This window comes from Castanea sativa, chromosome 5, assembly GCF_040712315.1.
Source record: "Castanea sativa cultivar Marrone di Chiusa Pesio chromosome 5, ASM4071231v1".
Lineage (NCBI taxonomy): Eukaryota > Viridiplantae > Streptophyta > Magnoliopsida > Fagales > Fagaceae > Castanea > Castanea sativa.
In genome coordinates this window covers 65,958,724-66,102,902 of record NC_134017.1, presented here as the reverse complement: position 1 = coordinate 66,102,902, position 144,179 = coordinate 65,958,724, and the positions used below count along the sequence as shown (strand labels likewise).

At 34.6% G+C, this 144,179-nt stretch overlaps 6 protein-coding genes, 1 non-coding gene and 1 pseudogene across 10 annotated transcripts; 3 read left to right on the top strand and 5 right to left on the bottom strand.

Annotated features, from left to right (window-relative positions):
• Positions 1–37,893: 37,893 nt before the first annotated feature.
• LOC142633523 (ubiquinol oxidase 4, chloroplastic/chromoplastic) lies at positions 37,894–42,979 on the bottom strand. Its single transcript, XM_075807760.1, has 9 exons — positions 42,718–42,979; positions 42,138–42,339; positions 41,268–41,361; positions 40,622–40,737; positions 40,010–40,118; positions 39,529–39,597; positions 39,138–39,209; positions 39,010–39,057; positions 37,894–38,325 (listed from the first exon to the last, which is right to left on the bottom strand). The coding sequence occupies exons 1-9, from the start codon at positions 42,879–42,881 to the stop codon at positions 38,102–38,104; spliced, it is 1,098 nt and encodes a 365-aa protein (XP_075663875.1). The 5' UTR covers positions 42,882–42,979; the 3' UTR covers positions 37,894–38,101.
• Positions 42,980–48,354: 5,375 nt separating this feature from the next.
• On the top strand, positions 48,355–52,471 carry LOC142634337 (uncharacterized). Its single transcript, XM_075808632.1, has 4 exons — positions 48,355–48,886; positions 50,186–50,635; positions 51,045–51,345; positions 52,172–52,471. The coding sequence occupies exons 1-4, from the start codon at positions 48,485–48,487 to the stop codon at positions 52,306–52,308; spliced, it is 1,290 nt and encodes a 429-aa protein (XP_075664747.1). The 5' UTR covers positions 48,355–48,484; the 3' UTR covers positions 52,309–52,471.
• Positions 52,472–52,904: 433 nt separating this feature from the next.
• TRNAD-GUC (transfer RNA aspartic acid (anticodon GUC)) lies at positions 52,905–52,976 on the top strand. Its single transcript has one exon. It is a non-coding gene; the product is annotated as a tRNA-Asp (tRNA).
• Positions 52,977–66,729: 13,753 nt separating this feature from the next.
• LOC142636675 (1-aminocyclopropane-1-carboxylate oxidase-like) lies at positions 66,730–68,627 on the top strand (annotated as a pseudogene).
• A 19,471-nt stretch (positions 68,628–88,098) lies between these two features.
• LOC142636074 (cell division control protein 48 homolog C-like) lies at positions 88,099–100,351 on the bottom strand. Its single transcript, XM_075810151.1, has 10 exons — positions 99,556–100,351; positions 96,681–97,297; positions 95,415–95,567; positions 93,830–93,946; positions 93,448–93,552; positions 89,351–89,416; positions 89,170–89,234; positions 88,884–89,085; positions 88,601–88,738; positions 88,099–88,448 (listed from the first exon to the last, which is right to left on the bottom strand). Exons 1-10 carry the CDS (start codon positions 100,259–100,261, stop codon positions 88,401–88,403), a joined length of 2,217 nt encoding a protein of 738 aa, XP_075666266.1. The 5' UTR covers positions 100,262–100,351; the 3' UTR covers positions 88,099–88,400.
• Positions 100,352–103,275: 2,924 nt separating this feature from the next.
• On the bottom strand, positions 103,276–107,452 carry LOC142633965 (uncharacterized). Of its 4 annotated transcripts, none has more exons than XM_075808230.1 (3): positions 105,173–107,452; positions 104,056–104,201; positions 103,276–103,787 (listed from the first exon to the last, which is right to left on the bottom strand). In XM_075808230.1, exon 1 carries the CDS (start codon positions 107,186–107,188, stop codon positions 105,452–105,454), a length of 1,737 nt encoding a protein of 578 aa, XP_075664345.1. In that variant the 5' UTR covers positions 107,189–107,452; the 3' UTR covers positions 103,276–103,787; positions 104,056–104,201; positions 105,173–105,451. The 4 variants fall into 4 exon arrangements, with proteins under 4 accessions (XP_075664345.1, XP_075664347.1, XP_075664348.1 ...); XM_075808232.1 differs by having other exon boundaries at positions 105,242–107,452; XM_075808233.1 differs by having other exon boundaries at positions 105,318–107,452.
• A 6,389-nt stretch (positions 107,453–113,841) lies between these two features.
• On the bottom strand, positions 113,842–119,436 carry LOC142634191 (putative glycosyltransferase At5g20260). The gene is made up of 4 exons (XM_075808478.1): positions 119,147–119,436; positions 118,764–118,918; positions 116,889–117,243; positions 113,842–114,596 (listed from the first exon to the last, which is right to left on the bottom strand). The coding sequence occupies exons 1-4, from the start codon at positions 119,342–119,344 to the stop codon at positions 113,916–113,918; spliced, it is 1,389 nt and encodes a 462-aa protein (XP_075664593.1). The 5' UTR covers positions 119,345–119,436; the 3' UTR covers positions 113,842–113,915.
• Positions 119,437–123,384: 3,948 nt separating this feature from the next.
• LOC142634035 (putative glycosyltransferase At5g20260) lies at positions 123,385–126,980 on the bottom strand. Its single transcript, XM_075808305.1, has 4 exons — positions 126,656–126,980; positions 126,252–126,403; positions 124,725–125,073; positions 123,385–124,197 (listed from the first exon to the last, which is right to left on the bottom strand). The coding sequence occupies exons 1-4, from the start codon at positions 126,878–126,880 to the stop codon at positions 123,517–123,519; spliced, it is 1,407 nt and encodes a 468-aa protein (XP_075664420.1). The 5' UTR covers positions 126,881–126,980; the 3' UTR covers positions 123,385–123,516.
• Between the last annotated feature and the right edge of the window lie 17,199 nt (positions 126,981–144,179).

The window sequence follows — 144,179 nt, the reverse complement described above, 5'->3', positions numbered from 1 at the left end:
TTTTCTACTCCTTCAACTTGTTTTTCTCTAAAGCTTTCAGATTTAATGCCCACTACCACTATGTTGATGCATGGATCAGTGCAGGGAAAATGAGTACACAAGAGAAGGAAAGCAATGGATTTGATAGTATGGAAAAGAAAAAAAAAAGGCGAGAAGAAAGAGTTAACAGAGGGAACAGAGAGAGAGAAAATCTAAAGAAGAAGAAGAAGAAAATGAGTGGGTCCGTGAGAGGAGAGAGAGATGAAACACAAGAATAAGTCAAATAACGATGTGGCATGTTTTCATTGGTTCGCGTAAAAGTAGTGTTTTACGCCAGCTCCTGACCGAATTTAAACTCTAAATAGATGTGTATATATATATGAGATAGGTTCAAGTTACACAATACATTTTTTAAACCATTAATTTTCATCAGATCTAATGTTTTAAAAAATACTACTGACATGTCCAAAATAATTTCAATAAATCATTAAATTATCTTCTAAAATAAACAAAAAGTCATTAAACTGTTTCACACTCCACCGTTGTCTTCTTCTTCTACCTCTCTCTATTATGCTAGGACCTCCATGAAGGCTCTTATTATGTGTTTAATGAAAAGAAAAACTGAAAGCTTTACAATATATGCTTTTGAGATTGAGTCTTGACATGAGTGGGTGGGAGACAACACACCTACACAAGTGAATTGATGTAAGGTTTTTATATACAAATTTCACTGAATAAAATTATGGCTTTTATAAGGATTTTCATGTCACTGGAAATTTAGAGGAAAGAAGATATTTTGAAAGACATGCAAGTACAGTAAAAAAGAAATACTCAGATGTTCATGTCCTACTATAATTGCAATTGACATGCATAATCCATTCAAATAGTCACTTCCAGTCTGAGATAATGGCTACGCAGATGAGTAGTCCTATCTAGTGGCTTGTCGTGGAATCGAAGTTGTCTTCGTCTTCTTCTTCTGCAACTTTTTTTCCCTCGCTTTATCTCGCTGTAATGGTTTAAGATTTCTAAAATGTCTAACTTCTAATGAATAAAGGAAGAGAGAATAAAATGGCAATGTTAAATGAGTACACTAACTTTTCATAGTATTAAATATTTAATAAAGACATAATTATTAGTGAATTTTTAACCATTGGATCTTTTACATATCAATGGTTCAAAAAAGGTGTACTCTCATATATATATATATATATACATATATATATATATATATCTTTGGACAAAACTTAAGTACAAAATTTTAGGTGTTGTTTCTTAGATTCCCCTCTTAAGATTGAACTAAAAAATGCATTTTCATCCCATGAGAAAAAATCACATGGCAAAATCTTAAAATGAGAATCTAAAGAATAGTATCTAAGTCTTGCCCTATATCTTTTGCAAACTACTAGGTATAATTTGAACCTATCTCATATATATGTGTGTGTGTGGGGAGGGGGGAAGGGTTTCAATTAACTTAACAGGTAAAGTCTTTAATGGTTAAATGAGAAATTTGAGATTCAATTATTGCCTACACCAAAAATCGATTGGTGTCTTAGTCTAATAATAAAGAGTTATCTTCAAGAATGAACGTCATAGGTTGAAATTCTAAATATATATATATATATATATATATATATATATATATATATATATATATATATAGAGAGAGAGAGAGAGAGAGAGAGAGAGAGAGAGAGAGTTTTTGTTTTGTTTTGTTTTACACTTAGAAGAGAAATATGTGTAGAAATGTCCTTTTGAGAAATTATTTAAAATATTATATTAGTAATGCATTAAGTTATTTTCATATGTATTCTTTGATGTTTTAAATTTGTATAGTTAGCTCAATAACGCAACCAATTAGTTAGCTAGTTAGTGAGTCTTCGGTTTATAAGTTTCGCTAGTACTTATAAAGGTTAGGCCCTTTCGTAAGTACTAGTGTTGTAAATCTTGTTTTCTCAGTCCCTCTTTCCCCATTCCTTGTGTCTTCTATCTATATTATCTCAAAAATAAATAAAATAAAATAACATAACCAATTAATGAATATTTAGCAAAGTTTTTAGTTTTTTTTTTTATAAATACAAGATAGAATTTTTACTCTAACCTAATCTAAGTGTATATGTGTGTGAAGCTCCCTCCTGGAGACTTGAACCTCGGCCCTTGCCCCCCACACTCCACAAGCACTTATACCTGTGAAGTTTTAGGAAAAATTAAAATTAAATTTCCACAAATCAGAATTTAATGTTAGATTTCATATATATTCCATTAAAGACAAAATATTTATGGCTGCCATCAATATTTATAATTAGATTTTTTGTGAAAAATTTATTAATGGACATTTAAAGCAATAAAAGAGATGATTTGTCCTTATTGTATGCCTTGAGAAAGTGACATATGTCATCATGTGTGCATCCTCCAGTTTGGTGAGAGAGTGTAATTAAAAGTGTGTGTATATTCAGCAATTAGTTTATTTCTTTAAAAAAAAACTTTTATAATATACAAACAATAAACCTAAATAAGATCGAAAAATAAAAACACAAATATCAGCACAAAATTCAATCCTACACTTATTTGATCCCAAGGATTTCGTTAAGATTAGTGAAAAAAAATTATTAATGAACATTGAAAGCAATCAAAATGATGATGTGTCCTTATTGTATGCCTTGAGTAAGTGACCAATGATAATAAATAGATGTATGTATAAATATTGGATTTCATATATATATATATATATATATATATATAATTAGATTTTTTTGTGAAAAAGTTATTAATGGACATTGAAAGCAATCAAAAAGATTATTTATCTTTATTGTATACCTTGAGAAAGTGACACATGTCATCACTGTGTGCATTTTCCAGTTTGAGAATTCAACTTTTATAATATATATATACACACGCACACGAACAACAAACCTAAATAAGATTGAAAAAGAAAAACAAATATTAGCGCAAAATTCAATCCTACACTTATTTGATCCCAAGGATTTTGTTAAGATTAGTTACAAGAAATTGTTATTATTTTTATATCTTTATGGTGAAAAATCAAAACTAAAATAAATTTATTTTTTGTTGTGATTTTTGTAAGTTATAAAAAAGAAAATAAAGAACAAACCTATCCTATTAAAGAACTTAAATAAAATAAAATAAAATAAAATCACATTTCATACCTAAATCTTAAAAAGGGTAAAGAATGTTCAAGCGCTGGTTTCGATGATCTAATGGTGGCGAGTATATGGCCTTCCAGTGTTGATGGTGGTGAGGCTACTAACAGTGGCAAGAAGCCGGACTGGCATTGGTTAGCCCTTTTCTCTGTGTCTTTGTGACATTCACAAACACTATCTCTATATCCCTCCCAATCATTTTGTGTTTTAATCTAGTTAAACAATAGTTTGAGACAAATTAAGTCAAACAGTGGGTTGACATCCTAAAACGTTATTATTTTTCGCTTTTTATATGTGAACGTGGCAAAATTTGAAGTTAGCATTTTTCCTACGTGACAGAACAGCCTTAATTGTAGGATCTGACTTTCTCTTAGCTTTTGTTATTATATATAGTATATGATTATAGATAGATAAATAAATAAAAAGTTAGAAATTTGATAGGACAAATTTAAATTAAATTGCCACAAATCACTATTTAATGTTAGATTTCATATATATTCCATTAAAAATATATATATTTATGACTACCATTAATATATATTATTAGATTTTTTTTTTGTGTGAGAAAAGTTATTAATGGACATTGAAAGCAATCAAAAAGATGATGAGTCCTTATTGTATACCATGAGAAAGTGACACATGTCATCATTGTGTGCATCCGCTAGTTTGAAAATCCAACTTTTATAATATAATTATAGATATTATAGATATATGCTTTTCATATATAGTTTTCAAATTAAAACATATTTGTGCATGAAGATAATTTATTTATACAGTAGAAACACTTAAAGTTTTTTAGTTTTTCATAGAAATAGTATGAAATTAATTTATAAATTAAAAGACAATAAAAATTGAGTGTAAACAACCAATGAATTTAAATATTGGTGTATTTCAATGCAATCTCATTTTTATATATGAATAAAATTTTACATTGTTTTATAGGTTCAATTTTAAAAGAAAAGTATTTAAGTTTAAGTTTATGTTTATGATTATGAAGTTTTGGTCTCACTATTGTATCCCAATCACATAGTTATTTATTTTCAACATATATATCCCTTCAAGAATTTTCAAATTTTACACTAAAAATAAACTATAGACTAGGTTAATTTAACTGTCTTAATTTTCTTTTTATGCCTTACATTTAGAGTTTTCAAGTTAAAACAAATTCCTATAAAAAAAAGTTAAAACGAATTCATTGCATGAAGATAATTCAACTTTATTTTGTCGCGAATATTCTCACAGGTATTTTTGTCAACCTTGTTTAGAATTTGCGTATCAATAACAGTTTTTCTTAAGTTCCATAATTTGAATTTTAATATTGCTCTTGTGTGAAATTAAAAATCAATTAAATTTAAAATTTATTTCCTAGTAGGTTATTTTATGATAAGGGCTAACAATTAGTAATTTATTTATTTTGAGTGTTCTTAAAACCGAATAAAAATGCAGGGGATTTTGGACACAGAAGACATTTCTTGGGAAAATTATTACTGGGTTTATTTACTTTGGTGGTTCAGCTCATTTCACAGTTAGTTAGAGTGTTAAATGAAATCAGAGGTAAGAAATTTATAGAGCACCAGTTTTTTTTTTTTTTTAAAGTATTTGAAGAATCACATTAAGGAGTATTCATATGAAATTACATGTAATTTGGTATTTTGAGTATACATAAATATTGAAGAATAGGGTGAATATTTTTAACACTTGAGGACATATTTAAAGGTGCTTTTATTTGCTAATACTTTTGGATAACTGATTAAACAATTTAGTTGTTATTATTATTATAAATAATTTGTGTTAATACATTGGGTGAATTAAAAAAAATTGTATAGGGACACGATTTTCAGACCAAGCCCAAAATATAAGGGATCTTGGCCCAGTGAACTCTAAACAATAAATTTGTTGAGAGTGAGTCAAAGAGCTAGGTTTTAGTGCATAGATAACAGTTAATATGATTTTGGATGATGAGCCAACAAGAATTAAACTCGGTTTGTGCAAGAAAGTTTGTCTTCGGCACAATTAGAGGAGCTCTGTTCTAATATATATTGGATGACAATGGTTACAGGAGTTGTTGAGATTGCTACAGTGCTTTCTCTTCTCCTTTTTTCATCCCCTTTTCATGAAGGGTCTCTTCCATTATATAGTTCTTTTTGGATAATCTTAATCCTACACTTGTTGATCCTTTGAGCCACCACTTGAGTGCTTACCCCATCAGACACCCTTTCTGGCCTTCTGTGAGTTGTGGTTGCCGAGGTAGCATTGTTCAGAGGTCTTTTCCACATAAATGCGGTCAAAAAGTTAGCTGCAGGGCATTCAATGCGGTGTATTAGGTTTCCCTTAGATATTTTTGAGTCCTTATCCCTCTTATATGTTCATGATGCTCGTTCTTATCATTAAAACTTTTTGGAAGGTCACTTTGATCATTAGGATCTATATCTGATCTAAGTTTAGCTTATCCGAAGAGATATTCCTCCTCGGACTCGGACTACTCACGATCTCGACCAAAGCCCCATGCTCTCGCCCGAAGCCCAAGACCCCACAATAGCCCCAAAACTCTGGTTTTTTCTTCTCATCCGAGGAAAAAAGTTGGGTTTTGAAGTCTTAAGAGTTAATTATGCTTTGATCCTTTGATTTACACCCAGGGGAGTGCCGTTTCACGCGCCCCATATTTGTACTGTAGATTGCTCCTTTCAAAGCTACCAATCTAAGGATTTGGTTATAATCTTGGGTCTGTCTTGACACTTAGTGAGAAACAAATAGATATCATGGAATGTTAATTCCCCAAAGTATGTGGTCCAAGGAGCCATAGATAGCTAAGGTTCCGTTTGAACACTTTGAAAGTTGTTATGGAGTGTTAACTTTCCCACATCATCTGGTCCGAGGACCGAGGCATAATTGAGTTATAGTTTAAACACTTGAAGAGAGATGTCATGGAGTGTTAACTTTCCCACATCATCTGGTCCGAGGACCAAGGCATGATTGAGTTATAGTTTAAACACTTGAAGAGAGATGTCATAGAGTGTTAACTTTCCCACATCATCTCGTCCGAGGACCGGTGCATGATTGAGTTATAGTTTAAATACTTGAAGAGAGATGTTATGGAGTGTTAACTTTTTCACATCATCTGGTCCGAGGACCGAGGCATGATTGAGTTATAGTTTAAACACTTGAAGAGAGATGTCATGGAGTGTTAACTTTCCCACATCATCTCGTCCGAGGACCGAGGCATGATTGAGTTATAGTTTAAACACTTGAAGAGAGATGTCATGGAGTGTTAACTTTCCAACATCATCTTGTCTGAGGACCGATGTATGATTAAGTTATAGTTTAAACACTTGAAGAGAGATGTCATGGAGTGTTAACTTTCCCACATCATCTGGTCCAAGGACCGAGGCATGATACTTTGAGAGTTGTTATGGAGTGTTAACTTCCCCAAAGCAGGAGGTCCGAGGACCCGCATAGCTAAGGTTATGTTTAACCACTTCTAAAGATGCCGGTGTGTGTTAATTTCCCCAAAGCAGGAGGTCCGAGGACCCGGCATAGCTAAGGTTTTGTTTAACCACTTCCAAAGATGTGTTAATTTCCCCAAAGCAAGAGGTCTGAGAACCTGGCATAGCTAAGGTTCTGTTTAACCACTTCAATAGATTAGTAGATATCAATATATACCTTCAAGAACTAGCCCCACCGCAGAGCCCCTTTGAATTGCTTATGTGTTGCTGCCATTTCCTCTTATGGAGGTTCAGCAAACTCGGCCACCGGATTCGCGAGGACCTGGCCCTTGACAGAGGTACGAGGCATGTACTTGATGTCAGAAGCCCCTAGAACTGTGCCCCATTCAGCAATCCTCCCCGTATAATTAGCACTTCGTAGTATAGACCTGAGCGGAAGCTAAGTTAGGACAACAACTGTGTGTGCCTCATGTAGTGATTTGCTTACATAGTAAACTGGCCACCATAATGGCTTTCCCCTGGGACTCTTGCTGATGGGAGCCTTATCCTGCCATATTTAACCGTTACACTCACTATCACACAAGTTCTTCCCACAGACGGCGCCAATTGTAGGGACACGATTTTCAGACCAAGCCCAAAATATAAGGGATCTTGGCCCAGTGAACCCAGTACAATAAATTTGTAGAGAGTGAGTCAAAGAGCTAGGTTTTAGTGTATGGATAACAGTTAATATAGTTTTGGATGATGAGCCAACAAGAATTAAACCCGGTTTGTGCAAGAAAGTTTGTCCTCGGCACAGTCCGAGGAGCTCTGTTCTAATATGTATTGGATGACAATGGTTACAGGAGTTGTTGAGATTGCTACAATGCTTTCTCTTCTCCTTTTTTCATCCCCTTTTCATGAAGGGCCTCTTCCATTATATAGTTTCTTTTGGATGATCTTAATCCTACACTTGTTGATCCTTTGAGCCACCACTTGAGTGCTTGTCCCATCAGACACCCTTTCTGGCCTTCTGTGAGTTGTGGTTGCTGAGGTAGCACTGTTCAGGAGTCTTTTCCACATAAATGCGATCAGAAAGTTAGCTGTAGGGCATTCAATGCGGTGTAGCAGTTTTCCCTTAGATATTTTTGAGTCCTTATCCCTCTTGTATGTTCATGATGCTCGTCCCTATTATTAGAATTTCTTGGAATGTCACTTTGATCATTAGGATCTATATCTGATCTACGTTTAGCTTATCCGAGGAGATATTCCTCCTCGGATTCGGACTACTCACGATCTCGGCCAAAGCCCCATGCTCTCGGCCGAAGCCCAAGACCCCACAAATTGTTTGGTTCTTTTGAATTAAAAAAAAAAAAAAATCAATTCTTAAAAATATCAGACCAAATTTCATTTTGTTCTGATCCTTGTTTGAACATTTGTTAAACACAATTTTTTTGAAAAAAAGAAAAGAAAAGAAAAGAAAGGATAACATAAATTTTGTGTAAATTGCCTAATAAAAATAAATATTCATGTAAAAATTTCAATATATTTTCATCTTTATGCTTGAATAAAATTTAACATTTGTTTATGATATCAAACTTCAATAAAATTTATCTTAATTCTTAACAATATCTTGATGACCTTTTTAAACACAAAGAAAAATCTCAATAACAAACCAAGTTGATCTAAAATTTAGGAAAAAAAAATTTAATCAACCTAAAAGCAAAACTAGAATTTGCTAATCTTAAATCTTAGAAAAAGCTTATTTAGATCTTAACAAATTTTAAATAAATCAATTAAATGGGAAATTAGCAGATGAATGATTGCTTGACTATGTACATTGAAACAGATGTAGCTAGTAGTATTGATAATGAATATATCATGCAACAATTTCAAAATATGAAATATTGTAGAAGTCAATTGTAAACTTTATGTATTAAGATTTTTTTTTTGGTGATGTCGATAAACCCCCTAGAAAATAATCCTGGAGTCGCCACTGCTACAGTGTGTGTGTGTGTGTGTGTGTATATAATCAAAGACGTTTGAATATTAGTTGACTTTCTTATGTTGTGCTATGCTAGCTTTGAAGCTCTCACAATTTTACCCCATATTTATTTATTTTGGAATTATTTTATTTCTTGATTTTGTTCCAACTCTGTCTCTTCTATCTCTCGACTCTCGAGTCGTGCCTACCTCACACTGTTTAGCATTTTTTTAAATTAAAATTTTTAATTAAATAATTATTTTTATTTAAGTTTCGCATTGCTCAACCCTCTTCTTCTTCAAGTTTGTTGCAATTCGTTTCCGCCAAAGAGAAAATCTTCCAGGTTTTTTCTTTGTCACAATTGATTAAATTTTCTTCGTGGGATTTCTATTTTTGCCACTATATGCAAGCTCTTCCCTCCATCTGATACGTGATAGCTCTCAAAATGACAGGTAAATTCATAATAAAGAAAAATATACTATGTATCCAATCTCCATTCATAAATCTGTATACATGCATATATAATTGGGTTGAGGCCGGGTATGTATGAATATTTAATATATAGCATGTGGTTTGGGCAGCTGCAAAGGTTTATCTAGGGTTGTAACACTTTGACGAATTAAAAATATTTCAAATGGTAGAAGTCCCAAGTTTAACTAATTTTGCTCACTCCAATTGATGTATAAATCAAACTTTCAATACTTCAACATCACCACTGGTGACTAACGCCTATTGAGACCCTTCAAATAGTTGTTTTATCATAGGCAATACTATATGTGGTGGTGGAACACTTCTTAATGAAAATCCCACCCTTTCTGTTGTTGTTCTATTTCCATTCGAGATTCTAATACGAAAATACACCAATGTTTGATAAAATATGTTAAAGCACCCTCTCTTGCTGGTTTTATGTGGTTTTATTTTATTTTATTTTCCTATTTTGAGTTTTTAGTTGGATTGCAATTTTTTTTTTTGAGGAGAAAGTTGGATTGAAATTGGTATTAAGAGTTTTGACATTTCTTGTATGAAGGTAGGAAATTTATGTTGGGGAAAGATGAATTAAAATGTCAAACTCTAGGTACAGGTTGTACTTTGTAGTTATATTATCATATCCTATCTTGACTAGAGTTTAACTTTTAACATTAGTGTTTGATTAAATCTGTGCAGGCCATTGTCAATGTAGATTTTTTGGCATCTATTAATGAGATGATATCATCTAGTTCTGTCAACTACCTTATATGTATTATATAAACATATAAAAATAATGCTTTTTGGCTAAATCCTGATGCATAATCTTTTACTATTTTTTTTTAAATGATATTGTCACACCCCGAACCCAACTATAAAGATAGACACACGCTTATAAATTAAGCACTGTACAAGTGTGCAAGGCCTTCTTAGCAACTAAAATTTATTCTCAAAAATTAAATCAAATAAATCGAAAATACCTCAACAATTTCTTTATCAATAGATCTCCAATAATTTAATAGGAATAAAATCCAAACCTCATGTACATAATGCCAATTGCCAATAAATATAAAACTATTAGAAGACCATCCAATCCCAAAATCTCTAAGCTTCTTTTCATGCTCACAACACAACATCAAAACTCCCAAAACTTGTTATTCTTCCCAATCTGAAACTGGAGGGGAAAAAGGGGTGAACTGACAACTCAATAAGTAACCAATGTCCTAATTAAATCTGTCAAGCAATAGATCTGTAAAATAATAAGATGTAATATGAGTTTTCAAAAGTTATTATATACTATTAGTTTTTCAAAAATAACTAAGAAGTTTCATAGTCTTAAAATAATAAGTTACAAATATATCACATACTTTACTCTTACAAATATATTATAGATGGTTAGAAAGTAGTCAGTTTTCCATATATCAAAAACTATAAATTACAATAAATTCAAAAAAATATATAAGCAGTTTTAATGACTCAAAATAGTTCAAATACTCAAACATTTTCAAATTCACATATGTAGTTTTAAGGACTCAAATGGTTCAAATATTCAAACATAATTCATATTGTTAACAATCTTATGACTATGGTCACGTTATATCCCTGTGACTGGGCATTAGAATATCAATGAACAATCTCTATTGGCTAGGTATCAGAGTACTAATAAATAACTCTCATTGACTGGGTATCAAGGTACCAATGAATAATCCTCATTGGTTTGGGTATTAGAGTACCAATGAATAACCCCCATTGGCTAAGTATCAGAGTACTAATGAATAATCCTCATTGGTTTGGGTATCAAAATACCAATTAATAACCCCCATTGGTTTAGGTATTAGAATCAATTCATAGTCAGAATATCCATAATCATATATGAAATCATAATTTCTAGCAAAAATATATCTTATTCAAATGCATATACATATAATCATATATTCAATATTTCAATACATTTGTGATATTTCCATATTTCTTACTTTAAATCAATATAGCTAAAAAAAAAATTAAATAAAATAAATCTTATATTCAATGCTCATATATATTTGTGGAAATTCTTTATTCTTTACTTTGAATCAATATAGCTAAAAACAATTAAACAAAACACATCATATATTCAGTAACCAGATATATATGTGATAATTCTTTACTTGAAATTAGTGATACAATAGAAATAAAATTGTAACAATTATAAACAAATTTTCAGTAGTTAAAAAGACATTAATATAAGCAAAATAAAACCCAATTAGGATAAGGTTACTTACCTCCAAAAGCTATTCCAAAAGAAACTTTTCCTTAACAAATCCTCTAAAATCCTTAGATATCACATAAAAAAATTTTCAAATATTTTTACTCAATAATTAAATAATTTAAGAAGAACTTATAATGGTACCCGACCAGATAAAAAGACCACTAAAAATATCTCATAACTATCCACTTTTATCTCACACCAAAAAAAATCCACCTATTCATATCATATATTTTCTTGACTTTCTACTACAAATAGTTTCCTAGGGATATAGACTATAGAATACCTATAAAGTCAAACGCCAATTTATAAAAAAAAACACCACCTGAACACAATTACGTTTACACCTTTCCTTTTATTTTTTTGATAGCATGTCAGAACTCAAAGCCTAGGCACAAAAGGGGGGGGGGGATTTCCATCAAATCCACTACTTCGGCACTGTTATTGAAAGAAACTCTGCGCAAAACACCTAACATTTGAAGAAAATATGCGGCTTCTCTCTACGCTTAACGCACGAAGGTATAGAAAGAGATTAAGTTACTGAACATAGAAAAAACTGTAGTAACAGCGTCTAGTTTATCGAAAAATAAATCCAAACTTTTCTTTGTTTGCATCATTAAAACTCTCAAGTAATTAAATAGTTTCACTACTGACCAAAATACCCACATAAGAAAATATTCTAATACCACATAAAATCTAAATTTGACAAAAGAATAAGATTTCTTAAACTCTTACCTCAAGAGTGTAGTCAATCATTCTCTATTTCAGTCCTTTGAGTAGTCATCTCCCTCAAAATATCTCTCCATATACATTGACTTAATATACTTATATATAGCTAGGGTTTCAACCTTATTTTCTAAAAACTCCCTTATAATTATAAATTATAAAATTGGTCCCACAAAAAAAATTTACTTAAATACCCCTCCTTTTAAATCCCTTTTTTTTTTCTTTTTTCCAGGTATTACAGATATAGTTTGAATAAATGGTAAGAATAACTTGGGGGCAGAGTTATCTTTTAATAATTCAATAATTGGAGGATAAGAGATTTAAACTCTGAATGTCTTTATTAGAAATACCAAGAGGTAACAGTTGAGTTACAAGACACTTGTCCACTTAGGGTAATGTTATAAATGGTACAATTTTTTTTTTTTATGTGAATAAAACTTTTTGACATTTGAAATAATGGTTAGAATTTCTATTGTTTGTTCACACTTACCATTATATAAGTATATGAATCCTCTTAAAACCAATATTTTCAAGGTTTTTCATGCTTAATAAGATTTTTTGTCGATGCGATTAGTCAAGATTAGAACTTCTAGAAATATAGTTTATATTTGTTTCGTTTTGAGACAAACATTTAAATTATACTTTTATGCAAAATTTTTTGGTGCACCGCACTTGTTTGCAATTGGTATATATATATAAAAGGTTGGTGGTATTGATTGGAAAATGAAAGAACGGAATGCAAAAAAACCAAAATGTCACCCATAAATTATTTTGGGCCTCTATGAATATTTCTCATCCTATTAGCCCAAAAATATTTCCTATCTCATTTTCTAAATTAGGCCACAATATAAACATTCACAAAAAGACGAAGACTATTTATACTTGCCAATATTTCTAAAGCCCATGAATCAAGTTTAGAGCAGAGCTATTCTATCAATGGAATTCAAATCTCATATCAAAGCACATGGTTTAATCTCATGGCAATTTTATCAATGGACTTCAAATCCCATAATTGAAGCTCATAGTTCAAGTTCATGGCAAATTAGTTATGTTTATGTTTATGATTATAATTATAAAGTTTTTGTCTCATTATTGTATCCCAATCACATAGTTATTTATTTTCAACTATCTTAATTTTCTTTTTATACCTTACATTTAGAGTTTTCATGTTAAAACAAATTCCTATAATAAAAAAAATGTTAAAACAAATTCATTGCATGAAGATAATTCAAATTTATCTTGTTATGCATATCCTCACAAGTATTTTTGTTAACCTTGTTTTAGAATTTGTGAATCAATAATTTTTTTTCCTTAAGTTTCATAAAGCTACCTTTCACTCATATTGTAAAAGCCCATAGATTCTACCCCTAAGTTGGTCTAGTTAATATGTATAGCATATGGCATGTGTCTGGTCATTGCGTGTTGTTTGTTTAAATAAAGGATCTAAAGACAAGAGTAAAGATTCTTAAATCAAATCACCACTTTATGCAAGAGGGGGCTTGGTCTCAAGATAATAAATGATGTTTAACAAAAAAATTTGAGTCCATGATCAGTGAAAGCTCAAGCGAAAAAGATTCAAGCATATTCAGTCAAGGATCATATCAAGGCTCCAATGCAATTACAATGATAATGATGTATGCTATTTGTCCACACTATTGTCCACAATTTCAATATTTGACCTTCATATCCAATTCTCCTCCAAGCCCAACACCAACTTTTTACCCTCAATGAAGGGCATTTTGTAACTTACAAACTATACGTTAGGATTCATTTAATAACATATTTAAAAAAAGATAACAACATAAAATTTAGATAGTAGAAAATAAAAGGCATTTGAGCAAACACATAAATCTTTGTATCTTAATTTTATTTATATGATTTTGATTTAGAGTTTTCAAATTAAAACATATTCATATATGAAGACAATTCATTTATACAATAGAAACTCTGAAAGTTTGTTGTCTTTCATAAAAATAGTATGGAATTCATTTATACATCAAAATGGAATAAACTGAGTATAAGCAGCCTATCCTAAAGAATTAAAATATAGGTGTAATAATGTGAATACATCTCATCTTTATATTTGAATAAAAGTTTATATTTTTTTATAGGTTCAAGCTTTTTTCAAAACAGTTATGTTTATGTTTATGTTGATGTTTATAAGTACGAATTTTTTGTCTTATTATTGTATCCCAATCACATAGTTATTTATTTTCAACATACATATCCTTTTTAAGAATTTTCAAATCGTATACTAAAAATAAACTATATTCTAGGGTAATTCAACTATCTTAATTCTATTTTTATGCCTTACATTTATAGTTTTCAAGTTAAAAAAATAAAAATCAATGCATGATAATAATTCAACTTTATCTTGGTATGCATATCCTTTCACTAGTAGCTTTGTTAACTATGTTTTAAAATTTGTTGTATCAATCAAAAAAATATATATATGTATGTATATATATATGTATATATATATATATATATATACATATATATATATATACATACATATATATATATATATATATATATTAGTATCTTAAGTTCCAAATATTAATTTTTAATATAGCTCATCGATGAATTTAAAAATCAATTAAATTTAAAATTTATTTACTAGTAGGTTATTTAATAATAAAGGATAACAATTATTATTTTTTATTTTTAGAGTGTTCTTACAACTGAATAAAAATGGTAGGATTTCGAAACAATAGTTAAATGCGTGGGGTAGCTTTGAACGTTTAAATTGTATTCAACTGTATTTAATAGTAGGTTATTTAATAATAAAGGTTAACAATTAATATTTTATATATTTAGAGTGTTCTTACAACTGAATAAAAATGGTGGGATTTCGAAATAAAAGTTAAATACATGGGTAGCTTTGAACGTTTGAATCGCATTCAACCATATGATATATATGAAAGAAAATTTGTATGTGATTACATGTGATTTGGTACTTTGAGTATAGAAAAATATTGAAGAATAAGATGGAGATTTTTAACACTTGAGGACATACTTAAAAGAGCTTTTGTTTGCAAATACATTTGGATAATTGATTAAACAATTTAGTTGTTGTTGTTGTTGTTGTTGTTATTATTATTATTATTGTTAGGATATATTTGAATCATGTTAAGAACATATATCATTTAGAATTGGCTAATCTTTTGACAAAATGCACTTTACTTGTAATTAGGTAGATCTAGGAATGTTTAAATCTTCAAGAAACATGTTGTTCAAGTCAAGAGTTATAGCCATGCAAATCTATTCAAGAAACAAGTGAAGAAGTGTTGTATTTTAAAACTCGACAGCTAGCTTGACAGATGACATCTGTCGAGGTTTAAAAGGAAATTTAGCTCAATGCTAGACAGTTGCTTAATAGATACCTTATTCATTGAGATTTACGAAAATCAATTTTTCAGATCTAATTTCACTCATATCCATGTGTATGTGTTTAGGATTTCTCTTCTCACAACCCTAAACATATATAATGATTATTTTAAGGGCCGTCTCAGATGATGCAAATGAATGCAAAGGTTTTATTCAAGCATATTGTGATCAGAGATATATGTCCTAGTTCATCTTTCTCTTGAAGAAGCTCCTGCATTTGTACGTCATAGGGTTTTGTAACCAAGGAGCTTCATGATCTTCATCTTGTGGATGAATTGAAAAATTTGCAGCCAACATCCTTCTCAAGTTGGTGTGTTAGTCACATATTTGAATCCGTGCATTGATTGATTAGTCACGTACTGGGAGCCATGCATTGAAAATGAGAGATTGTCACTACAAAATAAACCCAATTGTGTATTGGGGGTAATGGTTCAACTGTAGGTTGGTATAAGGTATTGAGATTCATTTACTTGTAACTGTTTGTTGTGATAATAGTGGATTCTCGGGAGTAGTGACATTAAATTCATCCGGTAGGGTTTTTGCCTTGGAGGTTTTCTCCATTCATAAACAAATCACCATGTCAACTTTATTTTTCACTGCATTTAATTTAGTTAGTGATTTGTTTGTGCTACTATGCGTATTGCATGTTAATTGAATTAATTAATTAACTTGGCTAATTAATTGGTTAATTTATCACAAAGGATCAATACATTCTTGACCTATCAATTAGCATCATCATTATAAATTATATTTGTTTAGAGTTTGAAAACTCAAATGGTTTGTTGTTTCTTGAAAATTCAACATGGAATTGATTTATACATTAAAAGACAACACAATTATTGTTTTTTAAAATAAAGGATAACATAAATTATGTGTAAATTACCTTATAAGTTCAAATATTCATGTAAAGAGTTCTATATATTTTCATCTTTATATTTGAATAAAAACAAAATTTTTTGATCATATCAAACTTCAAAACAAATATTATGTTTATGAAGTTTTTATTTAAATATTGTACTTAGAACACATGGTTCTTTACTTTTTACATTTTCTTTAAAATTTTTGAAATTGTATACAAATAGTAAACTATATGTTTGTAGACACCCTATTTTGCAAAAGGATACTTCTTGATTGCCTTAGGAGATGCATTTAGTTATTAAGAAGAACAAGCTAAGGCAGCTCCTGCTAAAATAGAGGTTGATTTAACTAGAGTATATAACTTCTTAAGAAAAATTGACACATCCTTTATTAATTGTTCAGTATTTGGGTTTAAGTTAGGAAGATCCTGCTTGAAAGTGAACAAAAAAAAAATGATAAATCAATTTGAATGAAATCAAAAGACAAAAACTAGAAAATGAAGTTTGCATAGTTTGAGGCAGTTAATGGCAGAGAGCTTGAGGGAGAAATTTTCAATACACCAACATTGGACATATTGAGATGGACGGAAGAAATAGGGGTTTGATTATTGATGCGTGATTATTGATGGTCTCGACTTCTCTCCTCCATCTCTTCTTCAACATTTTCTCTTATGTCTATCTCGAGCTAATTGGTTACTTTTTCTTGTCTCTTATTGCCTTCCTCAACCTTTCTTCTTTCTTTTGCATCTTAAGTTAGTTTCTCTTATTCTACTCTCTCTCTTTCCTAATCATTTCCTCTTCTTCTTTCTTTTTTAGTTCCTTTTGTTCCTTTCTTTTCCTTTCATCATATTCTTTTTCTTCTTAGCATTAATAAGTTTCATCTTCTCTTCCTCCCTTTTTCTTCATTTCTTCTTCTTCCTTCTTCTTTCTCTTCTTTGCATTCCTTTTTTTCTCTCTCTCTTCGTCCTTTTCTCTCTTCTATCTATCTTCCTCTTCTTGCTTCCTTTTATTCTCTTCCTCCTCCTTTTTCATTCTTTCATTTTCTTCTTCAGCGTGCCTTTTTTTGTTTTCCTTCTTGATTTTTGCCTTGGCCTTCTCACTGTTTATCAATGCTTCTCTATCTTTTTCAAAGACTCCTCCTTAATTTTTCATGATTTTTTTCTTTCTCCTTGTTGGTTTCTTGTATCTCACTCTCTTGTTTCTTAGCATTAGAATCAAATTCTAGATTTTGGATTTCCTTTCTTGAACAACTTCTAATTTAACCAAAATTCTCTATTTTTGTTCATCCAAGTCATTTTCCTCTTCATCATTATTGTCAGTCTTAGCAATTTAAGGTACCTGTGAGGGTAAATTTTCAGTCAGTATTCAGGCCCAAGCTTAAACAAGGATCCTGGACCCTCCAGTTGTATTTTGGGGGAACTGGGCTTGGTTTATAGCAGCTAGATGAGCTGTTTACAAACCAAGTGGTGCACAGAGCAAGACTCCTGCAATACGTACACACTAGCAAGCGAAAATATGTATTGATCAACAAGAAAACAGCAAAGGGAGACAGGATTATAATAATAAAACACAAAATAATTGTTCGAAATCCTCAAATCAATAAGAAATACTCCATTAATTTTCTTAGTTATGGATTACAATGCGCTCACTAAGATGTAATACAAGGTCCAAATAAGCTCAAAAATTACAGACTTAGATGATTATTTAAGCCTCTAAGACTTGCAAAGTTTGAATCCTTTTGAATCCAAGTATATACTGTAGTGACTGTTTCTGAGATACCGAGAGATATTTCCCTATTTATTTTTAGTTTTACAGAGTTTTCTCAATGATTCTATATGATTTCACTATTGCTGAATGCCTTTCAACGTTGGTTGCCTCTCCTTCTTATAGTGTCACTTTAGGGTTCTGGGGTACCGCTAATTCTTCCTCTTCAGCTCCCTGGGTACTAGAGCCCCTGTTCGTTTCAGCCCTTCTAACGACTGATTCTTTCATTTTTTTCCCATAGCTCTCTTCTTTTGGGGTTTTTTTCTTCAAAAGTGCTTGGCTAACATTCCGTTTCGAGGTGCCTTTTGGGGAGCTGACCTTTAGCTTTGCTCCCTCCAAGTTTTCTCTATCTTCTCTTTTCAGGCTTAGGCCCCTTTTAGCCACCTCCCTCCTTTTCTCATCTTTCCCAGTAAGCCAAGTCCTTCTCTGCTAAGCCGAAGGTTTCCCTAACTATTTCCTTTCATAGGTCTCCTTTTTTGGGGTTTCCCGAGGTACCAGCCTCTTGCCTTTGAGTCGTTGCTCTCTAAGCCCTCTGGCTTTGCGCTGCATCACTGAATGCTCGAGAAGGACCCATTTGCCTTTCGTTCTTGATGCCTTTTGATCTCCTTTTGAGCTGTTTTAATCCCACTTTGGCCGTGCTGCACATCCCAGAGGTCCCAGGCAGTCTTCGGGATCCTGGCCCAACCCCTTCTACTGGACTTTCTTTGGGCTCTCTGATTCTGGCGGGCTGACTCCTTTCCTTTCTCCCCTTTGTTTGATGGGCTTTGAATCTTGCCTCTTCGCTAGTCCTGGGCCTCAAGTCCATCGGCTCTAGCATCCTTCTCTTTTTTGGAAGCTCAATCCTTTTTTCTTCAATTTTGCTTCCTATGGGTTGGCCCAATGTCCCATTTCTTCGGGCCTTTTTTATCATGAATTTTTAGACCTTAACAGTACCTTAGGAGAAGATTTTTAAGTTGCATTTTTTTCCTAGATTCCTGCGTACACCCATTGTATCCTTTGCCACTTTGTTTGATGCATCACTAATAGCCATTCCATTCCTTTTCTTAGGTGATTGTAGTTTTTCTCATCAAAAATCTCAATTTAAGTAGCAGGAATATCAATAAGGGTCCGTTTGGTTGGGGATGAAAGGACAGAGGGAGAGAGAAAATGGGAGAGAAGGGTGTTTGGTTAGGGGTGGGTGGGGGGGGGGGAGAAAATAGGGGTGTGGGAGTTTTCTCCCTAGGCCCACCATTTAAGAAGAAAACATTTTCTCCCCAATTTAGAATCAAGAAGAAAACTAGAGAGAAAAGCGGGGAGGGAATGGGCTTGATATGAAATTGTCCGTTTACCCTCCCTTTATCTATTAATGTTGTTGCTTCTCTATTTTTTTTTTTTTTTCCTTTTTGTTGAAATTTTTACTGTTGTGCTTCTTCTACCTCTTTTTTTTTTTTTGCCATTTCCCAAGTATAGTGCATGTAAGTGCACAATTGCACCTGGACCCAAAGACAATCACGGGCTCAGGCCCAATGAGCCTTAAACAATGAAATTTGTAGAGTGTGGACTTGAAATCTAGATTAGAAGTACTGGGAACTTGATAACAGACTAAAAGTTACAAACACTTGTAAATAATAAACGATAATGGCAAATAGACCTCCTCGGACGTGAGCCGAGGATTACTTCTGTATTATTTCTCTTTCTTTCTTAAAGGTTACAATTCTTTTTTTTCTTCTGTTTCTCTCCCCCCTCCCTTTGGCCTTCACTCCCTTTGGCCTTCACTCCCTTTGGCCTTCACCCCCTTTAAATACTTCCTTCCTTGATGCCTTTTGGCTAGTGACTAGAAGTTTCAGCCCTACTGTTCAGGGGTCACTTCTCCATTAATGCGGCTAGGAAGGTAGATGCAGAGTCTTTAATGAGGAGGTGGTAGCCTTTGCTCTTGATATTTTCTTTAACACTGGTGCATCGAGAAGGTTCAGGGTTTTCCCCTTTAACCATTAGTCTTTCTAGAGTTGTGCTTTGACCTTCATAATGAAGCTTTGAATTCTCTTGGGCTTGTCCGAGGAGAAGATCGTCCTCGGCTGCACCCTCAGACCCTCGGCGTATGAGCCAATTCGTAAAGTTCAATTCTAGAGCAGGTCAGCCCTCCATGCTACAGTCCAAAGGCCCATATGCCCACTTGGGCCATTTTACACCTCACAATAGCCCCTAAAAACTCTATTTTTCATCATCCGAGGAGAAAAAATAGGGTTTTGATTCAACGAGAACCTACCCCACACGTTTTGTAAACAGCTGCACGTGCGGAAACCTTTTCGCGTTCCAGAGGATGCCACTTGGCGGTTTGATTTTCAAAAACGCGCGCATTTATTACCGTAAGTTACACCTTGTCCCCCACGTTCAACGGTGAGATGAGCATCCAACGGCCCTTGTTACTCCATGAAAATTTGGGCAGGACAAATGTAATTTTGAGGCCGCTTCCCGCACGTCGTGACGCTTTGGGAACCTGCGCCTTCATTTATTTCTCCAGAGGCTAATCCCATCAAAACATCAGCAATCACCTTTTGTCTGCAGAAATTTGTGGAAGTTTGCACAACTTGAAATTTGTAAGTCCTCATTTCTTTTCTCTTAACCCTTTCTCCTCGGACCCTGTCCTCGGCTACCCTTATAACAGTTCTCACTCTTAGAACTTAGTTTTTCGTTTCTTTCTGATGGGAAAGTTTAAATGTCTAGTTGATACCACCGCTGGGATGGAAGGCTTTAGAGCCAAGTATCGTATTCCCGGCGACGTAGGTTTAGAATATTGTCCGGCGGAAGCCGTGGCCGGTTCTAGGGAGGCTGGAGAGGTTATCATCCCAATGGTAGCCTTCATAGAAGGTGGGATGACCCTCCCAATGAAGTCTGTGACCAGGGAGTACCTCCGCAACCACCGGTTGTGTCCCGATCAGTGCGCCCCAAACGTTTTTAGAGTTTTGGGTAGCGTCGACGCTCTAAACGAGAAAATGGGTCTGAACCTCACCTGGCATGATGTCGTCTTTATGTATGAATGCCACAAACTCACTGAAGTAGGTTACTACATCAAATCCCGCTCCAGCGTAGTTAGGTTGATCTCCTGTTTGCCCAAATCCAATAAAGGCATGAAGGATGACTACCTCATCGTCTCTGGCAACTGGCATGACGGCCCCCACTGCCCAGTTGAGTGGGGAGATCCAGGTGCGACACCTTTAGGATTTAACTTCCCATCCCATAACTCCCTAAATCATCTAGGAATGTGCATTTGCATTTACTTGAGTGTCTACCTTTAATTTATTATATGTTCTGCGCCTCTGACCATGTTTGTTTATTTGGATGTTTTTCTTTGCAGATAAACAAAACGTACGCCCACGCTTGAGCCACTACAACGTTGCAGATTTGAATAGAGTGCTACGTTTCGAGGTGTTCGTTAGTAGAGACTTACAACTTAGGGCGGCCCACTTGATTCTCGGGTACAATCCCGTCTCCTCGGACTTCCAGGAGATTGAGAATGTGATAATCGCGGGTGACCGAAGGCGTAGGAGAATTAACGTAGCCAGACCCCACTTTCTGGCCGACCACGACATCCCTGACGCCCCAAACACAGTGTTGTATGCACAGGCCATAGCGGCAGTTCCCCTCGTTGTGCACCCTCAGGCAATTGCTGTCCCAGAGGAGCGAGTGTCTTCCTCGAACACGTTGGATGAGGAGATAGACCAGTTTCGGCTCGAGGACTCCCCACGACCTCGAGGAAACCCGTTTGTTATCCTTTCCAACGAGGAAGAAGAAGGAGCTGAGGCCTTTGGGATCGCGGGTCTGGTGATAGCGCGTCTAGACGACAGTTCTGTTGAAGAAGAGATGGACAAGCTAAAGGGCCTTATGACTGATAGAGGTGCCCGAGTGGCAAAGAAGGGAGCAAGGGGGTCCCAAGCTCCCCCTGCCTTGCCACCACCCCCTCCTCCAGCCGAGCCAAAACCTCCCACTGACGATTCTAAGAAGAAAAGAAAAGTGGATGCCGAGGGGGCTGGTGGCGAGAAGCCAAAAAAGCTGAAACAACAGCCGCCGCTGGCCCAGCAGCCGAAGCTGGACAAAGGTAAAGGGCGCGCCCGCTCAGTTGAAAGTGGGGAGATCAGGGACGTGGCCGAGGTGCGCCGAGCACCAGCCACCTGGTCTCCTGACTTGAGGCTAGACGGCGCCCCTATTCCCTGCCACTCCAACATCAGGGTAGTCCAACAAGGCCACGCCCACCACTTAGCCAAGGTGTTGGAGCGTCCTCTTCTGCTACCCAGGGATATGGAATCCTTGGAGAAGATGGGCCAGCCGCAGCTGTTCCTCTCGTTAAAAAGGGGCTTAGCTCTGGTAAGTTCCACCTTACACTTATATTCTATATTTATTTGTAAGCACTTCACTGCATTTAACCTCCTAACATTTTTGCAGTCCATCCAAGAGGTTTTCGTGGCCGAGAAGTTCGTGGAGGATTCTCGGAAGCGCGCTGGGATGGAGCAAGAGCTAAGACAAGAGGCAGAAAGATCCCTAGGCCAGGCCTTAGCAGAGAACGGGAAGATCACGTCAGAGCTGGCCGACTTGAAAAGAGAAAAAGATGGTGACAAGGCCAGCCTGAAGACGATGGAGGGCCAAGTGGAGGGGCAGCGTAAGCTTCTCCGCCAAAAGGATGACGAGCTTGCCCAAGTCCAGCAGGCACGCTCTGACTTGGAAAAAGAGCTTACGCGGGCGAAGGAGGAAGCTCGCGCCCACAAGCACACCCTGGAGGCCGCGAAGAAGGCCAGTTATCAGGAGGGGGTGACCAGAACGCAAGAAGAGCTGACAGAGGCTTTTGCGGCCTTGTGCCGAGAGTACTGTCAGCTGGTCTGGGGAGAGGCCATGAATGCAGCAGGGGTTCCTCAAGCTTCTGAGATGAGGAAGCCCGAGAACATCTGGCTCCCCCTAGACATACAGGAAATTGAAGACCCTCCTGTTGCTGCCTCTCCTACCCTTCCTCCTGTGGTGCCAGAGCGTGTTCCTGCTCCTACAGAACCTAAAGGTTCCCATAAAGAGAAGGACAAGTGTGGTGGTGCCGAGAAGGAGCAGATCCAAAGCGTGGAGCCCCCCATTCCTTCAACAGACAAAGGGAAACAAGCCTTGTCTACCTTTGAGCTGGAATTGAAGAGTACTGAGGCTGGCAGCAGCACCCTTCAAGACCCCCTTCCCTAGTTTAGGGCCTAGTATAGGAATTTTCTGTACTCCCCTTCGTTGTATATGATTAATGAAGAAAATTTTTATTCAACTTTCGTTCATGTTGTCTTTGTTTTACTTTATTCTTTTTGGGCTTGCCATGAAAGTTTTCAATAACAAATAGTTAAAGGGAAAAACAGAATAAATAAGTGTCACTCCACTATGCAAACAACTATGACTTCAAAACAGCCACATAACTTAATTTAGACATCAAATAATGTCTCAGTTAGACAACTCACGTGACGGTTAAACCTTTGTAATCTGACATATTGCTTTCAGTAGGATGTAAGGTCCGAAGACCATTCCTTACAAAAATTTGTTTAACACTTGAAAATGAAGAACTTGAGATCCAAATTAATGAATGGTGCGATAATGATTTCCATAAAACGGGTGATAAGAATAAGAACAATGACAAGATATTAAGAACAGTGACAAGGTTTGTGGTCCGAGGACTTTGCTTAACCAAGTTTCTATTTGATTTTTAAGAATAGTAACTTCAAATGTTAATTTCCCCAAAGTAGGAGGTCCGAGGACCCAGCATAACTAAGGTTCTGTTTAACAAATGACAAGACATCAATTTCCACAAGGTTTGTGGTCCGAGGACTACACTTAACCAAGTTTCTGTTTGATTCTTAAGAATAGTAATTTCAAATGTTAATTTTCCCAAAGTAGGAGGTCCGAGGACTTGGCATAACTAAGGTTCTGTTTAACAAATGACAAGACATCAATTTCCACAAGGTTTGTGGTCCGAGGACTACACTTAACCAAGTTTCTGTTTGATTCTTAAGAATAGTAATTTCAAATGTTAATTTCCCCAAAGTAGGAGGTCCGAGGACCCGGCATAACTAAGGTTCTGTTTAACAAATGACAAGACATCAATTTCCACAAAGTTTGTGGTCCGAGGACTACACCTAACCAAGTTTCTGTTTGATTCTTAAGAATAGTAATTTCAAATTTTAATTTCCCCAAAGTAGGAGGTCCGAGGACCCGGCATAACTAAGGTTCTGTTTAACAAATGACAAGACATCAATTTCCACAAGGTTTGTGGTCCGAGGACTACACTTAACCAAGTTTCTGTTTGATTCTTAAGAATAGTAATTTCAAATGTTAATTTCCCCAAAGTAGGAGGTCCGAGGACCCGGCATAACTAAGGTTCTATTTAACAAATGACAAGACATCAATTTCCACAAGGTTTGTGGTCCGAGGACTACACTTAACCAAGTTTCTGTTTGATTCTTAAAAATAGTAATTTCAAATGTTAATTTCCCCAAAGTAGGAGATCCGAGGACCCGGCATAACTAAGGTTCTGTTTAACAAATGACAAGACATAAATTTCCATAAGGTTTGTGGTCCGAGGACTACACTTAACCAAGTTTCTGTTTGATTCTTAAGAATAGTAACTTCAAACGTCAGAGGTACTTATAACTTTGAAATGTTAACTGAAAAAAGCACATTTTATTAATAATAATACCTTCTAAGATTATTTAAATTCCATGGGCGTGGTACAATTCTTTCATCTAGGTCAGCTAGTCGATATGACCCTATGCCTGCTACTGAAACAATGCGATAGAGGTCTTCCTAGTTGGGTCCTAGCTTACCCCAAGCTGGGTTCTTAGAAGTGCCTACAACCTTTCTTAGTACAAGATCACCAGGTGCAAGTGGCCTTAGCTTCACGTGGGCATCATATCCCCATTTTAGCTTCTGTTGATAGTAAGCCATTTGGACCATTGCTGCCTCGCGTCGTTCCTCAAGTAAATCAAGACCTTTCTCCAGGAGTCCATTGTTATTCTCCGGGCTAAAAGAGCTCGTCTTTAGGGTGGGAAAACCAGATTCCAGAGGTATTACCGCCTCGGCTCCATAAGTCATAGAGAATGGCGTTTCTCCCGTGGACCTGCGCGGTGTGGTTCGATACGTCCACAGAACATGAGGGAGCTCTTCTACCCATCTGCCTTTCGCATCGTCCAACCTTTTCTTAAGCCCACTGACTATGACCTTGTTAACGGCCTCGGCTTGCCCATTTTCCTGAGGATAAACTGGGGTGGAGTATCTGTTTATGATACCCATGTCACCACAATATTGCCTAAAGGCCTTGCTGTCAAATTGAACGCCATTGTCGGAGATAAGTGTGTGTGGTATACCGAATCTAGTGACAATATTTTTTCAAACAAACTTCTTGGAATCAACATCTCTGATATTTGCTAAGGGCTCGGCCTCAACCCATTTAGTGAAATAGTCTGTTCCCACAAGAAGCCATCTTTTATTTCCTGCTGCTCTCGGAAATGGCCCCACTATGTCCAATCCCCACTGCGCAAAAGGCCAAGGACTAGAGAGAGGGTTGAGAACCCCTCCAGGTTGATGAATATTAGGGGCGAACCTCTGGCATTGATCACATTTTCTGGCATAGTCCTGAGCCTCCCTCTGCATGTTGGGCCACCAATAACCCTGAGTCAGAGCTCTATGGGCTAAGGACCTTCCCCCAGTGTGGCTTCCACAAATCCCTTCATGCAGTTCCTCGAGAAGTGCTTCCGTTGATTCAGGGTGCACACACAACAAGTACGGTCCTGAGAAGGATCGTTTGTACAGTTTCTGGTCCTCGGATAACCAAAAATGTGGCACCTTTTGACGCACCTTCTCTGCTTTAGACTTGTCCTCAAGAAGGATGTCCTTCTTGAGAAAAGATACGACCAGGTCCATCCAACTAGGTCCAAGCCTTATTAGATGGATGCGAGCCGCCTTGGCGGGGATAAGAGTTGGCTCTAGCAAATCCTCCACAAGGATAATCCTGGGCAAATCCTGAGCCGAGGACGTTGCTAACGTAGCCAAAGAATTGGCATGGGTGTTTCCACTCCTAGAGATGTGAGCTAAGACAAAGGAGTCAAATTCTGCTTGCTGACGCTTGACTTGGGCCAAATATTCCTGCATTCTTGGGTCCCTAGCCTCCATGGTCCCCATGACCTGGCCGACCACTAACTGAGAGTCCGAGAACGCATGGACTTCCTTTCCACCCATCTTATGTAACATGTTCATGCCTACCAGAACGGCTTCGTACTCGGCTTCATTATTAGTAGCCGAGAATGACAGCCTTAGAGATTTTTTGAAGACAATTCCCTCAGGGGATATCAGGACAAGTCCGACACCAGACCCTCTCTGATTAGCTACCCCATCCACATACATTTTCCAAGTCGAAAGCACTGTGGTTGTGATCACACCAACTGATTTTCCATCCATGTGTGCTTCTTTTAGAGTTTCTTCTAGCAATGGTTCAGTAAACTCTGCCACCAAGTCAGCGAGGACCTGGCCTTTCACTGAGGTACGGGGCCTGTATTTAACGTCAAAGGCTCCCAAGATGGTTCCCCACTTTGCCACCCTTCCAGAATAATCGGCGCTGCGTAACACTGCCTTGAAAGGCAATTGGGTCAGGACCACCACCGTGTGGGACTGAAAATAATGAGGGAGCTTCCGCGTGGCATGAACTATGGCCAGAAGCGTTTTCTCCAAGAGTAGGTAGCGCACCTCGGCCTCATTCAAAGACTTACTAACATAGTAGACCGGTCTTTGCACCCCGCTTTCATTCCTTATGAGGACCAGGCTGACCGCGTGGACGGCTACCACTAGATAAGCAAACAGAACCTCGTCCGCATCGGGGCGAGACTGAATGGGTGGCCGAGAAAGATACTGCTTAAGCTGTTGGAAAGCTAAAACGCAATTCTCGGTCCATTGAAATCCTTTCCACTTGTGCAACAATTGGAAGAAGGGACGACACCGGTCAGCTGACCGAGATATAAACCTGTTCAATGCGGCAATCATCCCAGTCAATTTCTGGATTTCTTTCGGGTTCTGAGGCGGTTGAAAATCCTGAATAGCCTTAACCTGCACTGGGTTCACCTCTATGCCTCTGTGAGTAATCATGTATCCCAAAAACTTTCTGGACCCCACGCCAAAAGAGCATTTTGAGGCGTTAAGGCGCAGCCTGTACTTTCTTAGCACTTGGAAGGTTTTGGCTAGATCTTTGACGTGCGAAGGTATTGTTTTGCTCTTTACCACCATATCGTCTACATACACCTCAATAGTCTTCCCCAGTTGCTGTTCGAACATCCTGGTCATCATTCTTTGGTAAGTAGCCCCAGCATTTTTCAACCCAAATGGCATGACCTTATAGTGGTAGTTCCCCGTTGGAGTAATGAAAGCAGTCTTCTCTTGATCCTCCAACACTAGGGGAATCTGATGGTAACCCTGGAAGGCATCCAAAAAAACTCATCCGAGGATGTCCGACAGTGGCATCCACTAGTTGATCAATACGCGGCATTGGGAACGAATCCTTGGGGCAGGCCTTGTTCAAATTTGTGAAGTCCACACATACTCTCCACGTTCCATTCTTCTTTTTTACCACAACCGTATGCGCCAACCATTCGGGGTAGAAAATTTCTTTAATAGCCCCAGCCCTCTTGAGTTTGAGCACCTCTTCCTTCACAACCTCGGAATGTTCTTTAGAAGAACGCCGAGGTGGTTGTCTTCTCAGAACAATAGCAGGGTTGACGTTTAAATGATGACAAATGAAGTTCGAATCCACGCCTGGAGCCTCATAGGGGTCCCACGCAAAAACATCAATATTGTCCTTCAGAAATTCCAACAACTCCATCTTCTCCTGGTGTGGCAAACGTATGCCAACTTGGAAGAACCTCTCTGGGTCATCTGCTATCAAAACTTCTCCAACTCCTCACAAACGGCCTCTTCTCCTGTCACCGCCCCAGGTGCATCCGGAGCTATTAATTGCTATGACTCTTGGATGGGCAAAACTGATGACCCGGCTTCTGTCTGATGAAGCACTGCGGCCGATATGCATTGCCTGGCCATCGATTGGCTGCCGAAGATTTCCTCAACATATTCCCCAGAGGGGAACTTAACCTTAACATGCAAGGTAGAGGAGACGGCCCCCAGAGCGTGCAGCCATGGCCTGGCGAGGATGGCTGTATATGGGGAGTAGGCGTCGACCACAATGAAGTCCACCTCAACCATTTCTGAGCCGGATTGAACGGGCAAACGGATCTGCCCCTTCGGCACAACGGCTCTCCCTTCGAAGCTTATGAGTGGTGAATCATAGGGAGTGAGATCCACCAGCTTCAACCTTAGCCCCTTAAACAAATCAAGGTACATGATGTCTGCACCGCTGCCCTGATCTATCATCAACCTCCTCACATCATAATTCCCTATCCTTAGAGTGACTACAAGAGCATCGTCATGGGGTTGGATAGTCCCAACCTTATCATCCTCGGAAAATCCCAAGACGGGAAAATTCAGCCTCACCCTCTTCGGCCTGCAACCTGACTCCTCGGCCTGAGGATGTGAAACTGCCATCACCCTGGTGGGACCTGAGCCTGTCCTGCCAGGTGCAGCAAAAATAACATTAATTGTTCCTAACGCCGGCCGAGATGAACTATTCCTTTGATTGTTCGAGCCAGATTGGCCGCCCTGTCCACCAGGTTGACACAAGTGCTGCTTTAGTTTCCCTTCACTGACCAGCTGCTCCAAGTGGTTCCAAAGGGTACGACAGTTCTCGGTAGTGTGGCCCACATCCTGGTGGTACTGACAAAAAAGGTTCTGATTCCTCTTTGCAGGGTCTCCTGCCATCTTACCAGGCCATCTGAAGAAGGGCTCTTTACGGACTTTCTCCAGCAGCTGATGTACTGGTTCTCGGAACACAGTGTTCACGGCCTGAGGCGCTGCCGAGCCGGACTGCCCAACGTAATCTCGCCTTGGCCTGTTGTTGTGGTACCTGTCCGACCTGAAATCCCTTCTCTCCTGCGGGATAACCTTCTCCTTACCTTTTCCTTGTTGTTGGTCTTCCTCCACTCTCTTGTACTCATCAATACGGTCCATGAGGCGACGTACGCTGCGGACGGGTTTTTTGGTCAAAGACTTTCTCAAGTCGTGATCAGTAGGAAGATCTACTTTAAAGGTATTGAGCGCCACCTCATCAAAATCTCCATCTATTTCATTAAACATCTCCCAGTAACGGTCGGAGTATGCTTTCAACGTCTCCCCTTCCCTCATGGTCATGGATAACAGCGAGTCCAATGGCCGAGGTACTCTGCTACACGTAATGAACCGCGAAGCGAATGCTCTAGTGAGCTCCCTAAACGAACCTATAGACCCCGATTTAAGGCCGTTGAACCACCTCATAGCAACAGGTCACAAGCTAGAGGGGAAAACTTTACACATCAGAGCCTCGTTATGAGAGTGCACCGCCATCCTCTGGTTAAAGTGACTCACGTGCTCCACCGGATCAGTCCGGCCATTGTAGATGGTGAAGGTAGGCTGGGTGAATCTCCTGGGAAGCTTCCCTTTCTCAATCCTCCGCGAAAATGGAGATTTGGAGAGTTGGTGCAAAGCCCGACTCATAGCATCGTTCCCTAAACCCCTAGAAGGAAGCTTCTTACGTCTGTGAGCTGGTTGGTCGTCCTCCTCACAAGAGGACATTGCGCTGGGGGGTGAGTATGACCTTGAGCTGTAACCACCTCCCCGGGCTTCCTCTAAAGAAGGATCAGATGAGGAAGGCGAAGGCTTACATCTGGCGCGGCGTAGCTTTCTTTTCAGACGACCAATCTCCCTCTGCATGGCCCTAGCACCATCCTCGTGGGTGGTGCTACCCCCGCCCTGAGTATGGCTAATCCTGGGGTATTCTGTATGGACACTTCCCTCACGATCCCTTTGACGCTCAAGGCGCTCGAAATGATCCTCCGGTTGTGATTCCTGTGATTCTGCATGGTGAGAACCTAAGCCTGCCATGGTATCCCAACTTTTTCTAGACTAGATTCCCCACAAACGGCGCCAATTGTAAGTGCACAATTGCACCTGGACCCAAAGACAATCACGGGCTCAGGCCCAATGAGCCTTAAACAATGAAATTTGTAGAGTGCGGGCTTGAAATCTAGATTAGAAGTACTGGGAACTTGATAACAGACTAAAAGTTACAAACACTTGTAAATAATAAACGATAATGACAAATAGACCTCCTCGGACGTGAGCCGAGGATTACTTCTATATTATTTCTCTTTCTTTCTTAAAGGTTACAATTCTTTTTTTCTTCTGTTTCTCTCCCCCCTCCCTTTGGCCTTCACCCCCTTTAAATACTTCCTTCCTTGATGCCTTTTGGCTAGTGACTAGAAGTTTCAGCCCTATTGTTCAGGGGTCACTTCCCCATTAATGCGGCCAGGAAGGTAGATGCAGAGTCTTTAATGCGGAGGTGGCAGTCTTTGCTCTTGATATTTTTTTTAACACTAGTGCATCGAAAAGGTTCAGGGTTTCCCCCTTTAACCATTAGTCTTTCTAGAGTTGTGCTTTGACCTTCATAATGAAGCTTTGAATTCTCTTGGGCTTGTCCGAGGAGAAGATCGTCCTCGGCTGCACCCTCGGACCCTCGGCGTATGGGCCAATTCGTAAAGTTTAATTCTGGAGCAGGTTGGCCCTCCATGCTACAGTCCAAAGGCCCATATGCCCACTTGGGCCATTTTACACCTCACAGTGCACACATTGGTTGACTCTTTTTCTTTCTTTCTTTTTAATTTTTTTTTCACATCAAATACAACCTTTTTTTTTTTTTTGCTAAATGTTTTTTAAGTTTTGTTAGTTTGTAGTAATTAAAAAAAAATAATTTTATAAACTATTAAAAAATTGTCTTTTTTTGTACTAGGGGCATAAGAGTAAATTTATACAAATTACATTTTTTATCCTCTCGCTTTTCTACTCAACAAAACAAAAGAGTTTTCCATCTCTCATCTTTTCCACTCCCTAAACCAAACACACTAAGTGAAAACTAAATCTTTTCTCTCTGCTCACTTTTCTACTCACTTCCCATTTTCTATCCTCCCATTTTTCCATTCTCCTAACCAAACAGACCCTAAGAGTAGAATTGGTTTTGGCTTCAAGCTTCTTGAATGAAAGATTAATGACTAAATTTTGAATTTAGAGGATTAGGGTATCTTTGCAGATGTAAAAAAGAAAGAAAAGCATTGGGCTTTCTAAATTTGAAAAGATGCAATTGTTACATTGTGCCCACCAAAATGGTGTGGCTCAGGTGTTTTGCCCAAGCCCACCAAAATCTTGACTCCCCGAACTTGGAAGAAAATGGGGGAGGGAAAGAAGCTTTGATGGGAAGTTACTCGTATACCCTTTCCTTCCTCTAACCAAATCGAACATTATTGTTATTGTTGGGTTCTTGTTTTATTTTTTTTATACAACAAAATAGTTTTTCATCTCCTCAAACAAATACACGAGGGAAAAGTAAATTTTTTCTATTCCCCAATTTTTCCATCTCCTAATTAAACATGGCCTAAGGATAAATGGATAAAAGGTTTCACGATGAAAATATGAATAGCATCTACTATTGTGTAGCCAAATTATGGCCATAATAGAAAAACTGAAATTTCCACTAGGCTTGGTATCAGTGTGGCCGATACCGTACCGGTACCGGCTGTACCGGCCGGTACATACCGTACCGGCCAGTGCACCGGTACTGGTACACTTCTATATTGTACTGGAAAAAATACCGGCTGTACCGGTCGTGTACCGGCCATACCGGCCAATTTCGGGCAATACCGGCCGGTACCGGACGTACCGGCTGGTACAGAAAAAAGCTTTTTTTTTTAAAAAAAATTTAGTTTTGTAATTTTTGAATTTTTGCAAAGGCATAATGGTAACTTATTTATATTAACTTCTTAATATTATTTGTTTTCTTAGTATGCAATGAACAACTAAGCTTTCTATTTTTTATATTGTGTTTTTTTTTTCTTTTATTTGATACTAAAGTCTAAAACTATGAATAATTTGTTCTGAATTGAGGTAATGTTTTATAATAAACTTTTATATTTACTATAATATAAGTGAAATATTATATATTTATAAATATGGTTCTAGAGATTTTGGTGTGTATGTGTGTGTGTGTGTCTATATATATATATATATATATATATATATAAAATAGCGGTAAACCCGAAACGGTACACCGGTATTAACCGGTATCCGAAATATATCGTACTGGTGGCCAAACCGGTACAGCCTCCGGTACGGTATTGACTTCCTTGCTTGGTATCCCTAAACTTATAGTTGAGGTGGAGGTCTTGATAGTATTCACTTTGATCATGGATAGCTCTCGAACTATCAACCACTCTTACATTTTACGTATTATCATCTCTAATTACAAATAACTGAGGAATAAATTCAACACTTGTAACCTAGTACATTATCTCATGGAAAGAAACAATTGTACGTAGACTTACTAGCCAAGAAAGGATTGCAGGTAACTGATGAATAAATTCAACACGTGTAACTTAGAATATTCTCTCAAGGTAGGTAACAATTTTATGGACTTACTAGCCAAGAAATGATGTATTTTGGCTAGTGGTGTAGCTGGGATCTAACTTGAAGGGGGTCAAAAATTACATTTGACAAGCATATTTACGCATGGGCAAGCGATCATTATATATATATATATATATATATATATATATATATATATATATATATATATATATATATATATATATATATATATATATATAATATTTGAGATCCATTTGCAAAATAACATATTCATTATATTATATTTATCTATTAGAGATTTATTTACATGAATAATCCTTTTGAAATTTTAATTATAAAAAAGGTTATAATTCTACTTACGAGTAGAAAGGCTTTCAGTTGTTAGATGGATGTACATAAAGTACAAATTACAAAAATTTCTATTATTTTTGTAAAGATATATGTTATATGTCTATTTATTTTAGCTTAACATGCCAACTTATTTTTATCATCATTACAAATGTATAATTTTTTTGAAATCTCATGTTTTTCTAAATACAACCTATACTTTTACACAATTAATTTTTTATACAAAACATCGGTCAACGTAAATAATTTGTAATAATGAAAATCCCTCCCTATACTAGGAGGGTTTTGGTTTAAAAAAGACATTCTACTTATTAACCATTTATTTATATAATACAAGAAATACATTTAAAAAGTCATCAAAGAAAGAGAGGAGAAAAATCAAACAATATTAGATTGTAAGTCAGATATGTGTCGAGGTATTTGTTTATTTTGTTTTGTTTTTTAAAGTAAAATTGGGCTATATTTTGAGATGGCATTAGTGGGCTATACTCTCAATCCTCCCATGAAAGCAGCTGGTTGTATTGTATACGGTTTTATAACTTTTCATTAAAAATAGTTCTATCTTTTTACCTTAAATGCGTCTAGGCCTAATAAGTAAATTTTAATAGCTTTTTCAGGTGGTGCTTGGGGGGCAAGTGCCCTCTCTCGACCCCTAGCTCTGCCCTTGATTTTGACTTGAAAGTGAACAAAAAATTTAAGATAGATCCATTTGAATGAAGCCAAAAGACAAAATCTAGAAAATGAAACTTACAAAGTTTGAGTCAGTTAATGGCAGAGAGCTTGAGGGAGAAACTTTCAATGCACCAACATTGGATATCTTGAGATGGACACAGGAAATATGGGTTTAGTTATCGATGTGTGATTCCCTAGCATGAACCATTAATTCAAAGCTAATGCTTCTGTTTTCTCCTTCCTCTGTTGGTTGATGCTGTTGACCTCTCTCCTGCATCTCTCCTGCGTCTCTTCCTCAACCATTATTCTTGTCACTTCCTCTTGTCTCTTATTCTATTCCTCAACCATTCTTCTTTCTTTTTCATCTTCATTTATTTTCTCTTATTCTCTCTCTCTCTCTCTCTCTCTCTCTCTCTCAGCATTAATAATTTTCATCTTCTCTTCCTACTTTTTCTTCATTTCTTCTCCTTCCTTTCTTTTCTTCCTTCTTCTTTCTCTTCTTTACACTCCTTTTTTTTTTCCCATCATCCTCTTCTTGCTACCTTTTATTCTCTTCCTTCTCCTTTTCATTCTTTCATTTTCTTTTTCAGTGTGCTTTTTCTCGTTTTCCTTCTTGATTTTTGCCTTGGCCTTCTCACTCTTTATCAATGCTTCTTCTATCTTTTCCAAAGATTCCGCCTTAATTTTCTCGTGATCATTTTCTTTCTCATTTTTGGTTTCTTGTATCTCACTCTTTTTCTTTTTCTTTTCTTCTTATCACCAAAATCAGATTCTAAGTCTTTTTGTTGTCTTTTTCTGGATTTCCTTTCTTGAATAACCAAAATTCTTTGCTTTTGCTCATCCAAGTCATCTTCCTCTTCATCATCATTGTCTGTCTTGGCAATTTGAGGAACCTTAGGAGAATATTTTTAAGTTGCATTTTTTTTCTTCTAGGATTCTTCCATACACCCATTGTATCCTTTGCCACTTTGTTTGATGCATCAATAATAGCAACTCCATTCATTTTCTTAGGAAATTGTGGTTTTTCTCATCAACAATCTCAATTTACATAGGAGGAATATCAATAGTAGTGGACCTACTTTTGGCTTCAAGCTTCTTGAATGAAAGGTTAATGACTAAGTTTTGAATTTAGAGGATTAGGGTTTCTTTGTAGATGTAATAAAGAAAGAAGGAAAAGCATTGGGATTTCTAAATTTGAAAAGATGCAACTGCTACACTGTGAACACCAAAATGGTGGGACTTGGGTGTTTTGCCCAAGCCTACCAGAATCTTGTCTCCCCAAACTGGGAGAAAATGGGGGAGGGAAAGAGGCTTAGATTGGAAGTTATCCTTACACATTTTTCGTCCCTCCAACTAAATTGAACGTTATTGTTGTTGTTAGTTTTTTTGTTTTATTTCTTTTAAACAACAAAATAGTTTTTCAACCCCTCAATCAACTTCACATAAGGGAAAACTAAATCTTTTCTATTCTCGAACTTTTCCATCTCCTAATCAAATAGAGCCTAAGGATAATAGGTTTCATGATGAATATATGAATAGAATCTAGTATTGTGTGGCCAAATTATGGCCATAAGAGACAAATTGAAAATTCTACTAGGCTTGTATCCCTAAACTTATAGTTGAGGTGGATGTCTCGATAGTATTCACTTTGATCATTGATAGCTCTCGAACTATCGATCATTCTTACATTTTATATGTTATCATCTCTAATTCCAGATAACTGATGAATAAATTCAACACATATAGCCTAGTACATTCTCTCATGAAAAGCAACGAATGTATAGAGACTTACTAGCCAAGGAAGGATTGCAAGTAACTAATGGATAAATTCAAGATGTGTAACCTAGAATATTCTCTTAGGGAAGGTAATAATTTTATGGGCTTACTAGCCAGGAAATGACGTATTTTGGCCAGTGGCATAGCTAGGATTTGACTTGAGGGTGGTCAACAATTACATTTGATAAGCACAATGATGCATGTACAAGTGAACATATTCATATAATACTTGAGATTCATTTGCAAAATAACATATTCATTAAATTATATTTATCTATTAGGGATTTATTTACATGAATAATCCTTTTGAAATTTTAATTATAAAAAGATTATAATTCTACTTACAGATGGAAAGGTTTTTGGTTGTTAGATGGATGTGCATAGAGTAAAAATTACAAAACTTTCTATTATTTTGTAAAGCTATATGTTATAGTTCTATTTATTTTAGCTTAACATGTCAACTTATTTTTATCTTCACAAATAGGGACGGACCCAAGGGGCCCTGGGCCTACTCTGGCCCTTTTTTTTTTTTTTTTTACACTTGTTATATTTTTCATTTTTGTAGTTGTACCCCTGTTCCAAAGCGTTAGGCCTCTCTCTTCTCCAATTAGCATAACTAGCCTAGCCGAACAAGCAACTATCCTTAACCCAAAAACTTAACAAAAATAATAAAAGCATTCACAATGATTATGGTACTTTAGAAAGAAAAAAAAAAACTATGTTACCACAAAAAACCATGTGTTATTGGAGAAATTAAAGCTAAAATTTTTGCAACTACAGTAAACAGGTATAAAATACAAGTTGACTGTAGCAAGTTGTTAAAAATAAAATACAATATTTTATTAAGATTCTCTCTCTTCCTTCAATTAAAAAATTAAAATTCTCTCTCTTCTTTTATTATTTTAATGAGTTGTTTATATTATATTAGATGAAGTGGTAAAAAAATAGAACCTTTGATTTGAGTGTATTGTAAAGTGAGATGATAAAATAGATAAAGTAGTTTTTTGTGGTGCTAAAAGATAAATTTTTTAATAGTGCTACTATGAATGCTCTAACTTTAAAAAAAAAAAAAAAAATCCTATCCAGCATAGTATTAAAAAACAATATTATTTTGTGTTTTTATGTCTTGGTTGATAGATGATTGCATCTTGATGTATTTAGAAACAATAATTTTATGTATTTATAATTTGTTAATACTATACGGATGCCTATTTGGAGTAATTTTTTTTCCTTATACTCCAAACCCTTTAGCTTGAAATCCTGGGTCCATCCCTGTTTACAAATGTATAATTTTTTAAAAGGCTCACTTTTTCTAAATACACTTATACTTTACACAATTTATTGTTTATACAAAATATAGGTCAATTAAAATAATTTGTAATAATGAAAAAGCCCTCCCTACATCGGGAGGGTTTTCTTTTGGTTTAAAAAAACATCATATTTATTAACCATTTATTCATATGATACAAGAAATGCATTTAAAAAGTCACCAAAAAAAGAGAGGAGAAAAATCAAACAATATTAGATTATATGTCTGATACATGTGAAGGTATTTATTTTGTATTTTTTAGTAGAATTAGGCTATGTTAACATAGGATGGGCTATATTTTGAGATGGCATCAATGTACTATACTCCCAATCCTCTCATGATACCGTTTTATAACTTTTCATTACAAATAGTTATGTCTTGTGTAGGCCTAGAAAGTAAATATTAATAGCTATATTCAGAAGGGGAGGGGGGGGGGGGGGTGTTAATATATATTTTGAGATGGCATCAATGGGCTATACTCCCAATCCTCTCATGATACGGTTTTATAACTTTTCATTAAAAATAGTTTTATCTTTTTACATCAAATGCGTCTAGGCCTAGAAAGTAAATATTAATAGCTTTTTTGAGGGGCAAGTGCCCTCTCTCTACCCCTGGCTTTGCCCTTTTGATTTTTTTTTTTTTGTTATGTTTTTGTGAGCCAACTAATGACTGATGCAAAATGCTTATGGTCTGTTTGGATTGAGCATCTTCTGTAACTCATAACTCATTACTCAAATCTCATAACTCAAACTCAATTCTCATGACTCATTTCTCTAATTCTACTTTTTCACTAACTCAAACTAAAACTTTTTTGGTTTCATGTCTTGGTCTCTATAACTCAAAATTTCACATAAAACGGTTTCAAATCTTAGTGTTTCAAATGCTTGCAATATTAGACTCATAATAGGTGGGCTCTATTCAACAGTGAAATTCGCATGTGATTGTAATATCGAATTATTAAAAAAATAAAATAAAATACTTTTTTCAATGCAAGACTGATATACCTCATACTATTTTGTATTCATGGCTATTCTATTTAACGCAACCATTAATAATTAATATTAATAATAAAAGGCTAAATTTTGTGGTACTGATTGACAGATGAAAGAACCATAGCCGCGTCTATGAAAAATTATGCGCAATCATAAAAGTTAACTCTGAATTTTAAGGGGTTCCACATTTTTTAAAAGGGTACTGGTGCAACGTGTTCTTAATTAATTAATTAATTTTATGTGAACATGTTCCTAATTTAATTTCTCTTTTAAGTTCAAATATAAAGACAGAAAAAACTTTTATTATTATGATGAACCATGGCATGAATTTCTTCCTCATCTCTATATAACGTGGGTAAAACATAAAAATAAAAGTAGTTAATAACCTTTCATTGAAGAACCAAGACACCTATTGGATCTCTATTGATTGTCTATACGATTGTATCCCTATCCATGGATTGTAAGCTAATTTTCCATGCCTGTCATATGTCTTGATTTGCTGGAGGTGATGTGACAGATTTCTTTATGCAATCTACAATACCTTCACAATCTGCTTCATGAAGGACATTTTGACAGTCATCTTCAGAGGCATCCTCTGGATACGAATGAGGAGACCGAAGGTTCCCGCTAGTCTGACAGGCTCTCATTGTCTTACAATGTTCAGCTTCATCATCTCTAATGTTCAAAAACACGTCGTACAAATTCTCTGAAGAAAAGGAATGAAAATTAACAGAAGCAAAATAAATCTTTTGACTGGTATTCTTTTTCCTCCTTTCTTTTTTTTTTTTTTTTTTTTGGGGGGGGGGGGGGGGGGTTTCCTCTTCTTTCTTGTAGTTAATTATGTTGGTCCTAACAATACTCTTGCGACAGGCCGCTTTAGAGTAAATGTAATGCCGGACTAGTCAGGGGAAAAAAAAAGTATACCAGGAGAAAAAAAGGGGGGGGGGGGGGGGGCCGGTTGGGCGTGTGGTGAAAAGAAAAGGCAAAAAATAAGAATAAAGGATTTGCAATCCCAGATAAGATCGGTTCATGATCATTGATCCTTTTCTATTAGATTAGAAGGGTTGTTGCACAAAATGTACTTTTAAGTAATTGCTCCATAAACAAAAAAGGAAAGAGGGAAATATATTGAGCAAATAGAACTTCTTTAATGAATTTATAATAAGAAAATGGTTAGCCTTCCATCATGGTCTGCCTAACCAGCCAATCTTTTTTCCAATCAATTGGCACAGGGGTATAACTGGAACCAAGGATACATAAATGAAAGCACTAATACTTTCAAAAAGTCAGCAAAGCAATGAAATTTGAGCTACTCATTTTGTGGTACCAAAAGACATAGTGGAGCAGGTAAATGAGTCATATTGAAAAACATCAAAGCTAATGACATTACCTATTTTAGGCCTTCGAGAATTGGGAGTTCTTGCTGTTTGAAATTCATCTGCATAGAATACGGAGGAAATGTCATAACCTAGGTAGTATCTTAGAAAATGGAACAAAAGCTTGTAAGATGAAACTTACCAAACAAGTAAAAGTCACCTCCAGTGTAGTATTTTACAGCAACCTCAGGTGCAGGTGATTTTTTCAACTCCTCTACAAAGAAACAAAAAGAACAGACACCATAAGAATGATTGAGTCACATTTAGAAGTACGAGTTACTGTCATTCTAATAGGACCCAGTGGCTTCTTGAGTAGTCTTAGTGCGAGACCTGGAGAACTCAAGGAATCCTGAGTCAAATGGGGGCTGAGTGGTAGTACAAGGTGATTAGGCATCACACAACATATGGTCTGTATGTACCAAAACAAATATAATCTGATGTTATTGAAATTGACTTTTGAATCTATAATAGTTATGTGTGCAAGTGCAACCAAGCAAGATTCATATTTATTAACATTAAAACTCTCAACACACCTCCTTGGGCCTTGATAAATTTGTCGTAAGTTTCAAATGCATGGCCCTCTACACATTCAGAAAAGTGATCTGCACTAGTGACAAGTATACAAAAATCAGCATTTCAGATTAATAATAACATGCAGTGATCCTGTAGAAAAGTAGAAATTGAAAAATAAATTTTTTTTTTCTTATTTATTAGTAAAAAAAAAAATAAAGTTAAAAATTACAAGACAAATTCATTTCCTAGGAACAATCCATAACAGTGACTACCAACAGAATTTAAGTTTTTATGAGCTCCAAGAGATAGGAGTATTATATTTAGAGTCATTTTGCTTGCTTTCAAGTTGAATTGAAAAATCAATTTATGGTCTCAGTTTGGTTCAAAATTGAAATACAACAAGAAGTCTTATAACCATTCAGAAAAGTGAAACCAGCAGGATTCTGGGGATAAAGAAGGTGCAAAATTATTATACAGTAAAACCAAGATACGAGTACTTACATGCCATTCTAGGGCTTATAATATACATTAAGACTGTCATAAAGTAGTAAGCGACTGCAATATGTTGAGCAAGAAACCGATCAATCCACCAAGCATTTCCCCCCAACTCCTGCAATCACAAGTATGTAACCTCAAATATTAAGCAAATTACACAAGTAATATTTCAAGATTTCATATCTTTTAGGTGACTATATCTGCAAAATGGTTGGCCCAGTGGAAATAAATGAAGCTACAAGAATTCTACAAGAAAATCATTATTTAGTGTGTGCGCGCATGTTCATAGAAGAGCAGTGTCAAGCTAACCTGCAGTCCCCGCCCCTTGCAGGGTGGGGAGCTGAGAGCTTCCATCACTTCTGATAAATATTCTTCACAATTGGTTAAGTTTTCTCATCGGTCTTTAGGTCATAAATTTAAATTTTCTTAATCTTTCAGTTTTGGAAAGTTTAATGAACCATATCATAAATGAGGGCAAGATATGGTATTTTCAGGGAAAACCAAACAGAATCTAAATAATGGTGGGACCTTTTTACAGTGACTTTTCTTACTGAAGAACAAATATGGTGATATATCAATTATAACAATGAGAAAGGAATTTCAAAGAAAGAATATTACTTCCATAATGAGTAAGTGATGCATCTCATTCCAACTCTCGGCAAAATGCACTTTAATGTAATCTGCTCTTCTCCACCAACCAAAACTCTCATACATGTGTAGAACAGACATAAAGGCTGCCATTGAAATATTTAATCACAAAACAGAATTCAGAGATAGGATTCAAAGTGGTCTACAGTGTTCAAATATGGCTGCATAAGAAAGTCGTTTTTTAGTAACTTACTGAAAACAAAGATTAAACCAACAAGTTCTGATGATATTTTCTATGTTCCCATAAATGGATACAATGCATAATTGCTGCATGTTTGTGTGTGTGTGTGTGTGTGTGCACGCGCGCGTAATAAGTTGAGCATACCTTTCATTGGAACCTCCTTATTCACAAACTGATAATATATATGCCAAATGTATCATGTTTCTTGAGCATGATCAAGTTATAATAGATGTACACAAGAATAGTTAACTTTTATCCTGATGACAAATTGCTAAGACCACACATGTTTGCCAAGCTCAGAAGGTATCTACAACATTTATTCTTACAAATTTAAGAACGCTCATTCAAGCTCATAAAACAGTTTCTAGCATTGGCTACAAAATCCCCAATAAAGGATTCAACAAGACAGAGAGTAGAAAACACTTTAGCACTCACCAAAATAAGGAACTCTTGCAATAGTTTCCAGTACAAAGAACCTTGGATAGTTTCGATCATGGTACAAGGTATCGAGTATCTTTATCACTGAGTCCTGGAATGATTGATAGAGTTAAATTATTATCAAGGGGTATGAACTTCTGCTATAGACAGAGGCTCTTTAGCTGCTGAAGAGTTCTTGTGCAGCATAACAAGCACAAAATAGTAATTACGAGAACTCCTCAGTTCTCCTGTGCCTTAATATAGAGTCATGGTAGGGGCAGCACTGATATAATAGAAATAAATTATATGATTAAGGATACAGATATTCTACCCTGTAAGTTACAATATTTTCTACAGCTACACATCATATGCTGGAATCATATTATCATAATCAATAAGAATTATGGGATTAAGGGTATCAACAACAGAGTTTTATCAGATTAAACATGAGACTAACATCGTAAATTTAAATATCTAAGATTCATCTCTATAAACATGAATAATTATTTGCTTGCCATTTATAAAAATGTGTTAAGCAGCTCTAGTTTGGAACTAATATCATGTAGATGGAAAAAAAAGGACTCTTTGCATTTTTTTACCATAATATACACGGAAACACATTGATAATCTGAATTCAACTAATGAATCCAATTTTAATGTGGTCCATTAGTACAAAGAATGGGTCAGATAAACATGAAACAATATTTCCTCAATATTAAGTCAATAGTTATCCCAATAATATTCAAGAATTGACCGAATACTGAACAAAGAAGTAGGCACACATATTTCATAAAAACATAGCAACATGTAATTTCATATCACCATATCAACATTGGATCTAAAATTGGTTTGACAACATGAACAGAGCGAAAGGGAGATAAGCTGTACCGTGAGAAAGATATTCACAGATTGTTCGAACTTGATAGCCCATCTCTCCAATGCACCAGAAGATGAACTCTCTGGTGGTTCGTTATCGCTGCCACTTCCTTTCCCTCCATCACCAGGAGAAGACTTTGCCGGAAATGACTCCTCCACTACCACTTTCTCCTCATTTTCTTTCAAAACAGTTGCCCGGACCTGACACGACTTCCTAGCATATCACAAACTCAACCACTCATCCAAATCTCTCCTTCCAACATTTATGAATGTAATAATAACCTAAAACTATCACAGATGATGCAAGAATTGATGTAAATTTGAACTAAAAAACTCAGTGATTAGACTAAGTTTAAGAACTAAATAGAGAAAAATTATACTATATTGAACTAAATCAGGAAATTGATGAAGCTCACTAAGTGTTAATAATTAAATTTCAACATTCTCACTCCCAAAACAGCAAGTATTCATATTCCATTCTTACAACTTTCTTAATCTTAACAAACTAAAAGTAACAAAAAAGTTTCAGAACAAGAAAAAAAAAGTAAAACCCATGTTAGCAAAGTGAAAAAAGTTTCTTAATTTGACAAACCTGGAAATTGATGATGGAGTTGTGGAAAGAGGGTTGTAAAGGAAAGGGATTTGGGAGTAAAAGGAAGCTGAGTTATTGTGTTTGGAATTGTATTTGTATCTGTTGACTTTTAACGGCGAGGCTGAGGTTGTAAACGCCGTAGAAGACAACGTCGTTGTGATCATTTTGTTGTTACTAGTGTGTTTTGCAGAGGAATGAAAGGAAGGAGAAAGAAAAATGAGATTGAAATTTGAGGAAAAGTGACAAATATCAAAACGCCAAGACGACAAAGAAGAGCGGGGATTTTTTACTTCTATTTTGTTTTCCTAGAAGACGTTGTCGTTTTGTGAGTTTGGTAATGAGGCCGACTTTTTTTGGGGGGCCTTGGGGCATATTCCTCGTTACTGCTTGCTGTACTGGGTTGTTGTTTTGGGGCATCACTACGTGGCCTGAATTGGGGCGGCACAAATTATTGTATTTTTACAACAAATTCTAGGAGACAAACTATTGTTATAAGATGAAAATAGGATATATACTATTTTAGTTTTAAACTTTACCAAAAGTTTATTTTTCATCCTTAAATGATATCGTTTAATAACTAAAAAAATTTATAAAGTGATATAATTGATTAGTGTCACGTTAATAACGGAAAAAACGAATTCCTAATTACTTTTTAGCAATACTAAAGTTAGTGCAATTTTTTTTTTTGAGAGGAAGTTAGTACAAATTTTATTACATATAATTCTTACAAACATAAATAATATCTTGTTACACTCCTTTGGAGCCACATTAATGTAGCATTTTGGTTCAATTTGGTCCTTTTGGTCCACGGGTTCAGCTGAGTCCACTTGGTCTGGTTAGATTCATTCCATCCAATTTAGTCCATTTCTATCCATTCATTCCATTTTCGTCCACTTCGGTCCAATTCAGACCATTTCGGATTATTCCTTCTATCTCGGTCCATTCAGTCCACTTCAATCCAATACAATCTATTCGGTTCATTTCGGTCTACTTTGGTCTAATTCCATCTATTTGATAATTTTGGTCCACATCAATCCAATTTGGTCTATTTAGTCTATTTAAGGCTAATTAGCCCTTAAATTGATTATTTTGTAGATTGCATTTTTCAGTTTTGGGCTCAATATTTTTTTTTCTTAACTTTTGGGTTGAAACATATGAAATTTTATTTTATTTGAGTCATACTGTTTAGTTTAGGGCTAAAAAATAAAACAAAAGAGGTATTATAAATTAAAGATATTGGCATTAAAATGATAAATATTCAAAAAATTACCTTAAAATTCAAGTTTCAATAATATATGCATTATACTTATATTTGAAAAAAAAAACAATTCTAAACTTATATGATCATTTAAAGTTAATGTAACATGTTACATGAGTTTTATGGAATGAAAGTATACATTTCTTTTTATTAAATTATGTTTTCCTCTCACACACGCATAAAATACAATACATGTTCTATTACATAAAAATACTTTTAAATAATACATGCACTATTTAACTTACAAATTTTACATTATATTCTTAAAAAATAATTATATTACATTTTCTAACTCATTTGGTAGATTTATGACTAGTAAAAAAGAGAAGCAAGAACTAGAAAGTACTTCAATAACTCCAAGAGATTGATCTAATGATTTTCAAACCTCATATAACTATGAGGTGTAAAGTTTAAGCTTTTTAACTCGCACCTTCGAAGAACCTTGAAGGGATTATTCCCTATAATTACCTATTGTGCGACTCAAATGAAATAATCGGTCAAAATATCCAAATATTGTGCATCAAAGAAACTATAAGACATGTACAGTCCAATTTAGAACTCAGATTGTCATATTTGAGTTACACCCTTTATTTGCAACATGACAGATCAGTTTCTACGATGCAAACCTCTAATCAGTTTCAAGCCCCATTTATTTTTACCAATATCACTGCTTGAGCATGATTATAATATTGGGTATGTTTGTATAAGCTGTTATGAAACAGCATTTTAAGTTTAAAATGAACATTTATAAAAAAGCTAACAGGAACTGCTGTTGGAAAATGGCATTTTGCGTTTTAAAAAGGCAATTTTAAACTCTCAAATCGCCTAACTTATAGACCCATTAGAGCATCAGCATTTATTTCTCCCAATTCTATCTTATTTTATCATCCAAAAAACTACTTTATTATTTATACCATGCCATTTTTCAACATACCCAACATCAAAACTTTTATTCTTCTATTCTACTCTTTAAAATAATATATCTACCCAATAAATTAATATATCACATTCTCTCCCATCTCTCTCCTCTCTCTAATTCTTAACTCTCTTCCTCTGTCTCTCTTCCATTGAAACCACCACCACCTCCACCTCCACCTGCTTCACTGCCCATCACCCACCACCGCCAAAACAAAACCCACAAATGACCAACAAAAACCCAGCAAAATCTCCATGCCCACGATTCCACGATTAACAAAAACGCCGATCTCCATGACCAACAAAATCTCCATGACCAACAAAAACCCAGCAAAAACGCCAATCTCCACATCCCATGATCTCCATGCCCAACGACGATCTCCACATCCCACGCCTAACACCGATCTCTACGCCCAACGTCGATCACCACACCCAATGCCGATCACCACACCACACCAAACCCACTTCCACTGTCGACCCAATTGCCACAACAACTCCACCAATCTCCAAAGAAATCCAGGAAATCGTGGCCCACCCAACGAAAAAACCCAGCCACCACCACGGCATCAACTAGCAACCACTACCCAATCACAGTACCCACCACCATTCTAACCACCAAAACCCACGCTGACAACCGCCAAGAGAAACCCATGCCGATCCGAACCCATGCAACCCGCGGCAAACCCAAACAAAACCCACGGCAAACCCACAACCCAACGCCGATCTCTACACCACACCCAAACACCGATCTCTGCGCCAAACCCCAAACGCCGATCTCCACGCCACCATACTGATCTGCAACAAGAAAAAGAAGAGAAATAATGAGTGGGTGGTGGCTTGCCATGGCCGGTGACAGTGGGTCAAGCCATGGTGTGGTGGCTATGGGGTTGAGTCTGAAGAAAGGAGAGCCGAATGAGAAAGAGAAGGAAGATAGAGAAAAGAATAGAAAAATGAGGGAGAGAGGAGAGAGACAATTAAAAACTAATTTTGAGAAATACAATTGAGCTACAGATGGTTTACAATTTTCAATGCTGGGGTGTTTTTGGCTCTAATGGCAAAATATTTCTTACATTTCCCATTTGCCATTTTCAATGGGGATGCTCTTAGAGTTAGTGTTGCTTGGCGTTACTGCTTTGTCACAGCTTGTTTAACCATTTGAAACTTGTGATTTGGAGGCACCACACATTCCATGCAACAAATTACATGGTTGACATGATAGACCAAGAATATATTGACTCCTTGTGATAAATTAACCAATTAATCAAGCCAAATTAATTAATTAATTCAATTAACATGCAATATGCGTGGTAGCACAAACAAATCACCAACTAAATTAATATGCAGCGAAAAATAAAGTTTACACGGTGATTTGTATACGGATGGGGAAAACCTCCAAGGTAAAAACCCAACCAGGTGATTTTAAGATCACCACTCCCAAAAATTCACCATTATTACAAAAAGGGGTTACAAGTAAAGGAATCTCAGTACCTTATACCAACCTATCGTTGAGCCCTTATCCCAATACATAATTGGACATGTTCTGTAGTAACAATCTCTCATTTCCAATGAACAGCTCCCCAGTACGTGACTAACTAATCAATGCACAAATTTTAGTACGCGGCTTACTCACCAACTTGAGAAAGATGTAGGTTGCAAAGTTCTTCAATTCATCAACACAATAAAGATCACGAAACTCCTTAGTTACAAAACCCAATAGCGTACAAATGCAGCAACTTCTTCAAGAGAAAGATAAACTAGGGAAAATTCTGTCTTCGGTTACAATTTGCATGAACAAAACTTTGCCTCACACTTTTGCCACCTTTGATGACTCTTAAAATAATCCTTATATATGTTTAGGGTTGTGAGAAAAGAAAACCTAAACATGTATACTCAGATTGGTGTGAAATTAGATTTGAAAAATTGATTTTCATAAATCTCGATAGATAGGTTATCTATCGAGTAGCTGTCGAGTATCAGGCTAAACTACCTTTTAAACCTCGATAGATGCTATCTGTTGAGTTTTAAAATCCAGAACTTCTTCACTTGTTTCTTGGACAGATTTGCATGGTTTCAATATTTGGACTTGAACTATTATTCCTTAAAGTATTAAATACATTCTAGATCTATTTAATTATAAATAAAGTACGTTTTATCATAAGATTAACCAATTCTATATGACATAAAATCTTAACATGATTCACATATATCTAACATGATACATGATAGATTTGAGCGCAGATTATAGGGACGCTGAATGGTAGATTTCTGTCACACTCAATTGCTTGTTAAAGGGCTCCAAATCACATGCTACCTATGACTGTCTTACACCTATATATATTGTATCGTGCATTGACCTCCAAACTCGGTCTACATCTCAACCACTACAATAGAAAGTCTCAACACGACCCAGAAATGTCGGTCGCTTTATACGCTTTAACTGAAATCCACCACTAGCTAGTCACTGCTTTTTTTTTTTTTTTTTTTCGATCGCTCCTCCAAGTGAGAATGGGGTTTAGTGTTTTAAAACATTTACTGCTTTCACGGGGTTTTTGTTTAGACAGAAACGTAAAAAGACAAGAGGACTAATAGTATTTCTTTAGCCAAGCATATGATCAAAGTAATTAGGGATGCTTTTGGAAACATGAATTTGGATTTAGATTTGAATTTGAATTTAAAATTAATAAATTTAAAATAACTTAATTTCAAATGTGACATGATATGGCTATTGGCAAATTGTGATTTAAAGACACATAATACAATTCAAGATGAATATAAGAGAGAGAAATTTGGATTAAAATCTTCTAATATTCTTAAAGTAACTCTATCTTAAAGTTCTTAAAATTCTTTTCTAGTGTTCGGGTGGTAGAACTTAAGTATGTGAATTTGGATTAGAGTGATTAAAATTTAAACATCTTGTTTGGATAGTTTTAAAATATCAAAGATTTGAGTTTGACAAATCCACTAAGATTTAAAATAATTAGATTTGAAATGATATCAAAAATCAATGGATTTAAAATCAAAACATTTAAAATCAATTGATTTAAAATTTAAATCCAAATCCTAATTCATGTTTCTAAACGCAGCCTTCATTTATTTTGAAAAAAATAGATTAGGCTTGGCTACGCTATCAACATTCATTTATACTAATATTTAACTATTACTAATTTGTTTGATAGTACTATTTATTTAAACTATTAAAGATGTAAAATTTAATGCGTTTCTTTAAAAAAAGAATATATACGATTTTAGAAACTCTAAAATAGAGTTATTTACGAGTTGTAGAGAATTACAATCCAAGAAAACTGGTCTTACACGGAGCGATAGTGATGGCGAAAGTTTCTTTAATAATGGCATCAAAATGTTTTTGTGGCAAAAATCATGTAGAGTCAGGATTCATGGCCTCAGGGAATCCGTGCCACCTTTGGTTTTATGTCTATTTTGAGAGAAATAGAGACAGAGACAGAGACAGTTGAAAGTTAATATTATTTCCTCCTTTTTTTTTTCCTACCTCTCTATCTCCAACCTTCAAAATCACCACTTCTATATGTATTACTCTCAATTTCTGATCTTGGCTTTGACAAAATTTCCAAAACTATGGAAGATGAGAGAGAAACTTTCTTGTCAAAGAGCTCACAAATTTCGGGCAACTTAGACAATGAAGGAGCTGAATTGAAGAGCCTTCGATTATGTCTCAAATGGGTGTGTTTAGATCAATCCAATCTCTGGATGGCTAGCCTTTCATGGTCTGTCTTCTTTCTATTAGCCATTGGTGTTCCAATTGGGTCACACTTTGCCCTTTCGTGCTCGAGTTGCGATGAAAACCATAGCAGGCCTTATCGTCTAGTAGTCCAATTTTCCCTTTCTATATTCGCAACACTCTCATTCTTGTGTCTCTCTACTTGGTCAAATAAACATGGTTTAAGAAAGTTTCTCTTCCTTGATAAGTTAAGTGATGCCAGTGAGAAAGTCCAACATGGATATACAAAACAGCTCCAGGTAAAGCTTTGTTCTTCCTTTCTTTTCTTTCAAAGATATTCAATATTTGAGTCTAATTATGCATGCTTAGTTTGAAGCACATGTATTGCCATTTGCCAACTAGAATTGGGAAATCCCATAAACATGTGCTTTTCCTTTAAATTTTAGCAAGTAAAAAATTCATAAGTTTGGAGCACATGTATTTGCCATTTGCCAACAAATCCAGTAAATTTTGCTGTCTACATTTTTGTTAAAAGAAAATGACTTTGTAAAAAAATTTCAACCATCCTCTTGAATCATAATCATATCAGGCGGTATTGCAAATATTTTTACAGAACTTTGAAGGTAATTCTGGTACAATGTTTTTTATTCATTAAAAAAAAAGCCTCCCCCTGCTTCTCTATAGAGACAGAATGATCAGAAATTCAAAACCATGAAGTTCCTCCTACTTGGTGGTTCCTATTTGATTGCCAACAAGGCAAAATGGTTTCTTTTTCTATATTAGACTTGAGAAAAAGGAATGAGAAAAAGAAAGCCTTCTGAACCTAATTTCACAAGAACTATGAAAATACTGTAAACTATAGAGCTCCTTTATTAGATCAGATATTTGATTCTTACTTCTACTTTGACATCCTAAAGCACCTGATACAGGTATTAGCAATAGGATCTGTGAACCATTTCCCCAACCACAAGAGTGAAGACTGAAGAGTCTACTTGTGATTTAAGGCAAAAATCTATACTATCACAATTGGCAATACACACAAATTTAATTAATTAAACAACAAAGTAAAAGTAGGTTTCTTTACCAATTTGATAAGCAACACAAAAGGTTAAGAAACAGGACATAGCTCTGTCTTTTCGGATGATTTCAGAAAAAGGGGAGCAAACTTTTGACTCCAAACCCAAGCCACTTGTTTCTCTAATGAAAATGTTTACACATAAAGCAAGTAATAATTGAAAAAAAATTTCAAACATGATTGTAAAATTAAAAAAATAATTGAATATATTCAAGCATGGTTGTTTGTCCCTATTTTTCTAGCTATTCACTATATCAATTATCATATGGAAGTCAATCGGGGCTACTGCTCGGATCACTTCACGTGTCACAACTCATGGCAGTTTAATCATGCAAGAGTTATATTAGCCTAAGCTCAATCATGTCCAAGTATGGGCTTAAGTCAATACAGACTATACAGTACTAGTTCTAAGACTCCATACCTATAGATATAGACCTCTCTATACTGTTTACTCTCTCATCAGTTCCCTTTTTAGTTTTTACATATCAGAATAATTAAAAATGTGACTTTCTTATTCCTGCAGAGGTCAATGAAGCTCCTCTTGATTTTTTTACTCCCCTGTTTTGTTTCTGTCTGTGCCTACAAAATATGGTGGTACGTCTCAGGTGGCACCAAACTTCCATATTATGTTAACATCTACATAAGTGACACAATTTTATGCACATTGGAGCTGTGTTCATGGCTCTACCGAACAGCAATATTCTTCCTCGTGTGCATTCTCTTCCGAGTTAGTTGCTATCTGCAAATACTTAAACTAGAAGACTTTGCTCAAGTTTTTCAGAAAGAAACTGAGGTGGGATCAATCTTAATGGAGCACTTCAAAATTAGAAGAAATCTCCGGATCATCAGCCACCGTTTCCGAGCATTCATTTTTTTGACTTTGGTTTTGGTCACAGCAAGTCAGTTCACTTCTCTTCTAGATACAGTCCCATCCAGTGCTAATGTCAATATCTTCAAGGCTGGAGAACTTATAGTAAGCACTGTTTCCTTTACTTCTCCTATTGTAATACAATTTAGATAGTTTAAAAGGATACTAATTACCTCTAAGGGTATACTCGGGTGGTGGGTTCATTGGTTTGAGACGTGACGAAAACCCAAAAGTGTTAAGAGTTAATCCACTTTACTATCAGTCCATGAGGTTTCTGGGGTGCCTCATGGGCAGAGAATAAAATAGTCTAGCCAAAGGGCTTGCCGGACTGGGACACATAATTATGTCAAAAATAAGATATTAATCAAACTAAATTATGTCAGAAATGTGTAAGGTGTCTAAATCATAAAAATTTCACATAATTTCAAGTTTTATAAGATTCCTTGTAAGAAAACAATTTCCCTGTTTATTAATAAGTTCAAATTTTTTTTTTTTAAAACTTATAATTGTGCAGGTATGCTCTATTAGCCTGGTGACTGGGCTTTTCATATGCTTGCGCAGTGCCACAAAAATTACACACAAAGCACAGTCCCTTACAAGTCTTGCTGCAAAGTGGCACGCCTGTGCCACAATAAACCCTTTCGATAACACAGATGGTGAGACTCCAAGGGCTCGGATTACTTCAAATCAAGTATTTTCTATGAATCATTATTGGGAATCAGATGAGGAAGAGGATGGAGATGATGATTTGGACAATACCAAATTGGTGCCAATTTTTGCGCATACAATCTCATTTCAGAAGAGACAAGCTCTAGGTTAGTGGATTTCATTTTCTTCTGAATATGAATTTTTGCCAAATAAATGTCTGATATATAGGATTTCATTTTTTATCTAGTTGTTGAAAATCTGATCGTTTTATTTTATTTCGGAAAAAATTGTTTACTTATCAAGTTAGTCTTTCAATAACCCTGTCATTATAATGGAGTGCCATATGTCTTTGTCAATGTTTTTAAAGAAATTCTTACAATTAAAAGGATCTTTTCAAATTCTAATACATACATACATACATACATACATACATATATATATATATATATATATTTAATACATCAATAGTGGGAGTGAGGGGATTTGAATCATGTAAGTCTCGGTTGAAACTTGGAAACACTAAAAACTATAAATTGAGTTACAAACTCTTGGTAATAGTTCATAGAACTTAAGTTAGTTGATAAGCACTTTTTTTTTTTCCTCTCCTTCTTTGGCTGAAACATGAAGGATGGCAATTTTTCTAAAAGATATCTAATGTCTAATACATGGAAAACGATATGTAGGATTAATTTTTGGTAATGACAACTAACTAGGTTTTGAGTTTTCAAAAATGACCAAGATTTTAGAAAAACAAAAACAAGTAAGCACTTTGTTTGGGATAGATTCAATTGTTACAATGGGGAATGAATGATCGAATACTTGATATCTCTATTAAAAACACCATGTATCAGTTAAGCTATAAAACTCTTATGAGAAAAAAAAAAAAAAAATCCAAATAAGGTTTACAATGTAATAAACGACAATGTAGCATGATATTTTAGTAATATTATACTATTTGGTGCTTATGAGTATGACAAAATGACTGTGTTGCAGTGACATATTTGGAGAACAACAAAGCAGGAATAACAGTGTTTGGATTCATGCTGGACAGAACTGGGCTTCGTTCCATTTTTCTGCTTGAACTAGCTCTTTTTCTCTGGCTGCTCAAGAAGACAACCACCGTATCTTAATCCTTTTCTTTCGTTCTTCCTTTGTATGTTTTTCGTTTTTTGAAAACACAAGCACACTCAAAAGTTCTGTATATAATCTACTTTGGCCGCCTGTAAACTTTTCTGTATATAGTATGGATCCCAACTTTTTATTAATAAAAAATGTAAGAAACTAGTTCAAGTGTAGACTTTACAATTGGAAAGTGTAGTAGTGAAATTCTACAAGTCACAATTTTCTTTTGTTAATCACCAAAAACCAGGTACTAGACTCAGAACACACAGCATGCACAATAATAATGATATGATGATGATAGTGCAGTAGTTTGAAATTTTTACAAACTTGAAATGTTGAACTAAAGATCCAAGTAAATTGGGCTCCAAAGAAGAATACACATCAAATGGCCTTCATGAAGATGGGTAATGCTTGTGCAAAAATTACCTAGCTAGGTAAAACTGTCTGATTGCCAATCTTTTCAGACTTGCTGTGGTATTATACAAACGATTAAAACCAGAGAGCTCGAACGGGTCGAAGAATTCCAGCTGAGGAAAGCCTGACAAAGAGAAGAAAACTCAAATAATATTAAAAGCATACTTATCGTTACACTTCAAACAAAGAAGTCGTTGTAGTATAGTGGTGAGTATTCCCGCCTGTCACGCGGGTGACCCGGGTTCGATCCCCGGCAACGGCGATATTATGTTTTCCCTTTTTCAAATTTTATTCGTTTAGTATAATATTTGTTTTTGATTTATGCGATAGTAAATGGCTTTAAGCCTTTGACTTTTTAGTCGTTATAGTATAGTGGGCAACTGTGCTATTTTTTTTTTATATCTCCAGACTCCATTTTATATATACATTTTTCAATAAAAGTCAAATAATTTAATCTAAATATTATATCCCATAGTGCAAACATTTCATAAAATGAAATAATATAGTGATAGTAGTAGGTTCTAGTTAACCTTAATTATTAAAATATTTTATCATAAGAGATTGAGGTGTTTTTAAAATAAGAGATTAAGGATTCAACTGCGTATACAAAAAACAAATTGATACTTTGATTTGGTGATAAATAGCAATTATCATAAAGGTATAGAACATACACTATATGTTGAAACTCATTGTATTAAAAGTAATGACAATGATCACTTAACTCTAAACTAGTTTGGAGCTATAACAATTTGTTCCTAAATTTTTGGTAAATTGTACATAAAGATCATGCATTTCATGCGTTAAGTCTCCTATATTGATCCTAGCATTGATCTCTTTCAAAACCTTAAGTCTCCTCTCCTCCAATTAGCCTAACCCAATTGGCAACTGTCCAATCCAAAATTTTAACAAAAATAAAACTTGAAAAGTTTGAAAAACCTATTAGCTCGATAGTTATGAACTAAATAAATAAATATATAGACAAGAGGAAGAATATGATGATATGGAAGGAAAAAAAAAAAAGAGTTAATGTTGTGGTTTTTTTTTTTTCCCCTTTAATAAGAAAAGTTAATGCCTAAATTACTCATTTTTAGGGAGTAATAATGATACAACTATGACTATTTTTTGACCCTTAGGCATTAACTATTCTTATTAAAGGAAAAAAAAAACCCACAGCATTAACTCTTTTTTTTTTTTTTGTCCATATCATCATCTTCTTCCTCTTGTCTTTCTTTTTGCACTATACTTTTAGGCCTCCATCATGAATGGTGGTTGGAATAATTATGAAAATAACATCTCAAGTCTTTTCTTTTTCTTAGACTCGTTGAAAAAAATTCTGAAAATAACTCTCAAGTCCTTTCTTTCTTGCTAGGCTCGTTGTTGAAAGAATTCTGAATATAACGTCTCTATATATAAACAAAATATTTTAGTCAAGATTCTCTCTTAAAGTTATTGTGAAAGTTCTTCTAATGGTTCCTCCACAAAGAAATTTCTTCAACAGAAAACACATCATTCGCTTAAAAACTCCTTTATAGATACAAGACTATTATTAATGGTGGTAATGGAAATCCAAATTTAAGAAATATATTTTCACTACAATAGCTTTAGAGCATATGTGGTCTCCTCAACGTCAACTATGAAATTACCTAGTAACACCATACGAATAAACAAAAGAGAAGCTTTGTGGTTGCTTTCCGACCCAACTATGAGAATTTTATGAATGGTGGAGGCCTGAAAATATAGTGCAAAAAGAAAGACAAGAGAAATAAGATAATGATATGAACGAAAAAAAGAGAGTTAATGATGTGGGTTTTTTTTCCTTAAAAAAAAAAAAAAAAGAGTTAATGATGTGGTTTCTTAGGCATTAACTCTTCTTATTAAAGGAAAAAAAACCATTGATTAACTCTTTTTGCACTATACTCTTCTTATTAAAAGGAAAAAAAAAATTATTTTGAAAGTAGACTAATTATAAAAAATATAAAATAAAATAATTGGCTACAACTTCACTCAATATCTTTTAATTAGATGTGAATCTTTACAAATCCAATATTGGATTACATTTTCTTATTATATTCTCTACACTTGCAAAATTTCTAGAAGGTTCAAGATCAATAGGTATGTCATTAATTAATTATTTAAATTGCAAGTTTTTTTAGTTTGAAATTATGTATGAAAAACAAGTTTATAAATCATATAGTAAATAACATCCAATTGGTACAAAAATTGACATGTGTATTAAGGGCATAAATAACATGCAATCCAACTGTTAGATTTTTAAAACATGTAGCAATGTTAATTTTTTAAAGGAAGTTGTAACCTTAGGCTTCAACTAAGTTTGTAACTAAACTTTATAATAAAAAAATTATAAATATATTAATTATAAGTATAATAAAAGTTATTTTTTTATAAGTTTGATTGAGTTATGCTAATTGACACTTTTAATTTGATGTCTCTAAAAACGATGTTCAATGTTGGAAATTTTGAAATATCTACTAGTATTAGATTAAATGGAATTAGTTTCCATTTATAATCATGTGCAGAGGTCTACTGGTTACTTCTTAAGCTAAATAAAATCAAAGTCTTCGTCTTTGTCTTTATATAAAATCAAAGTCTTCCTCTTTGTTTTTATAGTTGATATAAAATCAAAGTCTTTGTGTCTTTTTGATGGCTTGTTCTAATCTTGAGACATAAGTTCTTGATATACTATTTTTTTCACATCATTATTCTATTATATATTTTTTTAATTGGGTTTGGTTTCTAAAATAATTTTTAATAAACATCCTATATTTCATACAGTAATACCCTTGATTGAAATATTGCTACAAATAAATAATTTTATATGCAAACAAAATCTTAATAAATGCCTAGTACCAACTACGATACTTATCAAAATATGTATTTGAAAAAAAAAATAAATAAAGAGCAGACATATTTTGTAGAAAATTAATATGCATTGAGTTCTATTAAATATGTCATATTTGAATATATATATATATATATATATATATATATATATATATTTATTTATTTATTTAAAACCTCACTTATTATTTAAAACCTCATTAAACAACACTTAGCCATTTATTTATTTTTAAGGAGACAACATATATATTCACAATTGATAAGACTATAAGAATAAGAACTCCATGAACTCGAGTTCCATGCAAGTTTTTTTTTTTTTTTTAAGTTTGATCATATAGCTACGTTCAGGGAGCTCTATAGTGGCGTTTTAAAACCTTATAGCGGCATTTTAAATGGAACACGAGCTCTATGAACTCGATTTCCATGCAATTTTTTTTTAATTTTAAGTTTGATCGCCCCATATTCGATTTTCTACAAATCGAGTTTCAAAACAATGACATTTTTCTAATTAGTTTGGAAAATGGAGCAAAATGTTGAATGTTTTTTATTAAAAAAAAGAAAAAAAAGAAAAAGAAAAAAAAAGGCAAAAGCCCATTTTCTCCGTATAAATTATATTGTGACTATAATGATAGAATTAATAAGTTCTTATGGATCTTATTTATAGTACCAACTTGTGGTTAGGTTCAATTTATGTTACTTATCCATAATTTAAAAAGTGTTACTTTATTCATCTGAAGTCTCTGTTATGTAGCCATTACCTATCTCATCATTTCATCCATTAAAAACATATGAGAGAGAGAGAGAGAGAGAGAGAGAGAGAGAGAGAGAGAGAGAGAGAGAGAGAGAGAGAGAGCAAAGAAAACAAGATCTAAATGAGGTAATTGAAATAATTATGGAAGTTGTTTATGTTTTGGATTAAGAACACTAAAGACTACCGTTTCAATCAAAAAAAAAAAAACACTAAAGGAAAATCCTAGAAATGAATCTGAGTCTTCATATAAGAAAATTAAAAACTCTTGTATGATTCACAATCACAGGATAAGACATAATAATTGTTTTAAACAATTTTTTATTAATTGAACCTCAATCAAACATCTCTTAAAAGATGTGGGTACTAGTGATGAGTGACAAGAGTAAGATGTGGGAACTAGTGATGAGTGACAAGAGTACCCTAATCAGTCCAAAGAAAACCGACTTTTAGCATTAACTAAAAGTTGACACTGAAGATAAAAAATAGAAGCATTTTTTTTTTTTGGTGTGCAACCAAATAGTTGCCGCATAGAAATGCGGTAAATCATCATACCCTAAATCTTCACCCCCAACTAAAAAAGTTAACAAAAAAAGTAAATTTTTTTGCGATAATTAATAAGTTTTTGTGTCAATATATATATTTTTTTTACACAAAAAAGCTTATATAACGGCAATATTTAAGTTGACGCATTACACATATTGTATTACATCTTTCTGTGTCAAGCCGTCAACAAATATAACGTCAACGACGCATATTGTATAGCATCTTTTCATGTCAACAAACTTGTTGATGCAAACAAAAAAAAAACCAATTATTTATTAATTTGGTTGCCTAAAACAATTAGGTTCTATTCGATAAACATTTATTTCAATTGTTCTCATTTTATACTAAGGTAAGATATGGAGAATTAGCGGATAAAGAGAGAGACCTAATTGGATAAATCAAATAAAAATTCAATTCTCTATAAATTTCGTGAAAATATCAGTTTACACCTCCAATAAATTAGTTGTACATTGTTTCCCAATCCCGATAAAAGAAAATTATAAGTGACCTTGTTGTATTTCTTCTCTCCGTTCTCGGAGTCGTCTTCTGCAATGGGTTCTTGGAGCTTGAGCCTTGAAGGCTTGAAGTAGATCTTGTCTCTTGAGTCTTGATTATGCTTCCTTCTTCTAAGACATTGTTTCTGGTGAGAAAATTACAAGTGAGTTAAGTGAGAAAACTTTTATAGAAAGTGAAAAGAGTTTCTATATCCTACAATAACCTTTTTATGATGCATACTTCTTATGATTATGAGACATATCATAATGTGTGTGTGTATCTATATCAAAAGATTCAAAACAGAGTATTTTTCTAATTCATCCCAAAAACAAATGAAACATAGTGCAGCCAAAAACAAATAGAGTCCAAGACATGATCAACTGTGGAATCCATACAGAGGCCAAACAATCCAATATTATTGAAGTAAGTTGCAATAGTTATCAATCCAAAAGCCACCACAACATCCCTCATAACATAGCTCACAGGGTACTAATCATGTATTCTGAAAGTTTGAAGTGCAAAGTGTAATAAGATTGAAACCAAAAATATATAATAAGGTTATATAAATCAAAGCTGGTCAGCAAATATAACCAAAAAAAAAAGAGAAATATAATCTCAAAACCATATCAAAGTGAAAAAAAAAAAAATATATATATATATATATATAGAGAGAGAGAGAGAGAGAGAGAGAGAGAGAGAGAGAGATTCTATGCTATATTACCCAGTTAAACTATCCATTCTTGTGGCCAACTTTCTTGCCCAATTCCCACTAGTATTTTTTAATTCTTCCTCACTCGGCAGCTCCAACAACCATAAAGAAAGAAAAAGAAAAAAGTTGTAAGAAGAGGAAATGTTACTTTATAAGTACCTTATAATATATTACAGTAAACCCACAAACTACAATTTAGGATCGCCATTCTAAAATTGGGTTAAGTGGGTCCTAGCCAGCATTCAACTGTAATACCGTAGTAAAAGAGTGAGAGAGAAATGTGATATAACTAGATTTATTTTTAGAATTTTTTTTCTTTAGTATTCACGAGCCAAAAAGGAAGCTGTAAGGGGCCAAGATTGCTAATTAATTGCATTGTACCACATGAGCCACATGCACATCAACCCTGGCCCAACCCGAGAGGCCTGAAATATCTAATTTCACTGTTCTAATAGAAATTAAATATTTTAGGTCCAATGCAATTAATTTGCTAAAGTAGGGGCTTGCAAGATCAACTTTAATGCTCTTTTATGATCCAGATATAAGGTCAATGGAGTTAGGACTTAGAGAATAAAAAGAAGAAGTACAAAATAGGGAAATAACACTTCCTCTAGTTTGGCCGATGAGGCAATGTTTATAAAAATGTTCAAGTCCTTAGTACAAGATAATGTTCTACAATTTCTGTTCTTTTCCTCAATGTTTAATCACTTTATTCCTTTCCTTTATATAGTCCTTTGGATTTCATCCTAGCTATCCACTTGTATAGCTAAAGGCCTTCCTTTGGATGCTTGTCCCATCAAAGCTATGTTGGAGGTGGTAAACTGTGTTGCAAGCTATGAGGCCACTATCTAGGGGTCACTCCTCCATTAATGCGGCCATCGAGTTGGTATAGTGCATTAAATGCGGAAGTGATGGCTACTTTTTCTAGATATTTCCTTTCTTCTTTGCTTACATGTTTCTTCCACCTTCCTCGATTTCTTGTTTTCTGGTACCATCAACTTGCTTGGGAATTCCTAAGGAACACTTGCTCCTCGAGCTCCTCAAGAGGTCAGCCTCTCCATTTTTCCTCCTCAGGCTCTGACCCACGGATTGGGCCAAGGTTGATGTGCATGTGGCCCTTTTTTCCTCCTTGAGCCGGGCCCACAATTTCTATTTTGTACTTGGCCTCGCCTCTCCTACAATAGTCCCTCAAAATTTCACTCTTGCTACTACTCTGGAGAGTGGAGTTTTGACAAGACATGTGTGGATTGACATGCATTGGAAGCATTCCCATGTGAGTGTCTTTTCACCTGTCTTATACACGTTCCTGATGCTTCGGCATCTGCAACACTACAATAAATGCAGTAGGCGGCATTATGTTCCCCACATTATACAGTGCAATGAAGATCCAAGGATTAAGGTTTTTCTAAGTCCTTGGGTGGGAAAATTACCGCTCATTTTTCATCCCTATATAAGGGGGAAAAGGGGGGGGGGGTCATTTTTTCCATTTCACTAGTTTTTAACCATCCATCAGAGAAGCTGCCTGAGGAGCCCAACTTCCTAATTTTGTAAGTGTCCTTAGTTCTCACTTAGTTTAGAATCCCTCCCTTTTTTCTTTTCGTTTTATTTCCTTTAATTGTGTTTAGCTATTAGGATGGGTAGCTTTGCTAAGTTGGTTAGTACACCCGAGGCATGAGAGGCCTTTAAAACCAAGTACAATATCCCCGCCGAAGTAGAAATAGAACATTGTGAATTAGGAGAATGACATGCAAAAAGACCCACTAAGGTTGTGGTTGTTTTCATGATTGTCTTCATAGAGGGTGGGTAGCAGATTCCCACAAGCTGAGTAACTAGGGTTTTTTTTTTTTTTTTTTTACAGACTTATTTCCACCCAGTGCTCTCCGAATGTCTTTCATAGAGGGTGGGTAGCAAATTCCCATAAGTCGAGTAACTAGGGATTTCTTTTTTTTTTTATAGACTTACTTCCACCCAGTACTCTCTGAACGTCTTTAGGATATTGGGTAGTGTGGACATGTTAAACTACAAGGTGGGTGTCAAACTAACCCACCATGATGTCAACTGGGTTTATAGTTGTCAAGACAGTAAAGACACGATATTATTTTAAGACCAGGGTACCTTCAGTTAGATTAATTTCTTGCATTCCTGATACTAATAAGTGCATGGACGAAGATTTTTTGATCATCTCAGGTGAATGGCATGATGGGTTGCATTGTCCTACACAAGATGAGGAGCGAGGTGGGATCATCATAGGGCAAAACTAACCTTGCTCCTTTAGTCCGCAGAAAATCATCTTCTTTTCATTTCATTTTTTTATTTAAATGAATGCCTCTAATTTTTTACTCTTCCTTTTTCTTATTTGTGGCAAATAAAGATCTCACTGCTCCTAATCTTAACTTGGTGAATCGTAAGGATCTCAACAGGATCCTACAGTCTGAGATCTTTCTTCATAAAGATGGTCAACTTCAAGTCGCCCACGTCATCCTCAAGTATAAACCCATTTTGACACGTTTTTAGTCTCCCAAACATGTGATCAAGGCCAAGGATCCTCAGATTACGAGGATTGACATAGCCATTCCTAGGTTCCTTACTCGCCCTCCTCCCCCAAGGACACACAAGGTTTAGCTAACTGCCCAACAAGTTACTGATATTATCCAAGCAGAAAAGGAGGTTATTCCCTTTGACGAAGAACCTCAAGAGCCAGCTCGGGAGCCGCTATTATCAATCTTGAGGAGGACTTTAAAGTATTCAACCAGCCTGACTTCACCGAACCTTTTGAGTCCAACTCTCGACCTTAAGTTACAACCCAAATCAATTCTAATTTGGAGATTCCAAGCATACCCGAGGGGATGCCCATTCAAAAGAATATGCCTAATTTACTAGCTCTTCTAGAGTCCTATGCTAGGGGTGCCTCGCTTGTGGTACCCATGGACCAAGACCTTCTCCCACCCCCACCCCCCCATCCTAGCTCAGACCTCTTCCTCTAATCCTGGGGAGAAAAAAGAAAAAGAAAAAGGGACAAGGCAGGGAAGGAGAACTCTAAAGATGGTGAAATCCAGACCTCGGTGGAGCAAGAGCCTCCAAAGGTGCCTAAGGCTACCAAGCCCTAGCAGAAAAAGGGTTCCACCGAGGGAGCTAGCATTGGGGCTGTAGTGGATCGATACTCCAAGGTCTCGGCTTGGAATCCTTCACTGGTACTAGATGGAGCTCCCCTCTCCTCTAACTCTTCCATCCAAGACTTTTAGCAGGGGAGAGTTGGGTATGTGGCAAATTCCATGGAGCAAGCCTTGCTCTTCCCTTGAGATATGAAGGAGTTCAAGAATCTGAAGAAGCATGAAGTGTTCCTCACTCTTAAAAGGGACTTGGCTTTGGTATGTTGCTCTCTTTTTTATTTATTATATTTTTTTGAGCACATTTTTTCACTATTTTTATTATTATTATAGGCTGTTTAGGCTTCCTTCGTAGCTGAAGAGTAGGTGGATCATGCACTTTCAAAATCTAAGGAGGAAGAGGCACTCAGGATTGCTGCCACTAAGGCTCATGCTAAGGTTGAGAAGAAGTACAAAGAGTTACTCTTCAGGCTTGCTGAGGCCGAGAAAGGAAGAAAAAGTGTCAAGGCTGCTTTGGGGGTTGTTAAGAGACAAGCAGAAGAGTAGCGTGGCCTGCTTCAAACTATGGAGGTGGAGCTAGTAGAAGAAAAAAGAAGATTAAACTCCAGCAAAAAGAGTTGGAGGGGAAAGCGTCTGAGTTGTCCAAGGCTGAGCAAGCAGCTTATGAGCTGAGGCAGAAAGAAACCATGACTTATATATATATAAACATAAAATTTACATGTTAGAAAATAAAATCACTTGAGCACACTTGGAGATCTTTTGCATCTTAACCTTCTTTCTATGTCTTACATTCTAAGTTTTTTTGTTAAAGCAGATTCAAAGCATGAAGATAATTTGACTTAATCCTAGTGCACACGTCCTTTTGCTAGTATTTTTGTTAATCATGTTTGGGAGATTTTCATATTAATTAAAGTTTGTTGTTAATTTTGTTTTTAATATATCTTTTATGTGAACATAATATTTAATTAAATTTAAAATGCATTCACCATTATTTAATAAATAGAGGGTATCACAGTTAATTAACACAAGTAGTGAAAGAAAATGGTGGAGTCTTCAAACACTTGAACAAATACCTGAAGGAGCTTTTGTTTGTGAACGTGTGGGGTTTAAAGGTTAACACCAACTCAAAGAATATAGAAATACTAATGAAAAACGTGGGGGCTTCAAATACTTTAGATTTGAAGGTGGCTTTATATGTGAATATATTGGAAGAATTGATTAAAGATTTTCATAATTAATGTTAATTGCAAGTATAAATATTTTAAAAAAATTCATCCAAAGACAAACCTATAAGAGCCTTTATATTAAATACATTGTGTGAATTGATGGAATACTTTGATCCCCGTGGCTAGCTCCAAATCACGATCAAACAAAGAATTTGTAAGAATAAACAAAAACAAAAACAAAATTGTGAGAGACCGCACCCCCGGTCCTTTTTTTTAGGTGTTGGGCCAAACTCACGTGAGTGGGTAGAGTCGTGTTATTGCTTCTTAAAATGGAGGTTCAACTAATTATATTTTTTTCCTTTAGATTAAAGGTTTTACAATGGAGTCATCACTTATTTAATTATTAGAATAAATAAGAAAATCAAAATTCAAAAATTCCTTTTTTTATTAATTTGAAATTGAATTTACATTGATCATAGGAAATTATATGGCTTTAGTCCTAGATACAATCTAAGATAAAATACATGACTTTGTTTCCTAGTTACAATCTAGAAATCGAAAATTACATGGATAAACATTTGATCTATTAACCCTTGATCTAAGCTCGGAGGCTATGTTATAAGGTGGGAAGGTGTTAGGCACTCACCTTATCCAGTGAAACTGGTCTTCTAGACTATGATGATCACCATTCATATCATATCATCCAATATGTAATCAATTTGCATGTTGAATTTAATGTGTATGCATGTGATAAACCCTAATTCAGTTTATTAAGCATTGCATTTGGATTGAAAAATAAATTCTAGTGAATGTGTGTGGATGGTGGTATCCTAGATTCAAAGATTTGAAAGAATTATAAAACAAATATGTTTTTCATATTTTTTATGTGGATTTAAGATTAAAACTAGTGTAATACATGAACATGTGATGAACAACCAAAAACATGTGAAGAACACATAAAAACAATTTAAGAACATTCAAACATATTCAAAGGAATTTAAATAATTACTATCATGCTTTAATCTTAAATTCTCATCATGGCAACATAAAAAACCAATTAGGGAAAAGAATCATACCTTCATGCAAGATCCATATAGTGAGGAGGAGACTCTTGGTGAAGGTCATAAGAATAGAGGAAAAGAAGAGTTAGGAGAGAGAGAGTGAGTCCCACTCAAAACCTTGAGTCTCAAGAAGACCAAGATATGACAAGACTGTTCAACTTCACTAGAACTCAAGAGAGGAGAAGAGATTGGATTGTTTTGTGCTTTGGAATGGAGGAGAGAAGGGGGGTTTATATAGTAGTGTTTGGAAAATATGAACGGAAGGTCATTTAACGAGGGTTGACAAAAAATCATGAACCTAGACCTTATTTTAGCTTTTGGGAAAATCTGGTGCATTAAATGTAGAGATTGGTGGGAGTGAGGAGGAAGCAAAATTCAGTTTTCCCATAGCTACTGTAACAACCTATAGAGCCAACTTCAAAAAATCATATCTTACTCAATCTTAGTCGGAATTGTCTCATTCTTGTACTTAAATTGAAGCCCCAGATGTCTAGTTTTTGGAAACATTAACCTCATTCACAGATTAAAAATATTATGAGAGATATCAACAAAATGGTGAGCAAAGGTCATTTGTTAGAAAATAATTTCAGCACAATTAACATTAATAGATCCTAAATTAGTTCCCAATTAACATTAATAGGCTCCAATCACTCCCATTTCAGACTTAATTAGTTCCAAATTTACCCTAATAAAAGATAATTGCGCAAATTACTCATTGAATAATTAATGTATGACTATCTAATTAATTAAATGTGTGCAACCTTATCATAAAATGTAGTCCTAGCCAATCAAATTATGACACATCATTAATCTCAAACTGATTATAATTATATCCAACTGGAATCAACTGTTCATAATCACATATAGTCAGACTCAATTTGTAACTGTACATCTCGGCCATTAAAACTTGATTTGATGATAACTTTCTATCTAATAGTCCGATTAAAGCTTATGATCAATTGATTTGATCGTTACAATCTCAAGATCATTTTGGCGAAATGAGATTAAGGATCTAATGACCAGAATCAAGATGCATATTTCTAAGGTGAAATTACCTTTTTACCCTCCATGTGAGGTTAAATGCAGGTTGCAAAATGGGGTGTTAAAAAAAAAGGTTAGATATCTTTAAGAACTAAAATTTTTCTTAGGGTTTAGAAATTTTGAAATTTTTTTGTCTTATATATTTATACATATAATATGAAATTCATTTATACATTGAAAGAACACAAAAGAACAAAAGCACAAACAACCTAAAAAATTCGAATATTGGATTAATAATTTCAATATACTTTCGTGTTTGTATTTAAAGGAAAAAAAATTAGTTTACAGGTTCAAAATTAAAATAATAATAATAATGAATGTTTATGTTTATGAAATTTTTTATTTAAAAACTTGTATTAAAATTATATAGTTATTTATTTTCAATATTCATAACCCTTTAAGTTTTTTTTAAGTAATCAAAATAAACTATTATACAAGGATTCATTTAATAACTATATATATATATATATATATATATATATATGTATAACAACATAAAATTTTCATATTAAAAAATGAAAAGAATTTAAGCATGTCACATAGATCCTTTGAATCTGAATTTCTTTTATGCCTTACATTTAGAGTTGTTGGGTGTTGTTATTCAATGCATAGAGAAAATTCAACTTCATCCTAATATGGACATCCTTTACTAGTATTTATGTTAATCGTGTTTCAGAATTTGTAGTATCAATAAAAGCTTTTTATTTTTCTATCTTAAGTTCCAAAATATTGGTTATAATATATCTCTTATTTGAATTTAAAAAATTAATTCAATCTAAAATGCATTTACAAGTAGGTTATTTGATTAATAGAAGTCAGCAATTAATAAATTACATATTTTGAGTGTTCTTACGAACAAAAGAAAATATTGGATATATTGAACATAGAAGACATATCCAAAGTGTAAATTCATATGAGAGATTGATGGATAGCTTCTAAAAATTGCCATACAAGCTCACTAGTTGAATGTTGGAGCTAGCAGCTGCTAGCTTCTAAAAATTGCAAGTAGGCATTTATGTATTTTTCATGAATTAAGCCTTCACATTTTTTTTTAAAAGATGAAACTAAATCTCATATGCTTACAATATAATTAAAGTTAGATTTTAGAAATTGTGATTATGTGGTTATCTTCTTTTTGCGACAAGTATCTACCTTCTCATTTGTTATTAAGAAAAATTGACTTCAATTAATCTTTTTCAGTTTTTGATAGTTATAGTTGCACAAGTGGTTCTTTTATTTATTTGCGACAAGTGCCTATACTCTTATTAATTATTAAGATAATCAACTTTAGATTAAACTCTGTTGTTAATAGTGTATTCTATGTAAAACTATAACACCTAAGTTTTAATAAATTTTAAATTTTATTATCAAAAGTTTTCAAGTACTTTAAAATATTATAATTTTATATTTTAATATAGTGAAATTTACATCCAACATACTGTGCTTTCACAAAGTAACTCAATATATGTATGTATTACACATCATAAAATGAATGTGATTTTGTCATCTAACTCATTAATTATTAAGATAACTAATTTATTTTAGATAAGACTCTTTTAAAGTTTAAAAAGATAACTAGTAAAACTCTTTTAAAGTAAAAAAAATGACACAATAATTACTACTATAATTGTGACTTATTCACATATACTAATATTTAATTAAGTTGTGCATTTTAAAGACATAATACTAATATATTATTATAGTAAGATTGTGCTTTTTCTAAACATGTTATTTATTTAGTATTTTTTTATACGTATTTTTCTAACGATTATGATTGTATGTAAAACTATGTATTCTACCATTTAAAAAATAAAAATTAATGTGACAAGATTATATTGAAGAGTGAAAAAAGACTATATGAAATCTTTATAAATTTTAAAATTTACGTATTAAAAATTAGTTGAGTTTCGCACAATGTGTGGTGCATTTTTAAATATTTTGTTGGGGATAATTTGTGTTATTTTAAAAACAATCTCAATTCAGTCCAAAATTAATTTATTCTATATTCTCTAATAGCCGGTATCTTCAAATTAGTTACACGTTAGTTAAGAAAATGATATAATGTAGTTTTTTTTCCATTTTTTTTTCTAATCTAGAAGGTATTAACTATTACCAAATTTATTAAAATTATTACTTTTTCTAAGTGGGCAATTGTTTTTTTTATGATAGTACTTGCCTCCCCACCACTCATGACTTTTTACTTCTTTGACACTGCTTTTAGCGCCTATAAATTTGCCACCCTCAGATATCAAACTTCAACAAAGCATAAGAAAGTGAGAGCAGCACGAGTGAGAGAAGGAAGAAAGAAAAGAGAGAATGGAGACTTTCCCAGTTATTGACTTGGAGAAGCTAAATGGTGAAGGGAGAGGAGAAGTTATGGAACTGATAAAAGATGCTTGTGAGAACTGAGGGCTTTTTTGAGGTACTAGTTTAGTAATGTTTTTATATAATTTGCTATTCTTTTGAAACAATTATGATGTAGAAGCTTTACTAACTGTTGTCTTGGGCATAATTTTTAGTTGGTCAATCATGGCATTTCTCATGACTTCATGGACACCGTGGAGAAGCTGACAAAGGAGCATTACAGGAAGTGTATGGAACAGAGGTTCAATGAAATGGTGGAGAGTAAGGGCCTAGAAGCTGTTCAGTCTGAAATCAATGATTTGGACTGAGAAAGCACCTTCTTCTTGCGCCACCTTCCTGTCTCAGACATATCTGAAATCCCTGATCTTGATCTGAAATCCCTTATCTTGATGAAGATTAAAAAAAAAACAAACATATTGTGAATTCCGGCTAGCTCAATTGGTAAAAAATTTTATAGTTATATAAGAGATTTTGGGTTTAATCTTCGCTTACACCAAAAACTGATCAGTGTATTAGTCTGATGATAAAGAGTTATTAACAAAAGCGAACTTCATAAATTAAAATTCTCCAAAAAAATATATATATGTAGACACCATTATGTCAGTCATGTATTGTTTTCATGTATTGCTTCTTACTCGTTTTTCTTAATTTGGTAAAGGCTGTTTCTCAACAAAAAATAAAAAATAAAAATTTGGTGAAGGCCAGCTAGCTATCCTTGTCACAATTATTGTTGTTTGACCAATTTCAGGAAGGCAACGAAGGAATTTGCATTTCAATTAGAGAAACTAGCTGAGCAACTCTTGGACTTGCTGTGTGAGAATCTTGGGTTGGAGAAAGGACACCTGAAAAAGGCCTTCTATGGGTCCGAGGGCCCAACTTTTGGCACCAAGGTTAGCAACTACCCTCCTTGCCCCAAGCCAGACCTGATCAAGGGCCTCCGGGCCCACACCGATGCCGGCGGCATCATCCTTCTCTTCCAAGATGAAAAGATCAGTGGCCTCCAACTCCTCAAGGATGGCAAATGGATTGATGTTCCTCCAATGCTCTATTGTGATCAACATTGGTGACCAACTTGAGGTATATTTAGCCAAGGCCAACCCAACCTGTTTGCCACTATCATATTGTACTTCCTTAGCATACTAACTTTCATAGGTCTTTTCCACTTATAATATCATTCGTGTGCTGTTATCTTTTAATAAATATGTTATTTGAAATGGTTTCAGAATGTAATAAAGAGAATGTGTGCCCTCTATTCTTTAGTTTTATGAGGGTGATTTATTTTATTTTTATATATATCCTATGGTTGCTAATTTCCTTCTTGTTCCTTTTGTAGGTCATTACCAATGGCAAATACAAGAGTGTGATGCACCGTGTTGTTGCTCAACCAGACGGTAACAGAATGTCCATTGCATCATTCTACAATCCAGGCAGTGATGTTGTGATCTATCCAGCACCACTATTGATCGAGAAAGAAGCTGAAAAAGGGCAAGTATACCCAAAGTTCGTGTTCGAAGACTACATGAAGCTCTATGCTGGCCTGAAGTTCCAGGCCAAGGAGCCAAGATTTGAAGCCATGAAGGCCATGGAATCCACCATTAACATGGGTCCTATTCCCACCGTCTGAGTCCTCTCATGACAGAAAGGAGTAACTGGTTTTAAGTGTGTGGGTTTCTGTTAACAAGAAATAAGTCTTAGTGATGAGTCTTGCTGTTTCCTTGTTGAGTGAATAATAAGTTTGTTGTTTAGGTAAGCTATATGGTTGGACTTATAGGTCCTATTTCGTCATGTATGTGCTGGAACTGTTGGTTAGGTGAACTATTTAGAAAATGACTAAATAGTTTACCTAACCAACAGTTCCAGCACATACATGACGAAATAGGACCTATAAACTTGGTGCCAAAAGTTGGGCCCTTGGACCCATAAAAGGCCTTTTTCAGGTGTCCTTTCTCCAACCCAAGATTCTCACACAGCAAGTCCAAGAGTTGCTCAGCTAGTTTCTCTAATTGAAATGCAAATTCCTTCATTGCCTTCCTGAAATTGGTCAAACAACAATAATTGTGACAAGGATAGCTAGCTGGCCTTCACCAAATTTTTATTTTATTATTTTTTTTGAGAAACAGCCTTTACCAAATTAAGAAAACGAGTCAGAAGCAATACATGAAATCAATACAGAGTGACATAATGGGGTCCATATATATATATTATTTTAGTAACACCTGTCATATATATTTTGTAATACAACTACTATGAGAAAATTTAAGTGTAAAGTTATACTTGCAACCTATAATCTTCGTCAAGATCAGAGATTTCAGATATGTTATTATGGGGCGAAAAAGTGTATGGTCGTGGGAGTCACCTGTCATGTCAAATTTGGGCAGAGGCACCGTTACTTATCTGCCATTTGCAACTTTCTTTAACCACACGCTGTAGCGATGAGATTTTGCCATGCAAAGGATGGCTTGGGGCCTAACTTAGCTCGAAGAAAATATGTGTGTGGAAAGTATCGGGCCTTTAGAACGAGGGACACCAAAGATTGGGTGTTGGTTTGTAGTCGCCATCCTTGTTTGGCGAGGAGTGCCAAGTTGAAGGATTTGAGATTACGAAAACCCAATCCACCCATTTCCTTAGGAGTACAGATTATGTCCCAAGATAACCAAGCCATTTTATTTTTTCCGTTGGATTGTCCCACCAAAAAGCATGAATCATGCTAGTCATTTCATCACAAAGTGTATTCGGAAGCTTAAAGACACTTATAGTATAGGCTGGGACTACTTGGGCTGCCGCTTTAATGAGCACTTCTTTCCCTGCTTGTGAGAGCATTTTCTCTTTCCAGCCAGACAGCTTGTTATCAAGCCTTTCTTTTAGTGCACGGAAGGTGTTCTTCTTTGATCTACCTACCAAAGAAGGTAGTCCTAGGTATGTCTCATGTTGTTTTATGACCTCGGCTCCAAAGCGTTGCTTGATGTTCTCCTGAATGTTCGGTGTGGTGTTGTGGCTAAAGAACAAAGCAGTTTTGTACTGGTTTGTTTTTTGGCCAAATGCATGCTCATATGTGTCTAAAACTTACTCAAGATGGGTGCATTCCTCCCTTGTGGCTTGGTAAAAAATAATACTATCATATGCAAAAAAAATGTGTGAAATCCATGGGCCTTGTGGGCAAGCTGCTACTCCATGGAGGGAGCCGGTTGAAGTGGCTTGTTAGAGAAGAGATGAGAGTCCTTCTGTACAAAATAAGAAAATGAAATGGTAGATGAGGTCTCCTTGTCTCAAGCCCCTAGATGGGACAATATGTTCGCAGGGTCTACCATTTAATCTGATTGAGTAAGTAACTGAAGTAACACATTGTATCATAAGGTTTACCCATCTACCATCAAAACCCATCTTTATCATTATATCTCTAAGGAAGCCCCATTCTACTCTATCAAAAGCTTTACTCATATCAAGTTTTTAGGCCATCTCCCCAATTTTACCAGTCCTCTTTTGATTTAGATAATGCATGGTCTCAAAAGCAACTAAAATATTATAAGTTATAAGGCGTTCGGATATAAAAGCACGTTGATGTTCACTAATAATTTTTGGGAGGAAATGTTTTAGTGTATGAGCAATGACCTTAGAGGCTAGTTTAGAAATGACATTGCTCAAACTTATAGGCCTATATTGTGTTATCTTGGCGGGAATCATCCCACCTCCTAGTACTCACTGGATTCTCCAGAGTAGGTACAGATAGCAAGGAACAAACCTTATTGTTTGGATGAACAGGACACTCCCTGTATCACAAAGTAAAAAACACAATGTCCTACCCAAAGCCCAACCCTATCCATCATGTGATAGCCCAATTAAATCCTGCCCCTAGGATATCTAGCCCATGTAATTTTGCATCACAATTGCCTATGTGTGATCTTGGTTGCACTTGTTTGAAATGTGGTCTTAAAATGAATCAAAGCCCAATACATAAGGCCTAACAAAATGCATATAATTCAATACATCAAATGCAGAGACTAAGAGGCCTAATTTAATGTAGAGTAGAACTTGGTCAAGAGATGAAGAGAGAGATTGAAGACAGTTTCTACACTGGCTTCAAGTTTGTGGGATCCACAAGAAGATTGTATATTGATTTTGAAGCTCCAAGGATTCTGAGATCATACCAAGGGTCCAACTGTAGCCCAACCTTTGAAATATATTAAGTCCACAAAGGAGCTTCGCCAAAAAGCCTATCTTAGGCTATTCCTACATCCTTCTACAAGCCCACAAAGAAGCTTGCCACTAAGCCCAAATTATAGCCTGACACTATCCATATTCTCAAAGGACCAAACCAATTCTAAAAACTAAAAGACTTAGGGGATGTTTGGTAGATTAGTTCTAACACATCATTTCACATTTTTAAAAAACATTACATAATTTTTCACCCACACGTATATCAAAAACACCCAAACAACATAACTCAAACTCTTCTCCCAAACATCCCCCACTACTTTGGTCCAAAACCTAATACAAATGAGGGAAAGCAATTCCTCGTGTTCCCAAACCAACCATGATGAGAACTATTGAGAAGTGAGAAGAAGTTGTTGGATAAAATGGAACAAATTGTTCGGAAGTCTCGCCATTATGAAGAAATTTCATATTAGTTCATACTCTCAATCTCTGTCCTTGTGTACTTCAAGTACTTCAACCCATTTACCCCCAGATGCCATCATTAGACAAGTTTAAGGAGCGATTGTCCAATCTCCATGTAAAGAAGTATGTAAAGGCCTTACCATCTTAAGAGCATTCATAGTGAATGTGTAATTGTAAAATTTATGACTTAAAACTGTTATTCAACCCATCTATAAATGTGTATATTTACATTTTCGTTATAATGTACGTGCATATAGTTATAATAACTTTTTATTTGAATATTTTATTAATTTCTTTAATATTTTATTATTTTTCTCATCATTTCATCTCTCTCCCTCTCCCCTTCTCTTTTGCTATCATTCTCTCTCAAATAAATTCACCCACCACTGCAACCACCACAATTTTATGCTAAAATAAATAAAAGTAATTTTTTAGTGTGTTTTTTCAAAACTTCCAAATGCTTAGTCAATTTTTCCCCCCTAACTGCACATTTAAGAGAAAAGAAGTACCAAAGTTTGAAACCTAAGCAGTTGAGTACCGACAACAAGAACAAGAAATATCGAAAACTTCAATATGGTACTCCATTGAACCAAAATATTTAGAGCTTGTTTGGATGGGATGAAAATTGAGTGATATCACTCAGTTTTCATGATCCATCATCCAAACCGAGTGGGTCTCACAGGTGAGCATTTGTTTGGTTTAGTTTTGGATCATTGTTTTCATGACTCAAATACTCAAAAAAATGGATGCAGGTAATGGAAAATGAAAACAAGTTTTGAGTGTTTTCAAAACTCAAAAATTGATACTTAGTGGCAATTCCATAGATATGATGAGATTGTGGCCTCCTTCGCTAGTGCATTGTCACATCCATCTCAGGCTGGTTATGACCGTTGGGGCTTCCTCTGTTCCACTCAGTTTTCTTTCTTTTTTCTTTCTCTTTTTTTTTGGTTCTTCATCGCAGAACCCATTTGATCTTCGCCACCGGTGGTGACGGTGGAGATCATCGTTTGTGTAAGTTCGATCATCGTTGCATCAGGTTTGATCGTCATATGTGAGTATTGGGGGTTGAAGGGAAAAGAAGAACAAGAAGAAAGAAACGGAGAGTGATAGAAACAGAGAGTGATGGATCGAGCCGTTGGGTCACAGGACTAGGTCGCACTGTTGCTGGGTCACGCCCCTGGGTCACATCGCCGCTAGGACACTCTTCCTCCTTCCACTTCATCTGTTCCTATTTTCTTTCGAAACCCACTTCTTCAAATTTGAAGATTTTCTCTTTTGCTTCTTTGGTTTTCTGTTTAAGACACAATTCTTTGTGTATATCAGTGCTTGAGTAATTGAACAAAAGCTTCAACCATTTTGAGAGATTGGTGGGTTTGTGTTTGTGTTCTGGGAGAGGAACAGGGGTGAAAGGGTGAAGGAAAAATGAGCAGTCAAGAAAATGGTGGGGAGTGAGGGTGAGGCAGGTAGGCTAACAGAAGGGTCTGATTTTGTACTCAGGTATGGGTCCCACAAAATGTTGAAATATCTAAGTGATGGAAAGTGAAAACAATGTGCCAAACAGGTTGGGGTAAGAAGTTTGGGTATTTTAAGTGATGAGTAATGAGTGATGGGTGATGAAAATTGAGTAATAAGTAATGAGTGACCATTTTTTTTAAACCAAACAAGCCCTTAATTACCCTGATTAAGAATCAAAATAAAACTATCATTAGTTCAGGATTCACAACTTTGTTTTAGTGAAAAAGTCTAGGTGCACTATATGTGTAAGGACTTGCTTAAAAGAAATTTTCTACTAGGTATGCTGACAAGAAGAAGTGAGAATGTGACAGAGAGGACGACAAAATGCCTAGCTCATCCAATCGAAGGAAAATTTAGCATCTAATTTTTTGATCAAAAATACAAATGCTATATTGCTGTGTTTGAGATGGATTTTTAGCTTTTTATAATTTATTGGCTTTGGCAACATTGTAGCAATCGAATTAGCTGGTTCTAATATTGGTCCAAATACTAATGATAGTAAATTCACCAAGGATTTTGTTCCAAAATTTAGGCCTACAAAGATTATAAGAACATTCACAGTAAAGCATGTAAAAAATATAGTTTTTAGCAACTAAAAAAACCATTTTATTTATTTTAACAACTCAATTTACAATACACCCAACAGTAAAAGTTTTATTTTAGCATTCAACACATTAAAATAATATAAACAATACAATAGAATAATATATTCAATACAGTAAACAACTAACACAATCCACCCAAAACCACTATCACCAGCATCTACAACCTCTACAAATCAGAACCCCCTACCTACCACTACAGGAAAAACAAAATAAAAAAACAAAACAAAACCATGGACCCAACCACAACCTTCGGCCTTCCTCTTCAAAATCACAAAATCCATCCACCTTCCCCTTCCACCACCATCACAAAATCTCAGCCACTACCATATTTGATCCACCACCAAATCTCAGCCATACACTCACTGTGACTCACGACCCACAGTGACCCACAATCCACTGCTCCACCAACCACAATCCATTGTACCAACCACAATACTAGCAACAGGCTGACAAGCTTACCAGTAGGTAAGGATGAATGCCGATGAATTGGTAAGCATTCTAAAGGAGTATAAGCATACCAACGGGATGACAAGTGTACTGACAGGTGAGAGCACTTGCCCTCCACAAATATTTGCATGTTCCCCACTCATGCATTCCTATATGGATAGAAGTTGCACACCACGTCTAAAGACCCTACTATATGTTCGTATCTTCCCAAAATGAGAAGAAAAGCTCTAAGATCTTGGGGCCTTAACTCCAAATCTTCTCTACAAGGAAAGATCCTACATTGAAGGGATCTTGGTCGGCTATATACCACTATATAAGCACCAAGCCACCTCTTCCTTAAGGTACGTGAAATTTCCTAGCACACTTATGAGTTCTTTGAGATTCTTCTTCGGAATTACCTCATCGATGCTCCCTGCTGGTTCTCTTGTTTTTCAAGTACCCTAATTGGCACGTGTGTGGACAATCAGCTCTCTAACAATTTTGTTCATCATTATTAATTGAACCTCAATCAAACATCTCTTAAAAGATGTGGGTACTAGTGATGAGTGACATGAGTTCCCTAATCACTACAAAGAAAACCGAATTTTAGCATTAACTAAAAGTTGACACGGAAGATATAAAATAGATGCATTTTTTTTTTTTTTGTGTGTCAACCAAATAGTTGCCTTATAGAAATGAAATGCGGTAAATCATCATTCCTTAAATCTTCATCCCAACTTAAAAAGTTGACAAAAAAAAGTAAAATTTTTTTGCAACAATTAATAAATTTTTTGTGTCAAATTTTTTTTTTGGCACAAAAAAGCTTATATAACGACATTATATAAGTTGACGCATTACACATATTGTATTACATCTTTTTGTGTCAAGCCATCAACAAATATAACATCAACGACGCACATTGTATTACATCTTTTCATGTCAACAAACTTGTTGATGCAAAAAAAAAAAAAAAAACAATTATTTATTAATTTGGTTGCCTAAAACAATTAGGTTCTATTCGATAAACATTTATTTCAATTATTCTCATTTTATACTAAGGTAAGATATGGAGAATTAACCGATAAAGAGAGAGACCTGATTGGATAAATCAAATAAAAATTCAATTCTCTATAAATTTCGTGAAAATATCAGTTTACACCTCCAATAGAATAGTTGTACATTGTTTTCCGATAAAAGAAAATTATAAGTGACCTTGTTGTGTGTCTTCTCGGAGTCGTCTTTAGAAACGGGTTCTTCGAGCTTGAGCCTTGAAGAGTTGAAGTAGATCTTGTCTCTTGAGTCTTGATTATGCTTCCTTCTTCTAAGATATTGTTTCTGGTGAGAAAATTACAGTTAAGTGAGAAAACTTTTATAGAAAGTGAAAGAGTTTCTATATCCCACAATAATTCTTATGATGCAAACCTCTAATTATTATGAGACATCATAACAAATGAAACATAGTGCAGCCAAAAACAAAGAGAGTCCAAGACACGATCAACTATGCAATCCATACAGGTTCCAAACAATCCAATATTATTGAAGTAAGTTGCAATGGTTATCAATCAAAAGGCCACCACAACATCCCTCATAACATAGCTCATATATCTCTAAGGCCCTTTAACCACTACTTAACGAAGTTGACGCAAACCTAACAATCTAAGAGTCTAAGACTAGTTTAAACTTGAATGGTATATTTCAATGAATTAATTTTTTTTAGAAGATATAAATTAATGAATTAAATCTAAAACATGGAGTGGACCTAAAGCCAGCAACCTCTTTTAGGGCATTAATAGTGCATTTTGAAAGTTTAAGGTACAAAGTGCAATTTTGGACATAATTTAGAGTAGTAAAATGTAATTAAAAGAATTCAATAAAAATTAAAAAACCTTGTTATTGATCTAAAATTGAAACCAAATATATAATAATATTGTATAAATCAAAGCTGGTCAAAGATTAGAACCAAAAAAATAAAAAAAAATCTCAAAATCATATCAAAGAGAGAGAGAGAGATTCTATGCTATATAACCCAGTAAAACTATCCATTGTTGTGCCCATCTTTCTTGCCCAATTCCCACTAGTAATTTTTAATTCTTCCTCACTCGACCACTCCAACAACCATAAAGGAAAGAAAAAGAAAAAAGTTGTAACTATGATATATATGACCTTTTGTTAGGTAAGAAGAGGAAATGTTACTTTATAATTTTACAGTAACCTACCGACTACAATCTAGCATCGCCATTCTGAAATTAGGTTAAGTGGGTCCTAGCCAGCATTCAACTGTATTACCGTAGTAAAAAAAATGAGAGAAATGAGATATAGCTAGATTTATTTATAGGGTTTTTTCTTTAGTGTTTTTGAGCCAAAACAGAAGCAATTTCTATAACTTTTCAAATAACCCTTTCAGATCTTCTTTTCTCTTTTTTTTTTTCTTAAATACTTTTTATATCTTTAACGATGAAGGTGATAATGTGGGTAACATTTGCATACCAGAGCTAACTTCTAATGGTTAAAGTGAGTCTTTTCAAATGACAAATAGACAACATGAAATTGGGTCTAACCACAAGGGGTAAACTATAATCAACTTTATCTTTATACTTGAAGAAAAACTAACATTTATTCATAGGTTCAAGCTTACGAAAAAAGCCAAAAGTCTTGTAGTTGAATTGGCACCTCCCCATGTATAAAGTGCTTGGGGGGTCTAAAGGGGAAAGGGTTCAAGCTACAAAGTTAGCAGCATGTTGTAATTATTTCTTAAAAAAGAATAAAATAAATAAATATTTATGTTTATGATTTTTTTTTTTTTTATGGTTTAAATATTGTATTCAAAATATAGTCACATAGTTCTTTATTATTTGTACTCATCACCAGGGATGGAGCTATTTGATGACCTTGGGGGGCAATGGCCCCCCCTGGAATTTATAAAACAAAAGAGAAGTATATAATATTTCATGAGTTTTTTGAATTTGGGCTTAAGAAAATTGTTCTTGCCCCCCCCCCTCTACCCACTCAAAATATAACCTTGACCTCTTTAACCAAAAAAAATTAACCCAAACAACATTCAAGAAAAAGTAGCCCAAATAAACAAGAAAAAAGCCCTTAATAATTTTATTAGATCTGAATTGATCAGATCTTCGAATCAACAGTTCAATTTCAGTTTCAGCCCTATTAATTTTAAGGAAAAAATTTCCTAAAAAAGATAATACAAATACCAGTCGAACAAAGAGAGAGAGTGTGTGATTTTGCCCTCTTTGATCCACTCATGACACTGTCGCTGTTTCTACTTCTTCAATGAGACTGTGTGTCCAATCTCCTATCTGCTAAGCTGCTCTGACTCTAGTTTTTACCCTTTTTTTTTGCTGAGTTGCTCTCTCCTTCTTTTTGTGTCTTTTAATTTCTTATTGTCTAATCTCTTTCTTTGAACGGCATTATTACTGCTTCACTTTATTTGACTTTGAAATGAGTTGGTTTTTTTTTTTAATAGTTATAAAGTGGTGTATAATGTGTTTTGGGAGTTGCTCTATTGCAACTGAACAATTAATTAAGTTGAGATGTTTTGTCTTTTTGTTTAGTGGAATGGTTACTGTTATGTCTAGCAATTAGTAGAGAGTAAGATTAAAAATGCCACACCCAAGCGAGTCATGAGTCATGACACCCTACACATTGTTCAATGGTTGATGACACAGACACAATTACTTAAGTTCCTAATGAGATTTTTTATGTACAAGGAAGTGGTGTTTGATGCTTTACTCAAGCTATTCCAAATTATAAATTTATGGTTGAAAATTTTCATACTTGGTTTGAAATAATTATAATAGTTATGATGATTTTTGAGATTTAAAATAATGCTATATTCCTTTTTGATATATAATTGTTTCGTAATTTATTAAAAATAATAATTATTTGTATCTTTCCATTTGCTATACTAAATGGATGCTAGTTTGAATTTTCAAGAAAAAAAAAAAGTTTTTATACTTCCCCCCTCCCCCCTCCCCCTCAATAGAACTCCTGCCTCCATCCCTGCTAATCACCCTTTAAGATTTTTGAAATTATATAGGAATTATAAATTACATGTTAGGATTCGTTTAGTAACTTATGTAGAAAAGATAGGTAGATACTACATAAATTTACTTATTAGAAAATAAAAATTCTTGAGCACAACCTTTTAGTGGTATATTTGATGATCGTGTTTTAGAGTTTGAATAGAATTTTGTACTTTGTACTTTGTGGTATCTTAAGCTCTCAAGGTTGGTTTTAATGTAGCTCTTATATGAATTTAAAATGCATTCAACAGAAAATTATTTAATAAATATTGACTAACAATTAGTAAAATACATATTTTAAGTGTTCTTACAACTGAAAGAAAATGGTATGATCTTTGCAAACAGGAGATATACCTAAAGTAGCATTCATGTATTAATATGTGAGACAACAAAAACTATATGTTAGGATTCATTTAGTAATATATATTACATAAAAAGATAAAATTTACATGTTAGAAAGTAAAATCACTTGAGCACATATGGAGATCTTTTGCATCTTAATCTTCTTTCTATGTCTTACATTTTAAGTTTTTTTGTTAAAACAAATTCAAAGCATGATGATAATTTAACTTTATCCTAGTGCACACATCCTTTTACTAGTATTTTTGTTAATCATGTTTTGGAGATTGTCATGTCAATTAATGTTTGTTGTTAATTTTGGTTTTAATATGCCTTTTTTGTGAACATAATAATTAATTAAATTTAAAATACATTCACCCTTATTTGATAAATAGAGGTATCACAGCTAATTGACACAAGTAGTGAAAGAAAATGGTGGACACTTCAAACACTAGAACAAATAATTGAAGGAGCTTTTGTTTGTGACCATGTGGGGTTTAAAGGTTAACACTAACTCAAAGAATGTAGAAATACTAATGAATAGGGTGGGGGCTTTGAATACTTTAGCATTGAAGGTTGCTTTATATGTGAACTAGCTTGTAACCCCATGCATATGCATGGATATACTTAAAAAATACACCTTAAAATGCATAGTATAATATTCTTACATATATAATTTAAATATTATTGATAGTCATTCTTTTTCTTTTTTTTTCCTCTTTAAGAAGTCTTCTAAGAATGTTATTAGGTAACAAATATAAATTGTCCATTTTTAAAATATTTTTATGTTCATTAATTATAGACTTTTTGGATTTTGTACATAATAACTCACTTAAATGGATATTTATAATATGATCCCACATTTGATTCCAAAATTAAGAAATAAAATTCTCTCTAAAAATAAATAATTTAGGACATTGGCACAAAATTGGACTTCAATTGTAGAATCTAATTGGATTTTCTCTAAACTTTACCTATTAATATATATATATATATATATATATATATATATTTTGTGCCAAATGAATTGTTTATAGTTATTAAAAAAAATTCACATAAATATAAAATCATTCAAACTCTCTTTTCCTCTAATTTTATATATAGTATTAGATATATGATTATGTTTTTTATGATTTATTTATATTGGACTCCTCATTTTCTACTTTAAATTAACTCATTTGGCACAAAAATTAAAAAAAAACTTCGATTAGATGGAACACGTGCCGTAAAATTAACCAATTTTTACACTAAACTAATTAACTTGGTTCCAAAATTTAAAAATTTTGATGCGATGGAACACATGTTACAAAATTAGACTCTAATTGAATTCCAATTTAAAATTTAATTGGATTTTCTCTTAACTTTACTTATTAATATATATATATGACTTAGAAACTTGAATTTTTTTTGTTCTACAAAAAAAAAGGCTCATAAATATAAAATTATTCAAATTTTTTTTTATGGTTTACTTATATTGGGCTCATCGTTTTTTACACTAAATTAACTCATTTGGTACAAAAAATTAAAAAACTTAGATTAAATAGGACACATGTCGCAAAATTAAACTCTAATTGAAATTCAATTTGTACATTAAGTAACTCACTTGGCACAAACATTTAAAAACTTAAATTAGATGAGACACATGACGTAAAATTGGACTCTAATTGAATTCAAATTTGGAATTTAATTTGATTTTCTCTCAGTTTTACATATTATTATTATTATTATTATTATTATTATTATATGTTGGGAGAATTGATTAAAGATTTTCATAATTAATGTTAATTGCAAATATAATTATTAAAAAAAAGTTCATCCAAAGCAAACCTATAAGAACCTTTATGTTAAATATATTGTGTGAATTGATGGAATACCTTGATCCCCATGGCTAGCTCCAAATCATGATCAACCAAAGAATTTGTAAGAATAAGAAAATTACAAAATAAGGTTAGATATCTATAAGAACTAAAATTTGTTTAGAGTTTAGAACTTTTGAAAGTTTGATGTCTTTTATATATATATATATATATATATATATATTTAAAATATGAAATTCATTTATATATTGAAAGACCACAAAAGAACAAAATTATAAACAACCTAATAAACTCGAATATTGGTTTATTAATGTCAATAAACTTTCATGTTTAAATTTAGAGGAAAAAAAACATTAGTTTATAGGTTCAAAATTAAAAATAAATAAAAGTTTATGTTTATGAAAGTTTTGTTTACGAGCTGTATTAAAATCATATAGTTATTTATTTTCAATATTTATAACCCTTTAAGATCATTGAAACAAAAAGTAATCAAAATAAACTATTATATAAGGGTTCATTTAATAAGTTTATATATGTGTGTGTGTATTTTTTTTTAAAAAAAACATAAAATTTTCATACTAAAAAATGAAAAGAATTTAAGCATGTCACGTAAGATCCTGTGAATCTTAATTTCTTTTATACCTTACATTTAGAGTTTTTGGGGTGTTATTATTCAATGTATAGAGACAAATCAACTTCATCCTAGTATGGGCATCCTTTTACTAGTATATATGTTAATCATTTATTAGAATTTTTAGCATCAATAAAAGCTTTTTATTTTTCTATCTTAAGTTTAAAAATACTGGTTTTAATATAGTTCTCGTTTGAATTTAATAAATTAATTGAATCTAAAATGCATTTACAAGTAGGTTATTTAATTAATAGAGGTTAACAATTAATAAATTACATATTTTGAGTGTTCCTACAAATAAAAGAAAATTTTGGATACATTAAACATGGAAGACATATCTAAAGTAATCTTTGCGTGTAAATTCATATGTGAGATTGATTGACCATCTGAAGGTGGTGAGGAATTTGAAGAGTTTATAATAGAACTAACGATCCTCCAATATGGATTATATTATAGCAATAATATTGTGTTTTTCACTATATACAAAATTACTAATGAACATGGTGGAAATTGTTCAAACATTTTGGATAATTGACTAATCAGTTATTTTTTATTCTTTTTTAGGATAAGAAATTGATTAAGCACTTTAGTGTTTATTATTTTTTTTATGTGAGATCTTTAGTTATTTTTATCAATATTATATATAAATCACAATCAATAAAAATAATAAGAAAAGGGTAGAGTTCAAAGAATTAAGAAACTACTTAAAGAAGTCGTGTAAATACGTTGGATGAATTGAGGGGTTGTTTGGTTCTTGTGGCCTGCTCAAAATCACAATCAACAAATTCTCAAATAAAAATTATAACAAAAAAAAAAAAGGTTTGAATGTTTTTAAGAACTAAAATTTGTTTAAAATTTAAATACTCTAGAGGTTTGTTGTCCCTTTCAAACTTTGTATTGAATTGATTTATGCTTTAAAAGAAAAAATAAATTGAGTGTAAACAACCTAATGAATTCAAATATTGGTACAAGAATTCCAATATATTCTCATTTTATATTTGAAGAGAAACTAACTTTTTTTTTAAGGATAAAACTTTAACAAAATAAAATAAAATAAAGGTTAAGTTTATATTTATTTTTATGTTTATGGAGTTTTAATTTAAATATTGTATTCAAAACACATAGTTGATAGTTCTTTATTTTGTACATATGTAACCAAGATTTTTGAAGTTGTATAAACAATATATATATATATATATATACACTATTTTGCAATCAAACACTCATTCAAGGTCAAAATCATGATTTCATTCACTCTACAATAAAACATCATTTGGACCATTCCATGAACACAACTTTTATTCTAAGATACATCCGAGTTCACAACAATGTACAATTAGACAACTCAATTAAAAGATGAAGCCTCCTCGAGAATCAACAGTTATTTATTTATTTTTATAAGTAATAAGTTTTATTGATATTAAAAAGGAAACACTCTAGTACGCAGGGAGTATACAAGGGGGCAACAAATCAAATACAAAAATTGCATGAATCTAGAAAATCAATAAAAAAGGGAATGATTGTTTTTTCAAAGCAAACAACCAATCCAAAAAATCTCTAAAAAAGAATAGCTTGAGGTCCGAAATAGATCTATCAATATCTTCAAAACATCTACTATTTCTCTCCCTCCAAAGACCATATATAACCATTTTGATGACGACCAAAGTTGTCTTGCCAACACCCTAACAGCCCCAAAACAGTATGCATCATAACTCAATTTACTCCAAATAAACTTAAAACCATAGACCATAGATCCATAGCAGCGGGACAGTGAAGGAAGCGATGGTCAACTAATTCACCATTACTCTTGCACATGTAGCACCAATCCAATATCCACAGCTTCCTTTTTTTGTAAATTATCAATCGTTAAGCATTTCCTTAAGGCAGCAGTCTATACAAAGAAAGCCACTCTAAAGGGAATCTTCTGCTTCCAAGTACTTTTCCAAGGAAAATCATAGATAGTAGGGCCAACTAAAATTCTATAATAATCATTCACCATGAACCCCTTATCTTTGCTAGGTATCCAACACATCTTATCCTCACCAAACCTCCTTATTGAAGAACCATATATGGTTTCCATTAAACTTGACATAACCTCTAATTCTCGAACATGCACACCCCTAAAGAAGCTCACATCCCAAAAAAAGGACTCCAATGGAGGACTTCATAAGCTCAGCCACACTAGCCTCCTTCTTCCTGCAAAATCGGAACAAGTCAGGATAGCTAACTGCAAGAGATGTCTCTTCACACCAACGGTCTTGCCAAAAATTCACCCTAGACCCATCACCAATATCATACCGAATATGGCATGAGAAAGAAGGCCATCTCTGACTGATACTCTTCCATAAACCAACACCGTAAGGACCATTAACAAATTTGGTACCCCCCCCCCCCCCACACATCCATATTTCATCTCTATCACTTGTCTCCAAATGGCATCCTTCTCAATCTCAAATCTCCATAACCACTTCCCAAGTAGAGCTTTATTGAAAAGACTTATCTTCCTTATCCCTTATCCACCCAAAGAAATAGGAGCACATAACCAAATAAATTTTAGGTTCATCACCAAAACCGCCCCATAAGAAATTCCGCTAAAGCTTCTCAATTCGGTTAGCCACACTAGCAGGTATAGGAAATAGAGATAGAAAGTAAGTGGGTAAATTAGATAGGGTGCTCTTGATTAGAGTGACTCTACCTCCCTTTGATAAATACAAGAGTTTCCAACCCACCAATTTCCTTTCCATTTTTTCCAAAATCGGATTCCATATAGTCTTATCCTTGAATTTAGCACCCAAAGGAAGACCCATATATTTCATTGGAAGAGAGCCTTGCTTGCAACCATGAACACTTAGCAATAAGTCAATATTATGCACTACTCCAACTAGAACCAATTCAGACTTGCCCAGATTTATCTTTAATCCCGACACTGCCTCAAACCAAATAAGAAACATACGAAGAATCAAAATATGTTCTAGATCAGCATCACAAAAAATTAGAATGTCATCCGCAAAAAGGAGATGAGACACTGCCAAGGATCTTCCCTCCAAGTTACCCACACTAAATCCTAACATGCATCCTTCATGAACTGCTTTATCCAACATTCTTCCAAGAGCTTCCATCACCAAAACAAACAACAAAGGAGACAACGGATCACCTTGTCTCAAACCTCTGGAGCTACCAAAAAACCCAGAAGGAGAGCCATTAATCAAGATAGAGAAGCGGACTGTAGATAGGCAAAAGAAAATCCATTTTCTCCACTAGGCAAAGAACCCACTTCTTTCTATCATTTGCAAAAGAAAATTCCAATTTCCATGGTCAAAAGCCTTCTCAACATCCAGTTTACAAATTAGTCCCGGCACCCCAGACTTCAATCTACTATTAAGAAATTTATTAGCAATAAGAATAGGGTCAAGGATCTCTCTATCCCTCACAAAAGCATTCTAAGATACTAAGATTATATCCCCTGTAACCATGCGAAGTCGGTTAGCCAAGACTTTAGCAATAATTTTGTAAACACCCCCCCCCCCAAACAAGACTAATGGGCTGAAAATCCCTAATCCCACTTGCTGCGTGTTTTCTAGGGATGAGAGTAATAAAAGTAGCGTTTAAGCTTTTCTCAAACTAACATTTAGCAAAAAAGTGATGAAATACAACCATAAGATCAGGTTTGATAATCCCCTAGCAAGTTTGGAAAAAAGCCATTAGGAAGCCATCTGATCCAGGAGATTCATCACCATGAAAACTCTGAACAACATCAAAGATTTCTGCCTCTTCAAAATGTCTCTCTAACCAATCCACATTATCCCTGGATATCATTGAAAAAACTAACACATTTGGAAAATGTCGAACAACCTGCTGCTCAGAATACAAATTCATGAAGAATTAAGTAATGCAGTCTGCAATCATACCCTAATCAAAAGACAAGGTACCATTAACCATTAGGCTTTCAATACCATTATTTTTCCTTTCAGAATTAGCCATTCTATGAAAGAATCTGTTATTAGCGTCCCCTTCCTTCAAATGCAACACCCTAGACTTTTGTCTCCAACTAATCTTTTATAAAAGAGTCAACTTTTCAATATCTATACAAAGATTAACTTGTACTAACTTCTCCTCCACTGTTAATCTATGAGTTTCCTCTTTAGCATCTAAAAAATTCAACTTACTCCTAAGGTCCTACTTCTTATATGTTACGTTGTCAAACTCCGTCTCGTTCCACTTTTTTAAATCCAACTTCAAGGCAACCAACTTCTTAGCTAGTATAAAACTTGGGGTTCCTTGGAACAAATAGGATACCCACCACGTCTTCACTTTATTGAATTATCCACCCTCAACCACATATTTTCAAAACGGAAAGGAATTCTACCTCTTCGCTAACTTCCACCCTCCAACAAAATAGGAAAATGGGCTAAAAGTACTCTAGAGATCCTTTTTTGTGTAAACTATGTGAAGTGATCTGCCAATAGTGGGGAGAAAAGAAATCGATCTAGTCGAGAAGCTGATGATGTATTGGACCAGGTGTAAAGGCCCCCTGCCATGGGTATATCCATCAACCCATGAAGGGAGAAAAAGTCATAGAAACCATACATAGTCCAAGAATAGCTAGCAGCCCCTAGTCGCTCTGATGTGAAACGGATTATATTAAAGTCACCTCCTAAGCACCATGGCAAATCCCACCAACTGATCAACCCATTTAGTTCCTCCCATATCAACCTACGCCTTTTGTTCAAATTTGGCCTATATACACCTATAAAAGCTCACTCTAATTGGTCGCCAACATTTTTAAACTTGCATGAAACCGAAAAATGCCCCACCGCTTCCTCCACCTTTTCTACAACCCATCTATCCCACATCAATAAAATACCTCCAAAAGCACCTTCAGAACCCAGGTACAGCCAATCTACGTATGGACAACTCCATATACTCCAGACAATACCTCTAGTAATCCATTCTAGTTTGGTCTCCTACAAACACACAATATCAGCCTTCCAGGAATGCAACAAATTAGAATCGGAAGCCTCTTTTCTACTTCATTCAGCCCTCTGACATTCCAGGAAAGTAACTTCAAATTCATTGAGCCACAGAGAGAACTCGATTCGCTTAGCAGAGGTAAAGCCATAATTAATAGAACTAAACAACCCCTTCAGCTCTCTTAAACCTTTCACCCCCGAGCTTTTTAAGCCACGTGTTTTCTTGTTCACCTCAGCCCTCCAATTTAATTCAGCTTCAACAGCCAATAAAAATTATGTTGCTTGATCTTCCAAACCCTCTAGGGACGTGCCAAGGAAACTATCGAAATTATTGAATCTCCTTTGAAACCACTCTAAGTAAGGTTTTTACCTCTCTGAAATATCCACACCCACAAACCTTTCCTCATCCATAATTGTCTGTTCTACCATGGCCGAAGGAAGAGAAATAGCAAGTGGCTCAACAGCTAAAGGTTGATCAGCATCCTCCGAGTAGGTATCCAAAATCCAATCTTCCACTAGCACTTCATCCTTTTCGATAAAAGTTGTTGACACATTAATAGCTTCAGAAGACTCCCACAGAACTAAGGCCAGCTGTTTTTTGCTTCTCCAATACCTCAATAGCTTCACACCGTGGCAGAGATATCTGAATCGGAACCACAAGCCTCCTTCCATCACGTAGTTCAAGTACCCACTACTCCGAATTCCCCCATTTCTTAACTATATTGCCCGAATGCTCCTGAAGAATCAATCGGAAGTCTCGCTCTAAGCTCTCTTCACTATTTGTGGTACATGCCGACTCATTCTTGGCCTCATCAGCCTCATTGGAATCGAGAAGCTTAGCCTCGACTACATCGGAGGCTTGATTCAATTCAAATAGTGCCGATAACTCATACCTGGTGTCGCGACCTTATTAGAGTCGTGAAATTGAGCAACGGCGACATCGGAGACCATCAACAACATCAACGGCGTTATCGGCACATCCACCACCACATCGGAACTCAGAACATCTACCGCTGAGGATATTGAGACCGATGGAAGCGACGACGACTTCCCCGAATGTTGGGTCTCTCAAATCGAAAAAGAGAAGGACTTAAGCTCTTTTGTTTTGGGCCGCCAAACCAAAATGGGTTTGGGCTTAGAGATATTTAAATGAGTTGGGTTGAGTTGTTTAGCTTTTGAGAGTGCAGTGGGCCTAAAGACTTGCGTGGGCTCAACACTTACCCGACCCACTTCTCGAATGTTGGAGTACTGAACTTCCCACTTACCATTCAGCCCACGCTCCAATTTTAAAGATAGTTCTAGCAATAAAGGAATTTTAGTGCCATTAATAGCATTGTCTTTAATCCAAAGCTTGATTTCAGCCCCAGGTACCATTCTTTCCTTCCCAACACCCTTATCAATCGAATTATGGTATTGATTGCTCAAGCAAGGTTTGTTTGAATTTTGAATATTGGGCATTAATTGCTTTCCTTTCTTGCTTCCACCATCGTCTTTCCAATCACCATCCACCGTTGCCGACAAAAAAGATTTTTGTTGCCTGAACTATTGCCCTGTCAGGTTCAAAACATATTAAGATGGCAATTTGACAGTAAGTGTGTCGGGAGCAATAGCCTTGCATAGATGAAATCCAAATCCTCTCCACCCACTACCCAGCTTTCCTTTCGGCACAACAATGGAACCCTTCCAACGCCCATGAACAAGTTCAGAGATCATAAGAAAGCTTCCATGTGCATTGGAATCCAATTGCAAAATAAAAACCTTACTACCATCCTTGAAGGTTCTTGCAAAGCTTCCAAGAGGTATATTTGACATGAGATCCTCCACATTAGTTAGCAAACGTTTAGAACTCTCTTTACCCATGAAAACTGACCAGAGAGAATCCATATTTCTTTCATATATACGGAACATATAATAAGTACCTCCCTCCTCAACCGAAAATTCAAATGTTTTGGACTCAACGAAAAAGAAAATAAAACCTCCTATGATAACAGAGAAAAAGAAAAAAACCAAAGAATTCCATGACTAATCCAAGGTAGCCAGGCCTAAATTTTAACCTCAGCTTTTATCTTTCTTAATTATTACTATTACTATATTGAAATTTCTTCTTAGGTTTGAACTGTGTTTATGCTTGATTAATTTTGATTGGTCCTTAATTTGGATCAATAAAAATTAATTACATGTCATATGATACTGGTTTAAATTTTCAGATAAGAATGTAACTAACGTTATCAGATAATTTTCAGATAATTATGATTTTTGATGTGTCCCTCAGTTGTGGTTCGGAAGATCTCTTCTTCTTTTTCCAAGGCAAATTTCAACCAAGAAATGAGCTGAAGTCTAGACATAAATTCTTACTATTAAAAGGCTCAACGAGTTTCTCAACTAAGACTCGAAATAACTGACTCAACAAATTTCTCGAGCCTCATTCAGCACAAAAATTCATTCCCATCGTGGGGAATGCAGGTTAACTTACATTGATACACCTATAAAACATGAGAAAAAGATAATGGGAAAGGAATTGGTTATTCAATTTCGACATCAAAACTGGCTTCATTTTACATTCAATTTTTACTATGGTAGTCACTATCGCATCCTCAGCCATGGCATGTTAGATAGTCGATTAATGATTCTTCTCATGCTGCCTTAAAACTCTCTGACCAAGTCTGGTAATCTCGTTTTTGCTGTTCCCCAAATAGAAGCAACATTAAGAGTTAAAAATATATATAGAATAATAATAAATAAAAATCATTTGGGTTCAGATATCCTTGCGCTAGACATACACAAGCAGAACTGGTATTAAGAGATTTACTTTCGGCAATGGAGAGAGTCATACCTTGCCTGAGACAGAAGGTGAGATTTTACCCAGTGCTCGCTCAAAATGTGTTGATTTTATGGTACAAGGAGCTGCATCTGAGGTGCTCTTAGTTGACGTCAGTTTGTCTTCAAGAGCAACCATTGCAGCTTCATTCATCTGTCAATAATAGAAATTTAGACATTTCATCTGAAACCCCATCCAGCTCCCCTACTTTCATCCTCCTCACCCCACACACACACTCACACAAACGATATCAGCTTCAACATAATATGAAAACAGATGAATTCGAGCATAAACAAACCAGTGCAGCAAGATCAGCCCCACTAAAATTTTCACAAGCTTCCATTCGACCAAGAGCACTCAAATCCACACTGGCATCTATAGGCTTCTTTCTCCCAAGAGCTTTTAAGATCAACCCACGCTCATCCGGGCTGGGCAACGGAACATAAAGAAGTTTACCAAATCTACCAGGCCGTAAGATGGCTCTGTCCATCACCCCAGGTCTGCCAAAAGAGATGCCAACTGAAAGGAATCAGTAAGGCAGTAATCATCAGAACAAATTGAAGAGGATAAACAATTAATTTTACCTATTTGTCGCGCCAATAACAAAAACACCCCGCCGCTGCTCTGCTCCATCTAGTTCTATAAGTAACTGCAATTGTAGGAAATGGGTTGATTTTATCAACATCAGAATATGAATTGGTACAGCTAAACATAATAAGTAGGAGAGCATGATTTTGCTCAGGCTATCTGATGAGATAATTTGACCTGGTTCAGTAGCCGCTCAACAACCCATCCGCCTTCTTTACCACGCTTTGTTGCCAAAGCATCCACCTACAAGTCATGGGGGCAGAAATTCAAAATCTCAAAAGAAAAGGCAAAGCAAAATTAATGACCACAAAATAACTACTTTAAAAATAAATTAAAGAATGGAAACCCTAATCAAGACACCCATTTTGAGAAGCCATGTTCTCTGGAACAAGATATTGTTATTTTGAATACAAACTACCCATTAAATACATCAGATTTTATCATGAAAGAAAACCTAGTATGATGTGAAAAAACAGTAATTATTAAACAGAAATTCCACATTCATCTCTACAGCAATCTAGCATGATTCTTATATAATGCCTGAATGTAGAACACCAATTGGCTTGCATTTGCTTCAAACATATCTTCTTTGTAAGTAAAATTAAACAAGGAAATAAAACAGATACATGAGCAAAGGGATGAAAGGAAAAATAGACCAATAAAGCCAAATTGATTAAGAAGAATACAAAGTCATTCTATTAAGCTCTGGAATTGAGAATTGATGCTGTCATTACTGTTTTGAAGTATATTCCTGCTGTAAACCTTTTGTATGACGTGACGCTATCTTGTTTTGAAAACATGAGTTACTTTTTTATAGTATCTATTGAAAGAGCACTGTAGCTATCTGGTTCGTAAAGATAGATGTAAAGCTGAAATTTCAACCTTCCTTTGAAGAGAAACTCAATGCCTTGATTGCTGAAGAAGACAGAGTGACAGTTGAAGAAACTACTCTTGAATTCCATTAGACAAGAGTTGATCCGATACAGGGCTCCTCTAGAACTCATGTTATTCTCTCTCTCATACACACAACAGAGCTGATTCATTATTCTAAATTCCACTTTTAATTTTCTAATTGCATTTCAGATTATAAGGGGATTGGCATAAATGCTCAGATAATATGAGCCTTTGTTCAAACTATGGGTGCAACAAGGTTGGGTTGGTTTTGGGGAGGACATTTACACCAACCCCCAACCATGTTGGTCTCTAAAAAAATTAAAAACTCATCGTAAATCAACATCAAACTGAAAACCCATTAAAATGTCAGGCCAGTTTAATGTGGGCTGGTCACATTGAAAGAGGTGCATGTGTGTGTGCGTAAGAGAGAGAGAGAGAGAGAGAGAGAGAGTGGCATTATTGGTTAAAGAGGTTGGCATCAGCAATAGGGTGGTGATGTGGGGAAAAGGAGTCTAAGAGATGAGAGGAAGATGTGGAGAAAAGGAGCATGGTGGTTTGGTGCTGCAATGGCAATTTGTAGTGACAGTTGAGACTTGAGAGGAGAGATGAGAATCCTGAGGCAGCCTCCAATTCCTGAACATGAAAACCCCTAAAGAAACTCGCATCCTAGGAAGCATAGGTGTGGATTCAGGTTTGGGTGCTTGTGCAGTGCAGTGACACAGAAATTTTTGAAAGCGCAGGACACGAGTGCGACAGGATACGTTTATTAATTAATTATTAAATATATTTTCATTTATTTTATTTTTTTTTATAAGCAATAAGTTTTATTGATATAAAAAAAGAACACCCTAGTACACAAGAAGTGTACAAGGGGTCTACAAATCAAATACAAAAATTGCAAGAATCTAGGAAATCAATAAAAGAAGCGAATGATTGTTTTTGCAAAGCAAACAACCAATCCAATAATGTTCTAAATAAAAAGAGCTTAAGGTCTGGAACGGATCTCTCAATATCTTCAAAACATCTACTATTTCTCTCCCTCCAAAGACACCACATTAAGCAATGAGGAATAATGGACCATATATAACCATTTCGATGACGGCCAAACTTGCCTTGCCAACACCCTAACAGCCCCAAAACAGTATGCGGCATAACCCAAGTTAAGCAGTTTTTTATATAATGTTAAATATATATCAATTTAAGAGCAATAATGGATAATAAAGTAAATATATAACTATTAAATGATAAATCTATAATAATTATAAACCTATATTTCAGCCAATATATCAATATCAAGTACAATAATCATAATAATAATAACAACAATAATAAATATCTAGAATATATTAAGACTGTTATACACGTGGAAGTGATAGCAGATGAGGTTAAAAGTCAATAGAAATAATAAAAGGCTGAAATTTCAGCTTTGCTCTTTACTGTTACTCACATGGGGCTCAGAAAACGAAGAAAAAAAATTAAAACACAAAATAGAGAAGTGGACATACAACACAGTAGACACAGTCTCCAATTCCCAAACATGAAAACCCCTAAAGAAACTCACATGTCACATCCCAAAAAAGGATCCCATTAGAGAACTTCATAAGCTCAGCCACACTTGCCTCCTTATCTCGGCAAAATCTAAATAATTTAGGAAATCAGACAACAAGAGGTGACTCCCCATACCAACAATCTTGCCAAAACTTCACCCTCGACCCATCACCAATTTCAAACAGAATATAATGAGAAAAAGAAGGCCATCCTTGACTAATATTTTTCCACAAACCAACACCATATGGACCAGAAACTGGACCGGTACACCAACCACCCCATACACATCCATATTGCACCTCTATCACTTGCCTCCAAAGTACATCCCTTTCAAGCCAAAATCTCTATAGCCACTTCCCAAGCAAAGGTTCATTAAAAAGTCTTACTTTCCTTATCCCCAAGCCACCTGAAGAAAGAGGCATACAAACAGTAGCCCATTTAACTAGGTGAAATTTAGGTTCATCCCCTAGACCACCCCATAAGAAATTCTGCTGAAGTTTCGCAATTTGGTTAGCCACAGAAGCAGGGATAGGAAATAAAGATAGGAAATAAGTAGGTAAATTTAATAGAGTGCTTGAATATTTTGTTCTTCAATATCTTCTTTACTGTTGTAATTTTTTCTCTTACACTGTTATACAACAAGAAATCACCTAAAGTAGAATGCAGCATTGTTGGTGATGGATGAGAAGATACGAGATTGAATAGGAGGTGAGGCCCAATGGCATGCTTGTCTAGAAGCGAGACAACATAGTCAATGATGACAGTGCTGCTTCTTATGGGAGGTAGGCTACAACAAAAGCCACCGTCTCACTTAAGCTTAGTCAACCACCATATCATGAGAGGAGGATAGAGGGCATCTGAATGGTTTTCATTCTTTTATCTATTTGAGGCCCATATCCCTTGATCCCTACCACATTCAACCATATTTGAAAATTTTTTTTTTTTTAATAATTCCAACATTTGAATTTTTTTGTTTTAATTCCGACAGTATTTGAATTTTTTTATATAATTCCAACAGTATTTGAAATTTGAAAAACATTTATTATTCATCAGATACAGCTTGGACTCATATGAAATGGTGTCCAATCTGAGTCCATGTCTGTGTTCAATACATATCTGACACAACCATGTGATGAGATTTTTCATGTTTGTCCTTCCTAGTAGGCATGTCAGAAGCATTCATATATATCCTACAATGCCATGTATGTTAGCAACTTAGCATTGAACATTTTTCAAGTAAAATGGGAAAACATGCAATCCTCTACCCAGATTTCTTTTAAAACCAATTTATAAACAAATTTACTGAGTAAGACCTAAGAATTGTTAAAGATCAAAAAGAGTCATGTTCTATAAGATTTCCTACCAACTTCAATTTTTTTTTTTTTTAATAAGTAAGAAAGATGTATATTCAGAAAGCCACCTCATGCCAAAAAAGCACAAGGCAGACCAAATATTACAGAAAAAGAAAAGAAAAGGCAAATATACTGATTATTGCCAACTTCAATTATTGCCAACAACGTAGCAATGTTCACTCATAAATATACTGATTAAGTCCTAAGAATTGTTAAAGATCAAAAAAAGTCATGTTCTAGAAGATTTCCTACCAAGTTCAGTAATTGCCAACAAGGTAGCTATGTTCTCTCATAAATAAGCAAGAAAAAAAGCCCCTGCCCATGAATAACCAAAAGATAATGATAGTAATCCATAAATACTACTGAAAGAGTGTAAAGGTCCCAACATTCCCAAACTTAGTGACAATAGTATAAAATTTAAAATAAACAAAGCAGCACAACTGCAATAATAGACATTTATCAAGCAAAGAGAACACAAACCTCATCAAAGAAAAGTATGCATGGTGAACATGTCCTTGCACGACTGAATAATGTCCGAACTGCCAGCTCACTTTCTCCAACATATTTATTCAAAAGTTCAGGACCCTAACCATTAAAAAACCATGAACATCCAAGTTAGGACTAGAACTCAAAAATCAGGCAAAAAACAATTAAGAGGACATTTATTTTTCTTATGTTCTCTCGTTATTGAAACAGTTATGCTTGCATGAAAGCGCGTGACCGACACTACACTACGTAGGTACCTGTGCAGGTAAATCACAACTTGACATTCACTGTACCAATGCATAGAACAACACTACAATAAAATGATCAAAAATTACACATACAGATGGAACAAAAAGGGAAAATCAAAGAGACTGACCTTGATGTGAATGAAATTGGCCCCTGCCTCATTAGCCACAGCCTTTGCAATCAGTGTTTTACCACAACCTGGAGGCCCATAGAGCAAAAATCCTGTCTCTAAGTCTACTCCAAATCCCTGAAGATGCAGATTATTTCATGACATGTAATCAGCCATTTAGACTGCTCCTACTAACCTTTCAAGAAATTTTAGGAAAAGCTTTGGATAAATAAAGAAAATGCAGCAGGACTCCAAATTTAAGTACCATCAAATAATAACTCTTCAACAATACAAAATATCTATAAACACAATTAAGGGGGCCCATGACAGTCCAAGGTTTACTGTACATGCTTAGGTAAATATAGATAGCTTATATAAGATAGCCTACTAAGAAATATAATCATTATTCCCTTATTCCCTTATGAGTTATTCTTTTATTATCTAAGACAAGGAAATGGAACACAAGAATAATAAGAGAGATTCCTTTGCAACCAGTGAAACTTAAACATATCAAAATGTATGAACATGCCAAAGAAACTATGTTGAAATGGAAACTTCCTTTATCCTAAAGTAATCCTCTGCAATCTGCATTTTTATATGTGCATGTAGTGGGTTGAAAGACCAAAATTTAGCAGCCTTCATGCAACATTCTTTTCTCCTAGGGGTCTCTCATGCTTAGGGATCTCTCTATGGCGAATCAGGTTGTATTTGCTGCTGTAATGAGGAATCTGTTGATCATCTCCTCCTCCATTGTCCTATAGCTCACTCGTTGTGGGTGCATATGCTTCAAGTCTTTGGGATCCAATGGGCCATGCCAGGTTCTGTGGAAAGTATAATGTTTTGTTGAAGCCACTAGTTGGGGAAATTTAATTCGGGCATCTAGAATATGGTTCCTAGTTGTTTGATGTGGATTGTTTGGACAGAAAGAAATCGACGCCCTTTTGAGGCTACTGAGAAATCACCGGTTCAACTATAAGCTTTATGCTAGCGAACTATTTTCGATTGGTCTAGGTGCTGGGGTTCTTCGATTTGTTCTTCTATCATAGAGTTTCTTTCTACTCTTAGAATTATCCATTGAGTTAATTTTTTCTTTGATGTTGTTCGTTGTTTTTACTTGTGTTCACCATCATGAACACCATGTATTTTCTTTCTTTGTTTTTTTTTCATCATGATTAATATTACTCTTATTACATATAAAATAAAATAAAAAAAACATGAATTGTCCATGCCCAAGGAACCTTGAATCAACATGAGAGACAAAATAGCTCTGTTGGTCTCATTATCTAAATAGAATTTCAAGCTCTATTAATTTTCATAAAAGGACATCCTTGTCATGTGAAGCTAACTTAGAAATAGGACACTTTAACTGATCCTACCCAGTCCATATCATGAACAGCCCAAATTAACCTATAAGTAATTTCTTCTGATAAGCACTCCATACATACATGCATACATATATATATCATTTACAGATACAGGTTTTTCTTTTTTCGAAGAGCCCTCATGCTCGTTTCTGTTTTAACTTCCAATGAAGTCAGTTTTCAAAGTGAAACTCACACACACACAGAGCACACAAAATGAGAAAAAAGACAATAATTCTAAATACCTCATAATCCTCTGGATATTTTATACGTCTAACTATATAACGGTCAAACTCCTTTCTTAAAAAGTCAAGCCCACCAACATCTTCCCACTTTACATTAGGAATGGTAGAGAATCCTTCTCTTTTTGACGAGGGCTGAACCATTTTAACTGCTTCCTGAAAAACACCACATAAAAGCAATTTAAAACATCATTTAAGAAAATCACGTAACAAGAACAAGATCCTTCACCATAAGCAAAACAGTCAGTACACCGATCTCGGTCACCAAAAGGTAGATTACACAAGTCAGTGGATAAAAACCACTAAACAGCAATAAAGATATCAACAGCAATGTTATGAATACTGTTTTGGTGCTCATTCGGGTTTGTTCATTGGAATGGAAAATATCAGTACCGGCCCATTTCAACGTACCGTTTCAGGATTACCGTAATATTATATATACATACATACATATATATATATATAAGAATAAAAGGTAATAATAATAAAATTTAATCTAAATATTCAAATTGTTAAGCTGCAAATACAACATTTGAAAAAAAAACAAAACAAAACCATTACGTTAGAGATGAACCTTCAAAGAAACTTCCCACTTTACTTGTAAAAGTCTCCCCCAGCCCACATGAATATCATCTATCACTAGGAGTATTGATTAGTTTTACTTTTACCACTCCTTAATAACCATGAGTCCTCTTCCTTCAATAAAAAATTTCTATTATCTTCTTTCTATTTTTCTCTCACAAACCATAGCCTCCTCTGTAACTCTCCTTTCTCATCTCTCTCTATTTTTTTTTTCTTTTTCCCTACTACAAACATCAACAAAGTAAGCATATAAGTTACTCATCTTTTCCTTATACTCCAAAATCATGTGTTGTTTTAAGTTTAAGGAGAAGAATATCCAAAACCCAATTCCGGCCAAATCTTCCACTTCAGTCAGAATTGACCGAAAAGCACTGGAACAGCCTAAAATTTTGTTCAAGGGGGAATAAGGGGGGTTATCGTTCTGGTTTGCATACCAGTACGAGACTTTCCGGCCATTCTGGCTGCCAGGACAGAACGAAATTCAGAACATCAATGCACAGTTTCATGTCCAAATATTCAACATTACCCACTTAAACTAAAGTGATGTGTGATGAAACAGAATTTGTAAAAGCAGATATAAAATCAGTATTGTCTTGACCAAAACTCATTTCCCAGGAAACATAGGCAGGTGAATAAATGAGAGTGTATTAGATATAAAAAGAAAAGGAAATAGAAAGACGATAGCACCTCAAAATCAGCCATTGTGATGGTAAGCTTTTCCATCTCCTCAGGCGACCATGGTTGCCTCCACCACTCTTCAGTATGTTCTTCATTTATAGAGTCTTTTGATAGCTCAGACTTTCTTTCATCAATAATTCTCTTCATGGCAAGGTTGCCAGCCTTGTTAGCCACGGCAGTCAAATCAGCCCCAACAAAACCAGGCGTAGACCTAGCTATTTTCAGAAGGTTGAAAGAACCTTCCAGTCTAAGATTGCGTGTAATTACAGAAAGAATCTTAACCCTTGCACTTTCATCGGGAACACCTAGGACAATCTCACGGTCAAATCGCCCAGGTCTCCTTAGTGCAGGGTCAACAGCATCAGGCCTATTGGTCGCTCCAATGACAAGCACATGGCCAGGTCTCTGATCAGAACTTTCTGAGTTTGAATTAGCATCTGCTGGTTGTACAAGTCTGTGAGATTCATCCATGCAAGTCATCAACTGTGTCACAATTCTTCGCTCCATCTCTCGTTGTAAATTTTCTCTTTTAGAAGCAATTGCATCAATTTCGTCAATAAATACAATTGATGGGGCAGTCCTGTATGCTTTAGAAAAAAGATCTCGAATATTTTCCTCCGATGCACCTGGAATATTCATTAAATGAGAAACAATTATAGGAGTTCCAATTTATTGAGGGGGAAAAATGTAGTTTCTCCATCAAACAATTGAACCCAATGCAGGAAGAGGGGGATAAAAATAAGAAATAAGGTCATATGACCAAAAACTAGGGGGGGAGAAACAAGATCTTTAAATTTGAAAACCTGCATTTAACAAGAATCAGTCCCTAAAAACCAGATTGATCCGCAATAGAGGTAGAACGCAAAAACAGGCTTTAACTTCCACAACCCACAAACTCCTTACCACCTTATGAATTGGAGGTGTGCCTCTTAGAGGGCGGGAGCACCAACCACATATCATTTTTTTATTGGATAAGGTAGGGATTCTTTTTCTAAAGAACAGTCCTTTGGACTCTTTTTTTTTTTTTTTTTTCTTTTGATAGGTAAGAAAAAGTATATTCAAAAAAATGCTAGATGCAAATTAGCACCAGCATAACAAAAGTACAAAAAGGATGGAAAAGTAAAAACATAAAAAGACATTAATTACAAAGAAAGAGAGCTAAGGAATAGAGGAAGAGAGTCACTAGATGTGAGTCCCTAAGCCCTAGCCCAATCAAATAGGGAACCAGAAAAGAGAGCCAACATTTGGTCCTCGGATCAATCCAAATCCTCAAACATCCGCCGATTGCATTCCTTCCAAATACACCACATCAAACCCAACAAAACTAAGTTCCAAATGTAAGATGAATGCTTCCCCAACCAATTCCACCAACTAAATAGAAAATTTGACACCTTACATTAGGGAACCCATGAAATCCCAAAAATCCGAAAGACAAAGCACCACAATCGATAAGCCTTTCCACAATGTAACAACAAATGATTCACTGTCTCACCACAGCAACAACAAATAATGCACCAGTCAACAAAATCAAAGCCTCTAAGCCACAAGTTATCACCCGTGAGGATCCTATCTCATGCGACTGTCCAAACAAAGAAAGAAACACGCCGGGGTACCTTAACCTTCCAAATACCTTTCCATGAAAAAACAACGGAAAAAGAGCTATGTAAGTTATGATAATATGAGCGGATAGTAATATCCCCGTTTTTTGTCAACTTCCATCTCAAACGATCACCATCAGTCTTGAAGGTAAATTGGCTGCCAAGAATCAAAAGAAATCATCCACCACATCTGCCTCCCAATCACTAGGACCTCGATTGAAACGAACATCCCAAGTTCTCCCATCCCCTGCTCCTTGACATATCAAAGATGATTCTACGGAAGCCTCTTTGTTTGCAACAAAATTGTACAAGACTGGAAAAGCCAATTGGAGAGAAAGATTTCCACACTACCTGTCTGTCCATAATTTCACTCAATCCCCCACCCCAACCTTATAATGGACATTGTTGTTAAAAACTTCCCAGCCCATCCAAATACTTCTCCATAAACCACAACCATGAGCACCCCTTCCCAACTTAGAGGTCCACCCTCCCCATTCTTCCCCAAATTTCAAAGCTACCACCCTCTTCCAAAGCCTATACTCCTCGATCCCAAAATGCCAAAGCCACTTTCCTAGCAAGGCTTTATTGAAAGTGGTCAATTTCCTAATACCCAGGCCACCATTAGCAATAGGCATACACACCTTATCCCATCCCAATAAATGAGTCTTAGGGTCTCCCCACAGGAAGTCCCTTTGGAGCTTCTCAATTTTGTTTGCCACATGTGTAGGGATGGTGAACAGAGATAAAAAAAAAATAAGTGGGAAGGCTGGATAGCGTGCTTTTAAGCAAAATACCCTATTGGTCCCTAAACTAAAAAACTAACACATCATCACTCTGTTAGACACATTAGCGGCTTAAGGACTAAAACTGATCACTTTAAAGTTGCTTGCAACTAAAAACAACCACTTCAATTTCACGACTAAAATTGCTCATTAGCAACTCCATAAGACTGACATGTCATCACTCCATAAGACACATTAGGGTATCAAAGCAATCAATTACCTTAAGTTTGATAATATGATTAAAAAACCGATTACTTTTAAGTTTTTAGCAACTAAAACCAAACCACTTTAAATTTCAGCGACTAAAATTGCACATTAGGAATGCATACCAGAGATACCAAATGACCTAAAAACTTACTAGTCATCACTCTATTAGACACATTAGTGACTAAAACCGGCCATTAGTAATGGATTACACGCAAACAATCACTTAAAATTCACGATCACTATACACATTAGAAGCTACAATTTAAACTTGCAGGTGATGAAGAGAGAGATACATACCGGAGACACCAGTGACAATCTCGGTAGCGGAAATCTTATAGAAGGGAACACCGGTCTCATTGGCAATGGCGTGAGCCAATTTGGTCTTCCCACACCCGGGTGGCCCGCGCAACAAGATCCCACCCATAGGCTTAACCCCTAACCACTGCGGCAGCTGCGGATGGTACAGAGGCACAATCACCTCCATCTTCAACTCCTCAATCACACTATCCATTCCTCCCAAATCCCTAAACCTGGGGCCATCGTTTCCGCCTCCGTCTCCGCCTTTCTTCACCACCATCTTAACCTCATCAACCCTGTATTCCTCAACTTCTTTATTGCTATCAACCTTTTTGGCCTCGCTCAGCTCCATATACGACGCTAATAGGTTCGATTTCATGACATCGAATTTCGGCGGAGTGTCTTCCGATGTGGAGACCACCGCACCGTCGTCTTCTTCATCGGAACTACTACTCGAGGAGTTCTCGTCAGACGACGTCGTTTCGAGAAGTCTCTTTCGCTTTTTCTTCTTTTTGGTGGTGGTGGTGGTGGTGTTTTGAGAAGGGAGGGATTGTAGGGTTTTGCGAACGAAGGTTGTGAAGGGTTGTCTCTTGATACGGTTGTAGTCGCGGTAGGTTGCACGGAGATGGTCGACGGTTTCATCCAGCGATGAGGAACGGTGGTTGCTGTAGCTTTCCAGCCGCCGACGGAGTAATTCTCTCTTCATAATTTTTCAATCTCCGCCGCCCCTGCGTACAGCGTAGCGTAGCCTAGCTTTTATGCACGGAAAAGTTTAAAAGAGCAGAATAATTCAATTAAAATTCTAACTTTTCAGTCAAAAAAAAAAAATTCAATTAAAATTACATTTAGGAAAAAAAAATCAACTTTGTTTAAAAAATAAAAAAAATTACTGTAGTTTATTTTAATAAAATAATGTGCTCTAACCAAAATAAACTAAGGTACATGGTGTAGGTAAAAATAATAATTTATATTTATTATAATTTAGAAATGTATTTTTTTATATTTTTCAAATAAATAAAAATGATAAACATTAAAGATAAGTTGTAACTGTTATTTCTTTTTTGAACGTAATGAGAAATTTTTTTTAATTTTTGGAGTCTTCTTGTTTAATTCAAAATGAAATTTGTTATTTAATATTTATGATTCTATTTTTTAATGAAATTACCCTTTATTAATAAAGGTATTTTTAAACTACAAAGAAGTTGTTGAGGGGAAAATTTTGATGTTTCCAAATACAATGTGGAGAAGCCAAGTCGAAACTCAACAATCGACACTTGAGATAAAGCCCAAAGGCTTTCGATGTAGTGATAAGCCCATCCATGCAAAAGATAAAGGCTTCATCCTGACAAAAAACAACAACAAAGACCAACAAACGCTAAATTAAATTGGGTTAGGTATTACAAGAAAAATAAATTCTCCAGTGGCAAGGTATAATTATACTTAAGGTCCAATAGTCAATTATTAAACAAATTTAGGAAAGTGTTCACTTCTGAGAGTCCTTGTGTGTATTGGTCAGAAGGGTCTACAGTACTTTTAGCCATCATTACATCAATATAGGGGAAAATTTTCATTGTTATAAATATATTATATTCTTTAATAGTAAAACAAAAAGTAAAGACTAATGGTTCTATGGTGAAAGGAAAAGGGTTATTTGGCAAGTTGTGAAGGGAGAGGGAGAGCTTCCAGCTCAGTGCAGCAAATGTAAAATAAGATTCTCATGGAATATGTATGTGGTACATGAGTAGGATATCAAAAGGGGTATTTTGAGTGAGTGGGTGTGTAGGCTTATAATGGGAAATGCTAAAAGTAAGTCTTTAATGGGGAAGAAGAGTTGTTTATGGCTAATTGGAGAGCACTTATGAACTTGGAATATGCAGAAAATGAAAGAAATGTCTGAAACTAAGTGGCTATGGACAAGAGTGGTTTATTTGTGGGTTAGTGGGGGCTAACTACAAGCTAAAATTTGACAAAGTAACAAAGGTTTTTAGAGGATTTTGTGTGTGTTTTGTGAGTTGGTGTGCTTATACTTTTAGAGAGGGAGAGAGAGAGAGAGAGAGAGAGAGAGAGTATTTTAATTTTACAACTCAAATAGTAGTGTGTAAATATATGTACTTACTTCACAATTGCTATAAAAAAAAAAAAAGATTTTCACACCCTGATAAAGCTCATTTTTAGTGCGTCTATTGCTAAAATAGCAATTTTAAAGGGGGGATAATCCTAGTGCCATAACGTGTGGCACAACTCGCCCATGTGGCGAGTTGTGATTGGTGGAGGGGTGATGGTGGGTCCATATGGGGACACCCTTCCACCAACCACAACTCGCCATATGGGCGAGTTGTGGCACACCAGCATCACTCGAAGGGAGGGGGTTACACCCCCTAATGCTCTATTCATTGAGGGTCAATTAAAATTGCTTATTTTATTGCGCTCTCTCTCTCCCCTCTGTCTCATCTCACTCCCTTTCTCTTCTCTCTATTCTCTCCATTTTTCTATCTTTTTTTTTGTTGCTAATCTCTCTCTCTCTCTCTCTCTTTAGTAGACATCGATAGCTTGAAGGCTAAAGGCTATGATGGGGAAGATGGTGGATAGGTAGTTTTAGTGGTTCCATGGTGGTCTTGGGTTGTTTTGGGTGGTGGGTTTGCCGTCGTGGGTCGCTTTTAGTCATGAGTTGTTTTTGGTCTTGTGTTTGTTGATTAGTTGTGGTGGTGGGTTTTTAAGATCAGTGGTGGTGTGAATGTGAATAATGTGGCTTTTTTAAATTATTATTATTTAGTTTTAAGATGATTTTGGTGATTGGTGGTAGTGGGTTGATAGTGGTGGTTGGGTGGTGGTTTCAATTTTGGCTGGGTTGATTTGGGTTTAGGTGGTGGTTATATTGTTGATGGTAGGGATTGTGGTTGTGGTTGATGGGTTAGGGTGGTTGGGTTGTGGGGGTGGCTATTTATTTATTTTTATTTTTTTCCAGCGGTTGTGATCTTTCAAAGAGAGAGAGAGAGAGAGAAAATATGATAGAGAAGAAGAAAGACGAAGAGGAAGAGAGAGACAGAGGCAGGGAAATTAATGAATAGATGAGATAAATAAGAAAATGAGATATTGAGTGTACTGTAACGTATGATAGTATATAATAGATAAACTAATTTTTTAAATGATAAAATAACAATTGTTATACAAACCTGAATGCTAATGCTCATTGTGAATAGCACAAAGTACACACTTTCTCTTTTGGAAGGTTGTTTTGACTATGTGCAATGCAATTAGCCTAAAAAGTTCATCATCATAACCTTAAGGATTGGCCTTGTGATTTTTAAGGTCTCATGAGATCTATGAGTTTTTAGATTCGAAACCTTTAACCAGCAATTTAGGGCCACCCCAAGAGTACAAGGGGGGATTACACACACCCATAGGAATAGTCAAGTGCTCAAAGAGTTTTGAACACCCTCATTAAAATAATAATTTAAAAAAAAAAAGTGTTTGGATATTTCAACCTTGTGAACACAATTTCAATTTCTCTTCCAATAGTAACTATTACTTTTGGTACAACTGTTTTTTTGATAAGTAATAAAGAAATTTTGTAAAAACACACAGCCTAGTACATAGGAAATGTACAAAAAGGCAAAACTGTTGAAACAAAGAAACCAAATAAACCAAATAAGTATACAAAGAGAAATACATCTGTGGTACAAAAGAATAAAAATGGAGGCTTCCAGTGGGAATCCAAAGTGATGTTCATAAAGAATTGAGGCTTTTCTTTTCTTCTTCTTTTTTATTTTTAATTTTTTAATAAGTAAAGAATTGAAGCATTTCTCGAAGATTTCTTTCCTTTAAGAAATAGTCTCCTTTCGCTTTGTCTTAGACTCCTTAACTTACTAAGCTTATATCATCTACTACAGTTTCAAAGACCAGTCACCATTTCCTCTTTCTGAACATATCTCTGAAATAGCCACACTGCTTATCAACACCAACCACTATCTGCACTCAACTTTCTGCAGAAGATTCCAAGTAACTTTCCTAATAACTAAGCTAATTGCAGTGATCGTATTAGAAGTGCTTCAACTATGATAGCCCCAGACCTGTTTTAACACAAGCAATTTCCTTTCCACCTAGATTTTCCATTGGCAAAAGTTTCTGTCGTAAAAAGAACTTGCCAGTTGTGACACTGCTGGAGGAATTGCTTGCCCACACCTGCCTGATTATTAATGGGCCCACCATGCTGTTTATCCACAAAAGACTCCCTGCACAATTAAATGACGAACTTACAGAAAAGAAATCTATACAATAGAAGGCACAATGATCCATGACTCAACAGGAACTGTATTCCACAATACAAAAAGAATAACAAGAAAAATATTTTAGTGACTCATCCATATCACTTGACCACTTGCAGAAGCAAATTATGGGATATTAATAACTTTGACCACCGTCTGCCAACAGATCTAAGAAGTTACTGTATTGAGCAGATAGTTTACACCAGGCTAATCTAAAAGTTGTAAAGATCCTTACCTATTATCATCCAATAGCACTAGCGGAGACAAGGTTCCAAACTGAAGTTTTTGTATACAGATTCTCAGACAATATAATCAGAGTGGACTTAAGAGGGCTTAGTTTTTCAAGAGTTGGATATAACAGCACCTCGAAAGTTAAACCAACTGCAGTGGCAGAAGAAGATAGAATAAATGCTAAATTGCTAAAATCCCGCCCGCCAGGGGGGGGGGGGGGTGGGGACAGTTCTAAGGTCTTCAAAAAAAAAAAAAAATCGCATCTAACAAAACATGAGAACAAAATGTGCCAGAAGAAAGAAAAAAATATTAATACATCATAGGAGCTTATTTAGGTAAATATGACATTTATATATCTGATGGCAAATATCAATGTTCTTGCCATGCTAAAGCAATGATCATGACTTCATTGGTTGCCGTTGATGAAACTATTTAAGATTTAAAAAGTATAACCACAGCCTGGATAAATTTGCTATAATTTACAATAATATATATATATATATATTTTTTATGTTTTGCTGTGCTATATTATTAGCAGAGTATGAAAGTAAACAGGCAGTAAGCTGTGGTGATGGAAATTTTAGAAATTGAGCAACAGTGTACAACAAGAAACTAGTTCAGAGAAGCATCTTTACATCCTTCATAATCACATGCTACAAAGCTATGTAAAAAGCCCAATGAAAGATGAATTCTTTGATAGCAATTCCTTAGGCTACCTTGTGCCATTGCAATATAATCCATTACTTGTCAAAAAAAAAAAAAGGAAGAAAAGCCCAATGAAAGATTAGAAAATAAAATTAAGGAGAAAGGCCTAACCAGTGAATTGAAAGAAGGGGGAAATAAGGAGGAAATGAATATCATTTTACCCATTATCTAAATTTAAATAAAGAGATGCAGATGAAGTACCCATAAAGGATGGGTAAAAAGATAAATATATCACCGAATAATAAATCACTATCATTATTTGCAGTATACACTATTTATGATTTCATGTTTACTACTCAAACTGAAACCCTGCATTAAGTTATTTTAAACTCAACAAAAAGGCCATTAACTGCATCAAAATTGAGGTGTGTATCACAAAATCAATCTTTTAAAAAGATGATTAGAAAAAAACTTACATAAGATTGCTACAGTGGTATAGGGAGTGTGTTTAAAGACTGAAAGGAAGAAAAAAGCTCCACACGCACGATAGACTGATGAGGAATAGGATGCATCTGCTTCAACCGGAATCATTGCCAGACCAACTATTCATTCTGTCTTTACCTCTATTCTTGTTTTAGAAGCAAACAAGTTCATGAACAAATCACCAATTGAGCCAGTGAATCAATAACTAGGATCATCTCTTTCTGTGGTGCTGTGAGCTTATGAGTGAAATTGACCCAAAGATCCAAATAGGGTCACAGAAGTTTCTGTATCGATGGCAGGGAATCAAGATCTAATTTACCATCTGCCAATAAATCAACTAACAACTCTGCAGTTGATGCATCAGCAGAGAAACCCCTCTCCACCATTTCATGAAAAACTTGAATTGCCCTTGACATCTCATTATTACCAATAAGTCCTCTGATTATTGTATTATAAGTGAAGTCATTTGGAGAGCATCTACTTTCTTCCATTACTTTAAGCAACTTATTCACTTCGCTTGTAAGTCCTTCACTAAAAAGTCCTTTAATCATTATAGTGTATGTCTTCACATCAGGTTGCAACCCTTTATTTGATAAACTATGAAAGAGTTCCTTTGCAGATTTAAGCTGTCCAGCTTTACACAAATTTTCAATGAGGATATTGTAGATAGCATTATTGAGGTGCAACTTGCATTTTTCCATGTGTTGAAACAATGCCATTGCCTCAGCAAGTTGTTGGTTTTTGCATAGGCCATCCAACAAAACAGCACAAGTCTGGATATCAGGAATTACTCTACAGGCTTGCATCTTTTGAAAGAGTTCCTTTGCAATCCGGGGTTTCCCAACATGAAACAAGCCACCTATAAGAGTGGTGAAAGTAACAGTATTAGGAATCAATCCTTTAAGAAGCATCTGTCGAAAGAGATTCATGGCTTCATCTATCTTTTTACTCTTACAATATCCATTGATCAAAATGCTATAACTAAAGACATTAGGTGCAAATCCATTGCTCACCATTGCATTAAATACTTCTAAAGCCTTATCCAACTGGTTTCTCAAACAATATCCATCCATGAGTGCACAGTAAGTAACTATATTAGGTTGTAAACCTCTTTTAATCATCACTTCAACCACATCTTGTGCTTCTTCAACCAATCCTTCTTTACAATATGCATTGACCAATATGGTAAAAGTTTGTACATTTGGTTCAATTTTTTTACTCACCATCTCATTTAACAATCTTGTAGCATCTTTCCATTGGCCTAAATTGCACGCCCCATGGATTAAGGAGCTGTAAGTGACAACATTTGGCGGAATGCCTTTATGAATCATTTCTGAGAAAAGATTCAAAGCCTCAGTAATTAACCCATCCTTACAAAAGCTATCGATTATCGTGTTAAATGTCACTACATCAGGCTTACACACTCCTTCCATCTTCCTAAGTAATTGAATAGCCCCACTAGTGTTCCCCATCTTGCATAGCCCCTTAATCAAAGTGGTCATGGTTTTTGCATTCGGCTCAAGACCAAGCTTCAACAATTTCCCAAAAACAGAAAACCCACATCCCATTTGATTTAATTGGCTGAAACAATTGATCATAATACTGAGAGTACTAACATCAGGCATAATACCTAACATATTCATTTGTTTAGACAAAGAAATAACGGTTGAATAATGGTTCATTTTGGCAATCAGACCTAAGAGTTGATTGAAACACATAATAGAAGGCATGGGTCGCCGTTGAAGCATTTTATCGAACATAATGACTGCATCATTAATGTTACCAATCCCACCAATGCCACTATCTCTCAGAAGCTTTTCCAGCTCTAAAAGTCTACTGGGTCTGCTTGGATTTACATCTTTTTTGACGTTAGGGGAAACTTGACTATGGAATTGGATAACGCTACTTATCACACAATCATTATTAGTGAAGAGAAGAAAAGCCGTACCCGTGCCTGTAAAATTAGAAGCAAGAGGAGTTGTAAATAAAGCAGCACTTCTCCGGATCATCTTTTTCTCAAGTTAAGTCTCACCCACCTTCAAGAACAGGTTGCCCTGACAACATGACTTTGTTAACAAGTGAAGTTCGCCGATGGCTCCTTATATATAGGTGGGTAATACCGTACAGGTGCCAAATTTGGATTGACTATGGGAAGGAATTATTTGCATAGTGGTTAAGGGATTTATATATTGTTTTGTCAAATAAAGTAAAGGAAAAGCCTTCGACCGTGTGGATATAAGATTTTTTTGTTGAAACTAATGGAGAAGATGGCCTTCCATATAAAGTGGTTAGAATTAATTTCAGCCTGCATTAGCTCGGTCTTATACTCTATTTTGGTTCATGGTGAACCAAAAAGTAATTGTAGGTACTGTGATCGGTACTCCCTTTAGACGACATATCGACATGTTAGTTTCTTCTCACACAAATGGGTGCGTGGTACCTAATCTCCCTAAAAGTAGTTTTAGAGTCAAACTAACATGAGCCTGGGAGTATGCGGTGGTTCTTTTAAAGAAGCAAATGAGGCACCACCTAGTTATAGGTCAAGAACCAAAGAAATGAATCCATGAAGGTCTTCTTACCAAACAAGGTCCGAAATTAGGGTACAAGATGGAAAGATGTTAGGCATCCCAACCTTGCCCAATGATAGCTAACCTTCATATATCGCTATTGGATAATGGATAATGGTGTCTATCTAATGAGCATATTAAGCCTTTGGATATATAAGTATGTGATCATCCAAATAAGTAAACATGTGAACATGTAATTATCAAAGCATGTGAGTATGGGAGCATATGATCATCAAAGCATATGGGCATTTAATCATGTGAACCTATGAGCATGTAAGCATTCAAGTATTTGGATGTACAAGTATGTGATCATTAAAGCAAGTACACATGTGAGCATGTGAGCATCCAAACATGTAGACATGTGATTGTCAAAGCAAGCGAGCATGTGATCATGTGAAGATATGAGAGTATGGACATGAGGGCATACAAGCATGAGGGCATACAAGTATGTGAGCATACTAGCATATGAGCATACAAGCATGTGAGAATATAAAAGTTTATGAGCATGTGAGCACGTACCTCTTACTGCCCAATCATCTCAGCATTTAAGCACAATCATCAAAGTGCGTGAGCGCATGAATGTCTAACTATATGATCACTTAAGTATCTAGACATATCATCAACCAAGTGTGTGCACATGTGGATACCAAACAAGAGGTTGAATGCTTAATGAGAATTATTGATTAAGTCTTATGAAAGAGTGACACTTAATTGGAGTGGAGTCTTCATTAAATTTTGAATATATTTTCTTTATTAAACCAACATCACTTATTAATGTGCTCATGCCTTTTAATGCGCTTTAATTAATTAACTTTTGCTGCTAGTCCTCCAAAAGGCGATTGGTATAGACAATGCCACCATGCCAAAGTTGGTACTTAGCCTTGGACATGAAAAATGGGGCAAGCATGAAAGGAGGAGGATTCATAGGCACCTGAGGCTCTTCTACAACCACCAGCTAGCTAGCCACTCACTCAACAAGATATAAGTCCCTTAGGCCATCACCTCGAATAGCTGAGAAGTCTGAGGAGAGACAACAACAGTCGCCTCCAAGTCTGTGGCAACAATAGGAGTAAGCCCAGCCCAAGGTCAACAAGTGATCTGCATAACATGTTTTGTTAGAAAAAGAACCCAAAGACGCATAAATGATTATGACAAAAGACAATAGAAGAGAGTTTGACTCACTAAGTCAGAGGTAAGGCCATCAAGATGCTTTTGCACCAAGGTAAGGGCCTTCAGGTTCACATCATCCCCACGAGCAAGTAAGGCATGGGCCAAGCCCCATCACTACAAAAGAAAAAGATTGATACAGTTTGCAAGTTAGGAACAGTTTGCAAGAAACATTATACATATATAGTTTGCAAGTTAGGAACAGTTTGCAAGAAACAAGAGCACATATAAAGTTTGCAAGTTAAGAACAGTTTTTAAGAGAATGAGATAAAGTTTGCAAGTCCATAATAGAAGTTCAGATGCAAGGCACAGATATGGTTTGCAAGGGTACAAAGTGCGGTTTTCAAGACTATGTAAAGAAAATTAGAGAGAGAGAATCTAACCTTAAGGAGCTTCCAAGGCCCCGCTAGCTAGCGCAAAGTCCCCCGGCTTAGTGTGTCTATAACCGAGTAGAAGTAGGCTAGGCAAGCATGCCCCCAATTAGCCTCCCCAGCATCCTCAAAGTTGCTGAAGAGAGAAAATCACCTTAAGGACACTATTTGACCCCATTGGAAAAGAGATACGCCCCTACCATTTAGAGCAAGAATGCCCCAGCCATCCGAGCCCGATCCTCGAGAGTCACTTGAAAGAGAGAGGCTTGAAATTGGTCTCCAAATCAAAGTAACAAACATACTTACTAGAGTAAGAACACCCCAGTAAGCCTATGCCAAGCTCCACACTGATTCGCCTTCCAAGTTGATAATGGGCCCATGGGATCTCAAACTGGTCATTTGGTGGAAATCATGAGGAGTCATAGTCATTGTAGAGAGGGAAAATTCCCGACCTATCACAAGCTGACACATCATACTACCAAGTCCACAAAATACAACCAATTACAAAGCGCCACGTATTGCTGTTAGGTTTTGCCATCACTATTCAGAAACCAATAGAAATTTGCCAAGTGTCATTGAAATAAAGGCATGAAACTGCATCAGCAGGTGTAAGCAATGACACAAGCAGCTCAGCAAGTGTAAGCAATGACACAAGCAGCTCCGCACATGTAAGCGATGACACAAGCAGCTCCGCACATGTAAGTGATGACACAAGCAACCCTGCACGTGTAAACGATGACATAAGCGGACCAATCAAGCTGTGACAAGTGTCACCAATCAAACTCCGCCACGTGTCACTCACCTACCCCTAAACTCCTATAAATAGAAGTCTTCCTAAGACATTTAGGAGGACACAGAACAGAGAGAAGGAAGAAGATATCTTGAGTTCAGAAACCCAGAAGCTCTGCCAGAATCAAACCTCAAAGCCTCCAAGAAATTCAAGAACTTCAACCTCGAATACAAACAACATTCGAAGCAAAATCATCCAAACTATTCGTCCAGATCTCAAAGTTCACTGGAATCAAGCTCAAAAGCCTCCAGAAACCTCAACAAACCATAAATCAACGAAGATCTACGGAATCAAGCCTCTAAAGCACCGAAGAACTTCCACCACAAACCTTCAAACACGAAGAACACACGAAGAACACGAAGAACAAAGAATTTCTAACAAGCTCATAGCCAGAGATTCATTGTAATTCCGTTTCAAAGATCTTCGATCTATTCTTCAGCCAAATTGAAGAATATCTTATGTTCAAATCAAAATCACATTACCACAATTCCAATCAATAAATCTTTCAAGGAGATTGAATCAGAGGATCACTCTTTTGTAATTACAGAGAATTGTACCACACATTTATCAATACAAATTCGTATTTGTGAAACTATTTTACTTGTTTGATTTATTTCAAACTAAGAAATTTAGTCGTCTACAGTCATCTCCCGCTTAGCAATGTGAAAAGTGTGAGTAGTGTCACACCACCTCTCAGCTAGTGCCTAGACAACCACACCACTAGCCGAGCTTTCTAGAAGAAGGCGCATGAGTGGCTCGAAACCGTCTGCATCCACTAAGGCCCCTTGTCTTGTTAGTCAAGGATTAGTACCAATTGAATAGGGTTTTGGAGTTATCCTACTCAAGTATGCTCGTAAGCCCTGAATAGGACAAAAAGAAGATCATAAGGATCATATTGGACAGAAATAAGTGAAAGAAAAGTGAAACAACATGTTATGGGCATAAAACTGTGTTTGCAAGTCCAAGCATGCATGCACATATCGTGAGTATGCGTACGCACACCACAAGTATGTGTGCACATGTTTTTATGAACAACCATGTGTATGCATACATAGTGTACACAGATGTATACCCTTAGTATCGCATGCATGGATGAAACCATAACATGTTCATTGACATTTTCAGCCTCCCTTGGATCAAAACTCATCCTAGACATGTTCCTACCCTTCCTAAGGCATTGGGTTTTCATCTAAACCTTCCCACATCAAAACCCAAGTATTTACAAGTCTATAAACAGATTAAAAAACTGAAGATCAATGCAAAACTTGAAAATGATAGAAGTTTGGAAAACTTTCCAATCTGAGACGTGCATCATCCGAGAGGTGTTCCTTTGGCCTTTAGAGCAGTAGAGGAGACTCGTTTAGCCTTGTGGCACCAATCTAGAGGATGAGATTGAAGATATTGTCAAAAATTGTGCAAGAAGACCTTTTGGTTTTTGGAGCCATTGGTGTTTTAAAGAAAGAGTTTTGGAGAAAGAAAGAGTTTTGGAGAAAGAGAGATTTTGGATTGCGATGAAGGAATAAGGGATTGAGAGAGAGGCAAAAGCTTTGTAGAGAAAGGGAGGAAGTTGGAGAGTTAGAGAGAAAGTGAAGAAATAAGGAAGATGAAGAGAATAAAAAGAAAAAGAACGGTTGGTAACCTTTAGGAAAATGAAGTCAAAATATCCTTGAGAGAGAGAGAGGAGTACCTCTAATAATGGAGAACAAAAAAAAAAAAAATGCTATTGTGAAACAAATATCTTATTGAATTTCCCAAGCTTGTTAGTTATAATAAGAGGGACAAAGAGATAAGATGTTTATGTCTAAAAATATGAAGGAGAGGAGAACATATTCACTGATAAAGAGAGAATGATGAAGGTCAAAGGTTGGGAAAGGTGAATGTTTAAGCAATAAACATTTCATGTGCCATATAGTAAATGAGACTCATTATGAGTGTCAAATATTTATGACGTGTACAAATCATCATTTGCCATATGAAATTGTAGGTTTGCATGACTCTTAAAGATTACACTTGTCACTTTATGTAATGACAAAAGAATATGTGTTGTTACCTTATGCATCCACCAATTGTGGGATCTAACTTTTATAACATTGTAATGTTTTATGTAAGATACTTTTGGAGAATGTTGTACATTTTTTATAGCATAATTATTATAGAACTTTGTTAGTTATAATTTCATCATAAAAAGCAACAATTAAAAATTGTATACACATATCCATTATAATTATTCAGTTCAAGTAATGAAAAAAAAAAACATTCTTTCTCTTTCTCCTCAATTCTAAAACAAAATATACTTGACTTTCCCATATCAACATCCCAAACACCCTCAGTGACCCACAACCTTTACAAAACCCACAAGTCCACATCGTCCGACCTCGACATTAAAATCATAATTGTTGTCATTACTTAATATAAAACGCAAGCCTCCTTCCTTGGTTGTAACCAACTTATAAGGGTTAGGATTAGATGGGACAACAATGTCATAGCTAGTTTAGTGTTATCGAAAGATCAATAGATCATTTTTTTTTTTTTTGTATTTGACATGGGATGACATGAATGGCAATAGGTAGGCGTATATAATGGAGTAGAAATGCAAGAGGTGAAGATAGAGAATTGAAGCGCAAAGAATTTTGTGTGTATGTGTGAGGGAGGAAAAGTCTTGAAATATTGAATAAAAGGAAACAAATGATCTTTATTTAATTAAAAAAAAATTGTGAAATATTGAACCAAATGAAAAACAAAAGGTCAATCTTTATTTTCTTCTTATATTTGATGTGGCATTTGAAAGTATTTCAATTCTCTTTGCAAAGAATGCATCATATGGTAGAATCTTATGCTCTCCCATACGAGGTCTATATATATATATATATTAATTGATAGTTGGCCGCAATGGTCAATCAAAGGTTTTGAGAACCAATAAAGGCCTTATTGACCGACTTATATATAAAATATTTCTTTAATTTTTCCCAAAACTCTCCATCGCCTATTTAGACCTCCACCCCCTTTTCCCAAATTCTCAACCTCTTAACTCCCTTAGAAATAGAATGGAATTGATTTTTATTTTATTTTATTTTATTGAAGAAAGTGAATGGAATAGAATGAGTATAAGTAATGAAAAGGAAAGACATAAAATAGAATAAATTGAAATGGACAAATAATGGTGGGCATAAAATAAAACAAAAATAGAAAAAGAAAAAGAAAAAGAAAAGAATAGAATGGTGGACTCACCAAGCTTGAGATAAGAGAACAAGATGAGAGGGAGCTCTTGATTGGCCTTGTGCTTGGCATGCATGGTATGGTGGAGCTCCTCAATTCAAGGAAGCACTCACTACACTACATTTGATTGCCTGAGTTCCACATTGTACTAAAGTGCCCTCAAGCCATATGGCGTTACTAACCTAGCCCTAATTCCATTTGTCATGTGATTTGACGAAGCGATAGGCAGCCACATTTATGCGGAATATATCTTAAAGGGTATGGTCAAGTTATAATTGTGATTTACTGTAATCATTTATATATCCAATTTGACCTCGTAAACACTCGATATGGGAATCAAGGCATACACTTAAAACAAAAGCTTATACAATCCAATCTAATACAATCAAAATCCACACAAACTAAGGCATCATAGTCAAAAACTTATCTCATTTGATCTGAAAACTGATTTTCTAGCTTATAGATGGCCCATATCCTTTCCAAATTAATACATAAGCAAGATCTTCTAACATGCGCAGATGTTGCATCTAGCAACCAAAAGTCAAAAACCAAAAATGCTAATATTTAGTTATCAAATTATAATTAATCATATAAGTGATTATAACATGTAGATATTGATGAATAGTTAATAATCGTTTTGTGTAAGCCTAATATTAAGCCTTCTAAGCCACACGGAGTGAAGCACCATATGAAGGACATCAAATGGCTTAGCTGGTCTGTTTAGCTCAAAATGCCTTGCTACTTGTGCCACCCTCTTTTGCAATGTCAAGTATCTCTTTTGTGAAATCCCTTTCAAAATTGTCTTAATTTCTGGTATTTTCTTCGGAGGAATGAATACTGCAAATTTGCTCCAATCAAGAACATCGCTAAAGGGTAATGTATAGTAATCAGAAATAATCACTGGGACACATGCTTGATACATTGCCTCCACCACTCTAGGACTTGCCACTTCTGATCCACTTGGACACAAACAAAACTTGGTTTGTCCCATTAATTGATGGTAATTTTTCTCCTTAGGGAGGTTCTCATAGACTTGAACTTCACCGTCTTTGTCCTTCCAGTGCTGGAATAATATACTCCTTATGTCTCCATGGGCTGCACCAGCAAAGAATGCGAGGATGGTGCGCTTACTAGGGGCTAGGCCATGACGGGGTGGGCCGAGGTTGAATATAGGGTAACCTTTCAGGTTATATTCTGGTAATGAAACATCTCTTATGGGTTTGAAACCTTCGGACGTGTTAGCATTACATAGCACTCTTATGAAATTCTGGTAGAACTTGGGAACTTCTGTTACAAGCAATGGTGCCTGAAAAAATCAAGTAGAGATAGGTTAGTGAATAGAATTGACTACTTCTATTTAGCAACATTTAAATGAGCTAGGTAAGTCTAAGCCAGTTGCAGAACATAAGTACTTAATGTACCAACCAATAAAAATATTTCTATTTGTTTTTCTAGTGATTGTGTATTGCTAGAGTAATGCTAGAAACAGATAAAAATGCACAACTTTATGCCACAACTCGTCACGTTGTAAGTGGTGAAAATGTGTTCCCACATGACCCACCATCACATATCCACCAATTACAACTCGCCACATGGTAAGTTGTGGTACAAAGTAATGCATTTTTATGTGTCCATTAGCTTCGTAATGCTATATCACAGGATAACAAAAATGTTGCATAGTTTATTTGTCCAAAAAAATTAAATTCCAAACCAAATTTAAAATTAGCCAAGCCAACTCCAACCCACACACCACTTGATGTAACACGGTAACACCACCTCTTTTTTTTTTTGCTAATGCTAAAAAACTGAATACAAATGTTGGTAACTTTTGGACAGTAAAGACCCCTCAAGACAGCACCTGAAGTTGGAGAAAAATCCTAGAGTTGAAGAAAACAGTAAGGAGATGTTTGAGTTTTGAAATTGGAGATGGGAAACGATGCTCCTTTGATATGATAGTTGGCAACTGGAGAGTTCACTTTATTTTAATTCCGAGGTTGAAAGTGTCCATAAAATGGGACTTTGGTTTTAGAAACCAACCAAATCAGAGGACCTGGTGTTAATTCAAAGCAAGTTGTGAGGACGTTGATAAAAGTCTCTGGTCAGCTTCTAGTTCATGGGTGTTCAATTGTGCAGTAACCTGGGAAGATCTGAGAACAAAACGAGAAGTACCCAGGTGAAATCTAATCTGGTTCAAAGCTGCTATCTCTATACGTTCCTTTATTGGCTTGAGTGTTTTGAATAAGGTACATAAAATCCAAAAATCACATATTTTTTGAGTGCTTCTTCACAAGGGAATCTGGAACAAGATCACAAAATTATGTTTGGTCTGAAATTTACAATTTGAATGAGTAAGATTTTGTAAGCTGGAGCATCATGAATCTCAATGGCAGAAGTTTGAGAGCTTCAATACGTAAATTAGCTTGGTGGGCTTCTGTCTATCACATTTGGCTTAAGAAAAAAAAAAACCATAATCTATGCAGCTTTGGATTGATATGTTTCATATATAGAGCTGTACAGAATCCAAGAGATGACCATTCCAATATATTTCTGTCAGAAACTAACAGATGTTGTTGGTAAGCACGTTTGGTTATCCAAAGTTATTCAAAAATGAGTCCTAAACAGATGTGGATAACGATGAGTATTCATCCAACATTATTCAGATAAATAAGGCTAGAATTGTTAAAAGATAACATGATTTTTAAGGAAAGCTTTCTTGTCATAGATAGTTGAGGTATAATTACCCTTTGTCCCGCCTCTCTGTTTGAGCTCAAGTTTCTTGATAATTGTAGGAGGTAAAAGTTGCTAAGATATAAAAAGAGTAGTGTCACAGGAGGAAAAATAGAGTATTTGGGAAACAAAATAAGGATAGGATGCAAGAATAAACACCTACCTAGCTAATGGCCTGTTTGGATGTTTAAAAAAGGAGGGGGAGTAAAGTAGAGGGAAGGGGAGTAATTCAATTACCTTGTTTGAGAGTTTTTTAAGGAAGGAAGGGGAGGGGTTTGGAGGGGTTTGAAGGGGTTTCAACTACTTCCAACCCCCTCATTTTTAATTCCCCCAAATTGGAGAGATTTGGAGGGAGAGTAGAGCACATAAAATTATTGATAAAGTAAATTACCTAATTTACCCTTATTATATTTATAAAATTACAATGTTAAAAACAAGGGGAAGGGCTAATTACTCCCTTCCTCCTTACTAATTATAAAAACATCCAAACAAGGTGGAGGGTAATCATTCTCCTCTACTCTCCTCCCCACTACTCTCCTCCCCTCTACTCCCCTCTACTCTCCTCCTTCTCTAAACTCCCAAACAGGCCATAAAATTTAGTTGAAGAAGTCAGCAAGCATGAATAATAGGATAAAATAGAAAAATATATAGTAGAAAGCATGCTAATGAATAATTAAAAAAAAAAAAACTTACCTCCAATGCTTTTTTTAACTGGAGATGTTATTTTGTTTTAAATATACAATGGTAAATGAAAGTGAATTTTAATCTCTACATTTTATTTAGTTAGTAAATGATGTGACGGTTTCTGATTAAAACAAAAGAAAATTTCAGTTAAAAAAGTACTGAAAGTAAGCTAAGTCTTGTTACGTACCCAATCATGGCAAGAGACCATAAAATGGTCCCCTCCGCTGCTTCTATTCCAATAGGGGTACTTATCAGCTACGACGTTGATGTAATCTCTAAAAATTATGGCCAATCGATGACGAAAGGCGTGGGGCTGAAGCCTATAAAAACTGTCCACAATTTTGCTGACACTGAGTGGAACAAAGAATGCATGTGCCTCATCAGGATGAGAAGCCATGAAGGGGCTCTCCCCTCTCTCCATCTCATCCATGAACTGTCCTCCAATGGAGTATAAGTAACTCATCGGTCCACTATGTGCCATTGGTATCTCTCCTTCCCTGTACACCCACACCTTGAATCTCTTTATCATTTCAATCTGACTCCTGATATATACATATATATTCACCATCTTATTATTATTATGAAAATACATATGCTGACATCATTTGTTGTCTAAATTACAAATTACACGGATTCTCAAAAAAAAAAAAAAAAAAAAATTACAAACTACACCATTTAGTTTTTCTTAAAATTCAATTCAATTCTATAACTTTTGTTCAATTTAATCCTCCTCAACTATTGGTGCAAACACAAGGTGCTGACTCCTAGGATTTATTCTTTTGTTTGCCGTTGTTTAATTTTAGCAATGATAAAATGTGGTTATCCTGCGTCAACTATTGACAATCTATCAGTGACACAAATGACAATTTATATTTTACTTGTTATATCTTATATGTATTAGCCTATCAACAAAAAGACAATTTTACATTCACACAATAGCACCTTTATTACATAATGAGTCTCACCTAATAGTACATTTTTTTGCAAAGTAAGAAAAGCACTTTGCAAAAAAATGATATGGAATAGGACTTCAAAAGAAAAAACCTATGTTTATGTGTAATGTATCTACTTTAGCACTTCACCAGTTGGTTTCTTGCTTACAATTTTTTCTCTCGTTATCAACTTTTTCAATATCAAGCTTGAGTTTTTGATATAAACTTGAATGTTAACAGCTTAAAAAGTAAAAATGTCTATTCCCTTGAGTTCTAGACATCCCATGGATCGGTTAATCTGGGCATACACACCGTCACTTCATAGTGAGCAGTGCCTATAACTATAAGGTGGCTCTATAATTCATATCCAACCAATCCCAGTCCTGAAGGTTCGAATGGGCAGAATTGTAGGAAATTTTGGAAATCATTGTGGGGTCTCAATGTGCCGAACAAGGTGTGGCCAGCATTAAAATAAAGATGTGGCCAAAATATATTGCAATCCTATCGTATACATCAATTGCTATCTTTTATTTTTGGCAAGTTATGCAATAGACATCGCACAGAAAAATTAAGTAAATGCCACTATTCATTGAGCCAGCAAGAATTCCAAGGCATAAATCAACTAAGAAGTAATTGCCGCTTATGATAAACGGACTATTTTGAGGGAGGCTAGTCCTAGACTAGCTAACAATTTACTCATAAATACATAACTATTCTTATTTATTTGTCAACATTTGAATTTATAAATACTTCCAAATATATAAAGATAAATACTAACTTTATATGACTCATTCTAATTAAGAAAAATCAAACTAATCCTAATTTAAATTAATTTATTTGAATAAATAAAAAAATATCCCCATCGCTATCTTTTTAATACTAATTAAAATTAATTAGATACTTAGAAAATCATTTCAATAGTGAAAAACAGATTCGATCCCAAAGATTATTCTCATTTCCTATGTTACTATTCCAGGCAATTAATGCAAAGAAATAAATAATTAAATACGATGGAATATGAAGAGGAAAATGAGGTTGCAAATTAAAAGGGTACCCAAAAAAAAATGTTTCCTTAAAAAAGAAAATGTAGTAATTGCAAAAATGTTTCCTTAACGAAGAAGGAACTTAACTGATGAAAAGCATTGGCATTTCTGTAAACGCAACTTCCTGGAACATAAAATTCAATTTTATCATCAGATGTATAATTCTGATTGTTAATTGCTTTCTGAATAGCTGCACGTGCTCTAGCCAAATCTTCTTCAATCTTATCTGTTCTACTCTTCTCCTGCTCACTCAATGTATATGCATAGCCCCCAAAAACAAAAATTAATACATAGTCAGATAAAATCAAAGTAAGAAAAAAAGAAAGGAAAATTAAAGAAAAATAACACATAACTCAAACGAAATATGCAGTATTTTGACTATAGGGCAATTTTTTTTTTTAATTATTTATAATTCAATAGTTACAGCGTGATGAAAATGGAATTTAAACCCTGAACGAAATATTAGTTACCTTTGCCATAGTTGGAGAAGGTGCCGGTGGAAGTGGAGGGGATTTTGGGTTTGTTTGTAATAGACGAGAAGGTAATGGAGTTGGAGTAGAAGAAGAGAAATGGAGGTTTTCGTTTAAGCAGGGAGAGATATAGGTGAGGAGAAGAAGAAGTAAAGTTGGAATGAGCAAAAATGGCGAGTGTAAACTAAAGGTTGCCATTGCTGCTTCAATTGTTGCGAAGTAACTCTCACAGTAGGAAAATCCAGTTGACAAAACACAACAAATTTTGTGTGGCAACTGACAGCATTATATTGCCACAATACGTACGCGGACAACAATGACATCTATCAAAAAAAGGTGAAAACCTTAATAAATAAATAAATAGATAGATAAAAACGAAAATATTTAGGCTCCGTTTGTTAACGCCAGTTAAACACATATTTTCAGTTTTTAAATAATATTATACGTATTTTTACATATTTTTTTATTTACATATATTTTTATACATATTTTCAATTTTTAAGTGTATGTATCAAACACCCACTTAAATTTCAAAACTTCAAATTTCGAAAATTCTTTGATGTGTATATATATATATATATATATAAAATTACACCGACATCTTTTAAAGTTTTACGAAATGACACTTCCTCAAATATGTATTAATTTATATATTTATGGGTGGAGAAGTATCATCAATTATTTAATTTATAAACCTTAGAGAAATGAAGTATAAATATAAATAAATAAATAAACATATATATACACACACACTAGCCTCATCACACGCGCTTCGCGCGTACGATGACTTTCTTTTTTAGCAAACAAAGAAAACTGTGTTTTTATTATATATATATATATAATTCTTATTTTGAAAATTTAATTTATAAGTAGATAAAATAATTTGAAAATTAACACCGTAAATTTAGAAAAAATACTCTACAAAATGCTACTTTATCTATATTACTTTCTCACTTTAAAATACACCCAACATCAATGTAATTTCTTTTTGAACATGAAAGGTGTGAGGGCCACCTTTTGAATGATGTCCAGGCCCAAGTTTAAGCAAAGACCCCGGGTCCTCTTGTTGTAGTTTGAAGGTACTGAGCTTGGTTTACCGCAGCTAAATGGGCTGTTTACAAACCAAGTGGTGCACAGGGCAAGACTCTTGCAATACGTATACACTAGCAAGCGGGAATATATGTATTGAACAACAAGAAAATAGCAAAGGAAGACAAAGTAATAAAGTAACACAAAAATAACTATTTGGGATCCTCAAATCAATAAGAAATACTCCATTAGTTTTCTTAATTATGGATTACAATGTGCTCATTAAGACGTGATACAAGGTCCAAATAAGCTCAAAAATTACAAACTTAGATATCTATCTAAGCCTCTAAGACTTGCAAAGTTTGAATCCAAGTATGTGTTATAGTGGCTGTTTCTAGGATACCGGGAGATATTTCCCTACTTTCTTTGAGTTTTGACAGAGTTTTCTCAATGATTCTATATGGTTTCACTATTGCTGAATGCCCTTTTCCAACGTTGGCTGCTTCTCCCTTTATAGTGTCACTCTAGGGTTACGGGGTACTACTGATTCTTCCCCCTTGGCTCCTTGGGTACCAGAGCCCCTGTTGTTCCAACCCTCCTAATGACTGATTCTTTCCTTGTTTCCCATAGTTCTCTTCTTTTTGTTCTTTTTCTTTCAAAAGCCCTTTGCTGACCTTCCGTTCTGAGGTACCTTCGGGGGAGCTGACCTTCAACTTTGCTTCTTCCAAGATTTTTCTATCTTCCCTTTTTCAAACTTAGCCCCTTTTTGGCCGCCCCTCCCATTTTGTCATTTTTTTCCAGTAAGCCAAGTCTTTCTTTGCCAAATCGAAGGTTTTCCAAGCTATTTCCTTTTATGGCTCTCCGTTCTGGGTTCCCTCGAGGTACTGGCCTCTTGCTCTTGAGTCGTTGCTCTCCAAGCCCTCTAGCTCTGTGCGGCATCATTGAGTGCTTGAGAAGAATACATCTGCCTTTCGTTCCTTGAGCCTTTTGATCTCCCTTTGAGCTGTCTTAATCCCGCTTTGGTTTGGCCGTGCTGTACACCCCAAAGGTCCCAGGCAGTCTCCGGGATCTTGGGCCAACCTTTTCTGCTGGATTTTCTTTGGCTCTCTGAATCTAGCGGGCTAACTCCTTTCCCTTCTCCCTTTCTTTTATGGACCCTAAATCTTGCCTTTTCACGGATCTTGGGCCTCATATCCATCGGCCCTACCATTCTTCTCTTTCTTTTTTCTTTTTTTTGTAAGCCCAATCTCTTTTTTTTTCCTCAATTTTTCACTTCCATGGGTTGGCCCAATGTGCCATTTCTTTGGGCATTGTGTCATGATTTTTTAGACCTTAACATTTAGTAGCCCTAGCAAGTGTTGATTAGGAAAGCCAGCCCAAAATAAAGAAAAGCTAGCTCAATAGTTTAAAACTTAGACCAAAACAAAGGAAAAAATTAGTCTTGGGCTGGGTAGAAAAAGCCCAAAATTTGAAAAATATAAAAACTTTAAATCATTCAAACTGCATCTTATACACCGCACCGTATATGTGACCGCAAAAATGAGGTGCGGTGCAGTTATAATTTTGGCTAAACTTTAAACCGCACCGCACCACACCACACCACACATGTGACCGCAACAATAAGGTGTGGTGCCGTTATGGTTTTAGCTAAATCGCACCGCAAAGTGCGGTACTAAAAATGGCCCAACACCGCACCACGAACACCCCTAGTCATAATTGGGGGAAAAAAATAGTTTCAACACGTTGACATTTAAAAGAAATAGAAAGTTCTAATCACATTATAAATTTCACCTTATTTTTATTGAGAAGTATTACGACTATAACATTTTCACAACGAATTTTAGGTGGTAAGTTGTTATGGGCTTAAAAACGCGTTTTTTGTAGTTAATTTTCCACCTAAAATTTGTTGTGAAAATGATCTTCCATAACATTTCTCATTTTTCTTTTATAATTTTTGAGATGATATGTTATAATTAGCATATAATGAAAGTAGTGTAAAAGGTGACTCTAGTGATATATCATCAATCGCAATATGCTACATTAATCTGTTGTAAAATTTATTGTGTTTGTAGCATTATTAAGGAAACATGAGAACCAATGGTGAAATTTTTTGTGTTTCTGGCATATTGTGGAAGTACGATACCATAATTTATGCACTCTCAATCACGCCTACTCATTTCAACGAAAATATCTCTTGACACCAAAAATTGTATCGATTGTTTCACGCATTCTTGTGTTCTGGTTTTGGTTTTATATATATATATATATATATATATATATATATATATATATATATATATATATATATATATTATTTCACATCAGGTGTAACTCAAAGCAATGTTATATTACTTAATATTTTTTATTTGATGCAAAATTTGAAAAATCCACAGTGGGATTAGATTTTCTTCTCATACTCTCTATGCTTGTGAATTTCAAGCTAATTTGATATTAATAACTATGTCATTGATCAAATGTTTAAAGTTAAAGTTTTTGTATTTATAATTGTGTATAAAAGATGGGCTTTTAGATCGAATAGTAAGTGACATTTGATTGACAAGAAACTCAGTGTGCGTGTTAAGAGCATAAAAAATATATAATCCAACAGTGTGTTTTTTGAAATATTAATCTGATAAAAGTTACTCATTTTGTCCCAATTTGTTTGTCTTGTTTGAAAAGTCAAACTTTTTAAGGGAACATCATTTATTATCTTGTCTGCCTTATAAAAATGTATAAGTTTACAAAAATACCCTTAAATAAATTTATCAGCTTTTCTTAAAAAGAGTTATTCTTAATAAGGCAACTAAAAAGGTGCCCCAATTAGATTGATTTTAAAAAAATATATTAGTTAGTTTTCTTTTCAAATAGTTTTGAAAATAAAGTAGAGGTATATTAGGAATATTAGTAAACTAATAATTTTTATTTTTAGAATCAAGACAATATTATGGGACATCTCAAAATGAAATAGAGGACAAACAAAGTAAAACAGAGGGAGTATTAAGTAGTGTAACATTGCTTAGAATTACACTTGATGTAATTCAAACTAAAAAAATATTTACTTGACTGAAATTCCATTAAAGAGATTGCATAACAAAACTGTAGAAGTTCAATTGATGCTCGTATCTGTTTTCTATTTTTATTTTTGGGCACAAAGAAAAACAGCGCATCCGAGCCTAATAAATTTACCAAAGAGAAAGAATATATATATCTGCCAGCACCAATAGAAGCGGTGCACCTAAAAACCAAATACATTTACGTTCAATTACAATGATGTACTCTCAGAAAAAAGAAAAAAAAATTTATATAAGGCATCAATCATTAAACTTTGTATACATTACTAATCAAAAAATATTCAATGGTAGCTGAATGTTAAGCCTTCTAAGCCACACTGAATGGAGCACCATATGATATACATCAAAGGGTTTTGCTGGTCGGTTCAACACAAAATGTCTTGCAACTTGTGTCACTCTCTTCTGCAATGTCAAGTACCTTTTTTGTGAAATTCCTCTCAGAATAGTCTTAATTTCTGGTATTTGTTTTGGAGGAATAAATACTGCAAATTTGCTCCAATCAAGAACTTCACTAAAAGGTAATATATAGTAATCAGAAATAATCACGGGGACACAATTTTGATACATTGCTTCCACCACTCTAGGACTTGCTACTTCTGACCCACTTGGACACAAGCAAAATTTGGATTGTGACATAATTTTGTGATAGTTTTTCCCTTTGGGAACTCCCTCATATACTTGAATTTCACTATCTTTATCTTTCCAATACTCAAACAAACGTTTTCTAATGTCTCCATGTGCAGCACCAGAGAAGAAGGCAAGGATAGTGCGCTTACTTGGAGGTAAGCCAATGCGTTGAGGACCAAGGCTATACTCAGGGTGACCTTTTAAGTTAAATTCTGGCAATGAGACATCTCTTGTGGGTATGAATCCTTCAGATGTGTTGGCATTGCATAACACTCTTATGAAGTGCTTAAAGTACTCCCGCTTCTCTTTTATGACTTCTGGTGCCTGAATAATCCCATAGAAGATAGTTTAATATAGGGTTTTTCAGTATGATGCCTAGGTACTAACATCTTAATATAGGGTTTTACACAACTAATTAAGGTGGTGAGATGTGATTACAACATCGCTTTTATATAACCACTGACACAACTTTTGTTATGCTTCAATCACAATAAATTGTGTAAGCAGTTATGAAAAATTTTGTATCCCTAAATTTATCCAGGCCCTGTATTCTAAAACCAAGTAAGAAACTAAAGAGAGATGGTCTAAAGAGGGAATACAAAGTTGTGTCAAATTGGGGATATATGTGTGTTAGTGCAGCGCACGTGCGTGTGCAATGGAGATAGTATATGATGTATCTAGCATATGTAACTACCCTCTCATATAGGAGTGAGTCACACATTTGTAGAGTACACTCATGTGAGAGAGTGTTGCATATGTCCCATACACAATGACTTTTCTCGTGTGCAAGAGAAAGGATTAAGATCATATATGAATACTAAACCTTTTGAGTAATTGAAAAAAAGCATTACCCAATCATGACAAGAGACCATGAAATGGTCTGCTCCATGGCTTCTATTCCAGTAGGGGTATTTCTTTGCTACTACATTGACGTAATCTGTGAAGATTGGCAGCATTGGAAAGTGAAAGGGGTCAGCCCTGTAAAAGAAGTCAACAATTTTGGTAATACTTATTGGTAGGAAAAATGCATGTGCTTCATTAGGATGGCGAGCCATGAAGTGGCTCCTTTCACTTTCCATCTCATCGATGAATTGGCCCTCAATGGAATAAATATAACTCATTGGCCCACTGTGTACCAGGGGTCGCTCTCCTTCCCTGTACGCCCATACCTTGAAGCTCTTCACCATCTCTATATGGCTCCTGCCCAAACCCAATCCAAAAAAATTATTGAATGTGACACCGTGCAATAAACGTATACCAATTACTAGTTAATTACCCAAAACACCACCAAGTATAATAATTAAAGAAAAAGTGTCTTGGGATTGAGACATTCATTATTTTATGTGCAGATATTGCATGTTGTACAGAGAATTTAAAAAGTTGAGAGATAATCAAATATTACTCCGGCCCTATTATGAACATTTTCTTCCATAATTAACTACTAAAATTATATACATTTACAATATTTTTTGTATTTGGTAATTTGTGCATAATTGTTCCACAATAAAGAAAAGAAAGCGATGATGTATGGCTTGTATCTAATGTTCACAACACCCACTTTTTGCAAGATAAGAGAAGTTATGGTAGACAATTTTACTCCCAATTTCATAATGAACAAAGATAAGTGTTACAACAGAAAATTGTATTCTCACTCAAACTCAAATTACATTCAATCCATTTTGTTCATAATTTTTCTGTATATACAAATTGGTATCAATAATAAGTCCAAAAGTAAAAGTAATAATGATATGTTTCTAGCATTACTCGCTAAAGATTGGAAAAAACTAAAACAGAATTGGACTCAACCTCACCCTCAACTTCAACTTCAACTTCAACTTCAACCACAGAACCAACACAGACACACACACACACACACACAAGGATTGGGCATGTTTGCTAGCAGGAATATGGATTTCTGAAACGCGTTTCAGAAGATTTGGAAAAATGCAATTGCCTTTGATCCTAATTTTTCTGATCCAATTAACAATCCCAAACAGCCCAAAAAATGTAATTTGGACCACGTCAAAAAATTTCCTGCTGTCCTAATCCTCAGCTAGGTTGGGATTTTTCATTCTGCGGTTTAAATGCAGATCACTGACTGACACTGGAAATGTCATTAGATTTATAAGCAATTGCCAAAATCCAAAACTAAATAGTGTAGCAATTTGAATTTCCATATAAAAAAAAAAAAAGCTATTTTGACTTTCATCACCACTGACCAAACAGGCTAAAGCACAATGTAACTAGCAGATAAAACAGTTTTATGAGAGTGACGCCATAGTTTTCAATGCTTCATAAAGTTTGATGGGATTTCTGATAAAAAAAATAAACGAATAAATAATCAAATATTAAAGATATAAAAAGACTAAAAACTTAACTGATGAAAAGCATATGCATTTCTGTACATGCATCCATTGGGAATGTACGTTTCCTCTCTGTCAGACGTATAGTTCTTTGTACGAATAGCTTTATGAATAGCCGCTCGTGCTCTAGCCAACTCTTCTTCAATCCTCTCTGTTTTATTCTTCCTCTACTCACACAAAAGTGCCCAAAACAAATCAAATATATATATTATAATATTAAAAAAAAAAAGTTCTTTTACGACCACAACAAAACATGGTGGTGTAAGATAGTCTTTAGAATTATTCGAAGCGTGAAAATATTTTGAGATTTTGTTGTTCTAATCAATTTTCTCTAATAAAAAAAAAACCCATTGATACATATAATTATGAACCAAAAAACCAAATCATAAAGCATTGCAACAAAACAAAGAATTGTGCACCTTGACATGGTTGGAAACGCTGTTAGCTGCAGCGGTGGGAGTTGGAGAATTAGCATCAACCGGAGAGGGTGCAGGTGGGAATTGTGTTGGAATTTCGTAGTTGGTAGGTGGTGATGGGTGGAGAGTGAGGCGGTTGTGGTTTAAGGGAGAGATGTAAATAAGAAAAAAGAGGAGGAGAAGAGTTAGGATAAGTAAATATGGTGAAGGGGAACTCAAGTCTGCCATGGCTGCAGGCTGCAGATAGCCTTTGGGGGTCCGTGAAGAAAGGAATTTACTTCAACTTCTAGCGTGGGGGACCTACTGAGACTTTATGATGACGATTCGATTTGTGTGCTCTTTATCTGGAAGGAGGCCTTTAATTGCTCTCCCACCTATTTATTTATTTATTTCTTTCTTTCTTTTTTGTCTTGTGTGGGGGACCAATCCATTACTTGTTTTTTACTTTGGAGGAAGTTCGGATTATTTGTTGAAGGTTGATCTTGATTGCACATTTTTTTGGATTGAGATCTTCTTGAGTTCTTAGGTACTTTATTATGTAGAGTCTTTTTAATTTTAACCTTTTATTTATAATAAAAGGTCTAGATTTTGCTATATCATTAATTTACTAACAAATTTACAAAAATAATGATTTTAAAAAAATAACTACTCATGAATGATAGGTATTACCTTAAATGTGAATAGTGGCTATGACATTACAGCATTAAATGCAAAAGAAATTTGCTTATTTAGAAAATTGATTATTATGCACATAGACCAAGAAGCATATATATATATATGGCAGAGACACTTGGGTTTTCATTCCAATTTTTTTAGTCTTTTATTAATTTTATTAAAATTAAGCATATACATGTTTTTTTTTTTTTTTTTCATTTCAAGTACATGATTGGCACTTAGGATCATAAAATATGATTTTTCTATGTCCCATTTCAGTCGAACCTATGCTTTGAAATTAACAACCAAAACGATTTGTGGAACAAATTGAAAAATGAAGAGGGGAAGGAGAAGATGACTTCACATTTTCTTAGAGACCTGATTTAGGTAAAAGAGATAAGGCAATAATTATCATTTATGAGTAGTTATTTTTTAAACCATTATTTTAGGGGATTTGTTAGTGGATTAATAATATAGAAAAATCCGGACCTTTTATTATAAATGAATGGTTAAGATTAATAGAACACTATACGGTAGAGTACCCTAAGAATTCTAGAGGATCTCAATCTCATTTTTTTAGACGCATTACGCAAAAGGAATCGATTCTAATTAGGGTAAATTGCAAATTATACTCTTAAAGTTTGAAGGTGATTGAATTTTATACTCTGAAATTTCAGAATTTAAATTTTACTCCTGAAGTTTGGTGATGTTTAGATTTTACACCTTGACGTTTCAGAATTTGGATTTTACCCTTATATTTTGGGAGTGTTTAGATTTTTCTCCCTAAAGTTTTGGGATGTTTGGATTTTACACTTTAAAATTTCAAAATTTGGGGGTGTAAAATCCAAACAATCTTAAACTTTAAAGAGTAAAATCTAAGTTTTGAAATGTTAGTGTGTAAAATCCAAACACCCCAACTTCAAGGGGTAAAATTCAAATTCTAAAACTTTAGAGTGTAAAAAATCCAGTCACCCTAAATTTTAAAGGTGTAATTTGTAATTTACCCCGTTAATTACTATGTTTTTTTTAAGTAAAAAATTATTGGATAGGTTTTTTTTTTTTTTTTTTTCCCCAAATAGGGACAACCTTCTTGTCATTGTAAGGCATATATTCAAATTAAAGGCTCACCATAAGAGCGTTTTAAATTATATGCCTAAATGACGCTAATGAAAGAAGGATTTTTTGGCTTGAACATTCTGGCTACTTGCAATGCCCTTTTTCCTCCTTTAGATAACACTGTTCCTCTTGTTGAAAACATGGGATGGGAGAGTTTTCTATAACGATCAATTTTGTATCTACCTCCTCTTTTACACACAACTCTTGTGAAGTAGACATTTCATTTTTTAGAAAGAGAAAAGAAACTCGTCGACAAGGTTGTTAAAATTGGGATCCTACGTAAGATCATGGGAGGTAAGTAAGATCGTGAATCGTAGGATCGGATCGTAGATTGTAAGATCCTACAGTATTTGAGAGAAAAAACACATTGGTATGTTAAATAATCACATAAATTATACATTCATTCATCAATTTGCATCAATTTAATTTAATTACCATATATCACTACATCCATTCGTAAGAATCATTTAAAGAGGCCAAAAACCTCAAAACGTGACACTTTATCAGAATGTTATTTTTCATTTGGGTCTAACTGACACTCTATCTCTCTATCTACAGTAGAATAGTAAAACTTGGTTTATTGGGATGTTATTTTTCATTTGAGTCCTATTGAGTAATCTGTCAAGTTAGAGAAGATTGCAAAGATTTTTGAAAGATCCGGATCATTTTGGTAGGTGAGATCGTAAAATCGTAGGATCCAGATTGAGATTTTGACAACCATGCTCGCCGTCGCCCTCACCTTGGACCTGATTTGGTCGAGTTGGAGCCATCAACGGTGAGCATTAGCAAATCTCTGAGTATTGTGATTTGGGAAAGAGTTTTGAGTTTTGGTGAAACGGTGTCATTGCAAATGGTTTTGGTGAAACGGCCAGTTCTGTGGTTTTGGTTTTGGTTTTGGTGGAACTCAACTTACAATTAAGTCGAGTACTGTATAACGGAACTCGACTTACTATTAAGTCTAAGTACTGTGTAAAAAATGAAGGAAATTAGAATAAATTCTATAGAGTAAATCTTTAGTTTCTATCAATTTATTTAAGAGGAACTTTTCTAAAACCTCAAGCGGTACTACAACAATCAACTAGGAACTAGACATTCCTATAAAAAAAAAATATAAAAACTAGGAACTAGACATTATAAAACGAAGTTATTAGTAGGTTTCAGTTAGCTCAACTAGTAAAGTCTCTAATGGTTAAATAAGAAATTTGATATTTAATCTTCACCTACACCAAAAACCAATTGGTGTCTTAATTTGATGATAAGCTATAATCAGGAGCAGACGTCATAGATTGAAAAAAAAAATGAAATTATTATCTAGAATCTCCCTTTCCCTCCCTCGTTGGACCCCAAAAGGCCAAAACTCTTTTTTTTTTTTTTTTAATTCAAAATTTTGAAGTCCTCTAAAATAAGAACATAAAGAAATAAAAAAAATTACGGATTGTAACCACCGCACACCCTTGGTGTGGGGGGGGGGGGATAAGGGTTGGAGTTCAAGTCTCTAGGAGAGAAATTCACACACATATACACTTAAATTAAGTTAGAGTATAAATTATATCTTGTATAAAAAAATAATAATAAATTACGGATTGTAATTAAGTACTTAACTATATATTTCATTTTTTATACCACAGAAAATGTGAGGGGTAAAAGGACCCAAGTGGGCATATGGGCCTTTGGACTGTAGCATGGAGGGCCGACCTACTCCAGAATTAAACTCTACGAATTGGCCCATACGTCGAGGATCCGAGGGTACAGTCGAGAGCGAGCTTCTCCTCGGACAGATCCAAGAGAACTCAAGACTTCATTATGAAGGTCAAGGCACAACTCTGGAAAGTCTAATGGTTAAAAGGGGACACCTTGAACCTTCTAGATGCACCAGTGTTAAAGAAAATATCAAGTGCAAAGGTTGCCACCTCCGCATTAAAGGTTCTGCACCTACCTCCCTAGCCGCATTAATGGGGAAGTGACCCCTGAACAGTAGGGCTGAAACTTCTAGTCACTGTCCAAAAGGTATCAGGGAAGAAAGTATTCAAAGGGGGTGGAGGTCAGAGAAAATGGGGAATTGGCAACAAAGAAAGAAACTAAGAATTGTAACTTTTAAGGAAGAAATAGCAATAATACAGAAGTGGTCCTCGGCTAACGTCCGAGGAGGCCTATTTTCAGTTATCTTTTGTTATCTACATGTGTTTGTAACTCTTAGCCCGTTATCAAGTCTTCAGCACTTCTAATCTAGGTTTCAAACCCACGCTCTACAAATTTTATTGTCTAAGGCTCATTGGGCCTGAGCCCGTAGTTGTCTTTGGATCCAGGTGCAATTGTGCACTTACAGAAAACAAATAAAACCCATAAAGAAAGTGCATATATATATATATGAGAAATTTACAGATGTAGCAATTGTTTATCCATATAAAATATACTATTGTGTGCATAAGTTGAAATTTAAGGTGGATTTAGATTTTTAAAAAAATTGAAATTTTATTTTCATATTTGCTTAAAATTAGTTAATTATAGTTTAAAGTTAAAAAGTTATTAGCTAAAGTCTCATATTTTAACTAATATTTTTAACTAAACATGTAAATTTGAATACCCCAATTCCAACTATATATAGATTTTTACAGTTATATTGATTATAGAAAAATCTTATGGTGAAAATTTGTTTTTGCACCAAATTATAACATGATATAATTGGTATATTTTTCTCAAAAAAGAAGAAGATATAATTGGACAGCTATACCGATTACAAACAAATCTTATGGTGAAAATTCGTTTTTGCACCAAATTATAACAAGATATAATTGGTATATTTTTCTCAAAAAAGAAGAAGATATAATTGGTATATACGTTCTAGTCATGGAATATATTTTCATTGTTCACAGACCTCAAGTGACATAGGTGGAGGTGTTGGTTGATCTACAAGACTCTTTATAGTAGTTTGATACAACTTTTAAAAATCCTTTTTTAGGTACAACTTAATTTTAACTTTATAATAAATCAAATAAAGTTATGAATTTATATAGTATTAAATGGAAACTTAGTCTAGCATTGTTAAGAATTGAGAATGAGTTTGAATTATATAAAAAGTGCTAATTACTACTCGTATTTCTTTTGAGTTCTGCTTGAGGTTTGCATGCATCTCCGTCCTCTACTCTTTGATACTCACTTAAACAAAAAGAAAAGTATTTCTTTTTAAAAAAATCTAATGCTAAATGTGTGTATGAAATGATAATATACCTCACAATCTTTTAATTCCTACACTTTCTATGTTATGAAGATATGAAGTGTCTAGTGCGTAAGGTTTCCAGATTCGAGGTGAGCCTCGCATAGGTCTCCTGTGGGATCGACATCTGGGAGATCTCAACATTACATTATAGGGGATACAGTAGAGGAAAATGTTAGGGGTGCTACAAGTGTTACTATAATTTTGGTATAAACTATGTGTTTGATACACAAAGCACATAATTGGTGAATTACAATTGGCGATATCAGTTTGTTTCAAAGTTGTAGTGAAGTTTGTTGTACACCTAGCATTTCTTGTGTAGAAATATGTATTATTCTAGTTGTCGTACTTAAATGTCTGCCAAGATAAGTTTTCTCTTGAAACTAAGTGGAGATGTAATACCAAAAAAACAAAAAAAGAAAAAGAAAAAGAAAAAGAAAAAGCAAGAGACTTTAAAAGTGGGGTATTTAAGTAAATCTTTTTGTGAGTCAATTTTATAATTAATATTATTAAAGGAGTTTTTAGAAAATTAGTTTGAAACCTAGCTATATATAAGCTAATCAAGTCAACCAATGTATAAGGATAGATATTTCTAAAAGAGGACTTTTGGGTTTGTTTAAGTAAAAAAGATTGACTGTGCATTTAGGTAAGAGCCTAAAAAATCTCATCTTATATCAAATCTAAACTTTATATGAAATTAGAATATTTTTATGTGAGAATTTTTAACTAGTGAGACTATCTAAATATGTAATTAGTTTTATAATATAAACAAAGAAGAGTTTAGATTTATATCTTTGGTAATTTGGATGCAAGGTACTACAGATTTTTTTGTCTCCGTATTGTGATTTTTTTTTTCCTGTGCCCACTGTTGTGTCATGCGTGTAAGTTTATGGAGGTTGCAGAAGGATAGGCGTGGTGAGTCTCGTTCTGCACAAGTTTCTGCCCTAAGAAGTTGTACCTAATAGTGGATTTGGTGAATGGGAAAAGTCATGGTGTGGGCTTGAAGTTTGACAACTATTAGATGTAATAATAAATAAAAAAAGAGGGAAGAATGATGTATCCGTAAAAGCTAGTGTCTGGGTGCTTTGATTTTGTATGATATGGTACATTTTCCTAGTTTTGTCCTCATCTCAATAGAGAACTAGGGGTGGCAGGTGGCAGGATATTAAAACAAAGAAAAAAAAGAAAAGAGCACTCGTGTAGAAGATGGGTCTAGATGGCGTAATTTAGAGCATTCACAATAGTAGAATTAAAATTTTAGCAATTTAATTTCACAAAAAGTTATTTTATCTATTTTACTTATTCATTTTACAAAACATACTGCAGCAGTGAATCTATTTTAGCTTTTAACACAATAAAATAATATAAACATCACAATAAAATAATATATCTACTACAATAAAATAATATATCTCACTGCCCAAAAAATATTTAACCACAATTTAATTGGAAAGGTGAATAAATTTTTTTATTTTTTTTATTTTTATAGCTCTCAACTACAATGCTCATGTATTGATACATGAGCACTGTAGCACTTAAAGCTAAATTTTTTTGCTTTACTTTCACTGCTGCAGGAGGATTTTTTGTGTTTGAGTGGAGCTAAAATAGCTATATAGCTATTTAGCTCCACTGCTGCAATTGCTCTTACAAATTGACTTTTGATATCGAGTATCTTAGGAGTGTGCATGCGTCGAGTTGAGTAGGGTTAAGGGGATTGTTGGACCTAACTTACCATGGTAGGTTAAAAAACTCCAACCCAACTCAACCTATCACATAAGTCCAATCCAACCCAACTCATATGCGTCGAGTTGGGTCAAGTTGAACCTATGGGTTGGATAATTTTTTTTATAACTATTATTATTAAATTAAATAGAAAAAAAATATCACACTTGCCACCTAAGTTGATAAACAAAATATACATTAATATATGAACTAATATTCCAACTCTGTTATACATTAATATTGGCTTTTATATAGAATAGGAGGAAGATCTAGTTATTTAAAAAAGTTTATTAATTATATAATATATTTTAAACATATATTAAATATATGGGTGGGTAAGGTCGGATTTGGAATTTTATGATTTGAACCCAACCCAACTCACTATAATAAAATAAAATAAAATTTGTAACCCAACCCAACCCACCAAGCCCTAAAAATCGACCCAACTCGGTGGGTTGGGTTGGATCGGGTTGATTTTGGCGGGTTGGCAGGTTGGCTGCACTCCCCTAGTATATCCTATATGCATTAACTAAGGGCCGGTTTGGATGGAGGGGAGAGGAGAGGGAGAGAGAGTAGAGTAGAGTTAATTGAAAATAGTCTAATTTTGTACCAATTTTACTCTTCTCTACTTCCTCTCTCTTCCTTTCAATCCAAATGAACCATAATAGTAGCAAAAAGTAAAGAAACAAGAATATTATGACTATGCGGATTTTGGCATGAGAAATAGTGGATTATTTGATGCGCTTAGTAAGAAGACAAAATTTATATATATATATATATATAATTATTGACAATTCTGAAATATAGGATAAGTCCTCTATGATGCTATTTTTGTCCTTACAAGAAGAGTTAATAATGAAAAATTATTAGATATTTTTAGAAGTTTTTCTTCTGACTAGGTACCGTTATAAGTTTTTCTTAAATTATTTGATTATTGAGTAAATGGGACTTGTAAAATTATTTTAGGTAATATCTAGGTATGGCTTTTGGAGGTAAGTAGTCTTATCCTGATTGGTTTTATTTTGCTTATACTACTTTATTTTAACTACTGAAAATTGTTTATAATTGTTACAATTTTATTCAATTGTTTTTAGCTACATTGATTTAAGTAATAAGGAATAAATAATTATGACAAATGAATTTGATTACTGAATATATGATTTTATATATGTATTTGAATGAGATTTATTTTTGTTTGAACTATGATTTGATATATATGATTATGAACGATTTGACTATATTTTGCCTCTGATACCCAGCTAATGGAGGTTATTCATTGATACCGAAACTAGTTCTATCTGGGACATCACAAGCTTATCGTGTTTATGGACTCAGCTAATGAGAGATATACATTAGCACAAAACTAGTTTCATCTGAATTTAATGCCTAGTCATGAGAATATAGCATGACCATAGTTGTAAAAGATTGTTAAGAATATGAATTATGTCTAAGTATTTGAACTATTTTGAGCTCTTGAAACTGCTTATGTGTTTTTGGAACCTATTGTATATTACAGCATTTGATATATGAAAAACTGATTATTTTCTAATCCATTTATGATATATTTGTAAGATTAAAATATTTGATCTATGTATATCTTATTATTTTATAGATCTATTTACTTGATAGAACTTATTAGGACTTTGATTATTTATTGAGTTGTCAACTCACCTCCCTTTTTCACCTCCAAATCAGATTGTGAAGAATAGCAAGTTTTGAGAGTTTATTGTTGTGTTGTGAACATAAAAGAAGCTTAGTGATTTTGGGATTATATAGTCTTGTAATAGTCTTATATCATTTGGCCAATTGGCATTTTGTATATGAGGTTTGAATTTTGTTCCTTTTGAATTATTGGAGATCTATTCATAAAAAAATTGTTGGGGTATTTTGAATTTATTTTATATAATTTTTGAGAATAAAGTTAGTTGTTAAGAAGGCCTTGCACACTTGTGAGGTGTAATTTTCCCCACGTTTAGGAATTTGTGTCTATTTTGTGTGTTTTCATTAATTAGACTTTTAAGTATCGGTTATTTGCCTCACTTTGGAAACTAATCAGGAGCTGGAGAAATTAAAATATAAGGTAAGTTTCGATGCACTATTTTTTGCAATTTCCTACTTGGTTCCAAACTAGAAATCATCTTTATCATTTATTTGAAGAAACACATTAAGTTTGTTATACACACACACACACACACAAAGTAATTGAGTGAAGCATTGTCCCTACTTTATGTGATTTGCTGCTGGAATCTTTTGGGTGTTATTCTTGAGGTGTTGTCTTAGAATTTCAACTTTTCCCATTTTCTGCCTTACCCTCATGCTTATTTCAAGGCTTTCTATCTTTTGGATTATATTCATTGTGTTTGATCAGATTGGATTATATATATATCTCTTCACTCCTGCTAGGTCATTGGTCTTCTTTACGAAAGGAGATACCGTAGCATGTTAATCTTGTTACTTTTTTCTTGTTTTTCATAAAATTTGTACATCAGTTTTTGATTTTGTCTCTCTAATTGTTTTAATAAGAGGTTCTTTTGTTCTGTTTCTCATCTTTAGATTATCCTCCTGTTGGTCCATAGTATCAAATATATGAATTTGAAAGTAACTTAATTAGTCAAACTCAATTTAATAAATAATATATCAATATTCCTGTCATTACATGCATTCCTTTCTTAGCAAAATGTATTAGTGATCATCATAATTTTTTAGACGTATGAATTTACTAGAAGTTAGAGAGGGTATTGAGTGGATGTTAGGTGAGAAAACCACTTGTGATATATAGTTTGCTCATGTGAGTCTGAGATCAATGACTCTGATAGTGTGGCAAAACCAAAATGATGCTACCCAAAAATTAAAAGACAGAAAAGTAAAGATAGCAACCTACAAGTCAGCAACTAGGCTTACTTGGAGGCAACACCAAGCAAGAGAAAACCTACAAGAGTTAGTACCTAGCCTAGGGTTGGTTGGAGATTGTTCACCATTGAAAGAATTCAAAGAAATCTAATATCAATGAAACTGTTTCTTTCAAAACTGGATCCATGTGTTCTTAGATAGAATTAACAAAACTTTGCTTACAAAAAAAAAGAAAAAAAGAAAAAAGATCCTAAACTCCTAAACTAAATAGGAAAAGGATATAAAAAAATTCATAAAAGAAATCCTATTAATTAAACAATTGGGCTTAGTGTAGGTCTTTAGCCCATATTATTTGCAGGCTCCATCCATAACTACAAGTTTGACTGTGTTTCTTTTGATGTCTAAGCCCACAGGCCTGAATTATTGGAGGCCTATATCTTGTGCCTTTACCATAGTGTGTAGTGGTTTGTTTGGGTTGAGGGTGCTACTAGGAACGAAGAGTGGCCAATAAGTAGTTTTCTGGGAAAATGAGTGGACACATGGTCGCTCTTAATTCAGCATTACACACATGGTTTTAAAAACCGAACAGGACATCAAACCGCTTTTTTAAAAATTTTCGATTTTTGGCTGGTTTTGATGTTTTTAACCGGACCGGACTACACTGATTTTTCCGGTTAAACCAGTCGGACCGGCCGGTCCGGTCCGGTTTTTAAAACAGTGATTACACACGACCATAGAGCAAAACTGTGGGCAAGATTTGTGTTGCTCATTTGAAATAATAGGGATAAGGATTAATTTAATAACTTATATAAATAAATAAATAAAAACAACATAAAATTTTCATATTAGAAAACGAAAAGAATTTAAGCACATTATGTAGATTCTGTGAATCTTAATTTCTTATATGCCTTATATTTAGAGTTTTTGGATGTTATTTTTTCAATGCATTGAGATAATTCAACCTTATCCTAGTTTGGGCATCCTTTTACTAGTATTTATTGATACTACAAATTCTAAAACATAATTAACATAATTGGCATAAATTAGTTTATGCTAATTATGTTTTAGAATTTGTAGTATCAATAAAAGCTTTTCATTTTTCATATCTTAAGTTCCAAAATACTAGTTTTAATATGGCTCTTATTTGAATTTTAAAAATTAATTAAATCTAAAATGCATTAATAAGTAGATTATTTAATTTAATAATACATAAATTACATATTTTTAAGTGTTATTACGAACGAAAGAAAATGTTGGATATATTGAACGTATAAGACATATCGAGAAAAGTATTCCATATAAGAGATTGGCCAACAATCGGGAACACAACACTTGATTTCAAAGGCTTGATGATATTCATTTAAAATTCCCCATAAGGAAAGGCTCTCATGTTTTGTTTTGTTTTTGTTTTTGTTTTTTTTTGTTTTTTTGTTTTTTGCTTTTTTAAATGGGAGTTATGAAGTTATATTTAATCCTTAAAAGAAAAAAATATAAGAAAGGCTGTCAACATTAGTGGATACCATATTAATCACAAGGTTTTAAAAAAGGGATTGGACCAGCCAATCCGACCAGTTAAACGGGGAACTGAAGGCCAGTTCGGTCCCCAAAAAAGGCTTAAAATTGGGTAAAAACTAGAGGCAAATTCAGTTTTGCTCCCAGTTTAGTTTTTAAAACCATGATTAATCACCAATAATTTCATTTAATTATTTTCTTGAAAAATGCAATGAAAGAAGTTGTAGTAAAAAGGCACAACAATTGTTAGGGATAATTGATCAATTAACACTAAGAACAAAATTATTATTCCATTTTCCAACACAAAAAACTTGTCCACACAGCCCAATCATCAACATCAAGGCAACAATAATAATAAAACTAAGACTAAAAGCGAATTGGAAGAGGAAATTGAAGATGCATCTCAAAATTAATTTTTAAGGCAAAAGAAAAAGAAAAAAAAAGCTACATATTACCTATAGAAATACGCAGCTTTTATCAAATAAAAACAAACAACAAAAAAATAAAGAATAATGATAACAATTAAGGATGATACTGAAGAGTTTGCAGCAAAGAAAAGCAAACATAAAACATAAGCTTTTATGAAAGCAAAATAAATAAATAATGAGAAAAAGGCAGAGTAATGTACTAAATTCAGTAGAAACCAATTGCGAAAATCTCATCAGTAGACAAGGCTGTCGTAGCCGTGATTATAAAGAACTAGAAGACTGTTAAATAAAAAAACCAAAATAGAAAAGAACAATGTACATTGACATACACATACCGTTGAGTTAGAGCAAATAGAAAAGTTGATGTTACTAGTGGAAAGAAGATTAACACGGAATTAGGAGAACTGACGATGAAACAAATTGAATATATTTGAAACTAAGTTTGAAAACCAATGCGATTCTTGTTTTGTATATAATGTTTTACGTGGAAGATAAAAAAGCATTTTTACTATCTTTTGCCCCTATTTAAATATAGGGTGTAGGAGTATTTTTGATCAAACGATATACATAAGGGTATTTTTGACTCAACGAAATATCTATCACAAATAAGAGAAGACCCTTAAATAATAGTATAGATAAATCTTAGACTCTTAGTAGGGCAATAGTTTTTCTTTTTTATTTGTTTGTTTGTTTAGAAAATATTGAATTATACTGTTTTGAGTTGCTATGTTTTACTATGAAAATCTAATGTGTCAATGTTTGATTGGAGAGTATAGATAAGGTCTTTTACTTACATCACATCCTTATCAAATTTGTACTTAATTGCATATATAATATTCTAATAAAATGGTGTGGAGTTCAAATAGTTGAAGACAAACCTAAAGGAGCCTTTATGTTGAATACATTGTGTGAATTCTATAGCCCCTGGCTAGCTAGCTCCAAATCACGATCAACCAAAGCATCAATAAGAATTATAAAATAATAAAATAAGGTCATATATCTTTAGGAACTAAAATTTTGTTTAGAGTTTGTAAACTTTGAAGGTTTGTTGTCTTCACACACACACACACACATTATTGAATTCATTCATACGTTGAATGTCAACAAAAGAACAAAACAATCTATACATTCAAAGACAACAAAAGTATAAACAACCTAATGAATTCATATATTGGTGTAATAATGTCAATATACTTTCATATTTATATTTGAAGAAAAAAAAACATTTTTTTATAGGTACATGTTTAAAAATAATAATAATAAATGTTTATGTTTTCTAAAAAAATGATTATGTTTATAATTTTTTTTTAGGTATTGTACTCAAATTATATTGCTATTTATATATTTTCAAAATTCATAACCCTTTAATATTTTTGAAAACAAAAACCCAAAATAAACTAGGCGAAAATGCACTTTTGGTCCCTAAATTAAAATAAACTCACATGTCACTCACATGAGTGACATCTCAGCAGCCCTCCTCAGCTTCTCGCCTTCCAGCCCCCCATGTGACCTCACTACCCAACTATTTCATTGCATACTTCATTCATACTGAAATTATAGGGTGATTGGGATACACAAGATAACAACATGATCTAAATATGTCTATAAAATAAAAAATTATCTAAATATGATCTAAACACACCATCCACCATAACCCTGTTCTAACCCTGCCTACAGCCACATTGTCAAAAACATGCAACACCATACCCCACCCATCTAACCCACCAAAGCTAGAATCACACAAAGGCATTCCCACACAGCAACAATGTCAATATCAAACACATTGTCAAAAACTTCTCCCTCTTCTTGCAAGTTGAAACCTAGGCTTAGTGTCTAAGAATAGTTTGCCTCATTTCTAGGATAAGCACTTTACCACACTCACAATTCTTATCATCAACCCATTGGAAAAACTTGCAACCAACCTGAAATTAAACCCAAATTCAAACCAAATGAACCAAAAAAAAAAAAAAAAAACTTTCAAACCAACAATACCCTAAGCCCAAAACACTATTGAAGTAATGAAGAATAAAGAACCTTCACTTACCCAGTAATTGGGACACCTATAGAACCTTTTGCTCGGGTTATTTTCTGTTTGGGAGACCATTAGCACAGATAAGGGGAGGGGTAGTAACACACTTTAAAATTTTTCGTCCTCCTGCTTCCCTCCGATGATATAGAAGTAGATGCAAAGCTAGCTTTCGTTCTTCTTCCTTGGTCTAGAGTGTCGTTGTCTCGGTGATGCAGATGGTTTGATTTAATTAGAGTTTTTGTTCTTTGAGTGTGTTTGGGTAAGGTGGTGAGAAAAGTAGTTGGGTAGTGAGGTCACGTGGGGTCACGTGGGGGGCTAGAAGGCGGGAAGCTGAGGTGGGCTACTGAGAAGTCACACGAGTTTAATTTGACAGGTAGGATTAGTAAATTGTTATTTTAATGGGTGGGCTTGACACGTGTAGTTCCGTCAGACATTTAGGATAATTTCGTTGGTTGGTTGATGGCAATGACCATAATAAAAATGATTTTCTTTTTTTAGGGACTATAATAGTAGCGAAATCAATTAGTGACCAAAATGGAAATTGACCAAAAATATAGGGACCAAAAGTGCATTTTCGCCAATAAACTATTATATAAGGATTCATTTAATAACTTAATCTATACATTAAAAGAAAACATAAATTGAGTGTAAACAACCTAATAAATTCAGACATTATATATTCTCATCTTATATTTGAAGAGAAACTAACTTTTTTTTAAGGATAAAACATTAAAAAAATAAAATAAAGGTTTAAGTTTGAATTTATGTTTATGTTTGTGAAGTTTTTATTTAAATATTGTATTCAAAACACATAGTTCTTTATTTCTACACAATATTTGTATTAAAAAAATGATATAGTCGTACATATCCTATTTTGCAATCGGCTACTCATACAAGGTCAAAATCATAATTTCATTTCACTCAGTAGTAAAGACATCATTTGGTCCATTCCATGAACACAAATTTTATTCTAAGAAACATTTGAGTTCATAACAATATGCAATCGGACAACTCAATCAAAAGATAAAGCGACATTGAGTTTCAATGGTCTTACTAATTAATGATTGAATTATGTGTTTATGATTAATTAATTTTAATTCCTTAATTTGGATTAATAGAAGAGTAATACTACAAAGACAAACTATTTTACAACATTTTTATAAACTGTTAATGTGGCTTTAGCAGTTTCTAATTGGTAAATAAAAATGTGATGTTAATGGTGGACCCATATTAGAACTAGTAATAATTTGTCACATCACTAGTTTGTAAAAATGTTGTTAAATAGTTTATGTCAATAACATTACTCTTATTAAAATTAATTACATGTGAAAATGACATTGGTTTAAATTTTAAGACAAGACTGTAATTAAAGTTATGAGATAAAGTTTTCAAGATAATTATGAATTTTGAATTAATTTCCTTGTAAAATAAAGAGGAAACATTGAAAACTAAATATTACTTCTAGAACACCCTAATCTTTAAATGGCTGATAAAGGACTTTTAAATTTGTAATTATCCTAATATATATATATATATATATATATATATATATATATATATATATATAAAAAAGCAAAAATCATGTAAAAATCAAATTTAAGAGCCAAAATGTCACAAAAACTGGATCAACACTTGGTTTCAATATTTTTCCAAATTTGAATTGTGGTGCCTCTTAGAGCATTCATATTGGGAATGACATATGCCATATGTAGGAAAAATTTAACATAAAAGCCCAAAACCCCCCACACATCCGGACTTGTAAAAACCAACTATTGCAAAAAAAATTGCAATAGTGCTACAGTGCAATTCTAAAGGTAGAATTGCACTGTAGCTCAATTCAAAAAAAAAAAAAAAACTAATATTTTATTCATTTACTTTATCAATTCCTCTCTCTCTCTCTCTCTCTCTCACCGGGTTTTTGGATTTTGGGTTTTTGTTTTTATTTGGGTTTTGGGATATATTATTTTATTGTGTAGAAATATTATTTTAATGTATTGTATTGTAAAATAAAAGTTAGGATACTAAGAGTATTGTAAAATGGTACATGTTGGTTGCTATTCCTTAGAACATAAAAAATAAAAATAAAAATTGCAACTCATAATACATAAAATCATTATTTATATAATCGTATTTCACTAAAATTGTATTTACCATAAATTAGAAAACAAATTGAGAGATATTACATCATTGGTACTTTAAAATCATCTCATGAGATTATAAACAAAATTAATGTCAATTACACGAGCTTATAGGCGGCAAAGTTGAGGCGCAGACCAAGTCTCTCTCTTGAGATAGTACATGTTGTGTACAAAGTTTTCTGGTGCAGTGCATTAAATAATTTTGCGTGCTGCCCCCAATATACACCAAGCCCTACCACCAAGCTGTGTATCCTAACAAGTTTACACCAATTGATAGATAATGTTGGATAAGTTCTCAAAACAGTACTTTCTTGAACCCAGAATAAAGAGCATAAAAAATGTATATTTTCTAAAATAACAGGAAATGACAAAGCAGAATTTTTGGAAATTGTTGTTGCATGCAAGGGTGAGAAGATAAAACGCGCAAAAAAAAAATCACACATCATCTTCTTTAGTGTGACAAGTAGGCCTGTATATAGATAGGCCAATGAATCATATAATAAAAAGAGAAATGATATGTTCACAATATTTTCACAATATTTTTACAACAAATTTTAAGTGGTAAGTTGTTACGGGTTGTTATTATTGGGGCAAAAAAGTAATCTTAGTGTTAGGTTCAAATTTGAACCAATAACAATTAAGCACCTATAATTTGTTGTGAAAATATTATAAAACTGTTGTGGACGTAATATCTCTCATATAAAAATCATGTTTAATGGGATCAAATAATATAAATAACTTTTCTCTCTTTATTGCTTTGACTAATCAAGTCAAAAACAATTCAATAGTAAATAACAATTCCCATATAAGGATTCATAACGTTTGAGAACAACGTTTGATATGGTAATATTTATGGTTGGCAATTTGAAAAAATTATTGAACACTCTGGAAGTATCATACTTCCCCTTTTCACATGATTTGTAAGTCTCACTATGAGAGGAGAGAGAATTCCTCTGATGGTAAGACTCACAAATCTTGTGAGAGAGAGAAATATGCATTTATGGTAATTCAAAAATATTCAATAATTACCCGCCAATTTGATAGTTGTCACTAAAGTTTTATTAGATTTAAATTTCAATTTTTAATGGAAGAAAGAAATGGAAAGGATTTAAATAAAAGATACTAGTCATTTTTAAAATATTCCAACAGGTATAAACATTAATATAATGTAAATTTTTATGATTACACATATATAACATGATAATTCTACACAAAATCTTGCAGTTAGCTGAAACATTGCCGGATGAAATTAGGCTAAATGATATTTGTGACAATTTGAATTATGGGCGTAATCTTAAGAAGCGACAGGTTCTGCACGATGACATCGGCTCTCTTTGTTCGAAAGGCCCAAAAACACTCCATGCCCTGTGGGAATGTGAAGCCAGCCAACCAGTGTGGAATCAAATCAAGCCTTCAGTTGGGTGGATCAAGACATAACAGCTGATGGTTCTTTCTCTGATTTTGTAGGCCAAATCGGCCCAATACCACCATTTCTAAAAAAATTTAGGCAGAAACCACTGTTTCGGAACTAATTGGGGAAGTACCACTTTTCCAGTACTCGAGTTTGGTAAACTCGAGTACTGGATTTTACAATTCCACCGTGGCATGCCAGCATGGAATATCAATGTTAAAAAAATGTCCCCAAGTACTCGAGTTTAATAAACTCGAGTACTGTATGATCTGGTACCCGAGTTTAGGAAACTCGGTTACCAATCTGGATTGACACTGGACCTGTTGTGTGTTATGCCGAGTAAGACTCGAGCTTCATGTACTCGAGTACTGTGAACAGTACCCGAGTTTGTGATGCGCGAGTACTAATCTAGATTGGTCTGATTTGGTCTAATTTGGTCCATTCAGTCCACTT

What these genes read in the sequence shown, in the direction of transcription:
- LOC142633523 (XM_075807760.1), bottom strand. Translation starts at nt 42,881, where the DNA reads ATGATCACAACGACGTTGTCTTCTACGGCGTTTACAACCTCAGCCTCG. An exon ending in ATCACTTACTCATTATGGAA is followed by an intron (nt 40,119 to 40,621) that starts GTAATATTCTTT and finishes TTGTGATTGCAG; the next exon opens with GAGTTGGGGGGAAATGCTTG. An exon ending in TTCTCGAAGGCCTAAAATAG is followed by an intron (nt 38,326 to 39,009) that starts GTAATGTCATTA and finishes CCTTTTCTTCAG; the next exon opens with AGAATTTGTACGACGTGTTT.
- LOC142634337 (XM_075808632.1), top strand. Translation starts at nt 48,485, where the DNA reads ATGGAAGATGAGAGAGAAACTTTCTTGTCAAAGAGCTCACAAATTTCG. An exon ending in TCAAGGCTGGAGAACTTATA is followed by an intron (nt 50,636 to 51,044) that starts GTAAGCACTGTT and finishes ATAATTGTGCAG; the next exon opens with GTATGCTCTATTAGCCTGGT. An exon ending in TCAGAAGAGACAAGCTCTAG is followed by an intron (nt 51,346 to 52,171) that starts GTTAGTGGATTT and finishes ACTGTGTTGCAG; the next exon opens with TGACATATTTGGAGAACAAC.
- LOC142636074 (XM_075810151.1), bottom strand. Translation starts at nt 100,261, where the DNA reads ATGAAGAGAGAATTACTCCGTCGGCGGCTGGAAAGCTACAGCAACCAC. An exon ending in TTGAGCGGCTACTGAACCAG is followed by an intron (nt 89,235 to 89,350) that starts GTCAAATTATCT and finishes CTACAATTGCAG; the next exon opens with TTACTTATAGAACTAGATGG. An exon ending in CACCTTCTGTCTCAGGCAAG is followed by an intron (nt 88,449 to 88,600) that starts GTATGACTCTCT and finishes TTTGGGGAACAG; the next exon opens with CAAAAACGAGATTACCAGAC.
- LOC142633965 (XM_075808230.1), bottom strand. Translation starts at nt 107,188, where the DNA reads ATGATCCGGAGAAGTGCTGCTTTATTTACAACTCCTCTTGCTTCTAAT.
- LOC142634191 (XM_075808478.1), bottom strand. Translation starts at nt 119,344, where the DNA reads ATGGCAACCTTTAGTTTACACTCGCCATTTTTGCTCATTCCAACTTTA. An exon ending in CTTCTCCAACTATGGCAAAG is followed by an intron (nt 118,919 to 119,146) that starts GTAACTAATATT and finishes TTGAGTGAGCAG; the next exon opens with GAGAAGAGTAGAACAGATAA. An exon ending in AATGCCAATGCTTTTCATCA is followed by an intron (nt 117,244 to 118,763) that starts GTTAAGTTCCTT and finishes TGTATATATCAG; the next exon opens with GAGTCAGATTGAAATGATAA.
- LOC142634035 (XM_075808305.1), bottom strand. Translation starts at nt 126,880, where the DNA reads ATGGCAGACTTGAGTTCCCCTTCACCATATTTACTTATCCTAACTCTT. An exon ending in GCGTTTCCAACCATGTCAAG is followed by an intron (nt 126,404 to 126,655) that starts GTGCACAATTCT and finishes TTGTGTGAGTAG; the next exon opens with AGGAAGAATAAAACAGAGAG. An exon ending in AATGCATATGCTTTTCATCA is followed by an intron (nt 125,074 to 126,251) that starts GTTAAGTTTTTA and finishes GGGTTTGGGCAG; the next exon opens with GAGCCATATAGAGATGGTGA.